A 144,179-nucleotide genomic window follows, 5' to 3' on the forward strand; every position below is an offset into this window, starting at 1 on the left:
CAAGGCTGAACTCCTCAATGAGTTCTTTGCCTCAGTGTTCCTAAGTGAGGGGCAGGACAAGTCTCTCACTGGGGTTGTAGAGAGGCAGCAGCAAGGCGCAAGACTTCCATGCGTAGACCCTCAAATGGTGCAGAGTCATTTGGAAGAACTGGATGCCTTTAAGTCGGCAGGCCCGGATGAGCTCCATCCAAGGGTGCTGAAGGCACTGGCCGACATCATTGCAGAGCCACTGATGGGAATATTTGAAAACTTATGGCGCATGGGCCAAGTCCCAGAGGACTGGAAAAGGGCCAACATGGTCCCCATTTTCAAAAAGGGGAGGAAGGAGGACCCGGGCAACTATAGACCTGTCAGTCTCACCTTCATCCTTGGCAAAGTCTTTGAAAAAATTATCAAGGCTCACATTTGTGAGAGCCCGGCAGGACAAATTATGCTGAGGGGAAATCAGCACGGGTTCGTGGCAGGCAGATCGTTCCTGACCAATCTAGTTTCTTTCTATGACCAGGTTACGAAACACCTGGACACAGGAGGAGGGGTTGATGTCGTATACTTAGTCTTCAGGAAGGCCTTCGATACGGTATCCCACCCCATACTGGTGAACAAGTTAAGAGGCTGTGACTTGGATGACTACACAGTCCGGTGGGTGGCGAATTGGCTGGAGGGTCGCACCCAGAGAGTCGTGGTGGATGGGTCGATCTCGACCTGGAAGGGTGTGGGCAGTGGGGTCCCGCAGGGGTCGGTCCTTGGACCGATACTCTTTAATGTCTTCATCAGTGACTTGGACGAGGGAGTCAAATGTACTCTGTCCAAGTTTGCAGATGACACAAAGCTATGGGGAGATGTGGACATGCCGGAGGGCAGGGAACAGCTGCAAGCAGATCTGGACAGGTTGGACAAGTGGGCAGAAAACAACAGAATGCAGTTCAACAAGGAGAAATGCAAAGTGCTGCACCTAGGGAGGAAGAATGTCCAGCACACCTACAGCCTAGGGAATGACCTGCTGGGTAGCACGGAAGTGGAAACGGATCTTGGAGTCCTAGTGGACTCCAAGATGAACATGAGTCGGCAGTGTGACGAAGCCATCAAAAAAGCCAATGGCACTTTATCGTGCATCAGCAGATGCATGACGAATAGGTCCAAGGAGGTGATACTTCCCCTCTATCGGGTGCTGGTCAGACCGCAGTTGGAGTACTGTGTGCAATTCTGGGCGCTGCAATTCAAGAAGGATGTGGATAACCTGGAGAGGGTCCAGAGAAGGGCCACTCATATGGTTAAGGGCCTGCAGACCAAGTCCTACGAGGAGAGACTAGAGAAACTGGATCTTTTCAGCCTCCGCAAGAGAAGGTTGAGAGGCGACCTTGTGGCTGCCTATAAGTTCATCACGGGGGCACAGAAGGGAATTGGCGAGTATTTATTTACCAAGGCGCCCCCGGGGGTTACAAGAAATGATGGCCACAAGCTAGCAGAGAGCAGATTTAGATTAGACATTAGGAAGAACTTCTTCACAGTTCGAGTGGCCAAGGTCTGGAACGGGCTCCCAAGGGAGGTGGTACTCTCCCCTACCCTGGGGGTCTTCAAGAGGAGGTTAGATAAGCATCTAGCCGGGGTCATCTAGACCCAGCACTCTTTCCTGCTTATGCAGGGGGTCGGACTCGATGATCTATTGAGGTCCCTTCCGACCCTAACATCTATGAATCTATGAGCAACTGTTCTTTGTTTTCCTTCCAGCTGCTACTGTTGGAAATGATGTAGCTAAGTAGTTCAAGTACTTATTTCCTGATTAAGCCCTCCCACTGTTCCCCCAGCCAACAGAATGGAGGAGACAGTGCTTGCACATTCACTTATATATTCCATAATGCAATGTGCTAGCAAATCCCGCCTCTCTCTCAAATGCACACATCTCTCATGTCCTTATTTTCCCTCTCTTTGCTTTAATGACCTTCCTCTTTCCTCCACAAACCACAAAGCTACCTGTTTTGTTGCATGGGGAAAAAACCTACGGAAAGGTACCAAGTGCTTTGCTGACTGAGCGAAGTTGTGGGGAAGAGAAGCCTGAGGATCTCAAGGTGCTATATGCTCCAAGGGATTGAGGGTTGCAGGGGGCTGGGGGAAGAGGCTACCACTTTACCTGAGGCACTGGAAGCACACTTGTGTCAGGGCTGCTGGGTCATACAGCCTTTTCTGTTCCCTCTGCTCTGTTCTGTAAGCTGCGCCACCTTGGACCAGTGTGCACTTTCCTTCCCAAGATTCCTGTCTGACAGCTGAGAAATGCTAGTGCAGACAGATTCATAGATTCATAGATTCATAGATGTTAGGGTTGGAAGGGACCTCAATAGATCATCGAGTCCGACCCCCTGCATAGGCAGGAAAGAGTGCTGGGTCTAGATGACCCCAGCTAGATACTCATCTAACCTCCTCTTGAAGACCCCCAGGGTAGGGGAGAGCACCACCTCCCTTGGGAGCCCGTTCCAGACCCTGGCCACTCGAACTGTGAAGAAGTTCTTCCTAATGTCCAATCTAAATCTGCTCTCTGCTAGCTTGTGGCCATTGTTTCCTGTAACCCCCGGGGGCGCCTTGGTGAATAAATACTCACCAATTCTCTTCTGTGCCCCCGTGATGAACTTATAGGCAGCCACAAGGTCGCCTCTCAACCTTCTCTTGCGGAGGCTGAAAAGGTCCAGTTTCTCTAGTCTCTCCTCGTAGGGCTTGGTCTGCAGGCCCTTGACCATACGAGTTGCGCTTCTCTGGACCCTCTCCAGGTTATCTGCATCCTTCTTGAAGTGTGGCGCCCAGAATTGCACGCAGTACTCCAACTGCGGTCTGACCAGCGCCCGATAGAGGGGAAGTATCACCTCCTTGGACCTATTCGTCATGCATCTGCTGATGCACGATAAAGTGCCATTGGCTTTTCTGATGGCTTCGTCACACTGCCGGCTCATGTTCATCTTGGAGTCCACTAGGACTCCAAGATCCCTTTCCACCTCTGTGCCACCCAGCAGGTCATTCCCTAGGCTGTAGGTGTGCTGGACATTTTTCCTTCCTAGGTGCAGCACTTTGCATTTCTCCTTGTTGAACTGCACCCTGTTGTTTTCTGCCCACTTGCCCAACCTGTCCAGGTCTGCCTGCAGCTGTTTCCTGCCCTCCGGCGTGTCCACTTCTCCCCATAGCTTTGTGTCATCTGCAAACTTGGACAGAGTACATTTGACTCCCTCGTCCAAGTCGCTGATGAAGACATTAAAGAGTATCGGTACAAGGACCGACCCCTGCGGGACCCCACTGCCCACACCCTTCCAGGTCGAGATCGACCCATCCACCATGACTCTCTGGGTGCGGCCCTCTAGCCAATTCGCCACCCACCGGACTGTGTAGTCATCCAAGTCACAGCCTCTTAACTTGTTCACCAGTATGGGGTGGGATACCGTATTGAAGGCCTTCCTGAAGTCTAAGTATACGACATCAACCCCTCCTCCTGTGTCCAGGCGTTTCGTAACCTGGTCATAGAAAGAGACTAGATTGGTCAGGCATGATCCGCCCGCCACAAACCCGTGCTGGTTTCCCCTCAGCATAATTTGCCCTGCTGGGCTCTCACAAATGTGAGCCTTGATAATTTTTTCAAAGACTTTACCAAGGATGGAGGTGAGACTGACTGGCCTATAGTTGCCCGGGTCCTCCTTCCTCCCCTTTTTGAAAATGGGGACCACGTTAGCCCTTTTCCAGTCCTCTGGGACTTGGCCCGTGCGTCACGAGCGTTCAAATATTCCCGCCAGTGGCTCTGCAATGATGTCGGCCAGTGCCTTCAGCACCCTCGGATGGAGCTCATCCGGGCCTGCCGACTTAAAGGCATCCAGTTCTTCTAAGTGACTCTGCACCACCTCAGGATCTACGTATGGAAGTCTGGTGCCTTGCTGCTGCCTCTCTACAACCCCAGTGAGAGACTTGTCGTGTCCCTCACTTAGGAACACTGAGGCAAAGAACTCGTTGAGGAGTTCAGCCTTGTCTCCCCTGTCTGTCACCAATTGTTTCTGCCCATTTGGCAGTGGTCCTATTCCTCCCTGGGCCTTCCTTTTACTCCCAATATATCTAAAAAACAATTTCTTGTTGTCTTTTACTTGGGTTGCCATCCTCAGCTCCATGGTAGCTTTGGCCCACCTAACTGCCTCCCTACAAGCACGAGCAGAGGAGGTATATTCATCTTTAGTGATCTCACCTTGTTTCCATTTTTTATGTGCTCCCCTTTTGTCCCTTAGGCTGCCCTGGATTTCTCTGGTCAGCCATGGAAGCCTCCTGGCCCCTTTCCCTCTTTTGCCTCGCTCGGGGATCGTCTTGCTTTGTGCCCGAAGGATCGTTTCCTTAAGGCACAGCCACCCTTCTTGGGCTCCCATCCTTTCAAAACTCCTACTCTGCAGTGTGTCCTTGACTAATCGCCTGAGTGCATTGAGATCAGCTTTCCTAAAGTCTAGCACTTTCACCCTACTAGTTACCTTACCCACTCAACGTCTTATGGTGAATTCTGTTATTAGGTGATCACTGTCTCCCAAATGGCTACCGATCTGGAGGTCCCCTATCATGTCATCCCCTGTTGCCAATACCAGATCCAGTATGGCATTCCCCCTAGTGGGACCGTGCACCTCCTGTGTCAGGTGGAGGTCCTGTACACAGGTTAGAAACCTGCGTGAGCGATGGGACTTTGCTTTCTGCGTCTCCCAGCAGATGTCCGGGTAGTTTAGGTCCCCCATGACTACCGCCACTTTAGCTTTTATGGTCTCTGAGAGTTGCCTCAGGAGCCCCGCATCTATTTCTTCCCCTTGGTGTGGGGGTCTGTAGCAGACCCCTACCACCAAATCCCTTTCTCCTTGCCCCCCATGTAGCCTAACCCACAATCCTTCTACTTCCTCAACCTTGGATTCTGTCTTGATGAGGGTTGATGTATATTGCTCACTGACATAAAGTGCAACCCTCCCCCCCTTTCTTCCCCGACCTGTCCTTTCTGTACAATCTATAGCCCTCAATATGTACCGCCCAGTCATGGGATGAATCCCACCAGGTTTCTGTTAGCCCCACTAAGTCATAGGTGTTTAGTGCAAGCAGGAGCGCTAGTTCATCCTGCTTGTTCCCCATGCTCCTAGCATTAGTATATAGGCACTTGAGCCCTGCGACTGGTGCCTTTGCTGCCCCCCCGCTCCGAGTCCCAAGGGGCCCATTGTTTCTTACCTTCTTGATTCTTACCTGTTCTGTAGTGCTGGTCTCCCCATGGTTTTCGGTTTCCAATTCTCTCTCTCTTCAGGTTGGGCTGTCCTTGTGGGTGCCACATGGTTTGGTGGTCCACAGCTTCCCCTGCCCTCGTACTCCACTCCCCCCGACGAGCCTAGTTTAAAGCCCGCCGGAGGAGATCCGCCAACCTAGAAGAAAACACACGCTTACCTTTGGGGGACAGGTGAAGCCCATCCCAGCTGAGCATGTCCCTCGTTGTGATGTGTGGGTCATTGTCCAGGAAGCTGAAGCCTGCCTCGAGACACCACTGCCGAAGCCGCCAGTTGGTTTCTCAGATGCGGTTCTCCTGCCGTCTTCCTCGTCCGGTCACTGGTAGGATGGAAGAGAATACCACCTGTGCACCGAACTCCTTCAGCACGCCACCCAGAGCACTGTAGTCCGCCATCAGGTGATAGGGGGTTCTCCTGGCCGCATCATTAGTACCCACATGGACGAGGACCATGGGGTAGTAATCGGTGGGCTTGATCCTGGCCTGGATTACCTACGTCACATCCCGAATCTTTGCTCCAGGGAGGCAGCATACCTCTCGTGCTGAGGGGTCCTGGCGACAGATGGGTCCTTCCGTACCTCTCAGGATGGAGTCGCCTATGATGAGCACTCGTCGCCTCCTCCTCTGGGTCCTCGTGGATCTCTTGACCTGTTCGGAGTGTGAATAAGACAGAATAAAGTCACTTCCAGCTTTTTCTACAAGCAAGAGGGACAAGGTTCCCACCATATTTTTTGTAGCAGCATGGCACACAGATACTCAAACTATTCCAAAAAGCAGCTGAGCAAGGCTTCTAGTGGGAAAGAGGAATTGTCCTCAGCAATTTGTAATTTCCCTTGCATAGATGTGGCCTGGCTGTGTAGTTCAAAGTTCCACTGTTTTTCTTCCTGACATATGTCACAGCAGGCTTATGCTGGCACTGAATTTATGACCCAGATACCTTGTGGACCCAAACCCTCATACTGAGCACAACGTTTTCCTTTTGATAATAGGCAAATTGTATTGATACACAATGCTAGCAGATAAGAATAATGCAGGCAAGGCAAACAAAATAACCCCCCAATTGTATATCTACCAGTCTTGGGTTCACAGAGGGAAGGTACATCTGGCCAGTATGCAAGCTTCACCCTGTGGTTTTTCCTTCAATGTCAGATGTCAGCAGCCTGGAGGTTGAGGGCTGAACCCAACTGCCCACTGCTTCTCCCAGTGGGCTGGTGGTGTGCCCTCTCTCTATGGTGACCTCGGGTTCCCCCCTGGGGGACCCTTTGCTGCTCTGAAATCTCTCCTTTTGTATTCTTTTTCTCCTCTGATGAGTCTTCATTTCCAGGCATTATTGACTGGTCTCCCTGTGGTCGTCATAGTGTCCATATGCTGTCCTGTCAGCATATTCCTTTGGTTCCCAAACCTATCACATGCTCACATATAATATGGTCATTTACCAGTGTCTTAATTTGGGCATGACCTGGCCTTTTAATTTGGTCTGTTCACCAAACCTGGAAATCTCAAGGGCTCTGAAGTTGGGCACTGTGACCTGGTGCCAATGTGGCAAGCCTCATGTTATGTAACACTGTTTTTAATTTCCCAGGATGTGTATGCTGGCTTGCTTCAGACACAGTAGGCCTTGAAGGAAACTTTGTCACTAATAGGCTTTTAGAAGGCAATTAACCCTTGCTGTTTCCCTGGACTCTTATTCTAATTAAAATCTACTCCACCTACAAGTCAGTTCCCAAAAATGAACCTCTAAATGTCATTTCCTAGCCATCATCTTACATGCAATTTGTTGTCTACGATCACAGCCAAGTTAGCTGGTACTTCTCTGGTTTCTCCCACTAACTAAATATCTTCCCTTCATATTATTTCCTCCTCAACATTTAATCTGGCATATTCCTCTGGCATAACCCCAAAAAATCTCATATATTTTTTTCCTCTGTATTCCAGCCTCCATAGGTTCCTTTTGTGCTAATTTTCTGTCTTTACTGCTGCTTATAACACCCATCATACTAGCATTTAAAAGACAGAAATTTAACCAAGAGAAATATGGGAGAATCCTCATGGCAGTGATAAGGACATTGTTGATAAGAGGTACTGACATGAGAGAGACTATGACCCTCTTTTATGTTTATAGAAGGCCTGGCACAGGGAAGGCCTAGCTCATGAGTAGCTTTCCAAGGCACTGCCACAATACAGTTGCAATGAAGTTTGTGTATGTCAGGCTGCTGAACTCTGTTTTGCCTATCTGAGCTCTTTAAAAGAAATATAGCCCTTCACATCAACTCTGTACTGGTGGTATGAACCATGTAAGGTCAGCAAGTAGGTCAGACTTGTGGCCTTTATTCATATCTCTTTAAAATCCAATTTTTTCCCTACAGAGGCTGGAAACACAGAACAATATTAAAAAATGGGATCTACTGAAGCCAGTTTGGCAGCATTTACAAATATCTCTACCTCCTTAATCCAAGAAATTTTGCATACCGCTATATCTTCTAGAAATACTTCTTGCAGGCTACAGATGCAAATCGTTGTTGATTAGAACAGTTCAAGTGCCTGATGAAAGACCCAGAGATGGGCATGACTCTTTTCATTCTCTCTCTCTCTCTCTCTCTCTTTCATGTAAGTTTAAGTTATTTGTTTTGTGGCCCAAATGCAATGATGTTTGCCTCCAAGGCTACCACTAAGCTTCAGGTCTTGGCTTCCAGCTGCTATTACCAGCACAAACAAACCTTGCAGTGACTTAATCCCAAGGTATCCTAGCAAACTGGGCAAATAAAGTGCTTGCTGCCTGAATGTGTTTTGACTTAATTGAGTAGCAGGTGATACTGTTTATTTGGGGTGGGAGTGTGGGGAGAAATGCAGGGCATCACACAGTAAAGGGGAAAGCTGCAGTATTTTCTGTAACAATGGTTTTTCCCAACTAGGGCTGTGGCAAACGGTAGGAAAGAAAAGTAACAAAGACAGTGTAAAATGCCTGAGAACCAATGATCTTATATGGGGAAAGGGTAAGATCTGCTGACTAACTGCCATATTTGCCATTATGTTTCATGTGCACAATTATGACTTGCTTCAGATAGTTCAGTGTGATAGGCTTATATGATTTGGGCCCTCAGGGGTCCTGACTATTCAACAACCAGTGAAATCTTCACTCACTACACACACACACGCTATTGACTGTTTGTGTTGTGGTAGCCTGATGAAACTCTAGTTATGGATCATGACCCTATCATGCTAGGTACAGCACAGACACAGAACAGAAACATAGTTCCTTCTATCTAGATACATTTAATCAGCAATGTCCTTGTAGCACGATGCCAAGAATTCTGCCGTGCTTCCATTTCTGCTCGTGAAACCCTGCACTATTCCTACAATCCAACTGGAGATGTTGAATTTGGCTTTGAAGTTTATCAAAATTGCTTATAGGTGGGCCAGACAGGTTTACTGTTAATCAAAGTGAGACTGACCTAACCCCCTCCCCTCCATAGCAAAGCACTGTACTGCTACAGTAGGAGGAGGGAGTAGAAATTCAGTTCATGGCAATTCTGATCACTGTACCTCAGTAGAACAAATTCAGCCTCTTCATACAGGGTATGACATGCTGTTAAGTCAAAAGCATCTGTGTGCATACTCATGGCAGGACTGAAATTGGCTCCAGGCCATAACTGGCTTCAGTTATTTCACTTTGATTCCAGCATTAAGCACATGTTGATAATGAGTTAGGTGGGTTAGAAATGTAGGTGTTTGAGAAAGCCTGAATAGAATAATTGATTTCTTAATTAGATGTAATTATTGAGGAGCAGGAGCTAAGGAGAGGGAGAATGTGGAGGAAGGGGATGAGTGTCACTATAAATAAGAAAATTCCTCTTGGGCTGAAGATCGCATAAAATAAACAGGGAAGAAAATATGCTGGATTTGCTGCTTTTTTATTTTTAATTTGATGTTTGAGGCCAAATTAGCCAAATCAGTTTGGAATCTGTTTATCGACTGAGCAGAACTCAATCATTCAAGTCTGTGTGCTGCCACTACCTACATGTATCCTCTTTCTTTAGCCTGAGGCTTCAAATACTCGTAAACCCATGGCAGGCATCCTACATGCAGGCCCCAAGCCAGGAGGTCTTGGAGGTTGGATGTCCCCAAGTCTCGCTTGCCTTTAGCCCAAAGACCAAAGGAGAGATCTGGGGAGAAATCCCCCATTTCCATAAAATAGGTGTGTAGCCGAGATCCTCCCATTGGGAGTCTATAGTAGGCTCTTGCCTGTCTACAGTGCATTGGACAAGACTCCAGCTTCTACTACACAATGCCATTTAAAGTGATCCCTGCTTGGGGAACAGACCAGTGCCCTTTGGACCTCTGATTTGTGAGGGAAGAGTAGAAGGGGATGAAGCCAGGTTCTGCTCTTAAGTACTTTTAACTGAACACAAAACTCCAGATCCCCCCACCATGCCTGCACTACCCCCTAATTTTACTTGTTTGTTGCTTTGTGTCAGCATTTCAGTCTTGTTTATCCTATTTTTCCTGTGGAATTGGATGACTGGAAAGTCAGTATGCTTACAGCACATCTCCCAAGGGCAGGAAATCTGGGTAATGCAGAGAGGAAGTGAAATGATTTTCATTCAGACTATTTAAAACCCTCTGACTGTTTTATTGACTTGTTAACTCAACAGCTGAAAGAAAAGCTTTCATTGATACAATTCCTCCATTCTTGACTTCACTGAATGTCACCTTTAACATCTCTGTCCTTCACTGCCTGTGATTATCTGTTAGATGGCTAATAATATTCACCTGAATCTCTGAAGTGCTGAGAGAGGTGAGGGGCTAATACACAGGCAGTGCTTTGAGATCCTCAGTAGGGGAGTCTGGTAGAAAGGCAAAGTAGCAGTGTGTTACTCATTTGTTGTTGCACCAGTGTGACACTGGAACATGATCTTCCTCTCACGTATGCCACTGTAAAGTCTGGAGTGACTCCTTTGCTCAAGTTCACATCAGAGCAGCTGCTGCTAGCAGGACAGAAGGGAGGCAGCAACTGCTTCTCCTCTTCAGGTAATGCATGGAGTGAAGAACTCAGTCAGCCACAGGTTTAGTTGGCTCTCCCCACTGCAAGAGCCCCTATGGGGCCTGAAGTCACAAGGGAATCAGTTAGTTGGAAGTTTACCATACCAGCACCTCTTTCTGTCTCATATCTGCCCACTCCTCCTCCATCACTCTCTTGCTTCTAAAGAGGTGGCTCTTTGCTGAGGAAGAGGGATTTAGCATCAGGGGATCTCTCGAGGACAGTGTAACACTATGGCTTCACAGGCCAAATGAGTGGTGCGGGGCCAATTTGCAGGCTGGATCAAGCCCTGGGGCCCAGCACCATACCCTCCCTGCTCCAAGCTCTGGGATTAGGACCCAGGGGCCTAGCTCTGTCCCCTCCTACGCTTTGTGCACCAGTATTGGGCCCTAGGGTTCAGAGCTGCCTTTGCCTGGCTCTGCACACTGGGATTGGGCACCTCAACCAGTACACAGGTCCCAGGGCTCCCTATGGGTCCAGAAATTTGGCAGCAGGGGACACGGTGCTGCGGGCCAGGGGTTGAACACCCCTGCACTAGGGAGCTACGTGGTTCCTTTGTGTCAGTTCCATTGACCGGCCACAGTGCAGTGAGGAGCAGGTCTCTTGTTAAAGACAATGAACCCTACAGCACAAACCTGGGCTGAGGGAAGGCTGGGGCCCTGTGGTTTTGCTCCAGACAACTGGTATGCTTTCACATTAGGACTCTTCTTAGACAGAGTGCCAAAGGGCACTCTGATAGTAGCATAGTGACTGATAATCAGGTATCATGGCTGATAGAGAGGTGCACATTTTGCATATTGTATTGTGAAAGCATGAGAGTTACCTGTTTCATCTATTGAGTTTATATGCCCATTTTTCAAGGCAGGGACTGTCTACTTTTCTGTGTCTATGCAGTGTTGAGGTCAGTGGGACCAGGGCCATATTAAATCTTTTGTGGGCTCTAGGCAAACAAACTCGTGGGGGCTAGGACAGTCAAGATACCCCTCCCCACCCCGACGCTGCTGCCCGCGGGGAGCAGAGTTTGGAGCTGCCAATAGGAAGCAGCTGCCATGGTGGTGAGGCTGGCGGAGGGAAGGGAAGGGAAGAGAGGCGGATGGGGCCATTCATGCCACCACTGCAGAGGGAAGGACTGGGCCCCCCATCACAGCTCAGGGCCCTGGGCATGTGCCTGTGTATCAATCTGACCCTGAGTGGGACTCCAATCTTGGTCAGTCCCTCCGTTCTGCTGTTATGCAGATACATTGTAGTTAAACCAGTCTTAAAATATCTTAAAGTGGCAAACAGCCAGCTTATTTTAACCTCACCAAGAAGAGGCCTAGTTCAATGAGGTTTGTACTCTTTTGGAGGCAGCTTTCTGTGAACAAGTGTCTCTTAATCATGTGCAAATAAAGTGTTTCCTAAGGGCTGACAAATCTTTTTTGGCATGTTCCTTCACAAAAAAAAAAAAGATGAGTTCAATACCTACAAAATAAAATGGTATAAGTATGTCCAACCTCTGAGAGTAACATGTTCATTTGAAATCTCCCTTTTTTGAAGAGGGGGAAGTAAAATTCAGCAAAACAGAGTCTCCTTGGGAAGGTGAAACAGAGCTGTTTGGTTAATCCCTGAACATTTGTTTGGGGAAATCCTGCAATGGCCACCAGATGTGCAGAGAAGGGACCTTTATCTCTCCTGTTACCCTTGTATGAGAAATTCTACAATGGACATCATCAGGTCTGGGAAAAATAGCCCTCATATCCTACGTCTAAATGATAGTTAACATCTGTGGTGGAGAGACACCAAGGTCTTTTAGTGACCATTCAGAATGCAGTGATGCTGCATTGGGCTGCTGGTCATTTATACAGCTCCCAAGAAGTGCTTGTATGGATGAGAGGGTGAGAAATATGCCTTACACAACATATGTAAATGGCAGCCAATTCATCTTTTTTTTTTTCTCTTGAGTGCAAAAGGCCTATAAAACAATTAGAGCTTAAAATTGGACTCCTGGCAGAGAATGAGAGAGGGAGTTTATGCCTTGTTAAGTGTAATCAGCTTGGTGATAAGGGGACAATTTCAGCTGTGTGAGATATAATTACATCATAAACTTCACATTACAAACAGGGCAAGCAGAGGTGAAAAGGTAAAATGAGAATAAGCGATGTTGCCCTTCGGGGGATATGGCAAAGGAAGCTTCACTTGGATCCAGTTCCCAGAGAAAGTTCTCCAGCTGGAATTTTAACCTGAGAATGGAGGCAGATGCATCAGGACATTTTAGCTCTAATAGATGCTGCAAGCCCATGGACAGCAGGATCATGCACATACATTGGGCTATGCTGCCAATGTGCAGGGCTCTGAGCCACAGGGAGGAGCAGGATGTAACTTTGGTTGAGTAAAATATTAACCAGCAGGAAGAGTCCACTTGGAAGCAAAAGGAGCCTTCCTGAATTAGACCCAGTTCCATTTTTATCATGGGGAAGCATGTGTATCTTAACAGTCTACAAGAAGAAGGCAGGGACCAAGTTTAGTTATGCGTAGGGTGACCATATGGGACAATGTGAAATCTGGGACACCGCCCCCATGCCCCCTGCTCCCACCCTGCAGGCAGAGCCAGGGGTGGGGCACCACTGGTATTATTATTCAGGCCCCTGAGGAGTCAATGGCTCATTAATGACCCATTGTTCTTTAATTTACAGGTGTTTACAAGCCCCTTATTAATGGTCACTCTGCTAATCAAGCTAACCTATTACAGGGCAGTTAGGGCAAGTTTGCTGTCTGCTAGGGCTTCCTATATCACAGCTCGTGCTTGGGATGCTTGTTTTAATTTTCACTGGCCAGCTGGGACTGACTTCCAAAATCCAGGACTGTCTCAGCCAATCTGGGCCATATGGTCACCCTAGTTATGAGAAAAGCTTAAAAGAACATCATTCCACACATATGGAGCACAGAAAAAGAAGAGCTGAAGATTTTTTCCCCCTGTTATGAAAACAGAAATTTTAAATCTGATCACTCAAAACTAGGCCAAAAACTTCAGCAGGTGCCTAGCCCTTTCAACCCACAGCCGTATCCAGTACAGTGTTCATGGTGAGGCCTGCTCTAAAGCAGCACTTTCATAATCCTAATGGTAAAACTAGCACACAGGGTCCTATAACTCCTGGATTTTTTCAATTAAACATTTTTTTTTCCTCACCAAGGAAAAGCATTGGGTGAAGAAAAGGGATGGTGGACCAAAAAGATCACTCTTCTGGAAACATGGCAGATGTTCCTTTTGATAGAAATATCCTGGTTTTAAAAACAGAGACAGGATGCCAAAACATTTTTTGTAAAACATTTTGACTGGGACAAACGTTTTTCATTTGGGGACCTAAAACCTGAACATTTCCACCAAAAGTCAGTTTCTTAACTGAAAACAGATGTTGAAACTTAAAAGAGTTCCAGCTGGGTGGGTTTGATTTCTTGAAATCAAAGAAATGAAAAAAAAATCAAAGGAAACTCATTATTTTTCTTTAAAAAATGTCCATGAAGAATAACAGGCACCCCTCTATTTACTGGTGTTTCTGCAATTATAGAGATGCAGGATGGTCAGGACTTAGTGTGGTTGTAGGAGTTGGGAGTTTGACTCCTTTCTTGTTACCGAGTTGCTGTGTGGTGTTCAATAAATCACTTAACCTCTCTGTGACATAGTTCCCCATCTGTAAAATGAGGACGATAATCAGATTTGCTTAACCCACAGAAGTGTTAGAAGGATAAATTAGTATTGTTATTACAGCCATTTATATCTCTCTCTGGAGCAAAGACAGTCTTTTTTTTCTGTGCCCAGACAACAGCTAGCACCAAGGTGTCCTGTTCCATAAACAAGGTTCATAGACACTACAACAATATAAAAAAAAGACAGTAAAACAAGACACTCATGAATATAGCCTGTGTGGATGCAGTGAACAAAGTAGTTTAGATTAAGAGCATATAAATACTTACTATGCTTTTGGTAGTACTGTACAACAATGTTAATCAGGTGCAACAGTGGTATCACTAATACAAATAATAATAAAATCAAATATTTTCCAGGGATGCAAAGCAAAAACACTAAGATCCCCCCTTCCCACTCCCCCAGCAACATCACAGCTTTAAAGGGCAGAGACAACTGGGGAATGCTTACACAATGTTGTGAAGTTATTGCTATTTATTTATGCTCCATATCTCAGTGGACCTATCTATAAGACCAGGGCAACATTGTTCTAGGCACTATAGAAGCATGAGGTAAGAGATGATTTTCGCCCTGAAGAGCTTAGAGGGAAAGCAGGCAACAAGCAGGAAGGGACACAGATGTCTGATGTGACTGGGATGTGGTCTCACAGCAGGTCAGAGGTAGAGCTAAGCACAGAATGCAGGTCTTTTGCCTCCCAGCCCAGTGCTCCATCCAGTGGATCGTAGTGCCTGTCATGTTACCCTAAAAGTTATACTTGTAAGAAATGTCTTGGGTGGATGAACATTACAATGCAGAAATGGGCCAGTGTGGTCATTTGGTGGTACGTGTGATGCTTTCAAGTAATCAGCCATGCTACTGGGTGGAAGGGAATCTGGCACACCAGGGCTAGGGACAGACATTACATGTAAACCAGTTTAAGTGATCCGAAACTGGTTTAAACTTGTAACAGAACAGATGTTCAGTGCACATAAACCAGTTGGAGATAAACCTGGTTGAAAGTAGTATCAGACTTAACAGATTTGGCTCAAGCCAGTTTATGCAATGTCTGTCCCAGACCCCTTGCTAGTTTAAGATAAACCAGACTCCCCCAGCATCCTGGCATGCTCTTTGGACTGGGTGGGGCTCTCTGCTCCACAGCAGGGTTGGCCCCTCCCTCTGCTCACTGGCTGGAGCTCCAGAAGAGACTGCAGGCACAGCAGGGTCTGCTTGGCTTCCCCCTGCCCTACTCTACCCTGACTGCTCAAGCAGGAATTCTCCACATCCTCCCTCCCATCTCCCACAGCAGGGACCCCAGCCTTATGGCCCCTAGGCATGTGGTATGCTACCTAGTGCTGAGAGGTGTCTGTGTGTGTCTCTCTCTAATTTCGCTAGGGCAGGCAGACAGAACAGTGACCGCTTAGGACTATTTGGAGCTAATCAACAGGTCAGCCTTAAGCTGTTTAAGAAGAGCCTGAAGTAATAGAGAGAGCCTATTGTTTTGCTGATGAGGTGATAATCACTGTTATCAGCCCCCTGCTGGCTTGCTCACCTGTCAGTTTGCTGCAGACAGTATGACAAAACAGGGAGGGAGATTGAAAAGTGCCGTATCATCAGCAGATGCAAGCACTGCACATTCCCCCTTGCCTCAGAGTGCTAACTGGGGCTCAGGTCTGGCAACATTTCTGTCCCTTGAGCAGCCAGTGGGGAAAAGCCTGGGACTATGCAGGAAGACCTCTCTAAACAGAGGTCTTGCTGGAGCCTGGCCACACACCCCCTTAGCTTAGTACTATGCAAGGGAAGGGTGGGCTGCTCTAGCGCCCACCCCAGCTTCTAGCCTGAGCCACTGTAGGTACGTGCCTGAAGTTCCTCAGTCCAGAGAGAATGTCTGTCCAGTTACAAACCTAGCCAAGTTAGACTGACCAGCAAAGATTGAATCAATTTAGGCTCAGGGTTTCTGAATCTGTCACTAGCCCAGAAGTATAAATCTAAGGCTTCAGGAAACAAATGCCTATCACCCTCACCAGTCAGTGCAGACTCTGCACTGGAGATGGGAATCAAGGATGTGCATCCAACCCACAGGGACTGATCTAGTAATCATTGAATAGTTCATACCTCTTTGGTTTATCTGTGTTTAGAATGACTAGATTGTTATTTGCATGCAGAGCTGGCCATAGGGAAAAAGGTACTCTGGGTGAACTTGCATTTTGGTACTCACCCTTAAGGCCAGCTCTGCCTTCGTGGCCTGCAGGGAAATGTTTGAGTTGTGCGTGTCCATTTTATAGAATAGCCCAAAATCCTTCTGTGCAGCAAAGGTAGGATGTGTGCTGTGAGTTGTTGCTGCACAACTGTAGCATCATGCAGGAATAATCACAGATACAGCCCTCTTCACTGTGGCCTCCTTTTGGCCCTTATCACTGTCAAAGTAGTAGGGCTGTGCAAAGCTTTGGATAGTGATTCGATTTGGAGGAGATTTGGCCCAATTTGGTGGCTGAATCTTTGAATCCGAATCGAATCAGGGGACCAATGTAAAGGTCTGAATCAATTCAAAGCTCTCTGAATCTTCAGAAAAGTTTTGGAGAGCTTTGATGATTTGGGCAGTCCTCAGTGGCTTCAGCAAGGAGCAAGGGAGTGGGGTCTGGGGGAGGGGATCATGGGGGGGACCCCTGCCAGGCCCCCTGACCCCCCTCAGCCCCCTGACCCCTGACCCCTGCCTGCTGGTCACTGGGTGCTGCCGGGCGGGGGGGGGGTGATACCTGCTGTCCCCCACTGCCCCACACTGCATGGGTGGCTCTGCCATAAGCCCCCTGACCCCCTCCCCCTTGCTCCCCCAGCCCTGCCACAGGTGCCTTGCCTAGGCTGCTCTGGCTCTTTAAGAAAAAAAAAATACAAGAAAAGCCCCAGAACTCACTACTCCTGTAGAGCCCCTGATGTAGCACAGGACAGTGGGGAGCAGTGGGGATCGCCCCCTGCCAGCAGGAACAGTGAGCCTTTTCTCAGTTTTTTTTTTCTTAAAGGGCCAGAGCCTGGGCAGGGCACCCATGGGAGGGCTGGGGGAGCGAGGGTGGAGGTTGGGGGCTTATGCAGAGCCCCCCATGCAGAGTGGGGCAGTGAGGATTGCCCCTGGCCCTGCAGTACCTGCTGAGTCGGGGCTTTTCTTTTAGCAGGGAGCTGAGGCAGGCGGCAGCCATTGCCGGGCTGGGAGAGCGGGTGGGGGGTGGGCCTGGCCTGGCTGATTCGGCTGAATCGAATCGGGACAGTGACTTGAATCACTGAATTGAATCACTGTCCCCTGAATCGGCTGAATTCGAATCTGAAGTGAATATTAGCCTCTTCGCAGAGGCCTACCAGTAACATGACAGGTGACTATCATGAAGAGAAGTGGTGAGGGGTCCAGGTGGGGTCTCATGAATGTTCAGATGAGCCTTGTCCTTAGATACTACAACCACAGAATTCCACGCTGTAGCAAATGATACAGAATAATGCTTAGTCTTTATATTCCTTTTTTGAGCAGCCTTGTAAAGAATCCTGTGGGCCTATCTACACGTGCATTTATGCTGGCTTAAATTTATTGTGCAGTAAGCGGGAATAGGCTGGTGTCTATATGTATAGGCGTTAAAGCGCATTAATGTTGTATGTGGACTGACTTGGGGCTAAAGTTAGTCACAAGTCAGTCCACACAAACAGTGACCATTCAATCTTGTCATCCCTTGGGGCACTCTTGTGAACAGACGTTCCCCCAGATCCTGGTGAGCACCCCTGATAAACTTATAGGTGGCCATCAGATTGCCCCTGAGCCTGTGCTTTTCCAGGCTGAAGAGTCTCCTGGCTCTCAGCCTCTCATCATAAGGTCTGTTTTCCTGACCTCTGATCATGCACATGGCTCTGCTCTGCACTCTCTCAAGCTTCTCCACATCCTTCTTGAATTGTGGAGCCCAAAACTGGACGCAGTACTCCAGCTGCAGCCTCACCAAGGCCGAGTTCAATGGGAGAATGATGTCCCGGGATTTGCTTGAGAAGTATCTATGGATGCAAGCCAGCATTTTTCTCACTTTACTAGCCACAGCATCACACTGAAGGCTCATGTTCATCTTGTGGTCAATCATGACCCCCAAGTCCCTTTCATCTGTAGTGCTAACTAGTGTAGCACTGCCGAGCCTATAAGCATGCTACAGGTTTTTCCTCCCAAGGTAGAGAAACTTGCATTTTTCAGTGTTGAACACTATCAGGTTCTCGTCCTCCCACTTCATGAGCCTATCAAGATCTGCCTGGATCACCCTTATGTCCTCTGGTGTGGATGCTTTACACCAGGGTTTGGTGTTGTTGGCGAACTTGGCCAGTCCGTTTCTGACACCAATGTCTACACCACTGATGAAGATGTTAAAAAGTATAGGCCCTAGGACAGAGCCTTGAGGGACCCCACTGGTCACTGTGCACCGTGACGATTGACTTCCATACACCATCATCCTCTGGGTCCTACCGTGGAGCCAATTCCTCAGCCAGCAGATCATGGTGAGGTCGAGGCCACAGTTAGCCAGTTTTGCCAAGAGGTGACCATGGGATATCAGATCGAAGGCTTTTTTAAAGTCAAGATATATGATATCAATCTCTTCCCCCTTGTCCAGGTGATAGGTCACCTGGTCATAAAAGGAAATGAGATTGGTCAAGCTAGACCTACCCGCAACAAACCCATGCTGGCTATCCCTCAGGATCTTGCCATCAGCTAGCCTGCTAAGGATGGCCTCTTTGATAATCTTTTCCAAGACCTTCCCCAGGATAGAGGTCAGGCTGATGGGCGTGTAGTTTGCTGGATCTACTTTCCTCCCTTTCTTGAAGTTAGGCACGACATTGGCCTTCTTTCAATCTTCAGGCATTTCACCAGAGCACCAGGAGTTCTCAAAGATCTGTGCCAGGGGCTGAGCTATGATGCTCGCCAGCTCCTCGAGTACCCTTGGGTGTAAACCATCAGGGTTGGCTGACTTGAAGGTATCCAGCCTGTCAAGGTGTTCCTTCACAAGGTCAGCTTTGATGAAAGGTAAGGAATCTCCCTCACCCAGGCCTCCCTGACCCATAGTGGGCAGGGGCATCCCATGGGACTGGTGAAAAACTGATGTAAGGTACTCATTTAGCAAGTTTGCTTTTTCATGGGCATCAGTTGTCAGTTGTCCCATTTGTTTAGCAGGGGTCCAATGTTGCCTTTGCTTTTCCTCCAGCTCCTCACATATCTGAAAAAGGACTTTTTATTGTCCTTGATATTTGTAGCTAGCTAGAGTTCCATCGCAGCCTTGGCTTTCCTGGTTTGCTCTCTGCGAGTCCAGACCAGAGCAGAATATTCCTTCTTGGTGGTGGTTCCAGTCCTCCATCCTTTGTAGGTCTTCCTTTTAAGATGCAGGAGGTCTGCTAGTTCCCTGGAGAGCCAAGGGGGCTGCTGTGCCCTTCTGCTGCCTTTCCTCTGAGACGGGCTAGACTTTGCTTGCGCATCCAGCGTTGCTCCCTTGAGGAGCAACCACTCATCCTGAACTCCCCTCCCCTCCCCTTTGGGTTGTGGCCCTTTAGGGCCTCACCGACAAACCTCCTGAGCTTGTCAAAGTCAGCTTTCCTAAAGTCGAGGACTTCTGTATTAGTGACTGACTTGCCAGCTTTACGGTGGATGGTGAAGGTGATCAACTCATGGTCACTGTCACCCAGCTTCCCTTCAATCATTAGGTCACTGATTAGGTCGTCCCCAGTTGCCAGAACCAGGTCGAGCAGCGCTTTACCTCTTGTCGGCCCGTAGACTTCCTGCGTCAGATAGAGGTCATCCAGGCATGAGAGAGACTGGACTGGGGCAGGGGTGAGCTCCCTTAAGTGCCTTGGCCTGCTGGCTTTGCAAGGGTTGCTCAGTGAGCCAGCAGTGGCAGTAGTCCCCCCACCCCTCGACGGGCTTAGTTTAAAGCCCAGTGGAGCAGGTCAGCCAATCTGGCTGAGAAGAGCCTCCTCCCCAGCAGAGAGAGGTGGAGGCCATCCCTTCCCAGCAGCTCACTGCCTGTCTCACCAAAGAACGGACTGTGGTCATGAAAGCCAAAACCTTCCTGATAATACCAGCGCCGCAGTCTTTGGTTCACTACCTGGATCCTCCTCTCCCTCCTCAGCCCATAGCCCGAGACTGGGAGGATTGAAGAAAACGCCACCTATGCCCTGAGACCCTTTAGCCCTGCTCCCAAATCCCTGTAGTGCTTCATGACCCAGCTGGGAGCGCTCCGAGCCATGTCATTGGTGCCCACATGGATAAGGAGCATAGGGTAGTGGTCAGTGGGCTGGATGAGTTTAGGGATCTTCTCCACAATGTCTCAGATGCGGGCTCCCGGGAAGCAGCAAACTTCCCGGGCTAAGTGGTTGGGGGGGCAGATTGCCCCCTCAGTCCCCCTCAGGGTGGAGTCTCCCATAACAAACACTTTGCGTTTTGTCTTGGGGATAGTGGGGGCGGTAGCTACAGTAGCGCCTGTGTTGCCTGCGAGAGCTGGCAACTCAGGTTTGTAGCTGTTGCAAAGCTCCAGTGGGGCAGGGGCCTTGGTGCGGCAGGCCTTGGGGCCCTTGACCACCTTGTTCCATCTCCTTGACTTGACAGTAAGGGAGGTTCTCAAGTCCTCCCTTGTCCTAGAGGGAGACCATGGTCTACCTTCTGTCTCCCGGGGGAGAAGGGCCTGGCAGTAGGAGTCAATCTCCTGCTCACAGTTCCTGATGGCTCGCAGTCTTTGGACTGTGGCTTCAGCTGGTGTGCCAGAGACCCCAGTAGGGAGCAGACCTCACAAGGGGAGATGGCCATGCTCCTGGGCCCCAGAGCCTGAAAAAGCGACAGGCAGCCCCCGCAGCCGAGAGCCAGGGGCTCTGTGTGTGTGGAGCCTGGAACCGTGGGCTCCATCTGGGTGGAGGCCTCTGAGACGCCAGAGTGGGGGGCCACAGGCCCCAAGGGGACCCTCAGGGTGTGGTGTGTGCCCATCTGTGTCATGCTGCTGGCGGACTGGCTATAGCTGGGACTGGCTTCTCTAGGGGGGCTCACAGGCAAGGCCTCGAACTCTCCAACACGCCCTCCTGCACAAACTCCCATGCTAACTTGCACACCAGGCACCGAGCATGCCTGTTTGCACGGCCTGTTCGCGAGGCTCCGGTAGCGTGGCTCCCTGGGAGGCTGGGTGAAGTAGGAGCCGGGGGGGGGGGCCATGACCCTCCTTGGCCCCACTAAGCCCACTCCCAGCTGTTTAGGTCTCTCCCTCCACGGGCCCCTACTTAGCGGCAGGCAGGTTGGGGCTTGTCGGGGGTCCTGGAGCCATGCTGGGGGTCCCTAGGCTTACGGGGGCACAGTGAGCTTGCACCCATGTGTTTTGCACCAGAGCTGGGGACTGGAATGAGGCTTTGCCATTGCCGGGCCTTTTTTAAACTGTGCACATGCGCAGAAGGGCTAGCCGGTGCCTCGCTGGTCTCGGGGGGCTATGGGGGTCCTTCCCCCCCACCAGAGGAAGGGGACAGGTAAGAAAAACTCCATAGTCTTTGACTTCTAGTCCCCTAGAATATACCATATTTACTGAGCAGTATGGGTGCGTACGTGTAGATGTGCGCACCTGTACTGTGCAGTAATTTCAGTTACTGCTCAATAAATGTGCATGGTGAGTATTATCATTGCTCCCATTTCAAAGATAGGGAAGTTGAAACAGAGAGGTAAAGCAATTTGCCAACGGTCAGACAACAAATTAAGGTTGTCCATTCCTCCAGACTCCTTTCCATACAAAATATCACTATTTTCTCCATAAGCACCACTTGCTGTTGTAAAAAATTCAAAGGGAAATTGTCAAATACTTTGGTGTTTGGAAAACCCAGTGGAACTATATTTTTGTCACCATTTACACCAGCTTATGCTAGCAGTGGGCACTGTATTTAACATGGCTCCGTTTGGCAGTGTCTTCCTTCTAGTTTTGGACCAAATAGTGGTGTGTGGATAAAAGGACTGCCAGGAGAAGGTCTGAGTCTGAGCATCTCTGTGTCTGAGGTGAAGGCAGGTGTCAGCTGTATATCTTAGCTTCCTATGGCTAGCAACTGTCTGAAAGTGATAAATATGGAAACACTGAGTAAGCAAAGCAGGATATGATAACTGACCAGGACTCTGACCAAAACCAAGATCAGAGATCCCATCTCCAGCTTTGCACATTTCTATGGATGCTTGGGTTGAAAAGGAAGAGGAATCTGACAGCTGCTGGAAAAGTGCCTAAAAAGTTTAAATCCTCCATCAATGTGGGAAGGCAACAAAGAAAGAAACGATGGCATGCATTCAAAATCAATACACACAGACATCACTTGGCAGGAGACAAGTGTCTGTGCAGTTCAGATAACTTCTCAGAGAACATAAATGCTAACAGAGCACATCAGAGAGGAAAGGGGATGCTGGAGACCCAGATTCCAGTCCTACTCCTGACCCATCCATACAAATTGACTTATTAATTGCCTAGACTTGCACAGATACTTGGCTATATGACTTGCTTGACTAGTAGTGAAGCAACTAGTATCTTCCTTACTTGGTGTGGGGAGAGTCTGCTGGCTTGTAACTCTGCTGGCTCAAATAAAATATTTCAATCCTGGCACCAAACACTCTCAGAAACAGAACTGAAACCAGAAAGGATAACACTGTTTTGGCCAATGAGTTTTGTTTCATATGGTGAGGTCAGTGTCCAGTATAGTGATGTCACTGGTGAGCAGGCAAACTCAACAGCAGCATTTCCAGAACTTTCAGTACTTAGTCATGCAATCTGAGCACCCACAGCATAATTTATTATGTGTCCACATCTTTTCCACATTAGACAAATGTGGAAAAAGACAGATATGTTATTTCAGTTCTAACTGGAAGGAGGAATCTCCTTTTGGGCTCACACAAAGCCTGACAGACTTAATGTCCAAGGAGAGAGTGGCATAAAAAAGTGATGATGATGTAAAAGTAGGGGTTTGTACTGAAATGACTCTTCCAATCCATCAGGGGTTGCATCTACATGAGACACGTGCTGCAGTTGTCTAATTAGCTCCTCAGTAAAGCGTCACTGTTATTTATGCCTCCTCAGTGCATGTGTAGATGCTGGAGGGGCTGGCTGGGGCAGAAGGGTGCTTCAGTGTGGGGGCTGCCCACCAGCTAGCCCCATAGTGAAGTACCCTTGTGCCCCAGCCAGCCCTTCCACAGCATGTTGAACTGGGTTGGAGCAGCCCTGGGCTGGCAGGCTAACCTCCAGGGTCCCCTGCCAGCTGGGACACTGCCGCCCTGGCTTAACATGTTGTGGTCCTAGGTGCACATGTAAACACCGTACCTGGGAGCAATAAGCTCCAGTGTGAACTGTGCTGGAGTTTATTGCATCGTATTAATATTCATGTGTAGAGGTGCACAAGGTGAATTAATTAATGGTACCATGTTTGCAATGACATTCTCTCTGGCTGAGCAACCAGGAAATCGGAGTCCTGGGGCCATCCAGCAAACAGCTAGCTTGAACTTTGTTAAAACAGGGTGATAATTCCATTAAAAAAATGACAGAGGTCTGGGCCCATTTCTCTTCTTTTGAGATCCTACAAAACAATTCAATTTTCAGGAGGAATCTTTGGAGTTTTACCTGGACCAATTATGCAAGATCAGGTACAGGACTAGGGAACAAACTGTGAAAGGTCAGTCCACAATTATCTTAGATAAAGGCAGGGTTATTGAGTCTTTGCTGTCACTGACAACTTTCCAAAGTTGCATTGTTCGTACTGGACTCTATTCTCTGTGTAACAAGAGGTCCATCACTTCAGAGTTAGATTTCCCCCTTTCTCCCTGAGCCATATGTAAGTTGTAAATCTCACATTAAAATCCTTCCATCTCTATCATCTCTCATTGCCTCTCTGTATGAAGTACTAGAGTAAGAAAAAGTGAACAATTCTGGCAAAAATAAGAGGCCCCATCGCCCCCATTTAACTGTTGGGCTATTTCTAGGGCTGAACTCAATCCAATCTGAATAGAAGCTCCTGTCAGATTAAGTCTTCCCTCTTCCCACTATTTTTATTTACCAAAGCAGAAGAATCAGACATCTTGTGAGAGAGCCACTTCCTGCTGGATTTTCCAGGTATGATTTTTGCAGATTTGCAAGACCCAGATAGTTGGGATAAACAACTAAACCTTGTGGTTTCTCATATGAACTGATCATTGAACTCTGAATTGTGTGAGATTCACCCACCACTAATCAGAAGAGGCTGTATATGAAAGGATCTTGGGACTGATTAAAAGTGAAATTCAAAGGAAAATATTATTTGGGCTTTCAGAGTCCTGACTTGCCTCCTTTTACTGGATGTCTTTCAAAGACTGTGGAGGACTATAATGTGGTGTCAAAGGAGGTCATATTGTCATTTGTAGTATTTACAGGCTTCCCTGGGAAGAGAGGGATTTTGAGGTTATGCCTATACAGCCTTCCAGCTGAGACTGAAGCTGCTGTTGAAGAAATAAGCCACACACACTTGTTCCAACTTTACAAGGCCAAACTCAGTAGTTTGGAAATGTAGCTGGCTTATGCTGTCCTGAGTGCGTACCCTCTCGCTGCTCTCAAGCTGTATCCCTTAACAGATAGGGCTTGCATTTAGGACTTAGCTGTTTAAACAGACTAAATGCTTGGCTTGGGCATGTGAGGAACAAGTGCGAGTGGGTGGGTCTTGTTTCCTCAGTGGCAGTCCTGGGGTGGGCAAGGAGGCAATATACACTTGGCCTTGGTTTTATATGGTGTAAGGTTTTCAAGTATGTGGGCATATCTACATGAGACACTGTAATGCACAGTAGTCTATTCTACTGTGCATTACTGTGGTATGGTAAAAGCCGTGCTAATGTGCAGTAGAATTAGTTTACGGCGCATTAAACATCACCAAAAGAACCACATTTGCCGTGGCTACTGTGCATTAGTGTGGGCTAATGCACCTTTATGTAGTACCTCATATTAGAGGTACTAAATTTAATGCACAGTAGCAAAAGATCATTAATGCACATGTAGATGTGCCCTTTATAAGGGGAACTGCTGCTTAGAGTTCAACCCCCTTGGATATCACTGAGCAGTGCTTGACAGTTTGTCATGGTTCTGAAGTCAGAACCTAACTTCCCTAATATTTCTTATATAGAAAAAAATCCAAGAAAATAATCTGGAATTAAGAAATCAAAGTCAAAAGAATACTCTCTTTCCCCCTCAGGGTTCAACTTTTAATGAATTAGATATATACAAAATTAGATTAAAGGCACCATGAATGATGGGAGTGGCATTACTAGCTTCTATGATTTATATCACAAGTCTTACAATACTCAGTGTCATAAAGTTCCAGCTCTTGGCATCATGAGACAACACCAGACTTTTAACTTTTCATTAAGAAAGGGATATTTATAGCTGATGTATTATGGAGTAAAACCTGAAATAGTGAACTCCGAAGCCTCAAAAAAAGCAGAAGGCATATGAAAAAGTGCCCTTTAAAAAACAACAAACAACCTGTGATTTTAAGTCAATCCAATGATTTTTTTTGCTGGCTCTTCTCAAGCTTTTGAGTGCTGGAGATTGGCAATACTGCTGGAGGGAGAGGAAATCTCACAGCCATCGTTTATAAGGCTACGAATGAAGAATTACATATTTCTGCCCTGCTTGGTAGGGAGGCAAGTACAAGCTAATTGCTTTGGATCACTCCATTGCAATTCTGACCTGGCTTCAAATCTAAGAGTGCTTTAGACCTCTAACTTTCAGCAGTATGCATCTCCTCTATCTAATCTATCAATCACTTTGTGTGTGAGTGCATACACATACTTATATATAAATACAAACCCCAAGAACACATTTTTATCCTGAAGTAATAAAATGTAATGGAGGAATTTACAGTCAAGGGTTATAAAACAATAATGGTTGTAAAACCATTTAGCAGGGTTCAGATACAGGTGAAAGGAGAAGTTCATAAGTTCAGAATCTAAATATGTTTTCTGTGACAAATAGAAAGTCCCGTGTTGATGTGGTGCAAGTGATGAAAGCCCTGGAATGTTCTCAGCTGTCAGCTTTCTAGCACATAGTTGTGTTGGGTTTTTTTTTCCCTATATTTAAAGTACATTTTTAAACAGGTAAAATTAACAATCCTGAAGTTTTAAGTCACCTGCCCACCAAAGACACACCTTTGGCAGCAACAGTGCAAGCTTCTTTCATATCGGTCTTTTTCAAATTCAATATGGAGAGATCACCTTAAAGGCCATGAACATGTGGAAGATAAGGATTCCAAATTTACTACTGGTAGACTTCCAACAGTGGTGAGGATTTAGAAGGGTTCAGATACTTTTTCTGGGATTATCCAATTCTCTGTGGAAAAAATACAGAGGACACAATTGTTAATATTAAAATAGTTGAGCTGTGCCTACACTACAGCCTTCACCATCTCTACCACTAGTAGCCTTTGGTTGTTGAGTAGTGACCCAGCTTGGGGACATCATGATAAAGAAACACGTTTTTCTCTTCTCAAAGACTGGAACTGTTTCTTTTTCCTACAGTGCTCTTTTGGCCCAGCGAATAAGACTGTGACCAGAATCAAAGGTACGTCTCCTGTATGGCACGCACCCAAGCCTTAAGGTAGCCACTACATTGCTTTTTTAATCCATAGATTCCTCTCCTCCTTCTTCCACTTCAGAAACAATGAACACCACAAATGGGCCTCTTGGGAAAGCCACAGTCATATTCGTCTCCATTCCCTTTCTGCAGTATTTAGTATCCATATTGAACTTTGCTTTAATAATGACTCACATAAACCACAAGATTACTCACTGGATAAGATGATAACTTTGCCCTATGCTTTATTTAGTAATTATTTCTTTAAAAGAAATTATTAGAAGGTGTAAGCAGTACCCTGTATGTGATGTTCCTTCTGGTAACAAGGAAGGGCACTGCGGGCTTTAAGGTTCGTGGCTTAGAAAGAAGGTTGTTATAGGCATGATGCATATGCTTTATTGTTCACTGATCCTTGACACTTTTTAACTTCAGTAACATTTATGATCTAGATTACTTAGGCCTTGGACAAATGAACAGTTTAACCCATGTAAAGGGAGGTAGTCCTGGTTCCAATATGCTGAGAATGTATGACCCAACCCCTAAACATAGTTTAGCTCCATCCCATTGGTGGTAAATTGCACCCAGAATGAATCATGGTTGAATCTATCTAACTTGCAAATGTTGTGGTTTAGGTTTTATTTGTACACTACTCCCTCCCCCTGATTCAGCCAGTTGTCCTGCCGACTGCTTTCCCACACTGCATTTCTTATCTCAGCCCTCCTCCTCTCAGATGATAGTGTTCAAATGTCACCTCTCTCTTTAAACTCTGCCATACAACCATTCTACTTGGATGCTCCAGGCATAGGGACCTTGGAAATCCACCAGCATCTTTCTATGATCCTCATGACCTCTCTGTGCTTTTTCAAGGCTACCTGCTGCTACTGCCCACCCAGCAGCTAGAGCTCCACAGATGTTCATGACCTCATTACATCCTGGGGAAAGGCAAAAGTACAGCAGGTCCTGAGAAGAAACTAACAGAGTATGTACATATATGCGAGTGCACTCTAGATGGCTGCCAGTGGCCCTCAGTGTATTACCTTGTGGTGCTGGTCCATGCTGTGCAGCCTATGCTTTTTGCCCTTAGTCAGAAGGACCTCAAATGGCAGTACAAGTTGCCAAAGAAGCTGATCCCTGTGCAGGCCCTGCCTGGTCCACAGATCCTTTCTACAAGGATCTGGACTGAATCTTGCCCATAGATGCCAGTTTTGAGTCTCACTGTAGCAGATTCTGGGGCCAACCCAAACAAAACCATCATCAACAGCAGAGGGCAAAGCGATCCTACTATCCCAGGCATTTACCTCAGCATCCCAAAATACATTCTGAGGTATAGTGAAGCTCACAGCTTGCCATCATTCAGCCCACTGTCACCCATTGCTCTCAACATTGGCATTGTAATGAGACCAAAATGGAGATCCAGACTTAGCTAGGCTCAGTCAGGGAGGCAGGGCAATTCATTCTCTGAATGGGTACTACCTGCAGCAAGGCCAGAACACAAGCTGGCCCCAGCCACAATGAGTAAGACAATCAGGGCAGCCAATGCCCCAAAACCACAGGCAAAAATGCCCACCTGCTCCAGCCTTTAAAAGCCAGGCCAGCCTGCAGTGTTCCTATCCAGGCAAAAGCAGAAGTTCTTGCTCTTGACTTTCCAGTTTGATCCCTGGCTCTAGTTCTGGCTCCTGATTCTGGTAGGATCTTTAGCATATCCTGATTCCAGTGTTTGTTCATGATTCTGATTTGACCTCTGACTCTGGCTTCTGTTTTCTGATCCTGGTTTAACCCTCAGCATATCCTGTCTCTGGGTCTGGCTCCTGATCCTGGTTTGGCTCCTAGATAGTCTCAACTTTGTCTATGTCTCCTGATTCCAGTTCTGGCACCAGATCTCTCTGGACCTCCAGCTCCTTGGGAACCTGGCCTGGACTGCACCCATACTTTAGGTGATTATCCATTAGGCTAGACCACCCATGCCCTGGTTCCTAATCAGCTGCATCAGGAGCAGAGACCTAAGGGAGGACAGTGAGCACACAAGCATTTTTTGGGTTAGATGCTATTTCACGTGAATGCTAGCTCAGCTGAGGCTTGTGTTTGTTGCTGTGCCTGAGTGCTGTCATCCTAGCCAGATGTAAGCAAATGCTTGTTTCCTAAGCCCTTTTGATGCCCAGTGTAAGTCTTCACGATCCATAGCAGCAATGAGCAGACAGGATTGCCAAGTATGACAGCAGGGTCATGATCGCACTGTTGTTCTCAAGGCTGTGAACAGTTCCAGCAGATGCACCTGTCCTTCAGCATGGGTAACGGGATGGAGTTGTTGCAAATTGTAGTGTCATGTATTTTTCTGGACCATCTGGATTTAGCATGCATGAAGCTGCCATGCCAGACTGATGTACCACAGAATGGTAACATTTGGGAGCTGCCAGTTTCTAGACTGCTGTTGCCTCTATCCTCACACTGGCTGCCTGCCTCTGCCACTCTAGGCTACTGCTGCACAGGTCTCTAGGAAAGCGGACTCCCTCAGTACAAAGTTCTCTTGCAGTGCTGCTTGTTTCAGCACAACCCCTTCTATCAGCCTATGCTTTTTGACCTTAGAAGCAGTATTCAGCAAACTAAGGATGGTTCTGGAGAAAGCCATCTGCAGCTGCTGTCAGGATATCCTAATTTCTGGTGGCTTGCCGCCATCAGGAGAAAGCAGGCTACACATACCAGTTAAACTCTCTTTCTCCTTCTGTGGTCTCACAGGCCTTGGGGGCCTGTAACTGCCTTCACTACAATCTTCCATCTCATCCTGTCTTGTGCAATCTCCTTCTATCTTGTCACATCTTTGCCTATCCCTCCTAGATCAGTTTTTATGTTATTTTCCCATTGTTGCCTTGGTCTACCTCAAAGTCTGATACCCTCCACATCACCTTCCAAAATCTACCTCACATGCCTTCTCTCATCAGTTCTTCCAACACACTGTCCATTTCATTTTCTGTGCTTTTATCTTACTCAAGACATCAGGTCTTTTGTAAAGGCTCACAAGCCCTTGATTGTCTTTTCTTCCATGCTCCATGTGCCTGTACTGCACCAAATATTTTCCTTAGTACTTTGTCTTCAAAAACTCACAACTTTTTTCCATTTGCCTTTGTCAGTTTCCAGGATTTACATGTGTATAAAAGGCCAGGTTGAATAATTGTACTATAAAGCTGGATTTTAAGGTTGCTTGAGATTTTCCTTGGTGCCATTATTTTATTCAGGCTCAACAGAAGTATATTAGCACTATAAATTCTGGCCTTAATTTCTTCAGTTATTTGATTGTCCTCAGTGATTAATGTTCCTAAATATTTACATATCTCTATCTTTTCTACATTATCATTCCCTATCCTTCTCTTCCTATGATTTGGAGATTTATTTCTGAACGTGATTATGTATTTTGTCTTGCTGACAAAGATAGCAAACCCAACTTCTTTGGCATTTGACTCTATCATCTCTATATTCTTTTGTACCATTTCCATTTCCTCTCTTACTAGGTAGATATTGTCTGCACACAAAAAAAGCTGGTGCAGTCTGTTCAGCTACAGACCTTCTCCTTCTTCACTGGATCTTTATGACTTTTTCAAGCATCAAGTTGAAAAGCGTTGGTGATAGTGCATCCCCTTGTTTGAACCTGCTCTTGATTTCCATCAGTCTGATAGCATTCCCCCAGTTCTCATGTAACTCTTTGATCCTTCAGTGCACATCTTAGTAAGGCATACCCATTTTCTGGGAATTCCACACCTCACCATGATTGACCCTAGTGACTCTTTTCTAATACTATCAAAAGCTTTGATGAAGTCCCTATCAATGTGGCGTACATATTTCACAACTTCTTTCCAGCAATAATATCATTGAAAATATCTGATCATAAGTTGATCTATCTTTCTTGAAGCCACACCAGTAATCTTCCACAATTTCTTGCATATATGGGAGCAATAAGTTTAGCAATGGTTGAAAAGAATTTTTTTACTCTGTGCATGGTAAGGAGATACCCTGATAATTATTACACTCAGTCTAGTACATCAACCTGATTGTAAATTGGGCATATTATTGCTTGCTTCCATTATTCAGGCATTCTTTCCTCTCTCAAGATATTTTAAATCTTCTTGTGAAGTTAGTTCTTTAATGCTTCAAATCCAAATTTCAGGCATTTGACTGGAATGATTGTTTATCCCTGATACCTTATTATTTCTGAGTATTTTTTATTGAGAATCTGTATTTCCTCTAGCAAAGGCTCTACTATTTTGACTTCTGAAATTTGATATTCACACCTTTTCCTTCATTTTCATACTCTACATTTAGAAGCTCTTCAAAATATTCTTTAAAAAAGTTCAGGATTGCTTGTCGTGCTGTCATCAGATTCCTGTTTTTGTCTTGCAACACTGTCAACCTCATCTGGTAGCCTCTTCTCCATTAATTAACTCCTTTAAACAGGTGTCCTACATGTTTTATTCCTGTTAAACTCTGCAGCACAAAATTATCCATCTCAGCCCGTTTGTGCTGACCCTGCTGCAGCATGATTTGCTATTGCTCTATAATGCAAATGAGGGTTCACAGGGAAGGATACGTTGGGTGACTAGAACTCAGATACATCATTAGGACCTGGTGCTGGTTGGTTTCTAGCAGGTTAAGGAGACCAAGGCTAAGGACAGACATTCAAAAAGCCTGAGCCTGAATTGATTCAATCTTTGCAGGATAGTCTAACCTGGCTAGGCTGAACTTGTTTGTAACTGCACAGACATTCTCTCTGGACTGAAAAAATGCAGGCACATGCCTGCAGTGGCTCAGGCTAGAAGCAGGGGGATGCTAGAACAGCCCTTCCTTCCCTTTCACAGTGCAGAGCATTTAGTTACACAGCAGGGAGTTACACAGGGAGTTGATAACAGAGCATTTAGCACCCCATAAAAACAAACAAAAGCCTCTCTCATTAGTTCAAGCTCTTCTTAATTAACTCTTTCCAAGGAAGGAATGAGTGACATTAACAGCTACCTGTTGATTAGCTCCAAAAAGCCCTAAGCATACCCTGTCCTGTTTGCCTTTGTCCTGTCTGCCTTACACAGACACCTCTTAATATTAGCTAGCACACCACATGCTGGGTATGTCTGTGCTGGGGGGTTGGGGGGTAGGGATCCCTACTTGAGCAGGGAGAGATGGGAGGGGTGTGTGGGGGAGTAGGAGGAAGCCAGGCAGATGCCACTGTAGCTGCAGTCTCTGCTGAAGCTCTAGCCAGAGAGTGGAGGGGCAGAGGTAGCCCTGCTTGGAGCCCTTGCAATTTGCAAATAGCACTGTGTCCTTCAAGATGAGAAGTTGGCAGTTGAATCAGGGGACTTATTTGTGGCTGACCCATGGAATTTAATTTGGAAACTCCCAGGCACCCTCCTCCAAATGCCACCCCCTTGAATTATGGCAAGTATCTCACAATAAAGCAGAGATAAGCAGGCCATACTACTGTAACACCCTGGGTATGTCCATCACATGCCTTGCCAACTTGTGCCTACAGGAATACTCTAAAAATCAGATGTTTGTTGGTGAGGACCTTAGGCCCTGGTCCCTGGTGTGCTTGGGAGCAGCTGTTGGTGATGAGCCCACAACAGCCTCACCAGTATACTTCTGGATTTGGCATGTGTTTATGAGTGTGGGTGGTCAGGGAAATCTTGAATTCAACTTAACTGGGATATGCTGCAGCCATGGCATGGACAAGCCCATTGGTGCTTGGGATATCAGCCTGCTAATGTTGGTGAGGATACAGGCTGATGCCAGAAGTACATTGGTGAGGCTGTTGTGGGCTCATCACCAACAGCTGCTCCCAAGCACACCAGGGCCCAGGGCCTAAGGTCCATCACCAACAAACAACTGGACTTGGAGTGTGCCTGTAGTGAGAAAGTTCTTCCTAATGTCTAACCTAAACTTCCTTTGCTGCAACTTGAGACCATTGCTCCTTGTTCTGTCATCTCTCACCACTGAGAACAGTCCAGCTCCATCCTCTTTGGAATCCCTCTTCAGGTAGTTGAAAGCTGCTATTAACTCTCTTCTCAGGCTTCTCTTCTACAGACTAAATAAGCCCAGTTCCCTCAGCTCTCCTCATAAGCCATGTGCCCCAGCCAGGTTAGCAGGTCCTGACTTAACTGTTCAATTGTCAACCTTACAAAAAATCCACCCCTTTTTACTATATCAGGGTATCTTTAAGCCTTCCTCAGAGGCATTAGGTGTTGGCTGCAGTCAAAGCTGGGGATTTTGACTGGGCTGTGCCAGTGCTTCTGCTGGGACTTAAAGCCAGAGGTTCCTGGCTAGAGGGTCTTGCCACTCTTTTCAGGGTCAGACCGATCACCATAGTTGGGGTCAAGAAGGAGTTTTGCCCCATAGTATGGACTGTGGGTGTTTTTGCTGTCTTTTGCAATGGGGGTGTGACCCTCTACCTGGGATCTCTTGAGTGTATATTAACAACCATTTATAGAAGCAGGACATTGGCTGCGGTAGTTCCTCTGCTTTACCTGTGGCAGGTTAGGATGTTATGTCTTGTATTGTGTCAGGGGTGATGGATGAAGAGTTTAGATTAAGGATTTGTATAGTATGGTTTGAACAGGGATGATCCTGCCTTAGGGAGGGGGTTGGACAAGCTGACTTCTGGAGGTCCCTTTCAGCCCTACTACTCTATGATTTTATGATCAGAATTATGCTTGTGAAGAGACCAAACTCCTGTTGAAGACTTCTGCCCTTTCCCTGAGAATGTAAGAACTAATTTATCAGATGAGATCAATGATGCATCTAGCCCAGTATCTTCTCTGTAGGAATTTCTCATATCAGACCTATCTTAACTGCATGTTTCACACCTTATTCTTGAAAGAGACTGCCATTTTATAACTGGGAGTCCTTGCTATGCTCCCTCAGATATCACAAATGTTAATCTGCTACCAAATCCAGTAAATCCTTCTGCACATGTACATGTATGATTTCCCCCATGTACTGCTCTGCATTCGAGCATGAGTTAGAGTCCTGATTGGCCACAGCTGAATTCTGATTGGTTGATTGTGTCTTTGGACGATATCACCATGATGCATCATTTGTTTCATGTGCATAGTTGGGAACTCATAACTTTGAAAGTAAGATATCTTTTCTTCTATTATGTTCAATGGGGGAGAACAAACTTGTAATAGGATTTTCTTGTTAAATATCTCACCTGCCCAATCTCTCTCTCTCTCTCTCTCTTTTTAACAAAAAGAATCATTTTTAAAGATCCATGGAAACTTTTGTTGCAAGGACTGTTAAACATGGAACAAATTTTCATCTCCTCTAAACTACTTCTCCCTGTCTGTCTTCCCCCCCTGCCATTTTTCTTCTCCTCTCCCTTTATAGTCCATGACATTTCTTTCTTGCTTTCAGCCTGACCTCCCAGTATGAGTTGCTTTTCTTTGCTGAACCCATTCTTCGAGGACAGATCAGGAATTAGCAGGAAGAGGAGCTGGGTCAATGGGGATATGGGTCAGAGAAAAGAAGGGCTTCTCAACAAAAGTCTTAAACTGCTCCCATATCATAGAATCATAGAAAATTAGGACCTTGGAAGGGACCTCAGGAGGCCATCTAATCCAAACCCCTGCTCAGAGCAGAACCATCCCCAACTAGATCATCCCAGCCAAATCTTTGTTTAGTTGGGTTTTGAAACCTCCAAGGATGGACCTTCCACCACCTCTCTGGGTAACCTGTTCCAGTGTTTTACTATCCTCCTGGTGAGAAAATTCTTCCTAATATCTAACCTAAACTTCCCTTGCTGCAATTTGAGACCATTGCTCCTTGTTCTTTCATCCGCCACCACTGAGAACAGTTCAGCTCCATCTTCTTTCAAACCACCCTTCAGGTAGTTGAAGGCTGCTATTAAGTCCCCTCTCAGTCTCTTTTTCTCTAGGCTAAATAAGCCCAGTTCCTTCAGTTTTTCCTCACAAACCACGTGTCCCAGCCCCCTCACCATTTTTGTCACCCTCTGCTGGACTCTCTCCAATTTGTCCACATCCTTTCTGTAGTGGGGGGCCCAAAACTGAACATAGTACTCCAGATGTGGCCTTACCAATGCTGGATAGAGGGGAATAAACACTTCCCTTGACCTGCTGGCAGCACACCTACCAATGCAGCCCAGTATGCTGCTAGCCTTCTTTGTAACAAGGGCACACTGTTGGCTCATATTCAGCTTATTGTACACTGTAACCCCCAGGTCCTTTTCTGCAGAGCTGCTGCCAAGCCAGTCAGCCCCCAAGCCTGTAGCGGTGCATGGGATTCTTCCGTCCTAAGTGCGGGACTTTGCACTTGTCCTTATTGAACCTCATGAGATTTCTTTTGGTCCAATCCTCTAAACTGTCTAGGTCACCGAATCCTAGCCCTACCCTCCAACATACCTACTATTCCCCCCAGCTTGGTGCTATCTGCAAACTTGCTGAGGGTGCACTCCATGCCATCTCCCAGGTTGTTGATAAAGACATTGAACAAAATCAGCCCCAGGACCAACTGCTAGGACACTCCACTTGATACCAGCTGCCACCTAGACATCAAGCCATGGATTACTACCTGATGGTCCAGCCAGTTTTCAATCCACCTTCCAGTCCACTCATCCAGCCTGTACTTCCTTAGCTTGCTGGCGAGAATGTTGTGGGAGACTGTATTAAAAGCCTTGCTAAAATCAAGGTGTGCAAGATCCACTGGTCTCCCTGCATCTATAGAGCCAGTTTTCTCATTACATATCCCAACAGGTCAAATTCTTTTCTGAGAGTTCAGTATGAATGATTATGTACATCCCCCCCACCTATGCATACAAATAAAAACCACCCATGATTAAAAGAATCTAAAGGTTACAGAGTCAAGTGCTGAAAAAGTTAGGATATACCAGGGTTTCACGCCTTCTGTGCATAAGCATTATGAAACTATCTTAAGTTTCATACATTTTTTACATGAGACCCTGCCCTATTCATTGCACAGGATGGACAATGCTCAGTGAAAAAGCAGCTCTTGAATATTTTAATTTCTCCTCATTCAAAGTGTGGTTCATTGCTTCAATTACTATTTACTATTCAACCTCTGCTCTAAGAACAGCATTACCCATTTCTTTATGGGCTTTTCTGTGGTGCTTCTACTATGGTATCTCATTGAAATAAGCAAACAGCTTATTTCATGACATCACCGTTATATGAGAGGGAATTTTCCCAATTTTACAGGTGGAGAACTGAGGCTCAGAGAGAGATACCAGTATATAAAAGTGCCCGCTAATGTCTTCATATTCATATTTGCTGGCAACAAACATGACTGTGACCCCAACCAGCTGCAGAGTCTTCTTGGGCACGATGTTGTTCTGCAAAAAACGGTCTATGATAGCAACTGTCAAGTACATGGTCTCTTGCAGCAGTCTGATTTCCATTTGCACCTGCACAAGCCAGTCAATGAGTATAGCATGCCTATTTCCAGTGACTTGTTTGCCCAACAGGAATTTTGGTCTGATAGCTTGTTGTTCCTCAAGAACTGTCAGGTATTTGTAGATGTGTTTCACATGTTCACTGCAGAGATTTGCGTCAGAACCATCATCTGCATCTACATCCAAGCAACACATCAGAAAAGGCTTGACATAGTATTTCCTCCACTGGTATGCATCCAGATGTTTCCATTGTGGTTGGAGACGGAGGCTCCAACTTGGCAGGATCCTGGACCTGCTCCTCTTCCTTCAGAGGCTCAGCAGTGCCCTCCATAGCTTTTGTAGCTTTCCTGGCAGCAGGCTTGTCCTCAGCCATGGGCTTGACTTCCTTCTTGAGGGCAGCTTTAGGCTGAGGCTCCTCGCATACGTGGTTGCTGATGTCCCCCAGGGCCCTGCAGGGCAGCAGGCGGGGCTTGGCCGTGGCACCCCCCAGCTTGGCGCCCGCTGCTCACACCCCACTGGCCTTGGGTTTGTTCTTGGCATTGACTCTCATGTTGTTCCTGGTGACCCGCAGCGCTGCTACTGCCCAATTTTGGGTGCCCAATTTGAGTGTCTAATTTTTCTGAAAACAGCATTCTATAGTGCTTTCCATATTCACAACACAGCTCCCATTGGCTTCACTGGAGACTCTGAGTGTGCAGTACATCTGCAAATCCAAACAGAAAACAGCAAAAACCCTGGTCTGGAATCTGACCATTTCCAGTGCCAGGCACTTCCTGGTACTAATTCACTCTCAGTTTTCCTGTCTGGCTTCACTTGCTCTCACTCTCACAGACACCTCTGTTTGGTTCAGGGCCAGTCTTCAGGTGGTGACAAGATTTCTCAATGCAGCTGGGAGCCCTGAGATACATCTGGGAAAAAAAAGAGGAGTGAAGGCAGCCACATTGAATATAATCTCAACAATAAGATTTTAGCCTTTAGCAAAGTCTACACCTCCCCTGGGAATCCTTGATAGCCTGAGTCCTGTGGGCAGCCTCTCAGCTCATTCAGTCCTGGGGTCAGCACTAATGGAATAACAATCATGGTAATAAAGTTCCTGCGGCTTTATGAAAACATCCAGGAAGCAATATTGGGCTCAATAACCAGTGCACTCATGGAAAATGTTTGGATAACAAATTTAGCGCGGAATCAAACTGATTAGTATTTGGTTGCATCTTTCACACACACTTCAGCTCTCTCCAGGGATATCATGAAATGGGGAGCGAGCTGTTGACAGTATGGTGACTGTGCAGGCAAATGGATCAGCAGCCGTTACAAGCTCAGCAATAGTTTCCTTATCACCTTGGACATTAGAACCTGTATACTGAGATTGGAAGTACTGGACAGGATAGTGAGGTTATTGCTTACTATTTTTGTCAACTGCCATGAGATCTTTAACCTCTGTCTACACCAGTGATTCTCAACAAGGGTGCCATGGCACCCTGAGGTGCTGTGAGATCTTTTCAAGGGTGATGCAGGGTGGAGTGCCACACAGTATTAGCACTTTTAGGTGTGCCAGCACATGGACAGGATTTACAAGATAAACTAAGAGATTTCAAATAGGAATTCATTGTGTTGGAAACAGTGTACCCAGCTGTTGTCTTTCTGAGTTCTTTGTAGCCGCAGAATTGCTCTGCTTTCCATTGTCAAAAAATGAGTGAAAGTTAAGAGTTGGCATTTTCTGAGGGGTGCCTTGAGTCTAAAAATGTTGAGAACCACTGACCTAGGCAGACACAAGGCATAGACAAGCCTAGCAGGTTAGTTAAGAAAAGTATGCTCTACTCAATATCTCATCCTCATGTTTGTCAGGTGCTTTAGTTAGTAAAAAAGGTAATTTCCATGTCAAGTCAGGCTACAGCTACATCCCTCTCCAGCAATTACCTGTACCAGATGTTTAAGTACAGAGGAAGGCATACAGCTCTTTGAGAGAGACAGTAATCATTCTGCAGGAATAGTTTCTTTCTGTCCATCTACATGAGATGGTACTGCGCGACAGGTGGTTGCTGTGCATTTGTTTAGTACTTTGTATCAAGTGGTGAAAAAATGAGCAGTAACCTGAGTTACTGCTCAGTAGTGCCAGTGAACACCTTTTTTGTGACTGTTATGCAGTAGCCTAGTACTACTGCCTAATACTACATGTTTTTTGTCATGCGATGCTACTGCACTGGGCTACTGCTCAGTCAGAGTCTTGTGTAAACATGCCACCTGTCACTTAGTGGCTGGTCTCTGTCCCAAAGCATTAAAGTTTATATTCTTTATATTTTGCATCCCCTGTGCTGTGACTGTGGATGTTATGCTCAAATGGAATAGACCCATCAGCAAGAATCCTTTTAGGAAGGCATGTTTTAATTGGCTTTTGGTCTATTTTCAAAATTCTGCAGAACTGTTCTCTTTCTAAGCAGCAGCGTTTAATGGAAATTGAAGTGTAACAAGGTGTGCACAGGCACCCAGTGGTATTTTGGGTATGTCTACACAGTGAAAGGGAAGTGTGAGCATGGCATGTGCTGGTGTTCATGTGCCAGCTTAGTCTAGTTAGCTCTAGCAATAATAGCAGCAAAGAGGCAGCAGCATGGGCTTGACCACATGCCAACAACCAGAGTGCAAGCTCTGAGTCTACAGGGACCCCGGAGTACCTGGTTTGGTCACTAGCACATCCTATATTGTACTAGCCTGGGTACACATGTGCTATACTTGCACCTTAATTTTGCTGTATCAGCATCAACTTTAAAGGCCCTTCTGCCCTGAAGAAAGGCACCTGATGCCCAAAAGTTTGTCCAACAGTTCTCTCACCTGTACAGTTGGTCCAGTAAAAGTTGTCACAAAAAAGCCTTGGCTCATTACCTTACAGTAGTTGCCTTTCATCTCATTTAGGGGGATAAGCCAACTTTGCAGCTTCTCAGGGAACCATATCAATTATAGAGTATTAAGTCATTGGTTGCCACTGCTCTCACCACTGGTACCAGAAGTCAGTCCTTGACAATACATCATTTAGTGCTTTCTTCAGGCGAGATCTAAATGGCATTTCCCACTCTTAGAACAAGGACTGTGTTCAGCTGAGAGGTGGAGGAGCAGGCCAATGAGGAGTGCTCTTATGGGATCATTTGCAGATGGAGCTTGAAACCCAGGTTGCGGCTATTCACTGAGCTGGAGGTTTCTTTTACTTGGGGCGGGGAGTCCTAAGGTGTTGGAATCCCTCATTTTCCTGTGAAATGGAGGTGAGAGGCAGGGGGTTCCAGTGAGACCTTTTCACCTAGGGTGCCATATTTCCTTACTCAACTCTTCCCCACCATGCAGTACTGCCAGCACCCAGCCTTGGATTATTGCCTCCTTCAAACAACATCTTGGAGCTCTGAGGTTGATAAGAACCATCACATAATTGCTCAGGAAATGTAAATGATTTTAATTGGTTAGGATTCTAATTACTGCTAAATGACTTGATGGTCTTACAGAGATAGTGGGACTGGCCCCTCCCCTTACTGTGCTTGCAGGAGAGCAGCAAAGGGTCATGCAGCGGTTACAGCACAGGTGGCTGATAAGGCGGATGCCAAGACAGTTAGCCAGCTTGCCTGCCTCTCAGGCTGCTGATATGACAAAGGCAGGGTAAAATTGTACCTTATAGATTAACTAAATCAGAGATGTATAGTATAAGTTTTACATAGCCCAAGCTCACTTCTGCTCCAGCTCACAAAGACTTAGGCTATATATCTCTGATTTAGTCAGTCCATAAGGTACAAACCTACTCTGCCTTCTGTTTGAGACTAACATGATTTACTACTTCTCTCTGATGATATGCCTACAACTTTGTTTTTACTGTTGGAGAGCTGCCTTCCCGTTGGAGAAGGGAGGATGGGGCTGTCAGGAATTTGCAGTGGGAGTGGTTTCCCTGAGAGAGCAGGCAGAGTTGGAGTTTAGGTGCCATATATACCCTACCATACAGAAGGTACTTACTTTTTACAGGTCATATTGCCTAATTAAATGGCACTGCTGATGAACCTCAAACATGGGTTAATCTTAACTGTGCCACTCACCAATGTCAGCACTAGATTGGTCCCTCTCATTAGAAATGGTTCTAGATGATTCCTTGAGAAGGTGCTGCTCTGCCATGCCTTCTCTGAGAAGGGGAGGTATGGTTTCTTTTAGGCTGGTCCCAATCATTAGTCTGGTGCTCTGCACACTGCTCACTCAAAGGAAACTTTTCAGCAATGGTTAGACTGCTCACTTGCAGCCTCAGCTGAGTACTGAGCAGACAAAAATCATGCTACATCAGGAGCCCAGAGGGCTGGGAATACAGTGTGGTGTGTTTTTCCCCTTTGTTCCTAGGAAGTAACCTGTAGACAGATCAACAGAGAGAGGTAGTTAGTCATGTTAGTCTGAAGTGAGGCAGAAGGCAGGGTAGGTTTGCACCCTATAGACTAACTAAATTAGAGATGTATAGCCTAAGCATGTGAGAACCCAAGCAGAAGTGAACTTGGGCTCACGAAAGCTTATACTATACATCTGATTTCATCATAAGTGGCAGAAGGTTGGAGGAGTTAATGGGGTGGCTCCCCCAAACTAATTTTGCGGTGGCCAGCAACAGCACCACCTCCATTCCCCACCATCGTAGCACTGCACCCAGCACCCCCGCTGCATGTTCCGCTGCTGCCACACATACAGCATCAGTGTGTGCTGGCCCCCACAACGGCCCTGAGGGAGGGAGGGGTGAGGGTCAGGTGGGCATGAACCACACTGCCCAGACCCGACCCTCCCCCAGATAATATTTGCTCCCACTGCTTATGGATTTAATTGGTCTATAAGGTGCAAATATGCCTTCAGCAGCAGGCTGGCTAATTTTCTTGGTACCCACATTATCAGCCACCTGTCCTGCAACCACTGTGTGACCCTTTGTTGCTGTGCTGAAAGCCCTGGCGTAGCCCATCCTTCTGCACCAGCCCAGGGTGATACCCATCTGCACAGAGTAGGGCATTGTGCATCTATTTCATGTCTCTGCTTCCTGACCTACAGCACAGGCAGCATGTGCTAGGGAAGAAAGAGCCCTGTTTTAGATACCTTCTTATTCCTTTGCACGGTGCATGACTCAGCTTAGGATAGGGCTTGGATCTTGCAAACCATCTGGATAAGGGACTCCCAGTGATATCAATGAATGATCCTTTCATAGAGGGTTTGACAGGTTGGGCAAAGCATATCTCTATCTAGAAAGCTCCAGGCAGGCACATCTCTATGGTGCTGTGTAGTCAAAACATGAGCGTAATTAATGGCAAGAAGAGAAAAAAGCAGCATGCTTTGAACTACTACCAAATGCTGGAAAGTTGGTGTTATGTATATTGGCCTCCTTTTCTTCACTGACTATGGTTTAAGAAAAGCTGTTGGGCACTGCATGTTTAAGGGCTTGCCCATAGTATAGAATTAACTCATTGGTGAAAACAGCTGCAAGTTGCCTAATGCTGAACATAGTTTGGCTAGAACTGTATGACCCTCTTCAGCTCAGTTTCATACACCATGGACACAACCCACTAGCACAGAACCAGTTGTCAAGAACTCTGATAAAGAAGCTTAAAAAAAATCCCTCCTCATTTAAAAAAAAACAAAACAAGCAAACAAACAAAAAACCCAACCAGACAGACAAAAGAGAATTTCTAGGCCAACTTTTCCCTGAGTTACACAACAGTGAAATAAATCATCACACTGCAAAGTGCCAGACTTCCAAGTTCGCCTCAAGTTTGCATTGTAGACATAAGCCCAAGCAATATCAGTTCCTTGGGGCAGATCCACAGGGGGTGTGGTGGTGTGATTGCACCATTTCTGGCTGTGCTGGACATGAGGTCTGAGCATAGGGTCTGCTCAATGACCCTGCTTTCGAGCCCAGAGGGTATGTGCTGCTGGGCCGGGGGTGCAGGGAGAGGAAGGGCAACAGCAGCCGTGCTCACCCCATGGGCGCCAGAGCTGCTTGGAAGCAGGGGCTCAGACCAGACCATGCCCCAAGCGCAGCAAAAGTCTGCGCTTATCAAATCATGAGCTCAGAGCTCACTGTGCATGCACGGCATGGCCAAAGTTGTGGAGTGGGGGGACCCCCTTGCCGTGTTTCTGGATCTTTTACTCTCTGCTTTATGTCTAGTCTCAAAGGTTTCAGGAATTCTGAATATCTAGACTTCCAAACACACCAAAATCAAGGGAGGCAACTAGGTCCATGGGAGGCAGAGAGAGCAGGTTGCACTCCATCTCCTCAGAGCCAGTATTTCTGTACTTGAGTAAATCCTGGAATGTTTTTGTTCCCATGACATCCAGTATAATTTACCCTTTGAGTTTAATTTTAAGAAATTATACATTTTTATAACCACCAGCCTGGTGTTTGTAGAGTTCCTTAGCACCAACATTGCAGGTGGCCCAGAATCTATGTAAAGCATTGTGCCATCATTACCATTTTATGTGGGCACTTCACTGGCTTTAATGTCTGGGAGGCAAAGCAGTGCTATTATCACCTTTCAAAATGGGGAACTGAGCAGCAGAGACTTTCCCAAGATCACACAACAAGTCTATGGAAGAACAAGGAATTAAGCCCATGTCTCTCAAGTTCTAGGCTACAACACTAATCATTACACCATTTCTTCTCCATGACTATTTCCAACTGCTACAAGTTTGAAGCTTGGGCTAGATTGGCTGAGAACTCTGTGAACTTTAACAAGCTCTTTGGTAAGTGTTGGCCAAGTAATAGTTTTGCTTACACCAGTAACTTTATTGTAACCGTTTTGTGCTCTCTCATTGGGAATGTGTGCATGTTTTATAGCTTGTGTGCACACTTGAGTGCACAGCTCCCAAAAGCTATGGTTCTTCCAGTGTAAAATGGACTTCTTTTCCCAGTGCAAGAAGTCATTGTGAGGAAGATGTTCAGGGTGGGGTTTATTCTTCCTATCCAAGGGAGGAAAAATACCTGCATATAACTGCAAAGCCCAGCTGCATCAAGGGAGCTGTCCCTGAACCTTTCTTTCTGCTATAAAAACAGATGTAGCTCCTTTATTTAATGAATGTGTGCCTCATGTTCTCATTCATGAGACCATCAGGCCACAGAATGGAACTGACCTGGTCTCTACCCAGTGTGGAGTTTCATCCAAGTTTGACCTTGAGTTTCAGGCTTTTACTAGCCTCAAAGTAAAATTCAGGAGGTTTAAAATCACCATGAACCAAAAGAAGAAAATGTTTGCAGGAAATTGCTTGTGAACTGGCCAGTGCCTAGTTCTAGCATTCATGCTTAATGCAGGGTGGTGGTGTGTGGTTCATTGGGATGCTTCACAACTGCTTCAGGACATGGCAAGATAAATCATTTTAATCACAGAGCCAGTGGAGAATGCTGCTTTTTCCTCTCAGATTTCCAGATGACCAGGTGTGAGAATGAAAGAAATAATCCCTTGAAAGGACTCATAGCTGCTTCTACAGCAAGATTTAATACACCATAGGATGGAAATATATAAGAAGTATCTGTCAAAGTGTCCAAGTTTTAAAACAAGAAGGGGGAAAAAAGCCCCCGCAAACAAGCAAAGCCTGGCTCAGCAAGACCAGTATGAAAGAATAAGTCTTTGCTTTTACTTAGGTTCCCCAAGTCATGAACTGCCTCTCTTCTGCCTTTCCCCCCCTGCTTTTTGTTAACTCCTCATTATTCCCAAGAGACTCAGTTTGAAATGTCAGAGGCATATTTACAGCTGGGAACTCATTGACTTCCAGGAGGCTCTGTAAAAAGCTGCAAATGGCTCAGCGGGTTGCAGCTGTTTAAATTATTTTCTTAGGAGAAGAAGCTTTTTTTTATGGAGAGAAGTTGAGCAGCAACTAGCCTTGTGGTTTAATAAGGTAGGAAGTTGTAGGTTGCAGTCAGCTGGTCAATGTGCATGAGCAGTGAAGTGATCAGAAGGCAGAGGGTACAGCTGGGGAAGACATTTTCTCCATCTGGCAAAGTAATTCATGCCTGCTCAGCTGTGCAGAAGTGGCTAAGTGGTTAGGAGGAGCATGGGGAGGGAATCCAGCATTTGGATAGTCTGAAAAGTTAGCACCAATGAAGAATAGAAGATGTCTTGGTATGTCCTGGGTTTTGTTCCTTCTGAAGAGACTGGTATTTGAGACTCTCAGCAGAGTTAAGAACTAGCAAATCAGGAACTCTCATAGATGTCTGAAGCTCTCTTTCTGGGTGAAATGCTACCATAAATAAAGGGGGCAATACACCAAAGAAGTCCAGTGAAGACAGATTAAAAAAAAAAAGAAGAGATCAATAGAATGGAGTGTCTTCAGTTGCTTTCAGCCAGGTATTTTTGGAATAACAGAAATTAGGCACCTGAAATGGTTACACATGAACCCCACATCCCTTGGGTATGGATATGGGATGGGTTCCAGTCTTCTCTGGAGAAGTGATGTCTTTCTTCAACTCATCAACTTGTCAAGGGGGTTTCTGATGCATACTCCCTGGCTGGAAATGTGTGAGAGACTAATCTGGTAGGACATGAGCAAGGTCCTGAAGGACACCCCATGGAAAGAGGCCTTCGGCCTTCTTTACAGTACTTTCACACAGTGGTCTATACATTTGCAAAGTTCTTGCTGCTGGCTTTTCAATTATATCTGGTAAAATTTAGCTTTCTCCAGACAACAGACATAAAACTTATATATGCTACTTAACACCCAGGCTAGAAACCGAAATTACACATAAATCGGTATAAGGGAGCAGAAACCAGTTCAAATCTGTAACACAACAGAAGTTCAGTGCACATAAATTGCTTTCAAAATGGCCCAAACCCTTTAAAGATAAACCTGGATGGATATAGTATCAGACTTAATTGATTTAAGTTAAATGGATTTATTGAACTTCTGTCCCAGAGCCTCTCCAAAGCCAAGTTAACTCACACTCCCACCAGCAACCCAGGATGCTTTGCACCTCCTCCTCAAACCCCTTCTCACAGGGTTGGTGGGCTAGCCATGGCCCAAGCTGTATGGTCCAGTGGAGCAGGGAGGCATGATCTAGCACCCCTTGACTTGTGGCCTGGACCACTGCAGGCATATGGCTGCATTTCCAGAATCAAAAGTGAATGTCTGTTCACTCATGTATTGTCCAATCTATGCAGCTTAGACCAACCTGTGAAGAGCTAAGTACAGACATTCAAAACACCTGAGCCTGAATCGATTCAATCTTTGCAGGTTAGTTGAACCTGCATAGATTAAACTGACAAGCAAGTGAATAGACATTCACTTTTGCTTCTGGAAATGTATCTACATGCCTGAAGTGGCTCAGGCTAGAAACTGAGGGGCACTAGAGCAAGCCTTGCCTTGCCTTGCCTTCCCTTCCTCAGTGGCCAGAAGGCTGGAGGGAAGCTGTGCTGGATGGGGGGTGGGCAAGGCCAAGTCCTGGCAGGCTGAGTATGATTGGGGAGTGGTTTAAACCCCCACCCTGGCCTGCAGGGACCCCAGCCAGGCTGTTCCTGAAGGGGGAGGGAGGAAGCAGCCCTTGCCAGGATTTCGGGGTGTGGGGGGAGCATGGCCAAACCCCAGCCTCTGGCTGGTACCTAAGGGTCAAGTAGTGAGAGCATGGCCAGACCCCTGGCTCCAGGCCTGAGGCAAAGCAGGGGAGGAAGGGGGGAAGCTCCTTTGACCCCTTTGCCTCAAGCCCAGGGCCAGGGTCTGGCCATGCCCCTGCTCTTGCTGACTGAGCAGTGAGTGGGAGAGACCCTGGCTGAGGTTCCCTGAAGGAGGGAGCGGGGATTAATTTCCCAGTTCCCCTCAGGCTACCAGCATCTGGCCATACCTCCCAGTCCTGCTGCTGGAGCAGTGAGGGGGGCACTCCAGAGGAGGATTTCCCACCCACACCCCCTTCTCAGCCAGCCAGAGCAGTGATAATGCTCTGGCCAGGGAGGAGAGGGGTGGGTCAACCCTGCTCCACTGCAGCAGACAGCCCAGCCCAGGGCTGCATAGCATCCTGGGATGCTGGGGGACTGCGAGTTAACTGAATCCAGGAAGGTCTGGGACAGAAGTTCCATAAACCAGTTTGACCTAAATCAGTCAAGTCTGATACTACATTCAACCAGGTTTATCTTAAACCAGTTTCAGCCATTTTGAAAGTGGTTTATGTGCCCTGAATTTCTGTTCTGTTACAGGTTAAAACCAGTTTCTGATCACTTAAACTGGTTTATGTGTAATGTCTGTCCCTAGCCTTATTCGTTCAATCTATGCAGCTTAGACTAACCTGTGAAGATTGAATTGAGCCTTGGGCTTTTTGACTGTCTGTACTTAGCCCCACAGAAACTGTCAAAACAGTGCTTTCTTAGGTGGTGCATAGTCACTGAACTGGCTGCTTATACTGGGGTGGAGTTTAGCCACCCAAAAGCAAGTGGGGCCAAGAGAAGCAGAAATGTTGCACAATCTTACTGTGGAATGACATTTAGCATGAACAGTGTGCCTTGGGCCCTGCCTAGACTCAGTTGCTTGTGCCACTGAAACAGCAGCTGACACACAGAGGCTATCAGAGTGTGTTCACATCTACTTGTTTCCCGGAGCTCTGCGTGGATCCACTATAGGTGTTGTCTGGGAGGGACAAAATATACCCTATCAAGTCACAGCTGCTGAAAGGTCTGTGGTATCCAGAAGAAGCATAGGCAGATTAATGCACAGGCCAGCTGGGCCCAGGCCCAGGAGTCCCTGCCTCGGCATGAATGAAACCAGCAGCTGGGCCAGGCTGGACATGTGCGATGTGACTGGCTATGGCTGCTGGGTGCCATTTGCTGGGCACCACTGCAGCCAGACTAAGCCACAGTGGGACAAGAGGCTTCCCCTGGATCTTGGTCCACGCCACATGCACCCAGCAGGCAGTGGCTCTGCACCCACAGTGCTGGCTCCAGAGCAAACCTGTGGGTGGGGGCAGCCGTGGCTCCTGGGCTGGGCCTGGGGGTTAGCATTTCCCACTCCAGCTGCTGCTTCTGATATGCCGGCCAGGGATGGAGCCCATGGCTGTGGGGCAGAGCGGAAGTCGGGGCAGGGGAGGGGAGAGAGGGCCCATGCCATGCAGGGGTGAGGTCCAGCACAGGGCCCCAGTGAATCTTAATCTGCCCCTGAGAAGAAGGTGCAGGCATGTCTCCATTCTTCTTCTGCCAGTTGCTGGGAGGCATCAGAAGCTTCTTTTGTCTGGAGAAGTGTCACTGCTGGCAGGAAGAAGTTCTGTTATTGCAGAGCAGCTTTGGGTGCCAACACATAACTCAAGGGGAGTTTGAGAACTCTGTAGTTTAGACCAAATCTCATCCTGTGGCCCTCATCTCATTGGAGGCATTGAGGCATAGCCGGGCAGTTTTGCAGTGCACCCTGGGCAGAGGCAGTGGCTGGGCTAGCTGCTATTTTGGTGCCCTATGTTACTCAGGGGTTTAGGTTGTAGCCGTGTTGGTCTAAGGACATAGGCAGACAAGGTTCCTTGGGTGAATTTGATATCTTTTATTAGATCAACCCAAATGGTTGGAGAATAGTTATTAAGCAAGCTTTCGGGTTCAAAAACCCTTCGTCAGGCTAAGGAAGTTTCAGCAGTTGGTGTGTGCTCTTCCTGCTTTTCGTTCCATCCAGGAAGAGCACACACCAACTGCTGAAGCTTCCTTAGCCTGACGAAGGGTTTTTGAACCCGAAAGCTTGCTTAATAACTATTCTCCAACCATTTGGGTTGGTCTAATAAAAGATATCAAATTCACCCAAGGAACCTTGTCTGCCTACCTTACTCAGGGCATTTAGACACAGTAGCATAACTAAGCAGGGCTAATAGGGCACCAGCCGTGGGCACTATTCTGGTATTTTTTAACTATATAAAGAGACCCACAGTCAATAAGGGATTAAGATTGTTTCATGTACCTCTTCTGGGCATCATAAAAACTCACATAGTATTCAGTGGTTTAAAAGCAGATTTTTGCAGGCAATTTTTCCTCATGAGGTGGAAGGAGGAAATAAAGATGAACCAAAGTAATGCACATGTTCATACGAATTTTCTTCCCTAGTACTAGACAACTCTTTCCATCACTTCTTGGAACAGAGCCCAGATGAAGCCTGCAGGTGACACTGGAAACTGTAGGCAGGTAAATCAGTTATTTTATTAGCTGTAGTCTGAAGCCCAGTCTGTTTGTACAGTAAATATATATTTTGCATATAGCCACTGGCTGAATCTCTACATTTTATCATGGCTTTCTAGGGTTTTTTTTATAGCTGCTCTTTTAAACATTGGTATAGAGCATTTGTTGGTGTCATCACCCATACTTTACATTGCTACGTTGAGCTGGAGCTGCCACAGTTATTTAGTAGAGATGGAGCTGCCCTTTGAACATTTTTCACTCTTTGCGTGGTCACATTTATGGCATTTGTAAAATTCTGTGAGATTTTATAGCATTTGTAAAATACTGTGATTTTACAGCCTTTGGAAAGTACTCTGATTCCAGTGAAAAATGACTAGATGGGTTCAATGGAAGAGTCTCCAATACCACAGAGAAGGAAAAATAAAGTAAAAAATTCCTGAGATGGAGAAAAACTCTTTTGAGGACAGCAGCAATTAAGTGTTTTGTGCCTTCTCATGTTAGAGTGATTATTCTTTTTGTGAGAAGCAGAGTGCTTGGTGCTTTGCTTGATATGTATGAGAAGATATTACAACCCCAAGCTGCTATAGTGAAGAGAGCTTTCACACAGCAAAAACTCAAGAAAATGTCTCTTTATATTTAAAGGAATGATGATATTTAGGAGTCGTAAATCCCTTAATTCAGTAATGGAAACATTTACTTCTGAATAGAGGACCAGGACTAGGCCAATGGGTCTGTCCCAGTTCAGTATCCTTTGAGCTAATTAGTCCTTATTTGCAAAATATACTGCATGTCTTCATAAGGGATACAAATTAGGGTTTTTATTTATTGCTGCAGTTTTTGTTTGTTGGGGTTTTTATAATCCTGCAGCAACTATGTACAGCTCCCTCCCCACCCCTTCTTGCAGACTCCTGTTGTACTGCATAATTGGAGAAAAATACAGAAAGGGGCTGGAGGTGAGATTTTGTTAAAGTTGCTAATTAGCCAGTGCCATCGCTTCAGAATTACAATACTATTCCTTAGAGGGCTCCAGAGTCCTCTTCCTCTGCCTCTAAGATGCACGCTGAATTTACCCTTAGAAAACAGTGGCAAGTAAATGATGTTGATAACCTCTGGTTCTCTTGCTTGACAGTCTGGCAGGGATGGATTGGTAAGAGAGCCAGGCTGGAATTGAAGATTTTGATCTAATCTGTAAAGTTTTTAACAAGATTCCAAAACTAATCCAACTAAATGTGAAATCTGATCAGGAAAATTCCCCCTCTGGAGCTCCCAGGCTTGGGAAGAAGGGAGAACAGCAGCAGCATTCTTGATGATAAAATTCAATCAGAGCTGAACTACTGTTGATTACTTTGATTTGGGTTGTGTTTATCTTTTAATTAAGGCATTCTAATCTGTTTTATTTCATTTATTTTTTGTCCTCATTCCCTACATGTGGCTTAGTGACAGCTGTTCTGGGGATTTGACGAAAAAGAATGCAAACTAATTTTGTAGCCCTACGGTTCCTCTTGACCATGCTCTTTGGTGAATGCAGTGTTACATGTATGCAATCGGTTTTAGAAGCCTCTGCTTAGATCTGGGTGTCCGTTGTGCTGACACTGTATGAAAAATGGTTTAATCCTTGCTCCAAAGACTTGGCAGTGTCAATAGTCAGGGGAGACACAGAACTGTACAGAGCATTTCCAACTGAGGTGGAATCAGTATCCTGTGCAATTACATTAATACATTCCTGTTCCTATAGTTTGCTATCACTTTCTTATTAATATTACTCCTATTTCCTTTATCTACTACCTCCCAATTTCCTTTACTGGAAGTACCTCACTTGATACATCCTAGGATCACATTTGCCTCTTTCACTGAATACTGGAACCAATTAATATATCCAGGAGAGATTCAGCAGGGTACAGTGGTGTGTCTTAATTTGCCTAACTGGAGATCACCAAGCTTTTTGTGTTTTGCTTCCATTTCATTTGTGGTCCTTTCTGTTCCTGTACGCTTCTGCCTTTGTTCCACACAGCTTGTATAAGCATGCTTCTGTGTGCATAACCTGCGTGGAATCCCACATTTCCCTGTTTTATTGATTGTTTAAAAGAAGCGATTAAATAGAAAAAAAAACATTCTCAAACATCTATAAAAATAGCCAGCGTTACCAACAGGATAATCTTTGGTCTTAAAGAGTATGGAAGACTCCTTTAAGGAAAAAAATATACTAAGAACCAGTAACAGAATCCTAGACAGGGCTATAATGTAACTTCTGGGGCAGGCTGTCCAATCTACTGCATTGGAGCCAATAAGAAGTGTGGGTGCTCAACTCCTCACAAGAGCAGGAAATAATTGTGGTGCTTTCTTCATTGCTTCTTGCAGGGTTCACATATATTATACAGACAAAAACTGTGCCAAGAGAACATCATTAATGTTGTGAGTCAAGCACTGAAAAGCTAGAAAGGCTGCCCAAACAATCTTCATTTATCTTCCCTTTACATATTCATTACAAAACAGTCTTTTATGTCATGATTCTGTATACTATTTTTTCTATGGGACTTTGCTTCCCTGGCTTCATAGAATGGCCTGTATTTGCTGAAAGAGTAGCTCTTGGTGTTCTGTTTTCTGCTTGTTCAGTACACTCCCCTAATCTTATTTACTTCGAACAATTCAACTGCTGCTCTGAAGACCAAATTATTCATTTTCTTGGGGGCTTCTCTACGTGGCTCATAATTACAGCATTGGAGTGTTTCCTAAATATCAAGACAAGGTTCTTCGAGTGAATCTAATATCTTTTATTAGACTGACTTAAATAGTTGGGGAAAAAAAAATTAGCAAGCTTTCAGGTTTAAAAACCCTTCGTCAGGCTGAGGAAGCCTCTGCAGTTGGTGTGTGCTCTTTTTGAATGGAATGAATAGTAAAGAAGCCAGAGGCTGGGCTGGTATGCATACAAGACAGGCAGTCAATGCATTTATTTTCACAACCCTCTTTGGGAGCAGGAGATAGTATCCCCATTTAACAGAAGGCGAACCAAATTGCAAAGAGATGAGGGTCAAAATGTTCTTCTAATTGTCAGTGCGCAATCTGAGAAACCAAAGCCTTTATGTTTTAGACTACTTGATGTTATATGGTGCTTCGTATGTTTGAAGGCCAGCACCCATTATTTCAGTTGCAGCTGTGGGTTCTTAGTAGTGCTGCAGATCTGACTGAATCAGGCACCTAGAAAATGAGGAACATGCAATTAGCGACCCCCTTAGGAAAATCTGGCCCAACTGGCCTGCCCAGCATCACCCTGGAACCTGGTGGCAGAGGCAGGGGCAGATCTGGGGGCGGGGAGCATAATGCAGTGGTGCAGTCACATCCCCTCTTTTAAAGTTTGTGTGGGGCAGAAATCAAATCAACTGTTTGGGAGGGGCAGCAGCATTTCTGTTCAGGCAGGGCTGACTTCATTGCTCATTATAATGTACCTGATTACTGCTAATCTCAGATGCTAATGACCCTCTCTCCTTTTAATGGCCTTGATGTTCCATTAATCAAGTTATCCTTTCTTCTGCAATGTTACTGTCTGTTAGCCATTCCTGGTAATGTCTCTTCTGTTTCACAGCCATGCAGACTGTTTTTAGTTCTAGCTAAAAATCTTAATTCAGACGTGTCATATTAACTCAGGTGTGCAAATGGTTAATACTGAAGTGTTGGATGTACTGTGCATAAGATATACGTTTAACTATAATGACTATAGGGTCAATGAAACAGTATCTTTTGACTATTTTGCCTAGTTTGTTGTGCTTTTTAAATTTAATATATAATCTAGCAAATTAGTGCACATTCCAATAAAGTTGTAATTTTTTTTTTGCTTTCATCTTAAATTAATAATATACCACTGAGCTCTGAACATTTTAGTAAAGTGTCTAGTTTCTCTTTAATGGGAGAAAAATGTGTTGCTATGCACCACACCATTGACACCCTGCTTTTCAAAATCGTAGATCCACCTGTGGGCAGAGGCAGGGATGGCCTTCACTTTCCATCTTTATGACCTCCCTTGCTGGCTCCTGGTTCCAGGCTTTTGTGTAGCTGGTTCCAGTTCTTTCTCCCAACCTTCCTCTCCCCATCTCACACTTTCTCTTCCTCAGTTTCCTTGCCCAGGCACTCATAATCCAAGTTCCCCTGCCCAGCTAGTCTTGGTCTCACCTTAACGCCTTGCTCCAGTTTCCTTCTCTCTCAGTCTCAAGTCCCAGTTTCCCTTTCAAAGACAGTCCACCCCAGATATCAGGCTCATATGCCCTCTGCATTCAAATCAGCATCTTCCTCCTCTCTTCTGCTTGTGCCATGTGTGGAGAAGAGTTACTTGACTGAACAGCAGAGACAGGGTCACTGTTCTTACTTCAGCTGCCCAAACCTAGCATCAATAATAGCAGTCCTGAGCTATATAAGTCCAAGGGAAGTCCTACTCAGACTTCAGGCTAGAGCAGTGATTCTCAACCAGGGTGATGTGGCACCCTGGGGCACCTTGAGATCCTTTCAAGGGCATTATGGGTTGCCATGCATTGTTAGCATTGTTAGGTGTGCAAACATGATTCACAAGATAAACCCAGAGTTTTCAAGTAGGAATCCATAGTGTCAAAATCATTATGACCTGTTGTGGTCTGCCTGAGTTCTTTGTGACAGAAGAATTGATCTAGCCTTTTTCTGTAGTCAAAAAATGAGTGAAAGCTCAGAGGTGGCATTTTCCAAAGAGTGCCTTGAATCTAACGAGGGTTGCCTTGACTCTAAAAAAGCTGAAAATCACTGGGCTAGAGCATTCCTGAAGGGGATGGCATCTTTAGGGAACTTAGCTGTTAAAAACAAAGAAATATCTTGTGTGCATGTGCTAACTTCAATTTTCCAAATGTTTATAACAAGACCAAAGTTGGTGATTTTTCATGGGGATAAAAAGAGGCATGTCTCTGACATGGAGACCATCAGATTTTGAACATTTATTCCAAAGGACGGGAGAGGTAGAGCTGTTTAAGAAAAAGTCACCAGAGTTTTTAAAAAGGGGCAAAACAATGCTTTTCCCCCTAGCCTTGTTCTCAGAAAGGTCTGAATCATTTACCTGAGGAAAAAATAAGCTGCCTGAGGCAGACACAGGCCACGTCTACACAAGATGCAAACTGCACAGTCATTTAGTACTTCCATACCCAAGTACTAAACAACTGCACAGTAAGCAGCATTGCTGCACAGTAGTATCCCTGCATGGCTTTATGGTGATGCTAACTATGTGGTAGCTTGTTACTACTGCGCAGTAGCATTGTGCCACAGTTTGCGGCCCATGATGTCACTGCACAATAGTAACGAGCTACTGCGCAGTAAGCATCTTGTGTAGATGCAACCACAGTGTTTGGAAAATGCCATCTGGGGTGCTTAAAGTTTGGCACAGTTATACATAAAAGAAAACAGGATTGCATAATGGAAAGTGCCAGGCTCCCAGTCTCACCGGTTTTTCAGTTTTATCAGTAAGGGGTCACTCATCCAGATTGGAAATTGTGACTTAAGGAAACATACTTTATGTTGTCCAGCTTTCCCCTTCCTCCAGCAAGGTGTTGGATACCTCAGATCTGGGGTCCTATGCCTGATACGACATACATCTTTCTATACTTTGGCCAAAGTATTAACAATGGAGAAGTAGATGCTCTATTTCTCCCCCACATCCCACTTACTTTTCTTCCACTTATGAATATACCAACTTCACTGAGGTTTGTCTGCTTTCTCAGTATGATCAAGCATTGCTGGGGCTTGACTGCTTTACAATACCATAGTCCTTTGCACAATTATGCAGGCTTACTCACAAATTTAAAAGTAGGAGAACAAAATTAATTGAGCAAAGTAAGGAAAGAAGCAGCAGCAGCTTTTCTGTTAATGCATGTGGTAAACAACAGACAGGAATAGGGTCAGCAGGATGGCCAAGAGCCCAGAAAGGCAAATTAGTGACAGACAAAGTTGATATTGTTGAGGGTCCTAAATAATTTCTTTGCCTCAGTGGACACAAATGAAGCAGAAGGTAACCTCCCAGAGACAGGAACAGGTTTCCTGGTGAGAAAGAAGAAGTGTTAAATTAGTTTTTCCTATTGTACTGTAGCAGATGAAATGGCCAATTCAGCTATTAAGAGTGCTTCAACCTGTTAAAGGCTGACAAATCCCTGGGTCTCGAGGGCCATAAATAGCAGCATCTATATTTAATCAAAGAATGAGGAAGGATTAAGGGAACTGCTGCCCTGTAAACTTGACATTAGCTGCCTGGTAAACACACTGGAAGCAATAGCGAAGCATAAGGTTATTGGTCCATTTAAAATGCAGGAGTACGGGACAGGTACTCTGGATTTCTGGCACAAAGAGCCTGTCCAATAGTCTGTAATGTTTTTCATTAGGCTGCTGGATAATTTGAGCATCCCAACCTGGACGATTTCAAATGCTGGTCCCAGGAAGTGTAGCAGGCTCAGAGCCAATGCAAGCTGTTCCGCAGGGGGCATTCTCTCTGAAATTTTTATGAAAACAAGTGTCAGAGTGATGAATTCTTTGCTACTTTGAAACAAGGGATTATTTTTTTTATTTGAGCTGATAAAGAAAAATCTATCTGAGTTTATTTTAAAACATTTAATCTAAAATCCCCTGCAGATTTGACACTGGGTTCATATTTGATCATATACATGAAACAATTCTGGAGTTTGCTCTGTTGAGCAACCACTGATTCTGAAGGGCTCGAATGAAATCCATTTTCCTTCCCCACCCCTTTTATTCGGCTGGATTTTCAAGAGGCCAGAGGCTGAGATTATATTGCTATTCACTTGGAAACAACATTAGATGATATGGATACCCTTGAACAGACACTATAAATGACTGATTTCAACAAAATCAAAGGCAAGAAACTGTGAAATGCTATGGAAACAAGTTAAAAATTGATTGCGGGACAAAAGATGATAAAAAAGAGGAAGCTGAGTAACACAAAGATGGAGGAAGTGCTGGTAGAGGCAGGACTGTAACTGGTTGCTTGCTTTTCCCAAAAGTTGCTCCCACAGACTGAACAAAGTCCATTTTAATATCCCATTGACTTCCATAAGCTTTGGATCGGTCCCTTGTTTGCATTCATTCAACTTTCATGACTTCACGGGGTACATAGACAGAGCATAATTTGGTGCCTGGTCTATAAATTGTATCTGAAAGGGGTGTAATTTTCTCAAGATAAAAAAACGAGGGAAATGGAAGGAGAAAAAAGAAAGTGAATAGGCATGTATGACTTGTTTAGGTGTGGCCTGCTGTATTTGCTTTGCCAAGGAGATATGTTAGGTAATGGAGGAAGGGAGTGGAATGACAGTCTGCAGACAGCTAGGATATGTGGTTCAGAATACAAACTAGGGAAGGGAATGAAAAGGGAGTCATTAATTATAGGTTGAAGCAGGCAGCAGCATATAGACCAGAAAAGGATTGATTCCTCAGTTTCTCTAAACTGTAGATCCCCTTGCCCCAAGGTCTTTGGTGTCTACATACATGAGCTTACAGGCCAGGCAGAAGCCTCTGTGACCTCCTCACCATAATTCTGATTGGACTTTGGGAGTAATAATATAAAAAACAACAAAGCCCTCATGAAATCACAGAGCTTTCTGTTAAGGCCTTGGGTTCTGCAGATCTCAGTGAAATGACAAACTGCATCCACAGAACAAACCCTGTAATGACTCAAAGGCCTCCTTCGCTGCATTCACCGTGTGAAGTTAGGGTTGAGGTACAGCATGTTTTCTACCTTAAAGCGTGTGCATAAAACACCAGTAACCCCAGAACCTGATTATATATTCTATTTTTAAGCCCAGTCTTCTTCCCCCAGTACTGGCATGGCCATTTCATCTTCCATGGTCTCTGCAGTTTTACAGAACATGTCCTCTTCTACATGACTGATGTGTTAACAAAACTGGCCTCAGCACCAGAACCTGCTACACTCTACTCATCCCATTCCTCCTTGGTTGTATTTACTGTCTTTCTTGTACTTTGTACCTGTTCCCTCCCTCCTGATCTGTGCTTATTTATGGCTGTTCTCTGACCTTGGTCATCAATCCAATTGTTTTCAATCCAGTTGAGAATTTCATCTATGTGCTGGAGGGATTTATGAGGAAAGATTAAAAGAACGAGATATACAGATTAGCTAAACAACAAATCAGGGGAACATGATAACTCTGAAGTACCTGAGGTGTGTACAAAGTGAAGGCATGAAGATGAGTAGTCCCACTGAAGCTGACAGGTCTGTTTATGCAGGATGCTACTACTCAATGTGCAGATGGAAAACAACAGGGCCCTAGAAGGGGAAGGAATGAGGCATGGCACAAGGGGTTAAGTAGGATTAAAGGATGAAACTGACAAATAGAAAATTAAAGTTGAATAGTAGGGAAAGCGCCCTTGTGCTGAAAAGTATTAGATTAGTCAACCCAGTAAGTGGGTTGCTGGGAAGATGCACAAGAAACTTATCAGGTTTTCATCAGAAGATTTTGTTAACCTGACATGATTCTGTGGAACGTTTCCTAGGGTGCAATATTAAGGGAGTTAGATCCCATTTGTGACTAATTATCTCCTCCTAGGTGATGCCAGAAAGCAGATAATAGCTGGCAGGTCTCCTGGTTTGCAGATGAAAGGAGAACAAGTAATTGAGCTGAAAGTGATACCTGCAAGAGACCCCCAGTGTCAGGAAGGGATCAGGCATATCTCATTTATTTATTGAATTTATTTGATTTGGAGAAATGCAGTTCAGTCCTGATGAGAAAGGAATAAAGCTGCACTGCTGAAGGACATGTTTTTGATCCTCTGGCCAAGGTGTTGGCCAATGTTTTATAGATCCCAGTGTAAGTCTCAGTACATGGGGCAAATCTAGGTAGCAGACAGCAGGTACTACCACTCCAGCATGATCTAGTATATGGGTACTAGGCAGTGGCCACAAGAAATCTGAAATACAGGCAATGTCTGTCTGTCCAGAGGCATTTTTAAATATGCAGTCTACTTAGGATAATCAACCTACCCCTACATGCTCACAAGGGTGCTACCACTGCTACAGATTACCTGGCAACAGCTCCCATTACTCTTGAATAGTGTTAACTAGCTTCTGCTTCTATAAGTGATGCCTCTAGGAGAGAGGTCACTAATTTGTGGCCAGTGACACCCTAAAGATTACTTTAGGGTTCAATACTGACAGTGTAGATAATTGATGAAGATGGCATTACATATCAGTTTGACAGGCGTTTAAGGAAGTCCAAAATCCCACCCACAATCCAACGCCTCTTGCCACAGATGTCAGTGTAAGTGGTATTGTAATTCTAATAAGAAGGAGAAAATGACGTGGTTTGGAGTAGGGTAATATTATGTAAATAATAAGGCAAACAGACATTTCATAACCAATTAAGCCCGCCCTGTTTTTGATCTGTACTTAACTGGGATTAAGTCATCGTATTATGGGTGCATCTACACATGACTCTACATCTCCATAGAGATGTGCTATGGCAACATAGCGTCCACAGGTGTCTACACGTGACCAGTAGCTACTTCACCATAGTGGCGCACTCCCCTGTTATAGCGTGCCACTATGGCAAAGTAGCTGCTAAAAATAGTGCAACACGTGTACGGCACAGTAATGGCATTGCCATATGGGCAATGTGTAGACATGACCTATGTATAGTAGATTAATTCAATTGGCTCATCTCTTTTTGTTTTTGGTGGGGTTTTAGTACTTCCTTAATTTAGGTCATAAAGAGATGTTTCCTTTTAAACATTTTAATGAACTATCTAAAGGATTTTCTTGCTACCAGAGGTTGTAATACCAAATATTGTACTCAATGCAGATATTTTTCTCAGACTGTTATACTCAAACACAAGTGGTACCTGTGCCCCTTTATTCCAGGCCAAATACAACAAGCAAGCCAAGACCACCCACTCTTCAAAAAACAAGTTCCTTAAAGGTTAAGTTTGATTTTTGACCTACATTCTCTCTTTGTCCACACCCAGTGAACCAGGAACAATGCAATATATGCAAGGAAAGAGACCTGTATTTGCTCAGGTATGCTACTTTGGTTAGACACCAGTTCTATTTACTATAGTCTCATTGTTCACTCTTATTGCAATAAGATCACCCAGTCTCTCTCTCAGGATGAAGTAAAGTCTCAGTTCTTCAGCAGGACTATTCAATGCATTATCCCTTTAGGAAAGTCAGATTGTTTCAATAGTGTAGGCAGTTTATAAGGATGATTAATGAACTCTTTCCAGGGCTGAGTGGGGGTTTGGCCTTCTGCTATGGTATTATTACTATACCAAACTGACATCAGACCTCAGACTCAAAGTCTGGGTAGGCTTGTTCTAAAGAGAACCCCATCTGCCCACAAATATTATTTGCCAGGACAACCAAAGGGTGCTTCTAGAGTCCTCCATGTCTCCTTTTTCTCCTCCTCTTCTATGTGGAACTGGCACAAATTCTGCTCCATTCCATCTTATGGGTAGGAAGGATGCCACATTGAGGAAAGTAGTCAATGAGCAAATATGGTTTAGGGAAGGGTTGTGGGTCCATTTGCAGGGATGTGAAAGAAAATGCATTGGGCAACCAGGCTGATGTCACAAGTCCTGGAACTGCTGAGTAATACCCAAGGGGAGGTCCTGTGCTGGGAAGCTTTCTGGGCATCAGGCTGGAACCCTGTTAGAAAGTGAAAAAACAGAAGAGACATTTTAGAAAAATCAATGCAGACCTTTAGTTAGATATAATTTATGAGCAGCCAGGGACTTGCCTTATGAATTTCCCCAGTGTTAAGCAATAAAAAGCTAAGTTTCAGAGAGTACTTCTAAACAGGCTCCTTAAAACAGTGTGACAAGCAGTCACTCAGGGACTGAAACAAACTTCCAAACCTCTTGTGCTAGTCATTGGAAGACTTCTGAAGGAGAGTGGTACCATGATCCAGCCTGGATAACTCTATCCATTTCAGCCTTAGGAAGGATACAATATTAAGGCAAAAAGAACAAGCCAGTTTAACAGGTTTGGATATAAGAGGGAGACAATGAGTGTCCCAAGAATTATGGTATGGTGATTGCCAAAACCAAGTTATGCATCTAGTCCTTTCCTCAAATATGGTTCTACTAACTTCTACTCAAATGATTGCTCAAGCTTCAATGTGCCAGTGAACTGCAAGGTTCTCCACCTTGGGAGGAAAAACCTGCAGCATCCTTATAGGCTTGGCAGTGCTATGCTGGCTAGCACTACAGAAGAAAGAGACGTGGGAGTCATTATTGACCACAAGATGAACATGAGGCTTCAGTGTGATGCTGCAGCTAGTAAAGCGAGCAAAATGCTGGCTTGCATCCATAGATGCTTCTCAAGCAAATCCAAGGATGTCATTCTCCCCTTGTACTCAGCCTTGGTGAGGCCGCAGCTGGAGTACTGTGTCCAGTTTTGGGCCCCACAATTCAAAAAGGATGTGGAGAAGCTTGAGAGAGTCCAGAGAAGAGCCATGCGCATGATCAGAGGTCAGGGAAGCAGACCCTACGATGACAGGCTGAGAGCTACGGGGCTCTTTAGTCTGGAAAAGCACAGGCTCAGGGGTGATCTGATGGCCACCTATAAGTTTATCAGGGGTGACCACCAGTATTTGGGAGAAAGTTTGTTCACCAGAGCGCCCCAAGGGATGATAAGGTCAAATGGTTATAAACTTCTGCAAGACAATTTCAGGCTGGACATAAGGAAGAATTTCTTTACTGTCTGAGTCCCCAAGGTCTGGAATAGCCTGCCATTGGAGGTGGTTCAAGCACCTACATTGAACACCTTCAAGACAAATTTGGATGCTTATCTTGCTGGGATCCTATGACCCCAGCTGACTTCCTGCCCCTGGGGCTGGGGGCTGGACTCGATGATCTTCCAAGGTCCCTTCCAGCCCTACTGTCTATGAAATCTATGAACTGACATGAAAAGCTTGAGTCCCACTGAGACAGCATATTCAGTCCTCAAGGGGAGGAAATTAATTCCTATTCCCCTCACCCTGTCATCTTTTTGGAATACCCTCCTTTACAGTGTCTGTCTGGGATTCCTCCTCCTAGGCCTTCTTAAATCCAGCTTCTGTTCTATGTACCCCACTGAAAATTCTCTAATCAAAGTCTTGGATGAACTCTTCCTAGCCAAAGTTTATAACCAGTGCTCGTTACACTTTCTCCTCCACTTATCAGCTGCCTCTGACACCATAAGTAATACTTCTCTTCTTTTTGGAGTCTTGTCCTTCTCCTTGGTTTCTGTGACACCTACCTCAAAATCATTCTTTCAGCCTGTGATTTGGTGGACCTACTTCATCCTCCCACTCCACTCCATCTTTCATTGGCAGTCTGATAGGGCTCCTTCTCTTCTCTCTCAACAATTTATTTATGGATAAGCTGATCCTTAAATACAAGTTAAATTGCCTTTTATGCTGACATCTCACAGATTTTCTTCTCAACACTAAGCCTACCTCCTTTATCCAAAGTAAAATCTTTCTCTCTGATAGTGCATTGTGGATGACTAGTTTGAGCTCATTGTAGCTAAAACAGAGTACTTTCTCTTTTTCTCATATCCACACTCCTGCCTCCTTTCCCCATGCCAGCCTCCATTGCTCACCTGTTAATAAGTATTTAAAATACCATATTTTCTTGCATATACTACACCTTGGAATATAATATATGCCTTGTTTTTAGCAGACAGCAACATTGTCCTAAGAAAGGTTAGCTTATGGAACATCAAGACTATTAAAAAAGGAGAAATGATTGCTAATACCTCTGGAATGAAGAACAACAAGGCATAATGTCAACTGACTCCCTTAGTTGCCTAAATAGTAATGCTATAGCTGATGCACTGTAGGGCAGAGATCAAAGTGGGGTGCTTCTACCCTGGGCAGAAAATCAGCATCCCTTCATAATACATGCACCCCAATTTTAGGGGGCTGATTTCTGGGGGAAAGGTGCATGTTGTATGTGAAAACATACGGTAGTATTTGTGTGTTTTCTCTCATCTTGCCACTCGTACTTGGGAGAAGCTCCTGTAAATATAAGCAAAGCTACCACATTTTCCCAGTTCACCTAAAAACTCTCCTTTACTTGATATTTTCAAAAAAGTTGACAATGATTAAGCTGCCAGTGGTCTGTTTCCTATCGCACTTTCTAGTGTTGTTTCCCTGTACTCCCTTGTCTTACTTTTTGTATCCACCTGTTGTATCTTCTTGTATATTTAGCTTGTAATCTCTTCAGGCAGGAACTGCTGTCTCGTTCCATGTTTGTACATTGCCTAGCAGAATGGAGTTCTGATCTACGATTAGGACTCCTGGGTGCCATGGCAATAGAAATAGATAATGATGTTTGTCTTTACTGTTCCTCTGTCCAGCTAAGGTACAGTTGGAGGGACCAGTTGGTCCAGCGCACAGTTTTGGAGGGAAAGACTTTGGAGGAAATGACAAAGAAACAAACCTTTCCATACAGAAACATCTCATCACATGTCCACAGAATTGATCTAATTTCTGGAACAATGGCAAAATATCTTTCTATAAATAAAAAAACTTGATTACACAGTGGGACATGTTCTATGATTCTATGTCTGAGTCACAGTGATGCTCCTTTTCTTTCCTTTTCCTTGGGTATTACCTGAGCAAGGGAATGATACAGAAAAGGGTGATTCTCTCTCTTAGGTCCTCTACAAATGGCCTCAGTACTCACTGAAATTTCTGACTTTGGAGCAGGAATGAAATTGACTTCTGTTAGATGCTGGAGTCCACCAAAATTGCCAAATTTTTCATGTTTCCTCCACTTTGCTCGCTGGTTTTGGAACCAGATCTGGGTGCACAATGAGGAGAAGGGAGAAAGCAAATTAAGGCATGGAATGAGTATGAGATGTAAAAGGAAATTTTTACAACCATATTTTTTAACCGTTTAATGGAAAATAATGAGCTTGGAGGGCCAGTGGCAGAACCTAAGGAAAATAATTTGGTTTCCCATTGTACCCACTATTCTACATAATGTACAGGCTCTGGGCACATTCATGAATGCACTTTTGCTAACGTGCATAAAATTTAGTACCTCCAGGGTACTTTTACACATACTCTGGGGGTGGTGCTTTAATTAGAGAGGCTCTAAGAGCCATTCTAATTTAAGCACCACAGTGTCTCATGTATCAGTATCCCTTCACTTCAAAATGGTGGTGGAGGCACTTGAACTAAAGCTCATTCTACAAGCTTTAGTTCAAGCAGCCCTGCTACCATTTTTAAGTGTGAGGATGCTGATACGTGAGATGCAGGAGGCTGCTGGAGCATGGTAATTACCGCACTTCAGCAGACTCAATTAGTTGAGTCTGCAACGCTCGGTAAAATATTGTGACATCAATATAGCTCAATTGTTAACACTTCTGCTATGAAGTAGGAGATCACCACACTGAACCCTCCAGCAAGTCCTTCACTCATTCTTATGTTGCCTGGAAAAAAAGAGCATTGCTACTAGAGAACCCAGCCTTCGGGAAAAGCATTGAAATAAACAACTGTCAGCATGCCTCTAATTGCTACTAAGCTTCAGCTTTTTCAAGATCTCCTATCACCTTACTAGAAGTAAAAGGGAAAACCCCTAGAGACCTTGTGCTTAGTGAGAGATATTGTCATTGGAAGAATGGCTGTAATTTTTGTCCACCACAGAGGGTGCATCTACACATGTGCTTTAGTGCTCATTAGCCTATTTTAATGCAGATTAAGGGGTAAATTACCTGTTACTTACCAGGTAACATTTTCAAAATCACTTGTGTAACTTAATGGCAAGATTTAGGTTCTGAAGGGTACTTCTATATCTAGGTATCTACCAAATTCATGGCGGAAGTGGACTGTATGGCAGCTCCTTTAATCTTACAGGTTCCCATGCATGTCCCCACTGCTGATTGGCAGAGGAGCCTTGCCACTCATTTCTAATGGGCAGGGAGGTGAAAACTGCAGTTTTAAATAAAAATACTACCATCTTTGCCTCTTGGTCAGTCAACAACATGCAGCAGGTCCACCAGGGCCCCATAGCCAATCAGCAATGGGGGAGCGGTGTGTGGGGGGCACCTGCAAGACTAAAGGAGCTGCTGTGCAACCCACTTCCACCATGAATTCAGGATGTCCCTATCTATATCACTTAAATATTAAGCCCAGTAGTGCTGTACTGAGGTATATCATACCCACTCTGAGCATGTTTCTTCCCAAACTGGAGATGCAAAGCTTATCAATATGCATACCACTTCCAGGCTTGGAGATATCATGGAGTGGCCACAGGATGTCTCAGTAGAGTGCTGTCTAGTGTTGTAATTAAGCCATATTGACATACAGAAATCACTTGGGTGATTTCAATACTTTTACTGCTCTGTTCTAAACAAGAAACTCTTAATTTTTCCCAAGAAGTTTTGGCCTGCTAGCTGATTTGACCTTTCAGGCTAGATGCAGAGACTTGCCTACATATTTATGTACAATCAAAAGAGTGTACCTGAGTGTTTCATTTAATGCATTACTTTGAACATTTAAGCTCACCCCTTCTCGTATAACTGAATGACTCAAAAGCTTGTTGGTGAAATGCAAGCCTTGTCTTTCTAGGTAAATGGTTCCAATTGGGTATAAAATGTTAGTGACCAAAAGTATTTGAATATGAATTTCTTTCTAAATCCAATGACTAATGGCTAAATTATTTTTGCATCTCCTACCCAGAAACTAATTGGAACGTTTGGTGTCTGTTATGTTGCTATTAGCCAGAAGTGCCTGAGGTTATAGAAAGAACAGCCTTGTTTATTTGAGGTTAGATGGGGTTTATAACTGCTTAGTCTGTCTGAAATGACTCAATTCAGTTCCTAGTGGACAGGGTTCATATGATAGAAAGTACCATAAAATGGCCACTTTCTGCACTGTTAATGTGCTCAAGAACAAAAGGGGTTATGGAGACTGAATCTCAGTCTTTGAAGTGGTCCTTCCAAACTCAGCAGGCAAAGATGTATTCTTGGATTCCTAGGTTTTAAGGTAAGAGGAAACTACTGTCTGACCTCCTGCATAACAAAGGACAATCCATTTACCTGATTTAATTCCTCCTTCAAGTCCAATAGGTATGGTTCAGCTAGAATACATCTTTTAAAGAAAATCCAATCCTGATTTTGAAATTTCTAGTAATGGGGAATCCACCACACTCACAGCTCAGTTATTCACCTGGGTAATTTCACAGTTAAACATCTATATCTTATTTGCAGACTGAATTTATTTAACTTCAACTTTCAGCCGATCTATCTTATTAGCCCTTTGCATTTTACACCAAGTAGCCCTCTATTATCAAATAGCTATCCACCATCTAGTTAATTTCTCTACTGTGACCAAGTCACTCATTAGCCTTCTTTTTTCTAAAATAAACAGCTCAAGCTTCTTGAGTCTTTCACTGAAAGATAGGTTTTTCAACCCTCTGGCCCTTATTATGGCTCTTCTCTGAAACTTTTTCAATTTTTTTTACATCCTGCATGAAGTCTAGACACTAGAACTGGATCCTGTATTACAGTAGTGACCTCTTGAATGCTAAATACAGAGATGATGCCTTCTCCCTGCTCCTAGCTGAAGATCTCCTGCTCAGATATCCAAGAATTTCATTAGCCTGTTTGATCACAGAATCATACTTGAAACTTAGGTTCAACTGATTTGTCGAACATGAGCCCCAAATCTTTCACAGGCATGGGTTCCCACATTCTGGAAGGGTGGCCTATATTATTTGTTTCTTAATGCCTGACCTTACATTTGCTATTTTCTTGAACCCAGACTACCAAGCAATCCAGATTGCTTTGTATTAGTGACCTAGCTGCTTCATTATTTATGGATCCCTCATCCTTGTTTCATCTTTGCACTTTTATCAGAAAAGATATTACTGCTCACTGATTAAAAAGTTAAAAGCATAAGACCAGTGACCAGTCCTTGCTGAACCTCAGTAGAAATGCTTGATGATGACTTACACATTTGCTGTTACATTCTGAAAAGTATCAGACACACTGTTTTTAATACACTGAACAGTGCATCATGTTGATTTTGTATCATTCTGGTTTCTTAATCCAAAAGTTAGGTATTATCATATGCAATGCCTTACAAAAATTTAATCGCTTCAATAGTATTACCTTTGTCAATCAAACTTGTAATCTTATAAAAAAAGATACCAAGTTAGTTTGACATGATATATTTTCCATGAACTCATGTTGATTGGTATTAATTATATTACCCTCCTTTAATTCCTAATTAATAGGGTCATATATCAGCTGTTCCATTATTTTGCCAGGAATCAATGTCAAGCTGACAGACCCATAATTAAGCAATCATCCTGTTTACCCTTTTTTAAATATTGGCACAACATGAGCTTTCTTCTAGTCCCCTGGAAATTCCCTAGTGTTCCAAGATTTATTGAATATTAACATTAATGACCCAAAGAGCTTTTCAGTCTGCTTTTTAAGGACCTGATAGTATTAAAATATCTGACTACTGTAGCTGCTGTTTGACATTCCTCTCAGATACTGTTGGGAGTGGAAAGTCTTTCATCATCATCCTGTGATATGACTATATCATCTAGCTTTTTCCAAAGTACAGAACAGAAGTATTTATTGAACATTTCAACCTTTTCTGCATTAATTATTGACTATTTTACCATTTTCATCTAGTAATGGAACAACTGCATAGTTAAGATTCCTTTTGTTCTCAAACTTAATACTTCCTTATTGTCTTTTACTATGATGGTTATACATTTGTTTTAGTGTCCTTTTGCTTCCCTTATTAATGTTCTACAATGTCTATCTTCTCATTTATATGCATTGCTGTCAGCATCCCCCTTTTTGTTTAATATATGTGGGTATATGTATGTACACTATATAATTTTTATAGCTACTTCCACTAACCCTCTATGACCAGCCTGGTTTTGAACCTTTCTTTGTGTTTTTAACTTGATTATAGGATTTTGACTTTTTGAACCTCTATTGAAATATTATTTGATAGTCTCCTTATTATCTGTTATATCCTTCTGTTTAAATTCTTTCTCCCTGGTGATTTGGCTTATGAGTTCTTTGTGAAATTGATTCTTCTAAGGCATCAAATATCTGTATTACTTGTTTAGACTCTACTGACTTTGTACATAATGTATGTGATCTTTGTACCTAAGCAACCAGAAATTTTTAATCCTGTGATTAATACCCCTTTATTTGTCAAGATGAAGTCTAATATAGAACTCCCTTTGTTGGATGTAACACTCTTTGAGTTAAGAAATTGTCATATATAATTACTAGAATTTTGAAGGACAATTTAATTCTGGCAGTGGGAAACCTCTAGCATTTGTCATTTAAGGTAAAGTCTAATAATAATGCAGCTTTTTTAGTACATACTATAAATAATTGTTTAAGGAGCCAATTATTCCATCATCTTGTGCAGTTGGGTGTTCGGCAGCAGACTAACTACTTCCCCATCTTGGCATTTATATATGGTGGTAGGGCATTGTGGGTAAATGGAGAGATGTTCACAGTTTTAATGTTTCTGTTACCTAAATATAGGAAAATAATAGTATAGCTAGTCAACAAACCCAGTCTTTTAATAATCAGTAAGATGCTTTCTGTATTTGTTTATTATATTGGGATTAATTGATATATAATTTGCAAAGATGACTGTACCACTATGGCAAGTATGGAAACATTCTGCTTCTTAAACCCATCCTAGAGGGAGCTCTGAATGACATCCTAAATGCTTGGGTCTTCCAATTCAGATACGGGTTCTTTATCCATAGTTTGGCTTCCTATATTTAGTGTTTCAAGTATATTGAAGTCTCCTCTAGTTACTTGTAAGCAACACAGCTTTCACATGCAGTGAGAGTATAGGGATCAGATCCTCATCTTGGACAAATCAACAAAACTCAACTAAAGTCAAACTACCTACACTAATTTGGACAAATGAACTTTTTGTCCTCTACCATATCATTGACCACATCACCAGAATCAGCTGTAACCACTCTCTGGCAAAAAGAATGGGAGAAACTAAGCAACAAAGCTGTTGAATGGATCTGGAGAGGAATTACCCCCAGTGAGGAGTTAGCATCTGGCTCCAACTACAAATGGCATATATGGTGGAGCCTGAACAGATTGAAAGTGAGTCTTGGCCAGTGCAACTTCCTCATAAAATCCTGGGGCTTCTGCACAACTGGCCAATGTGTTTGTCAGGAGAAGCAAAACATGGATCATCTCCTGAGATGCCCTGTAGCATTACAATGCACCCCATAAGATCTGGCAACACCAGCACCAGAAGCAGTGGCCTATGCAGAATATTGGGAACAGACCATATAGAGAGATTGGATTGGAGACATGAAGAAGAATTTGCACCTCCTGAGAATATAGCCCATGACATCTGCAGTCTGTAGCATCAGACACAGAACTAATCCTTGCAATAGAGCAGGTGTCAGCAACCCATGGCCTGTGGGCCATATCTGGCCCACAGAGCCACTGCATCTGGTGTGAAGACCTGGGGCTTCAGTGTCGTTCAGTAGTGAGGGCTTTGCTCATGCTGTGCTGCATGTCACTGCTCTGCAGCTGGGCAATGGGGAGCTCTTCCATGCTGTACCACAGCTGGGCAGTGGGGAGAAGCAGCAGCAGCAGTGACTGGGTTCTAGTACCACCTGCCTTGGACCCAAGCTAGACCAATGTGTACCACCACCAAAATATGTTGCTGACTGCTACTGCAATAAGCTGTTTCCATTTGATCTATTTTCTGAGACTCTGTAGAACAGGAATGTGAGATACTGAATGTGCATTTAACCAACATCTATAAAAAGTCAATAAATAATTAATAAATAGTTTTTAAAAGTGACCAATTGGCAGTTGTAAAGTCAACCACTTGCTAGTAACAGTTTCTAAGACATATTAGTGATGTCTGTAAGGACTTTGATACATACTGCACTTAAGCTTCTCAAATATTGATTGGTATTAGTGTTTGTTTGAGTTTAGAGTTGTTGCACGTTCAGGCTAAAAACCTTCTCTGACTGCCCTCAACTTGCACAGCTGTGACTTGCCACTAGAGGGCTGGCGAGTGGGGGCCTAACTAGGAGTCACAACTGTGAGTTGCCTACTAGGCCTGTGTAAAGTGGCTAGTATTCACTTCGGATTCAGATTCGGCCAATTCGGGGGGCAGTGATTCGATTCGGTGATTCATATCACTGTTCTGATTTGATTTGGCCAGCTCTCTGAATCAGCCAGGCCAGGCCCATCCCCTGCCCACTCTCCCAGCCTAGCAATGGCTGCCCCAGCTCCTGGCACTTGTCAAAAAAAAAGCCCTGACTCACTGGGTGCTGCCAGGCAGGGGGCGATCCCTGCTGCCCTCTCACTGCCCCATGCTGCCCGGGGAGCTCTGCACAAGCCCCCCAACCCCCCCTCACTCCCCCAACCCCCCCACGAGTTCCCTGCATGGGCCAGCTCCAGCCCTTTAATTAAAAAAAAAAAAGAAAAAGCCCTAGGACTCACTGCTCTTGCCGGTGGAGGTGATTCCTGCTTCCCCCCGCTGCCCTGTGCCCTGTGGGAGGCTCTTCATGAGCCCCCAAAGCCCTGAGGCCACTGCAGGAGTGGTGAGTGTGGGGCTTTTCTCAGCTTTTTTTTTCTTAAAGGGCCAGAGCTGGCCTGGGTGGGGCACCCATGGGGGGGCTGGGGTAACAGAGGGGGTCAGGGAGATCATGGCAGAGCCCCCCATGCAGCATGGGGCAGTAGGGGGCATCAGGGATTGCCCCGCCTGCCTGGCAGCTCCTGGTGAGCACCAGGGATTTTATTTAAAGTACTGAGCTGGGCAGGGGGGGCAGCTTTGTGGGGGCTGGGGAGCAGGTGGAGGTCAGGGGGGCTGGGAGAGTGGGGGGGTCAGGGTGGCTGGCAGGGGTCCCCCCATGGTCCCCTCCCCTGCCCATAATGCTTACCAGCTCAGAGTGGCTGCAGCTCCCTGCTGTCTGAATCATCAAAGCTCTCCGAATCTTTTCCAAAAGATTCAGATAGCTTTGAATCGATTCAGACCTTTAAATTGGTCCCCTGATTCGATTCAGATTCGGAGATTCGGCCACCAAATCGGGCCTAATCTACTTTGAATCAAATCACCACCTGAAGCTTTGCCTAGACCTATTGCCCACGCAGAACAGGAGGGCGGGGGAGGGGCAAATGCATCCTGGGATGCTGGAGGACTGCAATTTGGGCATTTTATTTCTGGGGAGTGGCCACATATTCTTGGAATATCAACTGGGTAATACAGATTAGAATTAAACCTGCCCCACAATGGTGTAATTTTGAGATGACTAAAGGATGCTTAAAACACATTTACATGTCTTAATATGTGGACAATCCAAGGGTTAAGAGCTCCCTGAGCTGCCTCAAAGTAATGTCTAACAAAGCCAAATCAGGAAATTTGGTTAATTCATCATGTCAAGGGGATTGGCAATGATGACTAATTATCAATTAATGGCTAATTATTAGTATTGACTTTTTGTGAGTTGAATTTTCCATTTCATATTGAGACACAGTAAAGAAGGATTTTTGCCATTTATAATGAAGAAGCATGCTACAAAAAATCTGAGTGCAAACTGTACCCACTCTGGCTTACCATATGAAAATTGTATGATTATACAGTTAAATACTTAATGTACAACTTATTCACTGCAAAGAGGTTCAGATTACTCACCGTGTAAGAATAACATTACTGTAATGGAGCAAAATTATCAACTGAAGATTTTTGCTTCGCTCTCTTACGTGCCCTCATCAGTGAAACAGAAGATGATTCTGCAGAATGGAATGGTTGATTGTCCATATCTTGCTGAACCAAGAAAAGCTAAAGTCTGTTCAATGCTTTGCAAACATCAGCTGGCTTGATAGTGCTATGGACTTTTAACATGACTAATTACCAGAAGCAAATTTCATTGTGATTTAGTATGAGTATATATTTGGAAATGAGTAATTATACTTTAACAGACGATGAATTAGCCAGATGTTTTCAGTACAAACTAATATTGGTGAGTTATCTCAGTGACTAATTAACCAGATTTTCATGTATGCTTAGAGCATCTGTTAATTATTCAGTAACCCTTTTGTTACTTCCTTTCGCTTGGTCTCATCTGGGGTGAAAAGTACTTTCTCCCTATCTGTAAAATTGGGATGCAGCTACTGACCTCCTTCTGTAAAGTATTTTGAAATCTGAAGAAGGAAAGTTCTTTAAAACCAGCAGTGAGTGTTATGATAAACTATTTGCAAACACACTCTGAAAAGAAAGTGTGTATGCCTGAGTTGGAGTGGTATGTCTGCAATATTAGGAACACAGCATGTACCTGAACCCTGGTTTCTGGAAGGTTGATCTTTGCTGCCAGTTGGTTCCTCATGTGAATGTCTGGGTAGTGTGTGACTTGGAAGATCTTTTCCAGCTCCTGTAGTTGCTCCACTGTGAATGTTGTCCGGATTCTCCGCTTCCCTTTCTTCTCATCTGTCCAAACAGGCAAAGATGGATCAGGCTTTAGATTAAGGATGAATTTACAGAGAATTTTTAAAGGGCCATGAAATGATTCTTAGATGTTTTAATAATAAATCCAGTGTTATGGAGTTCAGCAAGTCAATAAGTTGCTTAGAACCATCTCTACCACTGTCTAGGGATGTGCTGATAACCACTTTTAATACAAACTACTCATGACTATGACATACTTAGAGCATCTCTTGATAATTTAAGCATTTATAAGCTATTTATAAAGGGATGTTCAATGTCAAGTGACAGAAACATTCACATGTTCAGTCTTTCATCCCCAGGTCTGTATCCCTCACTGGAAGCAATCATTTGCTCCCCTTCATCCGCGTGATTTTCCATCCCTAAATTTTCCTGCTGTGCTCTTCTTACTGAAATTGGCTATGATGGCTCTGGAAATAACACAGCCCCTGTAAGTGGAGGCTAAGCCTGCAAGTGCTCCTACCGCCCTTTATTTGTATTTTTAAAGCATTCAGAATTCTCCCTTGATTTGATTTTCCTGTTGACCACGAAATCTGTGTTGCTTCATGTTGCAGAAAAATGGCAAAATGAGGGAGTACAACAGCCTCCTTGCCTTGGATGAAATGTTTTAATCTTGCTTTAAGGGCACAAGCGAAGTCCTTTGCTGGCCTCAGCTTCATTCCTCTGCTTGTTTGTCTACCACATAAAACTACCAGGTTCAGGCTGTTGCAATCACTGCTGCTCATTAAAAGGGTCTTATAACTTTCACACTGTTCCCTGGTGCACCCCTGGTCTGTTTGTTTTCTAGTTGTGGTCCTCTTGTCTTCAAACTTAGCTTGCAACTTATTTTGGACAAGCATAATTTCTTTATTACACGCTTTTAGAGTTCCCAACCCAAAGGTGCTATGGACTATAGGTGTTAGAGCAATACAATAATAAATAAGAACAACTACCGACTATAACTTCTGTCTTACAAGATCAACCATATACGCAGGGTTTGAAATATGGTGGAGGACTGGGAGAGGCTGAGCCCCTCCTCATAGGAGACAAGAGCCCCCAACCCGCCCTGTGCCTTTCTAAGTAGCTCAGGCAGCGGTGATGGTGGTGGCTCCTTCCAGCTTTTGGCTGCCACTGTTGCAGACCCCCCTAGGAGTTGAAGTCTAATTCAAACCCTCCATATACTTGCTTTAATCTTTTTTTCTTTAAAGGTTAAAAGTCAAGCGGATAGCCATTTAACATGATTTAGAGTTTTTACTAATTTCACTGTATTGCAACTCTCCTTATTTGCACCTGTGAGGTCAAATTTATGCCCAGAGTCTTCTCATGGTCTATTTATGGAGAGACAAGCAAACAACTGTAGATCACTTGTTTCTGCTAACTGCACCATTCTTTCACTAGTATTTATGGTTAAGTGACAGTCTCTAGGTAACTAACATGGTGTTTGTTGCCTCAAAAATGTTATCTTATACCTGGGGTTCACCACCAGAGTGTTTGTGGCCAACCAAGGCAATCCTAGTGATCCACCAAGATCTGTTATTAAACCACTTTATTAAATGGAAAAGGATGTTCAAAGCACAACAGTGAGTCCTGCATCCTTACTGTGCAGTGATTTATTAATCTGCACATCTGGATGTGTATTTCAGTTTCCTGTTTGCAAATATGCTGAGGACATTTATTCAGAGTGGATCCCACTGGCAGCCCTCCAATGGAAAGTGTACTTTGTGAATGGGCCTTAATAAGGTTTAAGTTGCAAATCTATGTTTTATAAGAAGCCATTTAGTGAGCAGTTTTACAGAACCTGGATAACTTGATGGGCTGCATTGTACTGTACAATTTGTCAAAAAAAAAAAAAAAAATCTGTTTCTATATATTTTATGGATAGTCAGGCTCAATGTAAATTGTGGGGCTACTTGGTAAGTGTAACTGAATTTTTAGTTCACTGATAGCTCAGAAAATGTTTTGTGAACAGAAATTCTGGGAAAAAGTCATTTGGGGGCTGAATGAACTAACTTAATCACAAGAAATCATTTTGCTGATGGTTGAACATGTTTGATTTTTAAAATGAAATTGAAGGACATCCGTACATGAAAAGTCAGTTTAGAGAAAAAAAAAAAAAAATCAAAACATTTCATTTTAAAAAATTGGACAATGAAACTCTTCAGCTTTTTCCAGTTTTACTTGTTTTCCCTACATACTTTGATGAAACTGACACAAAATCCATGAAATCTGTTGACTGAAAAAATGTGCCCAGCTCAGCTGGATGTTCTGCTGTGATGAGACTTACATTCAGCAAAGCAAGGCTAAGGGACATACCCCCCAATATAAAGGTGATCTTTTGATGCAACAAACTAAGAACATAGGACTGAAAGGGGACTTTTCTGCCATTGAGTCCAGACCCCAGTATTTCCAGGTAACCATTTACTCAGAATTCCCCAAAATTGCCACTTCCAGCCCTTACACACAGAACTACATGGTGCAAAGCCAGATATATCAGAAATGCCCTAAAGCATGTCCTCGATAAAAGCAGGTGAGATGAGAGCACTGCCAATGTCCTACAATACTGGTTCATATATGTAGAAACTCTTACTCCCCTCTGCATGGTCCTCCACTGGTGGTCTGGTACAGAGATGAGCTGTGAATGTTGCAAAGTTTGTTGGGGTTTTTTTTCCTTCTGAACTTGTAAAACTGAAATGTGATGTGACCCTAATGTTTCTAATCCGGCTAGTAACCATGATGATTTTGCTGCTTGGTGACCTGAGGCACCCGATAATGTCCCTGATGCATTTTTTTATTTTGATAGAGAACATCACTTATCTGAATAATAACTTATGGTCTTCCATAGTTTGGTTAAATCACCCAGTGTATATCAAGCGACAGTCAGGAAACCCAGTCTAAGAAGAACCAATTAACTGGGGAAAGATAGTCATCTATCTCAAAAACAGTTACTTGTTCTGCTTTTGTTGAATATTTTATTATTATAAACCTTTCCTTTTTGGGGACTGAACACTTGGCAAGATGTATCATGCCAGTTCTTAGGCAATATAAATGCTCTATAAGCTACGGCAAAACCGCCCATAAATTGCCTGAATTGGAATTGCCTGCTGTATCATTACCATGCTGACATGGAAAACCAATCAATAACCAGCTCTGAGAACATAGTCTGGCAGCAAGGCTACTGGGATATAGTTGTTAGGGACCAGTAGGTGATTTATTTGATCTGGGAAATAGTAGCTTTCTTGGGACAGCTGAGATGCTTTTAAAACGGGTCCAGTTATGTAAGAACATGAGACGAACATATTAACTTCCATGAGCTTTGTCATTATCCCTGCATCTCAGAATCAAGCTTCATTATGGACTAATAAAACTCATGTCTCAAAGCTAAAGCCAAACTACTGAACTTTTGACTGGTATATCAACGTACTACTCATTAGACTGTATGCTTGACTTTAGCCCCAAGGAGCAAATGTCATTTACATTGAATCTTGTTGACACTATTGAGACAGTGTTCTGAAATAAGAAACATTTTGTGCATATATATATATATATTGAAGAGAGAAGTGGTCAAAATCTCACAGAAACCCTGAGCTGCCTCAGTTTGAGATCTCCACTCAGTTTGTGAATGCCATAGACTGAACTTTGTTCATGGTGATGGATCTTTTGTAGGAGAATTTTCACCCTGAGCCTCCATGAGCTTGGTCAGCCATCAAACCCTTCTGCGAGACACTGCAGAAAACCAAGATCAGTAATATTCTGTCAGATAGATGATGCTTCATCACACAACCATGATTCTAGATGCTATACTCACCCTGTTATTTAATAATTATTTATATTGCACAAATGTCTAGAGACCAATGAGTTGAGGGCTCCATTGTGCTGAGCACTGTACAGACATATAGAAAATGATTGCCCTTTACTTATAGAAAGCAAGCATACAATCACAGTCATGGTCTCTACCTTATTATGTGGAATCATGGGTATAACAAAGGATCTTTAGCTCCAGAACCACAAAACTCTTCCATTTGAGCTAAAAAGCAAAACCTGTGTTGGCTGACTTTTAATCGTTATGTAGGTCAATCCTTCAAGGGTAACATGTTCACACATACTTGAGCTAATCCATTGTGGTAAGAAATTGGAATGTATGCTTTTGGTCAGGCACAAAACCTAGCTTAAGGACTTCCAGCTATCTGGCATGTTATTTGGTACACAGGTAATTGGATATAATTTAAGCAGCTAAAGGGGCACAGAAATCAAGCTAGTATAAGCAACAGAAGAACATCTCAAAACCAACCAGAAAAATCAAGACATTAATAATCAGGGGTACAGCTGAGACTCATAGAGGTTAATACTGTTCCTGAGTCCACAGGGTTGGCTGCAAAGTCTCCTCTAGAAGCAAAATGTGAGAATGATCTACGAGGCAAGGATTTCTTAATAGGATATCTTTTACTAGACCAACTATGCAGTTGGGATAAACAGTTGGCCTGATAAAAGCTATCACCCCGAGAAATCCTTGCCTCTTGCATAATTTCTGGACCATCCCAACTACAACATCAATCTTACACTACTATAATAATGGTCTAGATAATATTAAGATATGTATTCAGCTGGTATAAATCAGTGTGACCAAGTTAGTGAAGCTATGACAGTTTGCACCCGCTGAGAATCTGGCCAAATGTTTTGAACAGTTAAGTGTTGTCAGAAACAATGCCAGTGTTTGAACAGAGGAAACAACTCTGCAGGGACCATGCCAACACTCCCAGTCTCACGGACAGACCGTTAAGTGCCGAGGATCAACAATGTCCATCAGAAACAGAAGGCTCTTGAGCTTCTAGTATCTTATGTAAAGTTCTCTGATATAAATAGTATTGGATTTGCCATGAACTGGAAAAAATGTTGCCAGCATTATTCTTATAGTCCTGACCTTCTATTTGGGTATGCTTCTCAAGAGGCTTGGTGAATTCTTTTTGAGTAAGCATATTACATGAGGGTCTATACCTACAGTGCCCGGATGTATCATTTCTGAGAGCAGTTTCTCAGATTTGAAATTTATCAAAATTAAACAAAATAAAATAACCTGAGACTAACAATGGGCCAGAAGAGACCACGGGAACTGGCTTTGATTTGAACTGGAAATGAAATTACTGGCAAAATAAATGTTGGCAAACTAATCAAAGATTTTGCTGGTAGGAAGACTAGAAGAGTGCTTTTTTTTTTTTAATTAAATCTAATCAGTTGTTCTCATTTCTTCAAAAAAATCTAGTTAAAAAAAATATGGAACTGAACATTAAAATTCTCCCCTGCATGATGAAACTTTTTCTGACTCTAGCTTTGAGATTTTTCTGACTCTAGCTTTGAGATTTTTCTTTGCCTTGGGACTTCAGCTGAGAGATCCCATAGCAAACAACAGCATTCAAAATTGCAGTCTAATAAAGAACGTGGGAGGAAGATAAGACTAGAAAATTTTGGAACTGTAACATTGGCTTTACAAATTTGGTTCCAGAGCCTCTGGGGAAATAAGAATACGTATGAATTTTCCAAGCTTGCTCTCTATGTAAAAGCTGGAGATAGTCAAGTGTGTTTTATGCTCTGTGAAAGGTATTTGGGTACAGGTTAACTGACTACTGAAACCAAGCCTGCAAGTATCAAGCAGTGAAATACGTCAGTTTGTGAGGATGTTGTACAGATACAGCTGCCTTTGCATTAACTAACTATGGATATTAAAAGGGCCAGATTCTCAATTTATGTAAATCGGTAAAGTTCCATTAAAATTGATAACCACAGTTGTAGTCTAGACCTAATTATAAATAGGCTTAGGACAAAAGCAGGACCCCAAAGCCAAAACAACTAAACTTTGTGGAAACATAAGTCTAGATTCCACTTCCATCTCTGATCCCTGGCCTTTAAGACCTACTGTGGAGAAAGGCCAGCAAAACAATGCCAGTACATTTAGACCTAGTCCTGCTCTCAGTTCAAAGGGATCAAATGTAATTTGCACCAAAGCCCCATTATGTCATTCAGGCTTAGTGAAAATGGGTCATTTGTACTGTCATAAGGTAACTGAAGCACATAAAGATGTACCCGAGACAGCTTTAATATAAATAACACCGCAGAGTAGTAGAGTTGGAAGGGACCTTAGGAGGTCATGTAGTCCACCTCCCCACTCAAGGCAGGATGTCTAAACCATCCCAGTCAAGTGTTTGTTTAACCTGCTCTTAAAAGCATCCAAGGATAGAGATTCCACAGCCTCTGTGGATAGCACTGTAGCTGCAACATGGGTTGTACAAGCTCAGCTTGAGCCTTCCATGAAGACCTGGCCCTAGCTCTTCTCCAAAGGCTCCAAGAAAGCTGGTTCAGGTATGCTTACAACACTGCATTCACACTTCATGGCTGCATCCACACGAGCACACTGTGCATTTCCCTGGGAACAAATAGCAGCAGCACATATTTGTGCCACTACTACTTGTCCCCAGGCACTCATCTGCAAACACACTCTAGCACACAGTAAATTACCTTGAGTGGGGTAGGGGAGGCTGGGACCAGCACATGGGCTGGCCCCAGCAGCCTACCTGGGGACCTCCCAGGGCTGCAGCGGTAGGGATCCAGGCATGTGGAGCCTGGCTGTCAGCCAGAGTGTAGCTCTGTCTGGCCAGGCTCTGGTTGCAGGTGACACATGCCGCTACCACATGGGCCGCACTGCTATTTTTCTCTGTGCTTTTTTGAGATACTGGGATTTCCCATTACTCCCCACAACTTGGTGTCATCTGCAAACTTGCTGAGGGTGCACTTTATTCCATCTTCCAAGGCACTGATGAAGATATTAAACAAAACTGACCCCAGGACCAACCCCTGGGGCATTCCACTTGATACTAGCTGCCAACTAGACATTGAGCCACTGACTACTACCCTCTGAGCCTGATGATCGAGCCAGTTTTCTGTGCACCTTACAGTCCACTCATCCAACCCATACTTCCTTACCTTGCTTGTGAGAATGTTGTGGGAGACCATATCAAAAGCCTTGCTAAAGTCAAGGTATATCATATCCACTCTTTTTCCTGCATCCACAGAGCTGGTCATCTCATCATAGAAGGTAGTCAGGTTGGTCAGGCATGACTTGTCCCTGGTGAATCCATGCTGACTGTTCCTAATCACCTTCTCCTCCTCCAAGTGCTTAGAAATGGATTCCTTGAGAACCTGCTCCATAATTTTTCCAGGGACTGAAGTGAGACTGTAGTACCCTAGATCTTCCTTCTCCCCTTTCTTAAAGATGGGTACTATATTTGCCCTTTTTCAATTGTCTGGGACCTCTTCCAATCAGCATGAGTTTTCAAAGATGATATCCAGTGGCTCTGCAGTCAATCAGCTAACTCCCTCAGCACCCTCAGGTGTATCCCATCCAGCCCCATGGACTTGGGCATGTCCAGCTGTTCTAAATAGTCCCTAACCTGTTCTTTTGCCACTGTTGGCTGCTTACCTTGAATACGTAGGTGCACTCATTTATTATATATATATAGTTCTCTCTCTCTAGATACATATCTAGATATATATTTATACATATATACATATACCTACATCTATCTATCTATATATGTATAGATAGATATATAGTAGGTGCTCACCTCAAAAAGTAGGTGCACCTACTTATTCAATGCACCTACTTCTTAACAGTACCTTTAAAAGACTTATTCTTTCTTTCTGTTTTTAATTCATGTTGACTCTAGATGCATTGGTCTCCCTGCCAGCTCCTTTAGCTCACTTCCCCTGATGCTTAAATGGTTCAGTGAAATTGTTAGTGCTGGTCGAGCATCAGGGTGAAGGTGATTATTCCTTTTAAAAAAATGTAGATTATTATGTTGTGCTTCACTGATGGCAGTAAAACCAAATTTGTTTGTCTATGTACAGAAATGTGTCTATTTGCAGGGGTCCCCCTCCTAGTTAAGAGGCTGCTTACTGATTTAAAAGTCCTTGTGCTGCAATGTTTAGGTGGGAGTATGGCAGCATGGCTAATCTTTATTAAAGTGGTTTCTAACCCCTTATTAAAAGGGATGGGCAGAGTCAGTGAGACTGATTCTAATTGGATACATACAAATTGCTCTGGGTTGAGACTTCTGTTAGTGAAGCGTAGCTTTTAGCATCCTGCTGCTATCTGAGGCATTTCAGAAATGGAGCAGCAGGACACAAGGACTTTTAAAGATTTGATTTCCTTTCCTTCAATCCTGAACGCTGTCAAAAGTTGCCTGCACCCTGGCACTGAATATAATACTTAATCACCTGATAGTGTGGCTGAGAAACTGCTATGTGGGGACCTAAGGCAGTAAGAGCAAGCAGGCTAAAAATACCAGGTCAGAAACATCTTTAGGCAAGCAGAATAATGAGCATTCTTTTCCCCTAATGAGAGACCATTAAGTGTTGACCATGTTTTGCCCCAGCCCGGGTGAAAGGCACTATAGCAAAATGCAGTGGGGAGTGGGGGAAGAAGAAATGTTTGAAGAATAAAGTGATCAAATCAATTACCATCAAAAAGTTTAATGGTAATTGACAGCCTGTTTTGCCTTTGGCGAAACAACTGCTGTTCTCACAGAAACTTGAGAAATAGTTGCTGAAGTTTCTTACTAGAATTTGTAAGGATCTGCTTATTCAAGAGCTGTCCACAAAATACAAGCTAGAAAACTCTGTGTGTGTGTGCGCATGTGTACTTGCATGCATGCATGCATGCGTGCACATGTGTAGGTGATTCTGCACATGGGGAAACAGTAGGGAACTGAGAGGAAAAAAAGCCTCACTTACTGCCCATTTCAGCTTCTTTCACCATCAGCAAAACTGTACAAGATTATAATTAGCTCCCTATATGGAGTTGTTTCTCAGTAGGTCTCTAAATACTCTATGAAGAAGGTCAGAATCATTTCACAGGATATGGGGCAGAGGTGGGGGAAAGGGGGAATGAACCTGAGGTACCAAGAGGTAAAGTGACTAGCTTGCAACCACCCAGCAGTGCAGCCTGTCACACAAATCAAGAGAAATTAAGGCTGGCTTAAGGACTTTTTGCAAACAATTTGCTAGGGGCAGGTTGCGACTTAGACAATGCACCTGTTCAAGGGAGCAAGAACTCCTCTTATACCACTGCACAGTGGCTGAGCACATGGAGGCAGAAGTGAGTAGAGCTGTGCGCCATTTTATTTCTTTCCTGGAACAGGCAAGTAGGTAGCAGATGAAGCCCGGGCTCCCACCCCCATGTTGACTAGCCTGCCTGGGAGTGTTGCAATTTCTGCTTGTATAAGCCACCAGTCACTGGCAATCCCTTGCAGTTGAGGATGATTGTCTTCCACAATTGCTTTATCTGTGGGTCTGAAGGTGGCTGATGGAGGCCGATTCAGGATCGACAGACTCTATTGCAACTCCGGCATGTGTTTCTGTGCAGGGTGGGTGGCTCTTGAGTTCTTGATTCAGTCCACAACACACTGTTTCTGCTGCTCAAACTTTTCCATCTCCTGTTGTCACCATAAGCACTGATATCCTTGCAGCAGACTCCTTCTCCTCTTGGAGCAGTCCTGGACAATAGTCTCCCACAAGTTGCAAATACCGACTGCCAAAAGTGGCAAAGGGAAATTAGGGTGGGGGGAGCATGATCTGAGAGGAAGCTCACGGAGCCTCCCTGGTGCTACTTTTGGCATGCTGGAAGTTACACCCCTTAATAGGAGCATGATGTATGACATCTGACTCTCTAGCCCATGATGATTTTAGCCGTTTCTTCAGCTAGAAATTGAATGGAAAGGGAGCATGGCTTTTTATGCATTCTTTGATTCTCTGAAATTGTTGGCTATAGAGTTCTCGCAACCCCCTGGACTGATTACATTCATTCCATTACTCGAGAGTCAGAATTTGGTTTGCAAGCAGGCATCTAAGTCACATAGTACTGTCCCAGTTTGGTGACTGGCTGACCAATGCATTGTGAATCATTTCAAGCCAAAGTGAACTTTGCTGTCATGTACAAGCAATTTCTTTTCTTGATTAAATCAAATCTCAGCAACTGAGCTCTGGCGAAATGTTTGCTTTTTGTGCCTTTTAGTGTGAGCCAAACTCTGGTCTTAATTACTTTCACCAACAATGATTCCTTAAGAAGAACCAACAGACCTAATCAAATGATGGCTTCCAGTTGGAAGGTAGGTTGGAAACCATATACTGTGCAGCCAACTCTGTAAGAAACTTACCATTTGTTCAGCGTAGAGAGCTGAGCTTATTATAGGTTTCTCAGACAGCGCATTTTCTAGCTTGTTCCAGCTATGTGTTATTACTTGCACCTGCAAACCTTTACACATCAGTCAGGCATACTTGCTTACCTCCCCATCTCAATCAGGGTCCCTGCTCCCTCCTACACAATGTGATCCCATCATTACCTTGGTTTGTCACCTTTGCTGCTACCTGATATAGGATACAGGTTTTGCTAGAACAATAGATAAAAGGCATGCCCTCAATTTTAAAACGCAATAATTAAACATCACCTCCTGGGGCTGTAATGAAAAGTTTTCAGACAATTTGGGGAAAACCAATAAAAGACTCAGAAGACCTTAGAGATAAACTTATCAAAAATGTCATTAACTTACAAACACTCACAATATAGATGTTCTGTTATCAAGAGCAAACTGGCCTCTGGAAAATGTGCCGTCACTATCCAAAATCCCAAGAAAATGGGAGGAAGAGAAGGGAAGGATTGAATCTTGTCTCTTTTTCTTTTTTTTTAAAAAAAGAATGACCCTGGATACAAGCTCTGTCCACAGAGATGTTTGTTGTAGCACTCATTGCCATCCCTGATCCTTGCACATGCACATATTAAGGAATGGGAGGCGACAATTTAACTGGTATGTATTCCAATTAATAACCAGGAGGAATGGTGAGAAACAGGATTAATCTTGAAAGAATAACAAGGGAGAGGACCAGCTTCCGGTGTAGATCCACCAAAAAATGCAGAGTTGGAAATATACCTACTACATTTCTACCAGTGTAGTGCGCAAGACCCAGGGAATTATTATATTTATAGGCAGCAAATGAATGAGCAAGTTAGAGTAACATTTATAAAGTATCTTATAAAGGCATTTTATCTATTAATGTAGTATTACCCAAATACTTAGGGTTTATCCCCCACAGTAGTAAAGTTGGCCACTCTCACACCCCCATTACTTCAGCCACTTCCCCTACTAGTGACTATGGATACCAATTCCACCCCCATTACTTCCCCTGTGCTCGGTCCCTCCCCTCTACAAAGGGCTGTGCCCTACATCTTGGGAATCTGGGTATTAATGTATAAACAATTGGTCTGGCTTTACAGTGAAAAACTATGATAGTTCTCTGGTGCTTCTGCTGTCAGATCATATTCTCTGCTCTGAGTGGAGACCATGGCAATGAAGTTTGTGAATTCAAAGAATGTGCATGAACTCTAAGCTAAAAATGTCCAGGACTGTCAGGTGATTGTCATCAGTAAGGAAGCTGAGATTACGTATATTTCTAAACTCTTCAGGACAAGGACTGTTCAGTGTCTGGATAGCACTTAATACAATGGATTCTCCTGTCCATGACCAGGGCTTCTAAAAATTATAGTAATGCAAATATTAATAGGTAGCAGCACCCCAATCTCTTTTTTTTAAACACATGATAAAGATCCAAGTGGAGGGGGGGAGAGATTTACGACTCTTAAAAATGCAATACTTCTGTCTAAATAAAAAAAACCACAGATGTATAAGAAATGTTAATATACACTTATACTGATGAATAAGAAATGTTAATAGGGGGAAGGCAGACCAGAGAAGAATCAGTTATTCAAGGCTGCCTACAAAGATCGTGCCTAGCGAAGGACACACTTACATATTCCATGCATGATTTTGGCAGTAAGCAGGCATGATTCTTGTCCTTTTGCCAGTGCTAATAATAAAACTCCCCTTCAAACTTCAGTATGTGGCTTATGTTCTCTGGGGAATTGCTAAGCTTGAAGGAAAAAACATGAAAATAAAGCATCTATGCATAAAAAATCACTGCTAAGCATACTCAGTGAATATCTCTGAGCATTTTTAGCCTTTCTACTCCCCGGTATAGGCTACAGGGAACACTTTTGGCCTGTGCTGAAGTCCTTGCACTCATTCACAATCAGTTTCTGATGCCAGATTAAGCCTGTGCCTCTAATCTTCAAAGCAATAAGCAGACCAAGCCCTAGCTATGCTGAAGAGTGACTGGTCTATCAGAGTCAGCTGCACTCCTGAGGGACAATGCAGATCATAAAGCCCAAGACAAGGCCTTTGAGGGAGGGGTGGGGGGGTAATAAAACAGTTGCAGTCGAGGGGATCCCTATATGGAACAGTCTTCTGAAGAACCTCAGGTGAACCTGGAGTCTGACCAGGTTCTGATCTGGGTAAGGGAGACTTGCCAGAGGCTCCATTAAGTCTATGAGAGACTTGATTATTGCATTAATTTTATAAGGAGTGATTCCAATACTACACTGACAGGCAACAGTAGAAAATCTCAAACTTAAATATGTAGATCACTGAAACCCTATTCCTCATTCAGATATAACGTGAGGCTGGGACCAGGTGTAGCTGCTCTTATACTCTTGGGATAGTTTTTGTAAGATAGGTTTAAAAGTATCCTATAAAAAGGCAGCAATATCCACCCATAACCTTTCTGAGACTACAGGAAAAGCACATTCCATAGTCCTGGTCAGGTCCCTTTTCTATTTTTCTAAGACATCCCAAGCATAAACATTACAGATTTCAATTCACACAAATTAGAAATAACAAAATAACAGTTAAAAGTTCTCACAGGGCACGTCTACACGAGATGCTATGTCACCATAGTGACAAGCTACAGCAACGTAACGTTGGCGGTTACAAACCGTGATGCCGCTGCTACTGTGCAGTAGCTCGTTGCTACTGTGCGGTAGAGTGGAAAATGACTCGTGCACTGCTGGGACTGCACAGTACCAACTGCGCAGTCAGGGGCACATGTAGACATGACCTGTACAGTGATGCAAACTTGATCACATCATATGTTTGGAGCCTTTTTTTTTCTCCTATCTTGAGTCAATATTGTGCCATTTCAGAAGAAAAAAGTTGTCCTAAAACCGGTCTTAGCAACTCCTAGAGGGCCTGCATCACAAAGGGAACTCTGTGGCAGATACCAAGCTGAGGTAGTGATTCCTAAGCCATCCCCTCTCTGTGGTTAATGTAGGAGGCCTAGTTAGGGGAGAGGAATGTGTTCAGGTTGCCCTACTAACCCCCAGTCCTTTGGGACAATGCCTAATGAGCGCAATCAAGCGAGGCCATCAGGCTGCTCTACTCTGTGCCAGAAGTCTAGCTCAGCAGAGAATACCTACAGGATTAGTGATGCAATAATATCACCTTTGCGCTGTTCTCCTGTTATTCAGCTGCACTGAATGTTCTTCGGTTGCAGGTGAGGATTAGGACCATTGCCTGTGTGTAAGCATACATATAGCTGTCTACCAAGCAATTACTTTTCCAAACCTGTTCATCCACAGCTGTGCTCAAGATCTGGTCTAGAAGGGACTGCATGTTTGGCTTCTTTTAGTCTGCCTTTATTCAATGGAGTGACACCAGTTTACATCAGTATAGCATTTGTCCCACTTGCATTTAAGTTTTGTGCTAAAACCACTGCAGTGCTAGCTGGTACGATAATTGCAGATCATTGCCTGTACTAAAATACCAGTGATGAATCATTTCACAAAGAGCCATCCCCATCAGCAACTTGCACACAGCCTACAAACCTCCAAAACATAGCCTTTCCTTATCTAGCCACTAGGGCGGTGTGAAGCTTTGGTCCCTGTTTTGATTTGGCAGAGATTCGGACTGATTTGGTGGCCAAATCTCCAAATCCAAATCAAATCAAAGCACCCTTTAATCTCTCCAAATTGATTGGGAGAGATTCAGACAGATTCAGTGATTTGGATGTAGATACAGCTTTAAATGCTTTTTCTACATACCTCTAGGTAGCAGGGGCTCTGAGCGCTGTGGTGCTGGGGCAGATGCACTGCCCTACAGAAGTACGGGGATCTCCCCAGCGTGCTCAGCAGCAGACCCGGATGTGAACCAGAAGCCACCAGGGAGCATGATGGGGGCCACCCCCATGCCTCCCCCGGCTTGGTGACTGGTGCCTGCTGGGTCTGAGTGGGCACCTGGGGTCCCCCTGTGGCCGATCACTGGGCCAGGGGGGCGCAGGGGGCCCCCCCTGTACACTCCCCAGCAGACTCAGAAGTGGACCAGAAGTACTTCTGGTCCAATTCCGGGTTCACTGCCGAGCATGCTGGAGAGCCCCCTGTGCTGCTGTGGGACATTCCACCCACCCCAGCACCGCAGCAATCATGAGCCGCGCTGCTACCTCAAGGTATGTAGAAAAAACTTTTAAAGCTGTGCCTGTGTTCGAATCGCTGATTCACTGAATCAGCATTGAACCGTCAGATTCGGATTTGGCAGAATCAAATCAGGGACAGTGATCCAAATAAACAGATTGAATCACTGTCCCCGATTCAGGCTGAATCCAAATCCAGATCGAATAGGGCCTGTTTTGCACACCCCTACTGGCCACCTTAGAGAGCAGATTCCATTAGCTCAGCAGCTAGAGCCAACTGTTAAGCAAAGTGGCTATATCATTCATATTATAACTGTGGTATCCACCTCAAAAGTATAGCAAAATGAAAGGAGACATCACATAGAATAACTAGCATACCTTGGCCCAGTTCTTCCCTCAGCCTCCAGGATATGACATCAAGGAATGAAGGGTTTGACATCCCCTGAGCAGGAGAACTGGGCTTTCTGAAAGGGATGTTCAAGCTGTTTTTGCTTATGCCAGCAAGTCTTGAAGTTCAAAGTGTAAGAGGTACTACTCAAAATAAATCAACCATGATAGGGCTATAATTCTGTTTATTATAAATGACCCTCTATTTCCAAACCCCTTAATGGCAGAGGCCACCTTACTGGACGATTTAATAACCCGTGATGCCATATTGTGATGGTTTTGTCTGGAAATCAAAGGCCAATCTAAACTTGAGGTGGGTCTTGTTGGTGCTTCAGTTATCAGCCTTTCATCTACTGGTCATGCAGCCCAAATGCCTTCTTTTTCTCCCAATATACCTCCCCTTGAAAGTTATCTATAGAAGTGGCTTATTTTTTCTAGCTCTCTTACACACCACCTGCCTGCTCCTTTCTGAAGTCTGGTAGTTTCCTTCTCAGATTACCAAGGAGTTATTTCAAACTAGGTGTTGGGTATGGGGTGAGTTCCCAGGTGAGGATTCATGTCCCCACAATTTAAAGGCTCTTGAGGGGAAAGGAAATGCATTGCCCACTTTCATAGGGCAGAAGGACCAGGGAAACCCTTCTGATCCCGCTGCAAGTACTGTTTCATTTGTGAGCTCGATTGCAGAGAAGAATCAGAATCCTTAGGGTGGTGGCTTCTGTTTCCAAGGAATGTCTTAGCTATGATGTGCTAGGGAGTATTGGGTGCTGCTAGGGGACAGAGAATAGGGGACAATGGGGGAAGGCTGCCTACCCTCTTCACTCAAAGATTATAAAGGTAAGTGGTGGAAGGGCACCTGGGGGCTTCGAGGTCGGTACATTGGTAGGCGGAGTTTTTAAATCCAAACTTCCAAGAGTATTGGTTGAAATTGATGCAGGGCAGGCCCTGTGACCTGGATCCCAACTACCCTACCATTCCAATGGTCTATCTAGAATCCTTTAGTAGGTGCAGGAACCTGCTCTCTAGAAAGCTGCAGAGCTTAAGACTACAGGTTTGCTCCAGTTACTAAATAGGATAAGAAGGAATTAGTTTGAAGTGGAGTTTTCATCATGGCTGATCATGAAAACTGTTATGGAAAGGGCCTGCCCACCCAAATAATTTCTGGAACTAGTAGTTGAAGGCTAGAAAATGATATTTAGAGGTTTGCTTTTAGGAATTGGCTTGTAGGTAAAGTAGACATTGTACTAGAGCAAGGGTTAACTGGTTTCTAAAAGCCTGGTTGTGACAAAGTGGACACCCCTGCCTGAGGCCAATAGACAAACAGGCTGTGAAATCTGCATGGTGTTCCCTGAAAACCCATAACAAAGATGATAAGGGAATCTGTTGCATTGGCGCCAGATCACAGTGCCTAGCTGCAAAACCCTGGCATTTCCGGTTTTGGTGGACAGACCAAATTAGGAAGTCAGGCATGCTCAAATTAAGACACCAGTAAATGACCGAATTAAGATGTGTGCATGTGATGGGTTTGTGGAAACAAAGGAATATGCTGACAGAACAGAAAATGGACAGTATGATGATGACTACAGGGAAAAAAAATCCATGGTACCCATAAATGAAGAGTCATCAGAGGAGTAAGAATACAAAAGAGGGATTTCAGAGCAGCAAAAGGCCCCCTTGGGTGAATTGAAGGCCACCATGGACAGAGGGTGCACCACCAGCCCATCTCACCCACCCCATTGGCCCTCGACCTCCAAGACTGCTGACATTCAAGAAAGAACCACAGAGTGAAGCTCACATACTCGCCAGGAGTATCTTTCCTCTGTGGACCTTGGAACTGGTAGATAAAATAGGGGGGGGGGAGCGGTATTTTGTTTGCCTTGCTTGCATTACTCTTTTTACTCTGTGTATCAATAACATTTGCCTATTATGGCAAGAAGAAGTTGTGGTTAGGCTGAGGGTTTGGGTCCACCCAGAATAAGGTATCTTGGTCACAAATCCAGTGCCAATAGTAGTAATCAGTTTCTTGCCTATTTTAGTCCCAGTTTAACAGCAGTGAATCTTTAATGCTGTATGATTTAAGCAGAGATAGTGCAAAACGGGAACACTGGGCTTAAGGTTCCCATTAGCATGGGGGAAACGTGCTTTCAGTTCTCCATTGCAGCTTGGGAGTCCTTCCAATGTAAATAAGTATTTATTTTAAATACTTTCACTAAGTTCTTCCTGTGAGTGTCTAATCAGTGCCAGAGAGAGAGAGCTAGGTCCGCTGCTTCCATCAGCGGGCTCTCCCTTCAATTCCTTATTACAAGATGATGAGCTTCGGCTGGTAGGAGTATCATTACTGTTGGCAGTCTGATTCTGCTCTGCACTGCGTTCTCTGGCAAGGCATCCATTTAATGTAAAGGCAGCAGAAGTCAGCTCTTTACTTCAAATGCATCTCACAGGGTTATCCCTAGAGAAGTGTGTTTACCTTATAACCTTCAGAATATTTGCTAAGAAAAAGGGGTAGAAGATTTTTCAGTAAAGCCAGTGTTGTCATCTTATGTCCTTGAAGCATGTTATTTTCAGGGGCCTAAAAAATTGTGCAGTCACCTGCACTGAACTTTTAAAAATTCTGCAGTGACTGTTTTGGGAATATCAATATTGAGCAGCAAAAACCAGTCTGGCCTTCCCATGACTGCTGCTTATCATCTCAATACTTCCTTCTTTAGCTAGTGTGGTACTGACTCCATTTTTTAAAAATTCTGTTTGCATCTTACCTAATGTGCTATCAAGGCATTGTAACTTGTTTATTATGAAGGTCAACATTTGCCACACAGCTACCACAGATAACACTTATGTTAAGTGGCACATGGGTCAAGGGTGTTCATGCCACAGATAGCCATTTGCCATGGTTTACTAGCAGTCAAGTTAGTTCTTAAGCTGAAGTGGGAGCAGCTTGTGCTTTGGTCCTAGATACAGTCCTTGTGACTCAATCAGGGACTGAGGTATGGAAGAACTTGTGACATGTACTTATTATTGTTGGATCTTGACCTCTTAGGGAGACCTGTGAGATAATATGTGGATTTAAATTATCGGTCAAAGAGGTGTGACCTGGGAAGACTCACCATGAAGTGAATGGTCAGCTGGGAAATCACACAGTGGGTCTTCCTCCTCCTCATGTTTTCTCTTGCCTTCTAAGTGCTCATGTACTTCATCTTCTCTCAGAAAGGCAGCTGGGCTTGTATCCACAGCAGTAGATCTCCGGCAGTGAACTGGCTGCAGCATGTTCATGTTGGTCCTGGGGGCAGAGCATGTGGCTTTACTCAGCATCTTTGTTGAAGATGAGTCGTTGTATGATTTCCATGCATTGCTGCAATCTGTGAAGAGTACAGTAAAGGATTGCTTTATATCAGGCAGAGGGATACTACCCTTCAGCTGCAATAAAGCAAGAAATGTTAGCACTTATACTTTGACTGGTAGACAGGCAGGCAAGGAGACTTGAACAAAGCAAGCTAGACATCAGGAGGAATGCACTAAATCATGCTGAACTGTGAGGTAAGGCTAGGATGACCTGTTACCTTGCCATTTTTGGTGTGAGCGCATGTTTGGGCGGACCTGTAATCCCCACAGATCCAACATCTCTCTTTCACTTGACTACATTCTTTCCACTTGTAAGGCCCCACAAGCCAGATTTTCAAAAGAAGGCTGTACCTGTGAGCAGGACCAGATGGTCAAGAAAGCACAGCACCCACTTAGGTTTCTAAGTGTTTGGTGTTTGGTCAGTAGTGTCTCAACAGGAGTTACTGGATGCCAGTTGCTCAACCTCATTAGGTGTACAAATGGAGACGTGGGTGCTTTTGAAACTCTACTCACACCTGGTGGTGCTGTGCACTTGCAAGTCTAGCCCTGAGGAATATTGAAACTCTGACCATTCATTACACACTCATCTTTTTCATTGAAAAGCTTCAGAGGGAGCTGCATGCACAGGCGGCTAACACCACTCCATCGGTTCTGAAGAGGTAGCTGTGTGGAGAGCCATCTAAAGAGTAGTCATCCAAGTTGTCTTTTACTCACTGGTCCTTATCAATTTACCTGCAGTGGACTTGAACTGACCCTGGTTCTTGAAGTCCTCATATTTCTCTGGCTTGATAGCAAGGAGTACTACTGAGAGACCATCCATCTGATTGTCAGGCACGATTTTGTCTTATTATAAAGATGAATATTGTGAGGACCCTGGCTGTTGTTCCTTTCCTGTTTCAGTTTCAGGAGAGTATAATCTTGCCACATTTTAATCTAGTTTTGGTGAGCCTATCCCCATGGTAATGTGATTTTTGCCTGACAATTTGTATAGAAAGAAACCTTGACTTTTAATATGTATTATGCTGTAATTTTGGTGTAAGCTCTGGCCTTGACAAAGTCCCTAACTCTTTAGGCTTTATGTTTTATGTTTGAAATGTGTACCCTTCTATTTGTAACCACCATCAAAGCAATGGAAATGATATTACCTTGAGACAAAGAACCCAATTCCGTCCTCAGAGAAACACACAGTTACCTCAGTGGGAATTGCACAATAGTATCAGAGAGCACAAGCTGGCATGAAGAAAATATGCTTGGAAGAGCTTTGGAAATTACCCAAAGCCTCCTGTCAATAAAGGACAATTGTTCAAAAGTTATCTTCTAATTATCACAAATCTCTGGAGAGACTTCTACATACAATTGCATAAAGCCCGAGTTGGTTGACCTTTTAAGCTTGAGGCAAGGTCCAACCCTTCACTCAAAAGCTGGCAAGAGGAGGTTTGTGTGAGTTGGTGTTTACTTTGTTCCTCTGTGGGTCTTTTCATTTTGGAGTTAATGATTAAAATTAGTCTGTTGTTCCAAAAAAAATTGGCTATGTAAGAAAGGAGAATGGTCCTGTATAGATGTCACTAGGTCAGGGAGACCTGGGTTCAAGTATCTCTTCTGCTTCAGAGTTCCTGTGAACTCTAGTCAAGTCATCTAGCCTCTCAGCCCCCCAGCTCTCCATCTGTAAAATGGTGATAATGCCACTTTCTTCCCTCCTATGTGTGTTGTGAGGATGAATTACAAGGTGCTTAAGTATTGTAGTGATGGTGGCCAGAGAAACACATAAGATAGGATGCTTTGGGTTTTATGGGGGTGGTGTTTGCCCATATATGAAGCAGTTAAATTACATTATTACATGACTGAAAGCAGATATTTTTGGGGCGGTGATATCTTTTACTGGACTAATGGCATGATTGGAATAAAGTTAGAGAAGCTTTTGAAAGCAAGGCATTCTTTATCAGGTCACCTTGTCTTGCATTCTTACCACTCCTCAAAAATTCTTGCCTCTCACATAATTCCAGGACCATCATGGCTACAACATCACTCTTACAGTCCCATTATGACATGACATCCTGTCCTTCAATCCTCCAGGCCCAAGAGGTCATAATGTATCTCTCTCAAGCGCTCAGATAACAAAGTGAATGGTCATGACATATGCATCAAAAAAGACATTGTTAAGCAAGGAAAGAAAAAGACTAGGTGGGAAAAAAGGAGGACAGACAAAAGAGCATCTTGTATCTATGGGGGTTTGAGTAAAAGACTGAGAAGACCAGAAGCAGGCATCCATTGACAACATCATGGAGGCAAAGTGGGATGGAATAAGCATAGCAGGTGGGTTTGTAAACTCAGTAGTTTAGGGGGTGTTGGTTGGAATCATGATAGACAGGGAGCTGATGAGAGAACATGGATACAGGGAGAAAGGATGATATTTTGCGTGGAGGCACCGGAGTGGAAATTGAGAGGCCTGGACTATTTCTTCAGCAGTTTCCTTACTGAGCTTTATATTGTTGATAAATGCTCTTACTTCTTTCAGTGAACGAATAGTCTGGTTGGGGTGGCAGCTTTATAAAGCAGTTCCCACCCCCCGCTGGACAATATTCAACAGAGAATTGTTTTAAAGGTATTTATGAATTTGAGCCAGGGTGAAATTTCCACTGGTGAATGCAGCTTTTTGCTGCAAGGATGGTAACATTTCAGCCTGGCACCACCTGGGATGCTTGTTACTGATATGCAGAGAAATGGCTTTGACTGCTGACTCAGAATGGCCTTTCTGGTATGGCTTTCATTTGCACAGGAAATGGTGGAAAATTTCAGGTAAGGATGGTAAATCTCTCTTGTTGCCAGAATATTACACAATGTGGGGCAAAGTTTTTTTGTTTTGTTTTTTTTTGTTGTTGTTGGGTTTTTTTAGGTTTCCCTTTTCTGTTCTCCACCTGTGGTTCAATTCCTAATTACTTTAAAAAAGCAAGTGGGTGGATTACTTGGATTTATTTTTTATGAGCTGAGTGATGTGGCCATATTGACCAGGTGTAACCTGCTCATTTATATTTCTTTATCTGTCTTCTGCTTTGCAATAAAGTGGGTGGAGTACTTTTAGGGGCAAAGCAAGCAAACAACTTATTCAGATTTTGCAGGGTAGTAAGAGTGAATTTCTGTGTGCTTGAACACCTCTTGCACAATGAGAAACAATGCAAGCATAAACCAATATTCCTGCTTTAACTGCTACACAAACAATAATGTCCCATATGGTCAAAGTCTCCTGCTTATGCCAACCTGACAGTTCAAACAAGTTCCTACTGGTGGAATGTCAGAATGAGAGGAAGTGAAGGACAAGCATTTTTAGTTCAGGCCTATTTCTATGCCTACTGAAGTCAAGCTCCCATGAATTCCAGTAGAAGGTGGGTCAGGCCATGAAACACATCACCCATCACAGAAGGTAGCAGAACTTCCCCCTTTTCAGTTAAAAGGACCTAATCCTTCAGTAATTCTTGCCTAAGAAAAGTTATCAGAGTCCTGGCAGTCTACTCAGCAGATGACAGGCAGAGACATTAGGGCAGCAGTGGTCAACCTTTTGGCAGGTGTGCCACAAGATAAGCACTGACCTCTCCCCTGAGTGCCACTCTGATCCCCTTCCCCTGCCTAATCCCCTGCTCTGCTCTTTCTTGCCTGACACGCTGATGTTTTCCCTGATCCCTGCCTGATCTGCAGTGTGGGAGAAACTAAAGATTAAATATAATGAACTGGGGGAAACTGGCTTCCACTTCAGAGTGTTCCATCTTGAGCTCTGCAGGAATTGTTTGAACTCCTGGCCAAGTCCACTATGCCATGGATCCCATGCTGGAGCTTGGCATCACCTTGCAGTAAGTTTTTCAAAGTGAATTATATGACTCTTAGCAGCGAGGAGTGTGAAGGATGGAGAGCGTATGCTCCTTTACACAAATCCCACTGAAGTCAATCAAACAAATTTCTGTTAACTCCGATGGGTTATGCATCAGACCCATAGATCATAGCAGCCTGTGGACAGGTGCTGCACACACTTCTCACAAGGCACTAGCAGTACATTTTATCCCTGAGCTGCATCTATTTTTGTCTTAGGAAAGGCCTACATAAACTTTACCAGTGCATTTTAATTCTGACCTACTCTGTCCTCTGTTTTTCTGGTCCTGCCCACCAACCCTAGTATATCTGAGCACTGGCTTCCAGCACCTCCTATAATTCCACTCCTGAAGCACATAGACTTCTGGTAATGCAGCTGGAACCTGTACCACACTCGTGCCTGCTCTTCCAGTCCTGGAATTCCCTGCAAGTTGTCCAGTGCATTTCATTCCACACCATACATGCCCCTACTCCCCTCTCAACCCGCAGTAAATACATCAGAAATGGGCTGCGTGAGTACATAGCTTATTTCAGACCAAGGCACAAGGTTGAGTGCCTTTGGGCAAGTCTACACCACATCTCAGAGCAGCCTTGAACATACACCAATCAGCATGTCCGGTATTTGACATTGCTCTAAGGCAGCTACATTGCCTCATTATCTGGTGTTGATCCAGAGGGGTTGGATTTAGTGGGTGGCATGTGCTTCATGGGCACTCCAGGGTGCAGCATGGAACCAATGCGGACTCATCCTTTGATGAACTGAAGCAATCGTCTTGAGATGTAGGGTTTACGGAGCTCCATTGCTGTTTGGAAATAAATCTTATATGGAGAAACTAGAGTTTTTACTTGGAGAAGTGAAAAGGCCATTAACATAGGCATCTAGTTGGGATGTTAACATATGTATGTTGCTGTTGCCTAACAATCAAAAAGCTTAATCTTTGTCCTGCACTTTAAAGCCACTTCATCAGTAATAAAATAATTAATATAATAAATAAAATAATATAATAAACATTTAAATAATTTTTGTAGCTTCCAAGGAACATAGGAGTTGAAGGGGCATCTTGGGCCTTCGAGGCCTGTCCCCCCTGCATGTCTAGGCAACTATTTACTGAAGGAATTACCAAACTCATTGCTTCAACCTTTACACATAAATACAATGTATAATACCTGAAACATCAAGAACAACCCATCACGTGCAAAGCAGATGAGATGAGGGCACTGATGCTGCCCTGTTACTGAAATGTCAGGGAAGTCATTGGTTAATATATGCTGAGAAGATCTGAAGAAGAGGATCATGCACCACATTACTGAGAAAGACAAAATCTCTGCAGTCCATGATGCTCTGACCTAGTGGAAAAATTCCTTCCTGACTTCAAATCTGCTGATCACTATGGCCCGAAGTGCAAGTCCAAGGAACTTCAGGAACTTCTAAGTTTTCTAAGTACCAGCAATAACTTCAGCAGAGTTCCAATAAAAATCCTCTTTCTTAGCTGTGGCTGTGTCTTAGTGCTTCAGAAGAAAATGAACCCTGTTTCCTACCCCAGAAAGCAGTGGTATTCTTAAAGAGAAAAAAAAATCCGTTAAAACTTCAACAAGTAATTAGTAAGAGCCCTGAATAATGGGGTTACCAGGTACCTAAAATGGTAGAGAACCTACCATTCATTTTACCCCAATTCGGGGACTATAGCAAGGTCCTGTGGAGATCCCTACATAATTTATTTAGTTTTTCCATGTTCTAGTGATTAATTATCTAATGTTTGTGCCTATAAAATATTAAGAGCTATTGTTACTTACAATATATATTTTATATTGCAATAAACATATGGGTAATGGCATTCATTTAGCAGGCAGCAGATGTGAAGGATCTATTATTGTTTTTCAGTAGTGGACAGAAGAGTCATATGCTCTTTCTATAGCTAGAGTCTCTTTCTAGCTGATGACATTTCCTCAGCTTGAGCTTGATCTGTTTGTGCTTTTAAACAAAAAAAGAAATACAAATTACAATTCATCAAGTCAAGGGATGGGCCTTGCTGTGCTTGCTGCCTCACTTGCGAGGCAAAGAACTAACTGTGCTCTCAGCTGGAACAGTCTGCTGTGAAAATGTATTTGTGTTGATATGCAGTAATAAGAATCCCAGCCATCCTTAGAATCCTATGTAAAGACTTGTCAGAGCTAGTACTGGCACTGACAAGCTTAAATATGAATGGAAACAGGGGTGGGTATCTCCAGCATTACACTCCCAAATATACCACAGTTAATGCATAGTCCTATCTATGCTACAAAAATCTATTGACCTGTGAGTCTCAATTAGGACACAGAAATGTCCCAAATTGTTAAAGGTAGTGTTGAAGTGATGTTGCTGTGATAGTCCAGGAAATATGCAAGAGGCAAGACTTTTTGTGAGTGATATGTGTTATTGGGCATAGACAAGCTTTTGGGTATTACAGTATTTTTCTTCAGGTCTGTCTGCATCTCTCCACAGATCTAAGGAAGGATACTGTGATGCACAAAAGCTTGTCCATGTCTATCCCAATCATACAGCTGCTCCACTAAAAGATATCACCCATAAGAATCCATGCCTCTCTCCAATTGTTAAAAACAGTTCAGTCATACAGTTTTGGATGAGAATGAACCGTTTATTTTATTTATTTTTCCCAAACTGCATGTTCAGAATCCCTTTATGGCTTTGCAAAATAAACTGCTCTTTCATGATTCAGGAAATGGGTTTGGTGCTGCCAGCACCAATGCCATGTCTGTAGTGCTGGTCTTTAGGAATTTTCCTGCCACTGCCTTGCTAAGAACAGTGTTCATGGTTCAACCACTACTGTAGACTGTCTGCTGGATGTTTTAATCACCAGGTGGTGCAGACCTGTGCGGAGCTGGTAAAATGATACTGATAAAAAACTGGTGGTTGATTTATTCTGGCATTCCTCATCACTGGTAGTTAAGCCATTCCTGCTGGTAACACCGTTATGAAAGATATCTCAGAAATTGTTAGGCAAATGCAGCCTGTAAGACCAGGCCATATATTTAGCCAGGGTCATGCATGACAAATATATTTAGTGCAGAAGTGACCAAAATTCCAGTGTGCACAAGAACTGATTTTAACCTTTGGGCTAAGAAGGATGTATACTCAGCTATGGCCAAAGGAGATTCTAATTCAGCCGGTTAATCTGCTTAGATCAAAGCAAGCTGTGTTAGACTAGTGAATATTTTGTGATTATTACCTTCAGTCTTTACCCAACCCGGCTGTTTTTGTTTGGTTTTGTCCTGTTTCAGAGGTATAAGTGGGTGCTTGAGTGCCCTGGGAGGCAGTGGCAGACAAGGTGGTGTCTCTGTGCTCCCAGTAGCAGCTGGGCTGGTAGTGCAGCTCCTGCGATTTTTACTCCCCCCAGGGTTAGTGCCTGGGGCTGACGCCCTGGTTGTTCTATCTTCGTTATGCTATTGTCCTGTTCATATTTGCCATTCAACGTCTGTTAGAATTCACTTTGGACACAAAACAGTTGAAATTGTCCCAGAACACAGTGGTTACTTAGACTGTAACATCTCTGGGTCAGGGACTGTCTTTTTCTGTATTTGTGCGATGTCTAATGCCAGTGCCTAGTTATGGACCCTGATCCATAACTGAGGTCTCTGTGTGCTATTTTATTACAAATAATAAATCATAATGATTAAAACACTGCTGTAATGCAAAGACTAAACTAGACCTATCTTAAATTTTTCCATCGAGACTTTTTTTTTGTCAGATAAGTGGATTGTTTTGGAAGTATCAACTTTGCGCAGAAAATTTGGACTGCTGTTGAAAAACCAAAAATGTAAACACTTTTGGTTTTGGCTTTTTGACAAAAAAATGACATTTTTTGCAGGAACAGTACCATGTTCCAAGTAGTTCTAGGCCAACTGAACAGAGCCAAGGAAATGAATGTTGAGAAGGCCAATGCATTTGCTGGTCTGAAGTACTGGGATTATGTTATTTTGCAGCTAACTAGTCAAGTCCAGTCCCTGAAGGAACTCTAATGTCCCTGATGATAAAGAGAGACTATAAAGAAAAATAATTTCTGTTCTTCCCATCCTAGCATTTGAGTTTCAATACTGCTTAGCTACTTTCTCCTTACAGTCCAGTGCTCCCAAGCAGTTGAATTTATTAAAACATGTTACTTTTATGGAGTTTGACTCTATTGGCACTATCTGGATCTGGTATAAATCAGTGAAATTCCATCAACTTCATAGAACTTGCACCTGATTACATTAGATCTGCATTTGACCCTCCATCCTTTCTTACAGGAAGGACAGATGCTTGATGATAATTCAGATATGCTTGTACTTTTTTGAAAGCGAAAGGCCAAAGGACATCTTATTTTAGTGGTAATCTCCAGGAATTAGACCATGCAGTTACTATACATAGGCTGCCACACTGTCTCTTGCAGATTCAGACAATACATCCCCTTCTCCTAGGGCTCTGAGGCTTTTGTAACACACTGGGTGCATCTACACAAGACACTTAATGCCCAGTAGCCTAATAACACTGTGCAGTAGTGCATCACAGCCTGGATAGTGCTAATATGCTACTGTACGGCATCACTAAAAAAGGCATGTACTGACACTACTGTGCAGTAACTCTGGTTACTGTGCATTTAGTTAGTACTTCATTAAGCAAGTACTAAATTAAATGCACAATTACTACTGCACATTAATGAACATGTAGATGTGCCCATTGAATTCCAAGGGGAGGCAACAGCTGGGCCCCTGAAAACATGCAAGATCATCTGTAAAATCTTTTCAGTTTTAGTTCATATTATATTTATATGCACCTATCAAATATATGGTACCAGCCATACTCTTGACCAATGAAATATCAGATTTCTATAAGGGCATAAACAGGATTCTACATAGCCAATCTGAATAGATTTGGAAAGGAGGAAAAGTTCTCAATAAGTAATATAAAAAATGCTTACCCGTGGGAAGTTCCAGTGGGGGCTCAGAGCCCAGGGCTGGAGTTACTTCGGTGTGGCTACTTCTATTCCTGGCTGCATTGTTTAGACATATGCTAGAAGAAGGTTTCTTTAAGATCTCTTCAATGGAAAAAGACAGAATGGGCTTCCCCCGACTGTCACACTCTTTAGGGTCAGTCATCTTCATCCCACTAGGTGCGGAGGGGAAGGATATCGTCTCCAGCTTTCCCCACTGGAGCTGTTTCTGTTGTTTGTGTATTCCAAGAATAATACAGCTGAGTAGGTGTGTTTCTCTGCCTGCTTGCACCCTCCCAAGCTAAATCAGCAGGAAAAGGAGAAATGGAGACCACACACATATGGGAGAGTCCGCACCTTCTCTTTCTGATTACTGCAGGACATTTCAAGATCAGGAAGAGTGCTTGAGTCTCTTGGAAAATAACATCATGACTATTGTGGGGGGGGGGGGGGAAGTCTAAACAACCCCACCTACCACAAAACAAACCCTAAACCACTATACCTTTAAAGGGCTCTTTGCAATCTCATTGTAATGCCAGGAGGAGGAGGAGGAGCATTCCACGCAGGCTCATGCCAAAAACTGCCCTGGAAAGAGTTGCTTAATATAGGTAAAGAATGGTGGGCAATTATCTTCTTTTTTGCTTTCAAGTCAGAATCATGCCCCAGTCTTAGTGTCATGTACTAATATGACACAGGAAAGTGCTTGTAAGCTCAGACTCCTATGCCTGATTACTAGAATGGGAAGCACACTAGAAACTTCCCCAAAATCTGAGAGACTCTCTTCCAGAGTGAAGGACACCTCCTCCTCCTTTAACAGCCAGGCTTTTTCTCCAGCTGCCACCTCACCAAGGAGCCTTAATTCAGATTTTCTCTTCTTCCAATCTCAAAACCCTTTGAACCTTCCCAATAGATCATTTTCATAATTTTTCCTTCATACTAGCGATGACAGAAAGAGAAACCTCTGTAACGTTCATAGGGATATCAGTCCTTTGGCAATATAGTTCTCTTCTTCTTTTTTTACCTCCACTCTCTAGTAACGTTGGCTGAAAAACCTTCCCCAAGGTACTCTTTCTTCTCAGCTGGGTCTCCACAGCAGGGGGAAAGTTTCTTGGATAATGCTGAAGAATGCCAGTTATTCCTCTCCCCTTCCACTTCTTTCTTCTTGTTAATTTTTATTTAACAAAGAATGTGCAGCTGGATGACCCCTTTCTTTAAACCTTGATAAGGATGTCTGGGATTGCCCTTCACCCACCTTTTACATTTTTACTCTTCTGTCTCCCTTTTTCTGCTGGTTCTCCTTTTGCACCTTTCTTATCTGTCTTCTATAATTGTATTGACAGGCCCTGCCTTATTTGTCCAATGAACTGACAATTCTTGAGTTGATATCTCATCATAAGATCCCTTCATAGAGCTGAAACTAAAATTACTGTGTAACCAGGAGGCAATAAAACACACCTGATAAGATGAAAGTCTTTCAGCTTTTTCCAGAGGTTCCAGGTACTGGAAAAGCAGTGGGGGTAGGGAGTGAAACAATGGTGATGTCTAAAACTGTTTCAGTCATTCATAATGAACTATATGTGATTATCTGACTTTAATAATCAGCTGCTTCTCAGGGGAAAGACTGAGCAAACAACTGTCTTTTCTACTGATAAAAACGGAGGAGATGAGAATAAGAAACATTTTTCTTTCATCTTATAATACCTCCCTGTCTCAATTCTTCATGGACAGTGATTTTGGGGTAAGGGACAATTTTGCCATCTTCATCTGGGACAGGCCTCTAGTTAAAGAACCCCCTTGGATTTATCTCAGTGCCAGGGGTACTGACCACTCTTACATAAGACCACTTTATACATAAGAGATACCTCAGCTGCTCTCCTATTGAGTGCCTGTGAGACACCTTAGCCACCCTTGTCTGTCACACTGCTGTACTTAAGGGTCTTTCTAGCCCAGCCTTGCAAAATGTTTTGTGAATGTGCCCACAGAGGCCTTTGCACTGGTGCCATGTGTAACTCTTCTTGGATATGTCAAAGCAAGGCTTTCATAGATTCATAGATTAGATTGTCTGGGGGCTGGAAGAGACCTCTCAAGATCGTCGGGTCCAGCCCCCTGCACTAGGCAGGAAAGATAACTGGGGTCAGGTGACCCCAGTAAGGTGACCATCCAAGTCTCTCTTGAAGATTTCCAGAGTAGGCGATTGCACCACCTCTGGAAGGAGTTTATTCTACAGTCTGGACACCCTAGCTGTAAAGAAGAACTTATCATATTAATGTTTGCCAATCTTTCTCCACCAAGTAAAGGTTTTAGTATTAACTATTGTAATATGGAGACAGGAGTCAGTTATCAGTATATGGTGTTTACTGTAACATAGATGGTAAAATAGAAATAATTCAATCCCAATAAACTGCTGAGTTTAAGTAAATCGTAAGTATTAATCTCCACTGAAATAGCTGTATAATGTATTCCTTATTCAAGCCAAAGGACTAAATGCAAAAAGGCATGAATCCAGAGAATAGTATCTTTACTCAACTTCAAAAGATCTAAACTGAAAGCACAGTTCTGCCCCATGACAAATAATTCTCTTAACAACAATGTAATTCAAGATTGCAAGACACTCCTTTGCAGAATAACTTTGTGTTACAGTAGTGGCTTGCTGCCTCATTGGGACTGTATGGGAAGCACGTTTAGCCACCATAAAAGGGGAGGAAGCGGCTGCTGGTCGGGAGCACTGATCAGCTGTTACAATTAAACTTATGTCTGCACGAGCCTGTAGGTGTGGTTCTTAACCTTTTTAGCCTTGAGGCACCTCAATAGGCTTTCATTTCAGGTCTGTGTTGACTCAAAATAAAGCTTTGTGATTCATGCAGAAGAAATGGAAGTAATATTTCTTCAGAGGGAAGGAGGAGAATAAACACCATATGTATATAGGCCTGGTTTTAATAACTGTTGTAGAATGTGATTTCTCTTTTCTTTATGTGATTTCTCTTTTCTTTATGATTATTAATGCGTAAACAGGAGAGGATTTTGAACAGCTTCTGAAAAGCCATGGAAAACCCTGGTGCAGCATGTGTACTCCATTAATCCCGCACTGTCTATGGTGTCAGCTTTTATCTCAACCCTGTCAAATAGGCAGCAAATTCCATGTACTGGGAACCTCACTACCACGTTTCAGGCCATACATCTCTTCTCTGTCAAGGATTCTGTGAACAGGAGCAGAAAGACCACTGCTTGGCCTGGTGGTTTTGTTTGCTCTCTGTAGCTGCTTGGTGAAGCCCAGGAGAACCTTCCTTCCAATGCTATGAAAAATGTCCTGTGTTATGGTTGCAAGCAACCCTGTGTGTTTCCAGCGGAGTAGTTTTTTGACACAGGGGAGAGAAGGGGGATTACAGTGAGATTCATGATACATCCTAAAATACCTTTTAAAAAGATTGACTGAGGCTGGGGTCATTAGATGTGTTAATGAGCTGGGATTATTTCAGTGCAGCAAATGGCACACTCACTTCCCAATGGTCTTGCACCGCAATCCATTGAATTCAATGTACTTTTTCAGCAGCGCAAAGGTCGTATCTTCAGAGGGTGTGCTGTAAATTGGGGTTGTTGTATTGATACTTAACAGCAGTGATGATTGGGTCCAATGTTAACATTTTGAATATTCATTTATAAAAAGAAGAACTGAAGACTGTATATTCTCAAATCTTGGATTTCAGGAGCAACCTCATGGCTGAAATTATACTATTGTCTTGATCACAGAACTGAAAGCACTTTGCCTTTCTCTATTGCAGTATCAAAATTGCTTTGTGTTAATTGCCTGTTCAGTCCAAAAGATGACTCTCCACCCAAAATTCGACAGTAGTATGCTTATGTAACTATTTTGTTGTAGTTTGCATCTTAAAATTCCTACACAGATTTCTGGACAGCAAATACAGTTGGCTTTCATTTATTACAGTTGCTGAATTATCCATCCCATTTAGGGGGTAAACTTCTTGGAGAGGGAGACTTGTCTTCCTCCAGGATTTCTAAGAACCAAGTGCAGTACCTCAAGCCAGCTGGTAGCAAAGAGGAATCCAAGTAATGTTGGTCCCATCTTCTGATTTTGCTTGTGTCAACCAAATCTAAAAGTGCATGGAATTTGTAAAATACAGTTTTTAAATGATGAGGTGCTCTCAAAAGTTGAGAACTTGGTGCCAGTAGAATTGAAACTGAACTGTGTTCAACCTCCTGGAGTCTGTTATTACAGGTAGCCTGTTGCAAATGGGAAAACTGTGAGCTAACCAATTCTGTGCTGGTGTCAGGCAGGAAGATTTCCCTCCTCTCCTTTTAGTACGTGTCTTTTTTCTAAGTGAAAAGAGGGGAACTGAATGAGATCTCTCCTGAATCAATTGATACAGTATCCTTTGTGAGCTCCCTTAGATCCTGCTTTAACAACCTGTGGCCACAGTGCTTGCCACCAGAGATGTCACTTGCACTCTGCAGCACTGAGAATAGAAGTCATGACGACTAAGACCAAAACATGTGCTTAGTCAACTATAAGGAGTACTTAGAGTACATCAGCTGGTCAAGGGCATTGGGGCATATAGCGCAAGGCAGTTGCTATATGCAGTGCAACTGTAAATTGTTGATGTCACCTCTGGAGCATCATCTCCTGTAGGTTGTCTTCCATCCATTATGCCTTACGAGACTCTGACAGTTTCCCAAGTGACATTTGCTATGATCTTCTCAAAGTTCAACAGCTGGTAACAATCTAACGGAAAGCCCAAGTGGCCTGTCTTCTGGAGTCCTTTTAACCTTAGATTTATTAGCTCTGTTGTCTCTGTAGATTTATCAACAAGTCCATAAGTTAGAATTATTAACAAAGGGACACTGTGGGTTTAAACCGATAACATTTATTATGTTTTTTTTATGGCACAATTATTATCAGTTGACATTTAAGATGGCATCGTAATCCATCAAGGTGAAATGGACTCAGAAAGCTATTACTCGAGGGTAAAAAATAATAATAACAATGACAGAGGGCTTGGAAAAGGATAGGGTAGGGAAGAAGCAAATAGTTTGAGTCTAGGTCATTGATCATACAGTTTGGAGATGGGATTTAACAATTTTGGTTCAAGTTTAATTTATTCCCACTTTCTGTCATGCTTTTTATTTTTCTCCTAAAAACTTTATAAATGGCTTCCATTAGGAAACACAGTAAAAATCCATGTAACTTTATTTAACAGTCTGCTTGATGCCAGGTCCTGTTTTGTGTGGGGAAGCGATGGTTATTATATACAGCAATAGTAAGATAATTTGATGGGTCGCCCTCCTTAAGCAATGCAGGGCTGTGGATGCTGACCAGAACAGAAAGTGGTCTGCTGAATCTGCAAGCAGACTCCAGCTTCTGTTCTGCTTAGTGACTATAAAGTAAAAAATTAAATAAATGTTTCATAGTTTCATAGTAGGTAGGGTCGGAAGGGACCTGAGCAGATCATCAAGTCCAACCCCCTGCCATGTCAGGAAAGAGTACTGGGGTCAAACGACCCCAGCAAGGTGTTCATCCAGCCACCTCTTAAAGACCCCCAGGGTAGAAGCCAGCACCACTTCGCTTGGAAGTTGGTTCCAGGTCCTAGCCACCCTGACAGTGAAGTAGCGCCTCCTGATGTCTAGTCTAAATCTACCCTCTGCCAGCTTGTGACCGTTATTTCTTGTCACTCCTGGGAGTGCTTGGGGGAACAGGGACTCTCCCAATGCCTGCTGGTCACCTCTGACTAGTTTGTAAACAGCCACTAGATCCCCTCTCAGCCTTCTCTTGTAGAGGCTGAACAGGTCCAGGTCCCGTAGCCTCTCCTCGTAGGGCCTGTCCTGCTGCCCCCTGATCATGAGAGTGGCCCCGCTCTGGACCCTCTCCATGTTGTCCATGTCCCTCCTGAAGTGCGGTGCCCAGTACTGGACGCAGTACTCCAACTGCGGCCTGACCAGTGTCGCATAGAGGGGGAGGATCACCTCCTTGGACCTGCTTGAGATGCATCTGTGGATGCATGACAAGGTGTAGTTGGCCTTCCTGACCATTTCCCCACACTGTCTGCCCATGTTCATTTTGGCATCAATAATGATTCCAAGATCCTTTTCTGCCTCTGCACTGACAAGAAGGGCCCCAGCCTGTAGGTATGCTGCTGGTTCTTCCTCCCCAGGTGCAGCACCTTGCACTTGTCAGTGTTGAACCCCATCCTGTTCTCATCCGCCCACCCCTGTAACCTGTCTAGGTCTGATTGCAGCCTATTCCTCCCTTCTAGTGTGTCCACTTCCCCCCACATCTTAGTGTTGTCTGTGAATTTGAACAGGGTGTTTTTTACCCCCTCGTCCAAGTCGCTGATGAAGATGTTGAACAGTGCAGGCCCAAGGACTGAGCCCTGGGGAACCCCACTGCCCACATCCCTCCAGGTGGAATAAATCATCCCTCCGTCCACCACCACTCTCTGGGCGCGGCCCTCCAGCCAACTAGTGACCCATTTGACTGTGTAGGTGTGGACGCCACAGTCCCCTACTTTTTTAATGAGAATGGGGTGAGAGACAGTGTCGAAGGGCTTCCTGAAGTCCAGGAAGACTACGTCCACTGCTACCCCTGCATTTAAGGATTTTGTGACTTGGTCGTAGAAGGCCACCAAGCAAGCTTTACATGCATTCATGTGAAGGAATAGGCACATCCCTTTTTTTGTTAAAATGCAGGAGCTGTATTTATGGCAAGGATAACATTCTTGGCAGACTCGGGACACTGATATCACAATAATACAGGAAGTATATCACCTCTGACTAATTATTTGAAATTGGCCTTGGATGTATAGCAAACGTACATTTTAAATCATGCAAGTCGATGAGTTTCCTACATCTTGAATCAGCTCTGTATCACCTGACTGTGGAGAGAACACTGAATCCTTCTATGCAATCCACACTGTAGCATCATTCATTCTGTAACAGTTTTGAGCATCAAGGATCAGAGCCCTACTATACAGAGGGTGCGAATGGATATTATACAGAGGGTGCATGTACATGTGATGCTACTCTCTCTAATTTGTCCACATCCGTTCTGTAGTGGGGCGTCTAAAACTGGACACAGTACTCCAGATGTGGCCTCACCAGTGCTGAATAAAGGGGAATAATCACTTCCCTTGATCTGCTGGCAATGCTCCTACCCGTGCAGCCCAATATACCATTAGCCTTCCTGGCAACAAGGGCACACTCTTCACTCATATTCTGCTTATTGTCCACTGCAGTGCCCAGTAGGGCTGTGCGAAGCTTTGGTCCTTGATTCAATTCAGAGGAGATTCGGCCTGATTCGGCAGCCAAATCTCTGAATTGAAATTGAATCACGGGTCCCCTGCACGCTTGGCAGCAGACCTGGAAGTGGACCAGAAGTATTTCTGGTCCACTTCTGGGTCTGCCATGGAGCACAGGGGATCCCCCCCTCCCCCAGGTCTGTGACTGGTGCCTCCTGGGCCGGGGTGGGGGCACCTGATGCCCCCCACCGTGGCTGATCGTTGAGCCAGAGGGTGTGTGTGTGTATGTGGGGGTGGGGGTGGGGGAGGGGAGAGTCCCCTATGCGCTTGGCGGCAGACCCGGAAGTGGACCAGAAGTACTTACAGTCCACTTTCAGGTCTGCTGCACTCCTGTGGGATGCTCCATCTGCTCCATCATCTCAGCATTCACAAGTCACGCCTGGAACCTAGAGGTATGTAGAAAAAACATATAAAGTGGTGTCTATAGCCAGATCACTGATTCTCCGAATCAGAATCACATCTTCAGATTCAGCTTCAGCTGAACTGAATAGGGACAGTGATCTGAATCAGTGAATTGAATCATTGTCCCCTGAACTGGGCTGAATCCAAATCTGAATTGAATACTGCCTGCTTCACATACCCCTAATGCCTGAGTCTGTTTCTGCAGAGCTGCTGCTTAGCTAGTCAGTCCCCAGCCTGTACCAGTGATGGGATTGTTCTGTCCTGAGTGCAGACTTTTCACTTCTTCTTATTGAACTTCAAGAGATTCTTTTGGTCCAATCCTCCAATTCATCGAGGTCTCTCTGAAACCTACCCCTACCCTCCAGCATATCCACTACTCCCCTCAGCTTGGTTTCATCTGCAGACTTGCTGAGGGTGCACTCCCTCCCATCTTCCAAGTCATCAATGAAGATATTGAACAAAACTGGCCCCAGGACCAACCCCTGGGGTACTCTATTTGATGCTGACTGCCTGCTAGACATCAAGCCATTGACTACTACACTCTGAGCCTGGCAACTGAGCCAGCTTTCTATCCACCATACAGTCCCCCTTCATCCAACCTGGACTTGCAAGAATGTTATGGGAGACCGTATCAAAAACCTTGCTAATGGAGAGGTATATCACATCCAGTGCTCTTCCTGCATCCACAGAGTCAGTCATCTCATCATAGAAAGCAATCAGGTTGGTCAGGCATAACTTTAATTAATTGAAACAGTTTTTCATAAGCAGTGGAAAAATATTTGCCAAAAATTCCCCAACAGGAGTAATACCATATAAGGATTTGATCCAGACAAGTGTCTTTCATATTGCAGGCTTTCTCAATTTAGTTTATGAAGCGATGATTTATATGCTGGTAGTTAAGCACCTGTCAAGTACTTGGGAGCCAGCTTTGTGTAAGCTTTAACTTCTAGCCCAGTTATCAGAAAGTCCAAAGGCCACAGTTTAAGTTAACATCTCATATAATGAATGCCATCCCCAAACCTTGTCCGTGTGCTCCCATGTAGAACTATTATTTAGTATTGGATGAGATAGTTGTGTTTGTCTTAAGTCAGGCAGAAGGCAGGGTAGAAATGCATCTTATTGACTAAGTGAATCAGAGATGTTTCATTTCTTTCCAAACCTTGTTGTTTTATATATGGCTGAGCAAACACTGTAAAAAATATATTTGACACTTCTGTTCAGCCATCAGCCCCATCATCTAATGCCAATTCAAACCTGGTTTTGTACTCATATACCCTCTTTAAAAAGGTCTGATCCTTTGCAAAGGCAGAGAGAGACTAACTATTTGAGCAAGTGATAGTTCGGCTTTTCAGAGAATGTTAATGTGTGACTATGTCTGTGATTTTAGAATGGGCTTTTGTGACTGGTGACTTGGTAGTGCTATAGGAAGGATTTATTTGAAAAGCAGAGAATGTGAAGAAGTATTAGGTTAAGTAGCCTTGAATACCACTTATGTTTACCTTGGCATTTGGAGTAGTCATTTGATAGAAAACCTGGGTTTTAGGAAAGGTTATAAAACTGAGCACAGAGGGCATATTGACATTCAGAGAAGGAAAGTCAGTCTGCGGAAAGACTGCGTTTTCCAAGTTTCCTGGTAAGCCCCAGTATGGAGAGCTAGGGTGAAGTATGCCTATGGCAATTGCATAAGATGCATGGGGATTTGCTCTGAAGGCCGTGAGATATCCAGGGGATTGTTTCTGCTGCTTGTTTGAGATCCAGGGGGTTCACTCTGGTGATCTTGTGAAACCTACAGGATAGGCTCTTCTTTATCCATTTGTGAGCCATGCCTCAACTCAGTCTGATAGGTCACAGAGATGTGATTTTTCCATTTTAAGCTTGAGACTCTAAGCAGAAGGAGCCTTCCCATACCCTGTGAGATCCAGAAATATGGGACACTTTCTGACATCCACATGAAATCAGAGGGTACATCTAGGATAAAGAGGATAGGGAATGTACCTTGGATAGGTTCCTGAGACAGGAGGAGAGAAAAGAGAAATCTCCTTTTGGTACTTGTAGATGCTTTAATTAAGCAAGGCTTCTTTTGATATAGTCACAAAAGATCCTTATTTGTGAGGTAAGGACATCCAGGGCATAGGATATTTCTGAAATTCACATGAAATCAAGTGAGATTTGTAGAATCAAATGGTATCCCTTTGACATTCTTCTGAGGTTTTGAGAGGAGAGCCATAGATGGCTGCATGAGCTGTCACGTCCTTGCTAATACTTTCTACCTTTCAATTTGTCCCAAAAAAGAAAAACAGCTTAGCCCCAGGGCTTTCTGATGCTATGGTGAGAAAGGTTATGTAAGTATGTATGGAGAGAATGAGAGAGAGCCATGCCAAATACCTCAAAACACTGTTCTTGTAAATGACAGATCCAAAGTCTTCTGGTTTGTACACAGATTATTCATAACTGCATAAGTAATAGGAAGTATCCCTTTCCCATCATTCACCAAATCTCACAACTTTCTCCCTCTTTTTCCCTAGAAGCTGAATGGAGTGGATGGACTTTGCAACATGTCCTAAAGGCCACCATGGCTTCAGACCATCCAGGAGGGTGACAGTAATTTGTATCAGCTACCTTCCTTTTCCTCTGGGTGAGCAGAGCTGTGAACAACCAAGCTGGATTGAATGGATCTGAGCTCAACTGATTTTTGAAGCTAAGCAATTCCCGGGCCTATCTAGGGTTTACATGGGAAGCCACTGTGGAATCTCAGATACGCACCAAAGAGTTGTGGCAGAACACGTGACAAATACTAAAACACAGAACTACGGATGAGTGGCAGGATGTCCTTTAGGTCCATCATTGTAGATGGACAGGAATAAGACAGAAAGAGTAGAAGGGTGTGACTGTAGGTCACAGGATAAAAATGATATCTTGAGGGGGCAAGTTTATGCAGTGTGTGAAATTTTGATTTCCCCTGATGTTCATGTGGGTTTTTCCTGTCTGCTGGGTATAATAAAAAACTCAGAGTAAGATCCCCTCTCTCATGTGAGACTTAGGACAATTCTCATTAGTGAACATCAGCATCTACAGCTTTTTAGCAGGTGAAAGATCAACCAAAAATGAAGGGCTATTAAAGGAATAGTACACTCATCAGGTAATTGTTAGTATAGTTCAGCGTATGTAGCTGTTTTCAGATTTATGTCTGTAGAAGGTTGGACAGGAGCTGGGAACTGTCCAGATTCTGGTTTCTCCATGCTGAGATGCAAAGGCAGCAGCTTGAATGAATCTGCATATGTGATTCATTTCTGCACTTTGATATTTACATTTATCTTGGCAGTCCCAGATATCCAGCTTTTTCTGAACCACAGTGTTGTAGCCAATTGCCCCGTTTCAGATACTCCAAAAGGGAGCAACTATTCTTTCCTGTTCCTTGGCAAATAATGAATGTGTATTCTGTCTGTACCACAATGGATTTAATGACCCTGGTCTACTCTCTAGCACATCATTTTATCATGAACAACAATCTCTGGATTGGAGAGATCCTAAGCCAAAATAGAAGGGAGTGCTGCTAAGTGAATAGTAAAATTGCCTGTAGGTCTCGAAGAGGAGTAGTGAGGTGGGGAAAGGGTGTTTTTTTTAATATGCATTGGCAGAACTGTGTAAGTGGGAATTCCAAGAGTGAAATAGGACATGCACTGGCAGAGCAACATGAGGGATACAGGACAGGGATATCAGACATACGGACAAAGATGGTTGGGGCCTCAGGACTAGAAAGCCAAGAACAGTTTAGTGTCGGAGTGAGACGTCCTGGCAGTAGAGGTCCTAGAACTGAAATAGCAGGAGGGTGCTGCAGGTTGAGAACTGACTTACAATGACAGAGCCATGTGTGAGTCAGTCTAGCACCGGGCTTATCTGCTCTGTGGTTGGCTGCAGCCAGTTTTATCAATTTTTCACCTTCATAAGTACTAAAATTCAGCTGAAATTCCAAGAAGAAATAACCAAAGAGATTGTGCTTTAGTGATTTCATTAGTTCTGCTTGCAAGAGCTGCAGAAAATGTTACTTTCAAATTTAGACAATGCATCAACATTTCCATTTCTGCCAAGGAAAGTTATGTCAGGCTGACCAGAGGGCAAGCTGCCAGTACAGCAAAGCACTGATGTCCAGCAAAAATTGGGAGAGAACTGTATATTTTTAAGTGTGAATTAGATAATGAATCATGAAGACACGCAAACAAACCAAAGGAGACTCTTTGTCCCTTCCTGGAGAGAAGATAAATTTCTCTGTTTCTCTCTTTGCCAAGCATTGCATTGCCTTCCCTCTTCCCCCTGCACCACATTTGAAGCATTCCAGCCTCCTCCGACTCTCCCTGGAGATGCTTAGAAGATGATGAAGTATATAGTATTCCTTGACTTTCAGTGTTTTGTTTTGTTTAATGGGTTCCAATGGGAGTGCTTATTAATCCACTCTAGAGAGAAGACCCTCTTTTTTTGGCCCCCTTCTGCTTGAGGCAGGCCATGAATTATGTGCTTGATGTTCTCTCTCACTCCTGGACATCTTGGTAATATCCCATGAGGGCCTATTAAGGAGCTTCCTTGTTCTACCCCTCTGGAGGAAACTCAAGTGCTGAAGTGGCAGAGATAGGAGGGGATCTCTGGCTCAGAGAGAATCTCAGGATCACTTGTTGGAAGCATCAACTTGCTGTGCTTTTGGATAAGGTCAAGCCATCTACGTAAACACAACGGGGCAAAGAGCTGCATGGGGGTGAAGATCCACTTGAGAGTGGAAGCTTATGGTTGACAGTGTGATTAATTACAGCCAGTCATATTTTGTTTCTTTTGGTTGATTTTGTTTACCTTTATCTGCATTTAATTGAACACATTTTAAAGTTTAGGTAAGAGCACATTTGTGTTATGAGTCTCCCTATATGCCTGGTCCACAGAGAACATGTGTCATGTCTGATAAAGATTTTAGCTTAGGAAGCTTCAGCAGCTCATACTTGTAGTTCTGGAAGTCCCTAGTTCAATGCCTAAATGTATTGTCCAGGATGACTGCCATTATACGTTCTAATTGTCTATAGACATTACAAATAGGAAGGCGTCCCTTTCCCTAGTCTCTATAAAACCAAAAGAGATTTAGGTTAGTTACCTTTATATCTGGCAGCAGTATGAAGAAACTTATCAGCCTAACAAACCCCTGGACACAGGCTGAAGTTGCTTGGACTATACAGTATTTTCTCCTGTTGTCTTCAAACAAAAGCAACAACTGTTTAATTGTGTGTCCTATTGCCTTTTCTTCAAGAGTGCTGTCTACATTTTATCCATGTTATTACATACAAGAAAATGAACTTCTAAAGATGCTGTTACCTGAGGTTGCAAAGTCAAAGGAAATTTTGGAAAGGCCAGAATGAAGATTGCTTGTGTACAAGCATTATGATATAGTTTTTAGTTTGAAGAGTACATATCAAGTGTCTTGGGGACGTCAGAGCAATGTAGAAGGTGGAGAGAAGCCTGCTCCATAGTAAAGATCAAAGCAATAACTTAAGAGCTCCAGAGCCCAGAAAAGTTCCCTGTGTGGGTTTTGCCCCTTTTCTTTGTCAATTATGAGTAGGGACCTACTTAAATTTTGCTTTCATGATTTTCACAGAAACTGCAAAAAATGGAGGTTTCCAAAATCACCACGAAAAATGGTGTTTGCAGTAATTTCCAGTGGAATTGCTTAAAGCCCCATAAAACTTAATAAAAATAAAATGCTGGCTCCCCCAGTGGTCCTCCTGGCTGCTACTGGGGAAGCGGGAGGCATCGGCTTGTGGAGTGGCCTGAAGAGGAGCAGCCAAAATGGCAGCTGCCCCTTCATCCCTCCTCCCTTACTGGGGTCTCTCCACCAATCAGTGGTGAGGGATGGGGCCTCCAGGGACTCTTGGCCAATCATTGGTGAGGGGTGGGGTTGCTACAAAATGCCCATGAAAGTGGCTCTACACAATACAAGCAGGCCATGAGAAACCCTTTGTCTTGCCTCAGTTTACGTAAGTCCCTAGTTATGAGCTCCCAGGTGCTATAGAAACCATGCAAACAATATAAGAGAGAGGCAAGGACTGGATTCCCAAAATATTTTTTAAAAAGTGCTTTGATAAGGTGGTAGCAACGTGGAGAGGGAGTGCAGGAAGTGATGCTATGGGGGCTGTGCCGTCCCCTTGTGTGATATAGAGAAAAGGGTGTTCTTTATGTGATATCCTCAAACTCCGTTCCTACCTAAACCAGCTGTGTTCTGAAGCTGTTGGATGGGTGTCTATTGGGTTAGGCTATGTGGCCTTCCAGACTCTTTAGATGACTGGCTAACAAGAAGGACCCTAACACCGTGCACTAAATAATGGCGGCACTGCCCTGATCTGGTGCCCACATCCCTGATGATGAGAAAAAGGCAGTGCTGACCAGTCATGGTTGACTTTTGTAGAAAACCTGAAAGGAGTCATGAGGAGGAAGGATTAGATCTGGAACATGCATGACTGCATGGGTCTAGAATTTTGAAGAGGGGGTGCGGATGGTGAGGCACATCATCATATAGAAAACAACATATTTTTCTCCAGTTGAAATGAAACTAAAAGGTTTACTAATATTCTAGGGGCCTAGGGATGTATTATTCGGTTTAAGATTGAAGCAAAAGAAAATATAATGTTACTGTTTTGAACTCATGCCAATCTAAAGGACTGTGAAATAGGAGCTTCATTACCAGGAGCAGCTAACAGACAGCAAAATTGCAGAACAAAGATAGCTTGATTGATAGAACATCAAAATCATTAAAAAGAAGAGAAGGTCAATACACATTGAATGAAGAGTTTCGAAGGGGTCAGGTAGATTATAATGAGCCATGAAATCAAATGAGTCCCTCAGTACTACCTTACTAGAAATGCTGCTGGCACTTCCAGGCAGTTGGTTTAAACTTTGGGTGGAGCAAGAAACAAAGGGGGGAGGAGGGGTGTGCAAGCACATCAGTGCATCCCCCATGGATCTTCCTCTACATAACTGCACTACAGCATTCTGGAGGTTCTTGGCATATTTTCACTTGAAGAGCGGGCAGAGGCTAGGTCAAGGACAATGACCATCTCACCATTAGTGGGAGTGTCATCCTGGTATCCTGTGCCCCTACTCTTCATATGCTTATTGGTGAAGGGGGTGAAATTATAAGTCTTCTTCCCTGGTTTTAGTGGCTACGACTTAGAGGAAAATTCTTTCAAATCGTCTTTGATTTTATTTGGAGGGGGGAGGGGCAGACCATTTTTCATGGTAAATGTCTGTTTTCAACAAAACCTTGTTTTTTTGACAAAATAAACAAACAGCTCCCTCCTCTCCTGAAGATGTTTTATGATCATGGGAAAATAAGGCTGAATGTGGCCTCACAAGGAGAGTGGGGCCTTACACTAGCTTTTCTTGCAAAAGCTTCCATGCTGATAACAAATCATTTTTAAAATGACCATACCCATTTTCTTGATATGTCACAAGGCAAACAGAAGAACACCGCACGGTACTTTGCAATTCTTTCCTGAAGCAGGCTTTCTCTCAGCTGCTGTGATGGCAAGGATTAGATCAGAATATGATTTGGTTCCTAACTGCCTACCTTTTCTTACTTTAATGGTCTGTTGGCTCACTCGTTGGGAGAGTGGGATACGCAAACTCACGTTATTTTTCATCTCCCAAATCCACCAGTTGTAAATCAATTCCCACTTGCCAATAGACATAATCTCCCTCTTCCTTATCAATAGTAATACATGAAGTATGTCACCCTCCCATTCATTCCCACAAAATACCTTGTTTAGAGCCTGCACTCAATACACAAAGCTCTGTTGCCAAGGACATTAAAAGGATTTTGAATTAATATGTTGCACCAAAGCATCCCTGGATGTCTAGCTGAGGAGTTACATTTCACTTCAATATTCTTAATAAAATCCAAATGCTTTACATTCAGGGCCCAATCTGGCTCCCATTCAAGTCAGTGAAAAGTTTCTTTTGTTAAATAAGAGCCCTCCCTTGCTTGTGCTTTTTACTGTTACACATGTTAGAAAGCATCTTCAAGCTATACATTTTCTAAGATCATGCTTTCAGTTCAGGGCTTTTGGTGATATTGCAGTTTTGGATGTGGAGAATATTTTAAAAAATATGTAGGTATTAAATGTCCTTTAAAAAAAAACACTCATGCAAAATATTCCAGATAGCCTTAAAGTCAGTTAGACCTAAAATTGCACATGACCAGCATTCAGAAGAAACCCTCTATCCACACCCCCAACCCATAAAATAAAACAAACAACTGCCCCCCTCCCTCCCCACCACAATATACAAATAAAAAATTTAACTCAGGCAATAACTTAATGCATCAAAATAATCCTTTTAGTCCCTTCCTTTACAGAAATATGCCCTCAACCTATTCCAGAAATCCTTTTAGCTAGCAACCAGTCATACCATGCCCAGATGTTCACCAAGTCCAGGGTAATTCAGTCCAAAGAAGGACCAAGTTCAAGAGACCTGGGGCCCTCAGACAGCCCCTGCCAGCCTTCTTCCCTTCAGCTCAGCAGCCTTTTTCAGCTTCTGGCTTCTACAGAAGTCAGAGAGAGACAGTCTCTTATGAAACCATGGTCCAGGTCATTTGGAGCTTCTGAGGTTACAATCACGACTTCAAACTCCAGTTACAGATCAACAGGCAGCTACTGCAGATCCTGGACCATGAGTCCTGTGCTTTCAAGCAAGATGCCCACTTAATTATTGGGACTAGCTTCTGTATTTTAAAGTATTGTCTTGGAAACCTTGATGAAAGATAGTCTCCTCTCATAGGGTTAAACATACCAGACATTCATCTCTCCATATGCACCTCTTTCATGCTAGAACTTGTATAATTTTTTTTCTGCAGTCATATGATTTATTTCAACAGAACAGAAGAGACACTATGTGAAAAGGAGCCATCAGGATTGACTCTCACAAAGCCAACCATCCCTTTTCCCTTTACCTCACCCCTCCTAAAAGCTAGTCAGCTTGTGTCAGTATAGTTTTAAATGTGCAACCTTCTGAACCCTAATCTACTCTGACCTGCTACACATGAAAAGGTTTTAGATCAGGGCGGGCAATTATTGCAGGTGGAAGGCCACTTACTGAGTTTTGGCAAGACATCGAGGGCTGCATGACAGGTAGCCAGGGGCAGAGAAATATTAATTTTCTAAATTTTTTAGGGGCCCTGAGGGCCAGATAGAATGGCCTGGTGGGCTGCATCTGGTCTACGGGCCACATTTTGCCCACACCTGTTTTAGATTCATCATCTGGACATTAGTAGAAGATGTGTCCCAAATTAGTTCATGTATTTATCCAGAGCTCTTCTACCCAACACAGGTTGACCCAACTATTACATGTATTACTGTAGCACCAGGAAGCCTCCGTCACAAGCCAGGACTCCAGTGTTCCAGGTGCTGGTATAAATGTAGGAGGACTTAAAAAGGCCTCTGCACAAAGAGCATTTGACCCAAATATAAGATATGGGGCAACAGGTGGAAGACAGACAGATGTGTGAAGCAAACATCTTATTGATCTCTGCATGCTTTCCCTGGTATAAAGAAGCTCTGAAGGGCTGAGGTAACCCATCACTGGTATTTTAGTGGTACTATGTGGACTGTGCTTGAGGACCGTCCGTGTCCACTCCCTGGCCCCACCTGCATGGATGAAGAGCAGAGTGGAAAGCCAGTGGCTTTTGATGCCCTTCTAACCCTGGTTTCTCTGGTAGGTGCTAGACAGGCACAATTTGACTCCTCTTCTTTCACCATAAAGAAACACCAAGAAACACTCTGGGTCAGACTCCTGGCTGATGTAAATAGGAATTGTCCCACTGAGTCCCCTTGTCTTCCCATGTCCTCCATTTGTTAGTGAATGCCCTTTGAGATCCTGTATTTATTCCCCCCTTCCTTATGTATTGCTTAGGGGGACATGAGCATGCAATCAGGATCTATGCGTTTTGAGAGGGTGGTCTGCTTCTGCTGCTTTTCCCCCTCACTGTTGCAGCTGCTTTGGAAAAGATCAGGATGTCCTGTGCAGCGGGGGAGAAGCAGCATTTCTGCAAGTGCCAGTGAGAATTGGGGAGCAGGGATTTTAAAGCACAGCAACCTCATCAGCAGGCAAACTTTCATCTGTGCTATCATTTCCCACACCACCCCTTCGATCCGGAAGCTTTCTCTTTGAGCCATCATTCACTGCAGCTCTTGCTGCTTTTCCCCTCTCTCTCTTTTTCCACTTAGTGGCTCATTTACTGCTCAATCTGTGATTAATTAAAACAGAATTTAAATAACTGTGCCGCTGCTAATTCATTTATAGCTACCCACTCTGTTCAGGGATGTGTGAGGGGCACAGGTGAGACGACAGAACTCTTCGGTAACCACCAGAGGGCGGTGTGCCCACAGGCTCTAAGGTTCAACCCTGGCAATTTGGCTGATGGTGGACCAGGAGCAAATGAAAAACACAGAAGTATTTTTACTAGTGTAGGGGTGGGGTGCGCACAGATATCTTGAAATAACTAAATTCTCCCTAGTTACATGATGACTTCGTGCTAAAGATACAGAAGTAGCTGTGGTGCCAGAGTGAACCATGCAGACAATTGCTTTGATTTAAGGAATGGAGACCCGAGTTCTGCCTCCTGTTGGGTCATGACTTGCTCCAAGATGGGTTGCATTGATTTTTACAGCAAGAGGTTGAGTGTTTTATTTCTAAAGCAGGCGTCACATACACCTTACTCTCCAGAAATAGCTTTGGAAAGTCACAATGATTAAGAAAGGGCCCTTGAATCAGAGTTTGTCTGCAACCCCTGTTTTTCCCAAGGGATGGAGAACGTGCTTGGAGCACGTGTGAGTGGAATCCATAGCTTTCCATTTGCTCTTCACCCCTTGTGTCTTCCCTCCCTGACAAGTCACTGGAGGCAGCTTGGTTCCCAGTTGTTCACTTGTTCCTGGATTCAAAATCTTGAGGGGTTTTGTATAGCTGTGAAAAGGAATAGGTGAGGCTTTTTCTCTCCTTACTACTAAATAGTACTTTACAGTGAGCTGTCTTATGACCCAGCTCTGAATTATTGACCACCAAGCAGTAAGCAAATAAAGGCAGCAAGATTGTGCCTTCTGTTCTTGGTTGTTATCTAGTGCCATAAGACTGTACAACGTAGTAGAACAGGGGATGGTTCATTGGGATTTTAGTAAGGGCTTTTACCAAAAAATATCCCTGCTAACCTGTGAAAAACCCCACAACATGAAGGAAACACGGAGTTTGTTACTACATTTTCCAACTTAAACCAAAACCCCTTTCCTATGATCTTAATCACAACAGGAACAACGCATCTTTGCAAACAAACTGCTGGTAACTCGATTTCACTGCAAAGGTTTATAATCCCTTCCTGAAATATATACTGAATAATTTAGTAATCTTGCCTAGTGTTCCTCTTGTGTGGTATGAAGTCAGGGGTGGTGGGTCAACAAAAACCTTGGGTGAGAAAAACAGGCTGGGATTTCTATGAGGCAATTAAAGGTGGTGCACACTGCTGAATCTTCAAGGTGAAAAAGTGTTTTTCAGGGGTGTTGGCTGCCTGAAGAAGGGTGTCTGCACCCAAAAGCTTGCAAAGAACAATTTTTTCCAACTATTTACTTGATCTAATAAAATATATCACATTTACCCAAAAACACTTGTTTAGCAATGTGTTTTTCAGGCATTCAGGGCATAGGTTGATTAAGCACTAGTCTGAGAGGGGCCAGATTTCCACTGAAAGCATAGATCTTTCAGGTTGATGTGGGGCTGTTTAATGAGAGCCTCTTATGAGCATCTTGGAGTTTCCCTTAGAACATCACTGAACTGCTGCAAAGAAACAAGAGTATCACCACCTTACATTCAATGCTGTAAGCCAAAGGTAGCCAGCCTTTTGTACACATGCCAGAAGTGGCACGAGTAGCCTGTGTGTGTGGCATGTAGCAGATCATAGAGGGTCCATATAGACCAGGAAGCAGAAAGCAGAACCACAGGTTGTGCACAGATCACAGGGCAGGAAGCAGAAAGTAGAGCAACAGATTGAGCAAGGAAGGGGATCAGAGTGGCACTTGGGGAGGGTGTAGGGCTAATTTGTGGCATGCCTGCCAAAAAGGTTGTCCCCCCACTGCTCTAAGCAGTCCCCTTCTTATGGACATCAGTGGAAATGGAGGGGGTGCTCAGCACATCTCAGCTGAAGGTCCTTAGGGCAAAAGTAAGCATGATTCAGAACAATACACATTTCACAAAGTGCTGTTAGGGTAGTAGAAGTGCTTGAAACTATGTTTTTGGAAGGCAAAGGAAGAGGAAGCTTGGAGTATGGTGACTGAGATGATGTTCCAGAAATAGAGCTAGTAGTGTGAGAAGACACAATATCAGTCTCTAATTGCTTTTAAAAAAATTGCGTATATTGCAGCTGATCTTCAGCAAGAGTTTTTTCTGTTTTTCTAACAAGCCTAAGAGGACCAGAGACTCAAGCAACGAGTTTAATCAAAATCTAAACACATTTATTGTAGATGTAATTTACATAGGGTGAGACAGTACTCCGAGGACACAAAACATCCTATGAAATTAATAGTTTTAGGATCTTCTTCCTGGTCTTTCTGGGTTTATTTTTTTAAGCTGAATATTCATAAACTGATGGAAAAATATTTTATCTATGGATAATGAGAAACATAAATGGCCCGATCATATTATCAGTTACAGATGCACAGCCCCTGTTAGAGTTTCTTGTGGAAAATGTATAATTATTTGTACAGCACTGTTTATAGGCTGCAGCTGAGACTGGGACCCAGTTTGGGCTAGTTCTGTATAAACGTGGCGAGAAAAGATCCTGTCTTTGAAGACCTTTCAATCTAAATTGACAGGAGAGGCACAAGTGGGAAGAAGGAGATGTTATTAACACCTTTTTACAGACTGGAAAACTAAGGTGTAGAGAGATTAAGTGGCTGAATGGGAATTAAATGTATACCTTCTGAATCTCCATACACCATTGTGACCACAAGGATTGTTATATGTAAAATGTATGTATCAGGCTACAGCATGCTGGATTTTGAGTTGAAACAAGCCCTATATAATTGCAGTGTACCTTCGGTCTAACTTAGTCTATTGGTTCAGTATGGTTTCAGTGTGCTTTTTGTTTTTATTAAAAAAGATCAGTTGACATTAACTATCAATGTTATTTCAATAATGTCCAAAGTGTACATTAAAAATGCATAAGGAGATTAGATATTTAACTTTCAATAGGAATTTGGCACAGACCAAGGGTAGTAAACATGGGCAAGAACATATAGATTCTTAAAACCGCTTCCTGTAGTAAATCACTGCAGCAGCTTGTCCATAGTTAATGAGGAGAATGAAAAAAAAAACCCTCTGCATTGTTCAAACAACATTCCTCCACCCCAATTTTTTCTCAACAAACACATTAGAAAAATTCATAATGCGGCTGGCTGTCCTTCCCTGGTCTTTATCTCTCTTTCCTTCATTCTGATGGAATCAGCGCTCTATATTACTTCTTAGATTCAGGAGATTATGATGATCTTGTGTGTTTTATTAGTTGAGAGGATTTTGTGCAAGGGAAAAAAAAACCCTCTTTAACATTCATGGATGATGTTGCCTTTGCAAATAGAAAGAATGCAGAGGCGGAGGGGTTCCAGTGTGCTGCTCTGATTGTGGGGTATTGACAGGACAGTCCCATGCAAGGGTCTAAAGGTGACTTCATCAATGAACAGTGAAGTCTCTTTGCTTTGGCAGTATGTGCAGAACTACCCCTAAAAATAAGGCTGTGGGGGAGATGCCACACCTTTTTCTTTATTTCAGAACTCCTGAACACTGCAGTCATGTTTGCAGGCTTCTGCTTTACTGGGTGGGAGTCCCAAGAAGAAAATATTTCCTGACATCAAAGCTAACACAGAGCTTCATGGAGCCCAGCTCTGGTAAGTGACACTGCTTTGCAGCCTCAAGGAGATGCACATTTAAGAGCCAATTAGATCTCAACATCACCCAGTCTGACTAGATGAAGAGATGCCAAGAGAGATGGGAAGAGCCCACAGAGAGAAATCATGTCCAGGCCATGAATAAGTTTCACAGTTACTCTGTATAGGACATGTCCCTCAGGTGACTGATGCTGGTTTGTGAGGTCTTTATGTCTCACTGGGCATGTCTATACATTTATTAATGCACTTTTGCTACCACGCTTTAAATTTAATATCTCTAATGTGAGGTACTAAATAAATGTGTATTAGGCTGCCCTAATGTGCAATAGCAAAAGTGCATGTTTTTTTAGTGATGATTAATGCACAGTAGCCTATTTTACTGTGCATTAGTGTATTAGCATGATTTTTGACATGATGCTTTAATGCACAGTAAAATAGGCTACTGCACATTTAAGCACATGTGTAGATGCACCCACTGACATACTAATACTATTGACATACATAGTATTGACACTGACATACCCGCACACCAACCCTAATTTAGGGTAAATGGGAAAAATGCAGTGTGACTTCAGGGGCCCACACATACCTTGCTGCTCTGACAATTTGCATGTTATTTCTACCTAGAGATAATTTTCAGAGAATCATAGAAAATGAGGGTTGGAAGGGACCTCAGGAGGCCATCTAATCCAACCCCCTAGTCAAAGCAGGACCAGCCCCAACTAGATCATCCCAGCCAGGGCTTTGTCGTGTTGGGCCTTAAAAACCTCCAAGGATGGAGATTCCACCACCACTCTAGGTAACCTGTTCCAGTGCTTCACCACCTGCCTAGTGAGAAAGTTTTTTCCTAAGATCCAACTTAAATCTGCCTTGCTGCAACTTGAGGCCATTGTTCCTTGTTCTGTCATCTGCCACCACTGAGAACAGTCTAGGCTCCATCCTCTTTGGAACCACCCTTCAGGTAGTTGAAGGCTGCTATCAAATCCCCTCAGTCTTCTCTTCTGCAGACTAGATAAGCCCAGGTCCCTCAGCCTCTCTTCATAAATCATGTGCCCCAGCCCCCGAACCATTTCTGTTGTCCACCCCTAGACTATCTGCCATCCTTTCTATAGTGGGGGCTCCAAAACTGGTCAGAGTACTCCAGATATGGCCTCACCAGCGTGGAATAGAGCAGAATAATTACTTCCCTTTATCTGCTGACAATGCTCCTACTAATGCAGTCCAGTATGTCATTAGCCTTCTTGGCAACAAGGGCATACTGCTGACTCATATCCATCTTATTGTCCACTGTAGTCCCCAGGTCTTTTTTTGTAGAGCTGCTGCTCAGCCAGACAGTCCCCAGACTGTAACAGTGCATGGGATTCTTCCGTCCTACATGCAGGACTTTGCACTTGTCCTTGTTGAACCTCATGAGATTTTTTTTTGGCCCAATCTTCCTATTTGTATAGGTCTTAATCCTAGCCCTACCCTCTAGTGCATCTATTACACCCTCCCAGCTTGGTGTCACCTGTGAACTTGCTGAGGGCATACTCCATCTCATCTTCCAGACCTTTAATGAAGATATTGAACAAAACCAGCCCCAAGACTGACCCCTGGGGCACTCCACTTGATAATGGCTACCAGCTAGACATTGAGTAATTGATTACTGCTTGTTGACCCCAACACTTAAGCCAGCTTTCTATCCACCTTACAGTTCATTCATCCAACCCATACTTCCTCAGCTTGCTTGCAAAAATGCTGTGAGAAATGGTATCAAAAGCCTTGCTGAAGTCATGGTATATTACATCCACTGCTTTCTTTGCATCTACAAAGCCAGTTATCTCATTTTAGAAGGCAATCAGGTTGGTCAGACATGACTCTCCTTTGGGGAATCCACGCTGACTGTTCCTAATCACCTTATTCTCCTCCAAGTGCCTAGAAATGGATTCTTTGAGGACCTGCTCAATGATTTTTCCAGAGACTGGATGACACCAAGATATGGGGTTGTGTGGACACACCTGCAGACAGGCTGCAGATACAAGCAGATCTAGACAGGCTGGCATGTTGGGCAGAACGGAACCAGATGAGGTTCAACATAGAGAAATACAAAGTGCTGCATCTGGGAAGGAAGAACCCCCAGCACACCTTCAGGCTGGCCATCGCTAACCTGACCAGCACTACAAATGAAAGGGATTTGGGGGTAACAATAGGCCCCAGAATGAATATGAGCTGGCATTGCGATGCAGTAGCCGCTAGGGTCCATAAAACTCTGGCATGCATCAATTGATGCATCTCCAGTAAATCCAAAGAAGTGTTTCTCTCACTTTACTCAACTTTGGTGTGGCCGCAGCTAGAGTATTGCATCCAGTTCTGGGTGCCGCACTTCAACAAGGACATGCTAAAGCTCGAAAGGGTCCAGAGAAGGGCCACCCACATGACCAGGGACTTGCATGGCAAGCCATATGAGGAGAGGCCGAGGAATCTTGGACTCTTCAGCCTAGAGAAAAGAAGGCTGAGAGGGGACCTGATTGTGGCTTACCGCTATATCAGAGGCGAACATCAGGGGCTCAGTGAACAACTGTTCACCAGGGCGCCCTGGGGGAAAGCTAGAAACAACGGCCACAAACTCCTGGAAGATAGTTTCAGGCTGAACATTAGGAAAAACTTCTTTACAATTAGGGTGTCCAGACTATGGAACAAGCTCCCCCCAAAGGTGGTGCAATCATCTACCCTAGAGGTCTTCAAGTGAAGACTGGACAGTCACTTGGCTGGGGTCATCTGACCCCAGATGTCCTTTCTGCTCATGCAGGGGGCTGGACCCAGTGATCCTTTGGGGTCCCTACCAGCCCTCTGATTCTATGACTGGGGTGAGGCTGACTGGTCTGTGGTTCCCTGGATCCTCCGTCTTCTCTTTCTTCAATCTCTAATCATCTGAGATTGCCACGAGTTTTCAAAGATGATGGGCAATGGCTCTGCAATCACATCAACCAACTCCCTCAGCTCCCTTGGATGCATTGCATCTGGTCCCATGGACTTGTACATGTCCAGCTTTTCTAAATATTCCCTAACCTGTTCTTTCACTACTGAGAGCTGCTTATCTTTCAAAACTGTGCTGCCCCAGTGCAGTAGTCTGGGAGCTGACTTTGTGTGTGAAGACAGAAGTAAAAAAGGCATTGAGTACCTCAGCCTTTTCCTCCTCATCTGTCACTGGGTTGCCTCCCCCATTCAAGAAGGGACCCACACTTTCCCTGACCTTCCTCTTATTGCTAACATAGTTGTAGAAACCCTTTAGCAACCTTAAAAAAACTTTTAGCACATCATTGTAAAGTACTGATACATTATCACAGAGAATATATTGGGCAAATAAGATAGATCCCTACCCCAAACAGCTTACAGTCTTTAAAGCCATGCAACACAGAGCAGTTCATTACAGTGAAACAGGACTTGAACCTCCAGACATGTATGTTCATGAGCAGGGATCCTGGTTTTCCCTGATAAAAAAATTGCAAATTATCTGATAAAACCCCCCAAATCTGTGATTAAAATGAAAGCTCACTTCCCCCCGCACTGCTGCCATGCCTGCAGAGGATACATCACCAGGGCAGCACGGAGCTCACAGAGACAAGGAGATTCTCACATGGCCCCGCTCTGCCCTGCAGCACTGGGTTGCATCCGCTGGGCTGCTGAAGTCCTGGGGGGAGGCAGCAGGGTGGGAGCCCAAACCCACATTGGGCAGCACACACCCACCCCATGCACAGATCTGGGGGACACAGGTCCCCTCTACCCTCCTTGGGAGTGCACGCAGTGATGGGGAGCCAGCGCCTCTCCCCCTGCAGGAGAAGCCACCCATGGCCTGTGGCCGCACATTGATGCACTGGGCCCCAAGCCCCATGCCCTGCCTGCTGGGCAGCAGCCCCAGTCCCAGACTTGCGTAACTCCCCCCCTCCCTCTCTATGGGGGCCTCAATTCCCCCCCCACCCCCCACTTACTTGTTGGAGCTGCTCTCCAGGCTGCCTGACAGCCATGTGTATATACATGCACATGGCGTCCCCTGCCTAGCTGGCCTTCTCCCACTCCCTCCCGGCCCTCTGGAGGCTAGAACTCAGCCAGCCTGCAGAGAGCTGCTTGCAAAACTGCAAAATTTGTGGGTTTCTCCGGTAAAGTGAGAAATCCACACTTGCCCCTAGTAAGAGGTAAAATATGCAGTTTTCTCTGTTTTCCCATGGGAAACAGAAAAGCCGGATCCTTGTTCATGAAAATCTTATGCAGATGAGAGGGAGAGAACAATCCTCCTGTCTGAACCATGGATCACCTTCAAAGCCACTGTATAAAGAGCATGCCAAACATGTGATTCAGGTACCCTATGTGAGGTCTTTGTGTCACTACCCTATCCCCCCTTCCCTTTGAAATGGGATAAGTAGAAGAATCTGTGCAATAGTGATCCTGATCCTCCATGTACTTATGTGCATGAGTAATATGCAAACAAGCGGTACATGCAAGACCCAGGGTTCTGTTCATGGGCACAGGCACTTTCACAGTGAGTGCCATTGACTGTTAACTCTCTGGAACTGGGACCCATTTGTCAAACTTGTTTGAAAAAAACATTTTCACTCCGTTTCTGCAAGGTTTTTAAGTATGTGTATAGTCTTCCTTGACAGTCAGTGGGAGCACTCAGATGCTTAAAGCTATCCCTGCTTTTAAGCACTTTGCTGAATCACGACCTTTGTCCTGTGTAGTTTCTATGCCTATAATGATAAATAACAAACAACAATCATGCAAAACAAACATCAGAGGTTGAGTGGCTAATCTGATTGTGCTGGCACAACGTATTGATGCTATCTCCTTTATTAAGAAGGATGATTGTCTCTTGAGCAGCAATCACCCTGTGAAAAGACCTAAATGCTCTGTTGATAAAGTTACCATGGATTTTATTTTTTTAGATGTTCAAGTTATTAAGAGGGATAGTGCTTTCCCTACGATGCTTTCCAGAAGCTTACTGATAGAAATAATCACTTGCTCAATATCACCTTTCATCCTTTTTGGCTGTGATTGGAAGTTTACTATCTTCTCATTTATTATGAATTAGAAGAAATTGTCCTAGCAAAAATGATTGTCGAGGGTGTAAATATTTCCCAGAAAAAGATTATGATGAAATCTCAAACAGCGAGGCCAGATGAGAGAGGTTCCGGAGATGGAGAGATCTGACCTGCAGAGCAACAGGGCTGTAGCTGAGTACAGTATGTGTCCTTTATGCCTTTGGTTAATATTTTCTCTACCTGTTCAAAGGAAATTAATCAGATTATACACAGACATCAGCACATCTTTACTTGAGAACATAATTTATCAGAGCTGCTTAAAGAACCACCCATGATTTCCTTCAAAAGGGGTGGAAGCCTTGGAGACAGCCCTGTACATGCAGATTCCATCAAGTACAGAAAAAGATCAGTTTTTTATCTAATCTCACTCCAGTGTGGCAACTGTAACCCAACTGTAACAGGATAAATAATTATTTTCACTGTCTGTTATCAGGCATCAATATGATGTGTACATTCCAAATAAGGGCCTAATTCAGAAAACACACTGGGGACAGATTCTTATTCTTACTAAGGTTCTTTTATACCAGTAGAGCAGTATAAAGGGACTGCAAATAGGCCTAAATTTACACCATGTTAGAGCTGGATAAATTGGGTCTTAGAGAAAATGAGGTTCTTACTACTGAGAGTTTTACTTGCCACAGTAAATTGACTTTAGGTGGGCTACCCAGGGCATAAAGCACCATGCCAGGTTACATGTGGCTGCAGGATCTGACCTAACGTAATTTGTGACAGTGATTTTGTTTGCATCCACATGTAAATGCCCACTTATTAGAATAATTAGTAGAAGTGGCTCCCATTCACCCATCTTGTGCTCACTCACTCCCCTAAATGCAACCATATCTGGGGAAGAATATGGCAGCAGTTGAACAGCATGCAGTAAACCAGCAGTGGCCAACCTGCAGCACATGTGCCACAAGTGGCACAAACAGCCTCTGCATGTGGCACGTGGCAGATAGGGCAGGAGGCAGAAAGCAGAGCAGCAGATTGGGCAAGGATCATGAGGGAGGGGACACAAAGCAGAGAAACAGATCAGGCAGGGGAAGAGGATCAGAGTGGCACTTGGGTAGGGTGTGAGGATAATATGTGTCATGCCTGCCAAAAAAGGTTGCCCCCCACTACAATAAACAGTAACTCGAATCATGAAAGTTGGCAGTATAGAATTTAAGAGTACAGCCAGGTAAGAGCCACTGTACGTCTCATTGCTAGAAAAATCTCTTGATTGGCTCACCGAGTTTCCTTGGGAATCAAATAAATATAGCGGACAAGCTGATAAGGTGCCTGGAGTGTGATGTGATAGTATACCACAAAGGGGACTTTGGGATTCATTATTTAAACTCTTGTGTTCCTATTGGGACTCCATGAAGAATATGACCTGTCCTCACTAAGTGCAAGGTGACTTCCTAGTTAAGTATTTTCTTGTTTCAATTTCTTGTGAACTGCTTGCAACACACCCCCACCCAGCTTAGCCATCCATCTGGCCTATTGTTTAGAACATAGGACTGGGAGTCAGGAGATGTGAGTTCTATTTCCAGCTCATCTGCTTCCTTGATATTTGACCTTGGCAAGTCAATTCACCTACACTTTAGGGTTGTGTGAAGCTTTGGCATCTGTTATGTTTTGGAGGTATTTTGGCTCATTTCACTGTCCAAAACACTGAATCCGAATGGGAGACCAAGAAAAAGCTCTGAAATGAAACAAAAGCATCTGAAACGTTTTGGAAAATTTCAGAAAATTTCGGTGTTTTGGAGCTGGGCTTGCAGGGAAACAGAAACTAAGAAGAGGGAGAGGGAAGAGTGGGGAAAGGACTGCTCTGATATTGACATCTGTATTTGGCCAGTGTCTGTGATCTGTCACTGATGTCCCTTCCAGTCCCAGTGCCCTGGGGGAGAGATGGAGAAACAACATATAAGGCTCTATGTGTCTCTGCCATTTCTCAGCTGTGTCTGTGTTTGTAGCATGAGCAGCGGCAGAGAGCAGCATCTGGAAGCAGAGGTGACTGGTGCCTCCTGAGTCTGGGGGGGCACAATTTGTGCGCAGGCCCAGAGGTAGGCCAAAAGCCCCATATCCACTCCTATATTTCTGTGTCATGATTTAGTGCCCCCCACAACATGCCGCCGGCCACGTGGCAAAAAAAATACCCCATCCTGAGTGGTGCCAAGTCAGGGGCCAATCTCAGGGGAGAATGTTTCCCTTCCCCCTCTGTGTCCCCCCTACCAGGCTCCTGTGTCTGGAAGCTTATAGATTGGTAGTTTCTTCCTACTAAGTTGTAGCCAATCCTTTCCCACTTACCCTTGCTTACCCTTTGTTATCCCTTTCAACTATTTCTTCCCCAAAAATCCTGTTATTTGTTCTTATTTCGCCCGCCCCCAAAGAAAAAGAAAGCTGTGCTTTCCCTGGCAGTGTCTCATCACTGTGCAGCAAAGCACTACACATGTACACACACTCACACATTTGCCAGCACACTAAACATGAAGCGTGCTGGAAAGGCAGGTGCCAGGTCTTCTGGCAGGGGAGCAACAGGAGGCAGAGGGAGAGCTGTAAGTTCCTTCCCCCCCACCCCCAACCTTAGATGTTTTCTACCAGGCATGAGGCTTCTGCTGCTAGTGGCAGCAAGGAGGTGGGAGCAGTGTCTGCACCTGCAACACCTCCACTAACACCAGTTATAATGACCATGAACTTCAGCATAACAGTCTCCTCCACCCCAATTTCAATTCCCAGCCTGAGCCTTCCACTGTCAGAGGAGAAGCTGGGTCTGGAAGCAGACAAGCTGAGTGTCATTGCCAGGGAAGTTCTAGGGAAGGAGGGGGAATCTGAGTTTGGGCTCCACCCATCTCAAAGTTCCCCTAGAGCCAGGTCTCCTTCTCCAGAAGGTACCTGGGTGGAGATTGTGGTTATGGAGATGAGTGGCTCAGCTAAGTCAGCTCCTCCTGTTGTTGTGCCTCTGCCTGCTGAGGAGGTGGGTAAGGCAGGATCCCCACCCTTAACCCAGAAGCAAGGGGGTAGTGTAGTGTGGGATCATTTTGAGGTGGCAGATGATCCCAGATATACCATCTCCCATCATTGCCAAAGCAAGAGTAGCTGGGTTATGGAGGCAAAACACTTCAGCACCACGGTGATGCTAATGCATCTCAAGATATTATGCAAATAGCATAAATACCAGCTTGATGTTAGTTAAATAACATGGAAATAGACTTTTGCCTATTGCTTTTAATCTTATGTATTTTCTTGAGTTTTGCATTGCCTTAAGAAACTCCATTTTGTATTGCTCTGTAGCTTGACATAAGTGCTTGACCTTTTACTTTTTTGTATGCTGCATGGGTGTGAGTTTGTTTATGGAAAAGGAAAACATCAGCTGGTGATCCGCTGAAGAATTCAGACAGATAAAAGACCAAACAAAAAGAATCTGCCCCAGAACAGCAAGAGAACAATGGCAATTGACCTTCAAGAAAGAACACAGTGATAACCCAACAAAAGCCCAGAGGACCAGGTGAATTGACAAGGCTATAAAAGATGGGGTGAGACGTATCAATTTTGGGTCTTATTTTGCATGTCATCCTGGAGCATCGGTTCATCCGATGAGATGGACCAGCAGGAGCCTGGCTCCCACTCATGATAAGCTTGGCTGGCCCCTAAGTTGATCTGAGCACTGCTAAGACTGGTAACATATACCAACGTAGAACAGAAATCAGAGTATGAATGTGGTGTGTTTGTGTGTGTGTATTAAGCGCTTAAACAATAAACACAGCACTTTGCCTTATCTCCCTCATAAGGTCTCACTTGTGATTTGAGCAATTGGCAGTTTGTGTAATAAAGAGGCACCACCCCCTTGTCCTTGCTCTTCCTCAGCCTGGCACCAGGGGAGCGTGCCCAAAGGGAAGTCCCCCTCTTGCTCCAAAGCCCTCATCTCCAAGAAGCAGAGGCAGGCCACCCTGTACCAGTGGGGGAAAGGTAGACACAAAGGGTGGCATGTTCCAAAGGTGAGCAAGGTCACCAAGAGCATTGGGGAGATGCTTGCTCTGGATGGCCACAACTTCTCCTTAGTTGAGAGGCCAGGGTTCAGGCAGCTCATGGTGCTTGTGGCCCCATCATACCGCGTGCCTGCATACACCACCTTCAGAAAGGCAGTGGTGCCCTCCCTGTATGAGGCATGCAGAGAGTACTTGAGGGAGGAGCTGCACGAGCCTGGTCTGCAGGTGGTCTTGCACTTCACCTTGGACATCTGGAGCAACTGGGGTGGAGATCATGCCTACCTCTCCCTCACAGGGCACTGGTGCAATCAGTCAGGCTGTTGGTGGGCTCTCCTTCAAGTGGAAGTGATGGCTGAGTCCCACATGGCAACCGAGATCATGGGGGCCATGAATCGCATGATGCAGGGGTGACTTGTGGGGCATGGCAAGCTGACCTGTGGGTTTATTGGTCACCGAGAATGGGGCCAAGGGCTTCCATGGTGGGGTTATGAGGCATCAGACCCAAACATCAGGCAGGTAGTACCAAGGCCTTGGTGGCTAACTATCTTGCTGAACTCCCATGCCAGGATGAACTTGGAGGTATGGGATAGGGCTATGGGGAAGGAGAAGGCCCAGGTCCTGGAAGTAACTTGAAACTGCACCCTGCCTGGGGTCGGGAGGCCTCATGGGACTTCTAGTGGTATGGCAGCCCCCAAGAAATGCCAGGACCGCAACCATTCCTGGTGAAAGGTGGGTAGGATGTGCCTTATAACTTCCAGCCACCATACACGCACACAGTCATGGCTAGGGAAAGACCAGACCTGTAAGTTCTTTGTGAGGCCTGATGCTTGCTGGTTGTAGTAGAGTTGTGAGGCTCCAGGTGAGCTTAGCTGCCTGGGATGCTATTTGCAAGGCCACAGTGTTAGGGGAGATATGGAGCTGCAGAATGGATGAACATGAGCCGCCAATGCCAGACAACAGCCAGCAAGGCCAGCCATACCTTGTCATGCATCCAAAGATGCATCTCAAGCCAGTCCAGAGAGGTGATACTCCCCCTCTATGCGACTTTGGTCAGGCCGCAGTTGGAGTACTGCGTCCTGTACTGGGTGCCGCACTTCAAAAGGGATGTGGCCAGCCTGGAGAGGGTTCAGAGGAGGGCCACCCGCTTGGTGAGAGGGCAGCAGGACAGGCCCTACGAGGAGAGACTGAGGGACCTGGACCTGTTCAGCCTCAGCAAGAGGAGGCTGAGGGGGGGACCTGGTGGCTGCCTACAAGCTCATCAAGGGGGATCAACCACTAATAGGCAGAGCTCTTTTCTCCCCAGCACCACCTGGGGTAACGAGGAACAATGGTAATAAGCTGATGGAGAATAGGTTTAGGTTGGAGATCAGAAGGCAATATTTTCCAGTTAGGGTGGCCAAAATCTGGAACCAACTTCCCAGGGAAGTGGTCCTTGCCCCTACCTTGGGCATATTCAAGAGGGGGTTGGATGATCACCTGCCTGGGGTCTTGTGAACCCAGCATTCATTCCTGCCTGTGGCAGGGGGTCAGGCTAGATGATCTGTTCAGGTCCCTCCTGACCCTAGCTACTATGAAACTATGGATCCATGTCACTCCTAGACATCAGGGTCCTAAATGGGCAGTCTCCCACCTGGGAAACATCTGAATCAGTTTTACATCAAGGCATGGCAGGTAAAAGAGAGGCAGGCAGTTGGCCCAGAAATAGGTGGGCAGGCCGAGAACTCGCCTGCACTGGGAAGGCCCCCTGCTCTTGCTGGATGGAATGAATAGTGAAGAAGCCAGAGGCTGGTATGCTATTCAGTCAAGAAAGTTAGTCAGTGAAAATGGAAATTGAGGTGTCGGGGTAAGGGACAGGCTGGGAGCAGAGGGGGAAAGGAGAATGTAGCAGGTAAAAGTGGAGTGGTACCTGGGGAGTCAGATGTCAGGCAGGTTGTAATGTGTCATAAATCCAATGTCTATATTGAGTCCATGAGTTTCTGTATCTAGGAGGTTGATGAAGTGCAGTTCATAGGCTCATCTGTGAAAAGTGGTTTGTAAATTCCCTTTGAGGATCAGGCCTGAGAGACTGAAGACCGAGTGACTTTCTTGTGAGAAATGTGACCCCACAGGTAGTTGGGTATTTTTGTCTGTAACAGATTGGATTAGTATGTTGGCAGGTTTTGCATTTCTTGTCATGGCATGGTCTGGATCCATCTGGTGTGTTTTGAGCTGTAGGAAGTTGGCTTCTGGTGATGAAATTAGCAAGGTTCGGTACTTCTTTGAATTTACAAACCACTTTTCACAGATGAGCCTATCAACTTCACTTCATCAACCTCCTACATACAAGAACTCATGGACTTAATATAGAGATTGGATTTACGACACACTATAACCTGTCTGACATCTGACTCCCCAGGTACCTCTCCACTTTTACTTGCTACATCTCCCTTTCCCCTCCCCCCCCCCCAGCCTGCCCCTTACCCTCTGACACCTCAATTTCCATTTTCACTGACTGGCTTTCTTGTCTGCATTGCATGTCAGGCTCTGGCTTCTTTGCTATTCATTTCATCCAGGAAGAGCACACACACACCAACTAGATGTGTCCTCACCCTGACAAAGGGTTTTTAAACCCCAAAGCTTGCCAAGATATATTTATCCAACTATTCAGTTGTTCTAATAAAAGATATCAGAGGTACCCTCAACTGGTCTGTGCTGGGGCCAGGACCTAAAGAAGGTCAAAGGGCCAGAGGCACACCACAAGGAATGCCCAGAGCAAGAGGCTCGGGATTCCGACTGGCCTGAAGGCGGGGCTAGGGCCTAAGGGGGAGCCAAAGGTCCCAGAGAGGGGACCACAGCTGGAGGGGGTGAAGGATGCAATGTGTGAGGCATGGGCCAAAGTGTTAGGGGAGGTACAGAACTGCAGAATGGATGTCACCCCAAGATATCTAAATGGGCAGCCACCTGCCTGGGAAACATCTGAATCAGTTTTCCATCTAGGCATGGTGGGAAAAAAAGAGAGGCAAGCGGTTGGCCCAGAAACAGGTGGGCGGGTGGAGATCTAACCGGCATTGGGAAGGCCTCCTGTTACAGGCTACCATCCCTGCTGGTTTGATCCCACTGTGCCTTAACACACGCACAAAGTCACACAAGTGTCACAGGTTTTGCTTTGAACAGTTTGAGGTGTAGTTTTACAGAAACCCCTGCACTTACCTCCTTGAAACCTAGCAGGCTTCATGTCCTTAGAAGGGGCTACCATCCCTGCATGTTTTACCTGAATCAGGCAAGAAATAACAAAGTTATAGGCATTTTAGTGATTCCCCATTATAGTCTATGGCCGAATCTCCGAAACAATGTCGAAACTCCGAAATAGATTCGGCCAAATCAAAACGGAACAGTGATCTGAAACGCCAAAATGAATCACTGTCCTCCGAAATGGCTGAATCTGAAATCAAAACATTCGCACAGTCTTAATATACATGGTGCTTAACCCCTCCCTGATACTGGTTGGAGTTGTTATGCACTGCCAGGATGCGAACATAATAATAATGACTGTTTTTTATCTACCATATTCACTAGAATAGGAGACAACCCCTCCAATCATTAGATTTTATATATGGAAAATTGATATATTTTTAATATTTTTCCAGGTGTAGAATCTAATGATTGGGGGTTTACTTTGCTCCCCCTCCCGCTGCTACAGCAGGGAAAATATATCTGGGGAATCAGATGGCCCCCCCCTGCCCTCTGGCTCCCCCCAAATACTTCTCCCTTTAGCCCCACTCCCCCTCCTCTCTTTACTGTCAAACCTGCACATGGTAGTGAGGAACAAAATTGAAAATATTGACCTTGAAATTAAACATAGCTGTAGTAATTTGCATATAGTACCCATAGAGTTAGTTCATCCAGAATTGGTGCATGTTACCTATTTTTTAAACTGTTGCAAGTTTTAGAGCAGGTACTCCATAAGCACACTTTTAGATAGCACTTTGGCACCTACTTATACATAGTACAAATGATGCATGATATTAGTCCAAAGCCAAAAGGTTTACCACATAGTTCATTGGGCCAGGACCCACCAAAGTCAACAGGATTTCAAGCCATTGTAACCCCCTAGCTCAGCACTGTTCAGTCTGTGTGTGCACATGGACCAGAGAGGTCCATGTGCTAATTAGCCCCATCTCTCATGACTGGAACCATGAGTGGTTCTTGTCATGAGTCCTGGGATGCTCCAAAAATTATATATGCAGATGAGGCACAGGGCAACCTGGTCTGATTTCACCTCATAGAGGGCAGGGCCACACTAAGCATATGTGATAGACTGAGAAATGCTGGGGAGGGAGGTATGACAGAGGAATTCTGGGTGAACTGTTTGGAACCGTGTTTGGTGAGGTTTGCCAGACAGTTAAGGCTGGTGAAGAAACAGGCATCATTGGAAATGTGAAAGAAAGGCAGAGTTTAGCTGTGGGAGTGAAGAAATAGTAAAAAATGCAGTGTTGTGGCTCACCATCACTTGAAAAAGAGTTGGCACTGAGAAGGACTGCTTAATGGCCACTGCTATCTATCTTATTCAGATGGTCTGTTGGTGTATCCTTGTGGTAGGTTCCCATCAGCATCTTGGCCTTTTTGGCTAAAATCAAATGTAGCATTTTTGGCACCAAGGGGCATGTGTGAGGGCTGGCTATGATCCTCCTGGTGATGGCCTGGTATTGCAATACTTCCAGGCCTGGTACCAGTTCCTTGTAGAGGGAATAACCAAGCATTTTTTTTTTTTAAGGGCCAAAAAATAAGAAGTGATAGATTCTCATCAGCATTTTTGGCACCATGGAAGTGTCAGAGCTTGCTTTAGCTTCTTCAACTGCTGTTTCTCCTGGGGGAATGTAACAGGCAGCCGTTCTGGGCCAAGCTAAAATGTGGCCCGCACACCTGTTCCTGAGGCAACCGCCCGCCTTCTTTCCTGCCATGCCTTGCTGTTAATTAATTAATTGATGTTAATTAGTGGGAGGCTGCCATTGTGCTGCCCCATTGCCAGGGGGCACTATCTGCGGCTCTGTTTCCTCCCCTACACCGCAGTCCACACCTCGCCGATGGAATAGCCGTTGTCTCAGCTCTATCACTATCTGGCCCCTTCTTGGTCTCTCTGGGCTCTACTTCCTTGGATACACGCTCCCTCCGGTGCTAGGGCTCTCCCCGGCCCTATCTCACTCTGTGCCCTCTTCTCCGGGCCTCATCTACAATGCGGCCCCCCGCTCTGGGGTCTTCCGCACCTCACACTGGGGCTCCTCAATCACGTGGCCCTCTCCTGGGGCTCTCCGTGCCCACCCTGGGGCTCCTCAATCATGTGGCCCTCTCCTGGGGCTCTCCGTGCCCACCCTGGGGCTTCACAATAGTGCCCCCTTTCTCTGGGGTTTGCCACGCCCACACTAGGACTTCTCAATAGGGTCCCCTCTCTGGGGCTCGCCACGCCCACACTAGGGCTTCTCAACAGTGCCCCCTCTCTGAGCTCGCCACACCCACCCTGGGGCTTCTCAAATGCCCCTCTCTGGGGCTAGGGTCTATGCACCTTGTATGCTGCACCCTCACTGGCACTGGGGTCCTCACACTCCGCTGTGAGTCCCCTATGAGGCCTCCTCCATCCCCTTATAGCCTCACCCAAACCACCGGTAATAACAACAACAAAGCAAAACACAAGCCCCTAGGCTATAACATAACTTAAAGCCACCCAGCTAAAACAACATTGCTCAACTCAGGTCAAGCTGTATCTGCGGTTAGGCTTCTCCTCGCATCATGGCTTAGGGAGCTCCTGGCTGCTGGCAGTGAACTGCCTCTGGCCTCCTGTCCGTGCTTTATATAGGAGTCAGGCCCTATAGGCTGGCCCCTTTCAGTCAGCTGACTTCCTGGTTGCCCTGGCAACCCCCAGCTGGGCTCCTTATTCCTTGCCAGGGCTCTTTCCCTGGCAGTTTTCCCCTCTCTAGGAACAGGGCACATCCATGCTCTGTGACAGGGAGCAACTGCCTGTTTTTATTACGGGACACACACACACACACACACACACACACACACACACGTTTCCATCAGCATACGAGCCATGTATTTTATATCATGCCCAGTATTTGCGACATTTGATCAACTTCATGGTTGGTTTCCACTACTGAACACATGCTGCTTTTGGCAGCAGTTTAATGATAGACAATTTATTTAATGAGGTTTCCTTGTATGCAAGCGTAAGACAAGGGGCTTTTTTCCCCATGTTGATTGGAGAATAAAACCTCATCATGTATTCAAGTAAAAACAGTAACTAAGATATTCAGAAAGCATCCATCACTCTAATGCAATGATTCTCAACTAGGGTGTTAAGAGAACTTTTTAAGGGTGCCATACAATATTAGTGTTGTTAGGTGAGCAAACATCTGTAAAGGATTCACAAGACAGACCCAGAAATTTCAAATAGGAATCCAAAACATTCTGACCTGTTATGGTCTTTCTGAGTTCTTTGCAACAAAAGAATTGAGTTCTTTGCAACAACAAAAAAATGCTCTGTCATTTTTCCATAGTAAAAAATGAGTAAGAGCTAAGATTTTTCTAGGGGTGCGCTGAGACTAATGAGGGGTCCTCTGAGTCTAAAAAGGTTGAGAATCACTGCTTTAATATCTAGACACAAGGGCAAAATTGGCCAAATGTGGGCGCCTATAATTAGGTCACAGGCAGAAATACATATAACCCCATGTAAATTTACACCAACTTTGTCTATTGATGTAAATTGATCAGGGATCAGAAATGGACAGACATGTTGCTATCCCAGGGCATCTCACACAGTATTTAGTTATTACTGGACCTCATTGCTGAACAGTGGAGGAACAGGTAATATTCTGGTTTCAGTGATTCGTTCAGGGCTAATTCTTCACTGCATTGTCAAGTTACCCTGGTTTATGAGACTGTTGCTGTCTGCTATTTTGTTACATCAGTATAATGTCTTTTATACCAGTGTACCTAACCCTGTATATCAGGTCATTTACTTGAGTGCCAAAATTAAGCAGTGTGAAACACTTAAGTCCAATAATATGAATGTGAGCTATGGGTTCTCAGGCACATTTGAGAATCAGTGATTTAGGTACCTAACTACAGGCATGGACAATTAAACATTATGACTATGTTTTCCTTATAGTATTGACAACAGGTGTGTATTTGAAATGCAGAGATGGCAGCCCTGGATATTACATTACTGGTGGTAGGTCATTTTTTTTTTAGTTGATCAAAGAGAAAGTAAAAAGATGACTTGATTGTGGTTTATCAGGTGAGCTGGTTGGAACCAGTTTCTGTACCATAGGAAATTGTGACATCTCAAATTCTCTGTTCTGAATCTGGACGTAAAGTTGAAATGTCAAAACTTATTCTGAAATGAAATGTATGGAATATATCATTTTGGAACCATCAACATGAACATATCAAAACATTTCATTTTGATAAGGTTGGAAGTTTTCATATGTATATGTACTGTATCATTCCAACTTTTTATATAAACTTGTATTATAATTTATAATATAAAAAGTAAGAATGTTGTGATTTTTATAGTAGAGTGTTAAAGTAGAAATGATGAAGCCAAACCAAAGTGTTTTAACCTTTTGGATTTCCCATGAGAATTTTTGACAAATTGACTTGTTCCTGAGAAAGTTTTCATTTTTTTGTGAAGTCTGTATTTTCTGAAGGAGAACTGTTCTGTCAGAAAACTTTTGACCAGCTTTCTACTTAAACACCAGCACAGAGAGGAAATATCTCTTAGTAGAGGCCTCTTCAGCCAAGCAGACAAAACCCATGGCAAAATCCAATGGCTCAAAGTTGAAGGAAAAAAAATTCACACTGGAGTTAAGGCAAAAATTTTAACTGTAAGAGTACCTAATCTGTGAAAAAACTTGTTGGGGTTTGTGGCAGCACAGTAGTGGGTGCTCCTGTGCTGAGCCACCGACCTCACTGCACCTGACTAATTTCCAGGCTCTAAGTGCCTCCCTGGGGGTGCCTCACGTCTGGCCGACCCCCTTCCTGGAGCACACCCACTAGCCTGGGGTTAGCACTGCCACCACCCAGGGTCTGGAGTGATCCTGGCTCTGTGCCCCCTCGGAAACACAGGCCTGGTAGCCCTTGAGGGTACTTGACCCACTTCAAGAACTTGGGGTACTTCCCTCAGTCTGAAGCACAAATAGTGGTCTCCCTTAGTCAGCCGAACCAAAGGGACCCCAAGGCATAATCTATCCCCTCTCCCAATAAGTCTCCCACACTAGGTCCAAAGGAGAACTTTATTGGTTATAAGGAGTAGGTTTGGAATAAGGATCAGGGTAAAGCAATATCAGAGAAATCTCATAGAGCAAACAGGGTGGCTGGGTAGCTTTTGATCACGCATCTGAGTTACTGAAAGCTATATATCTAGTTAGATCTCAGGTAGCTTACTCATGGGTATCATCCAGAAGCAGGTGGAGATTCCCTCTGGAGGCAGGCAGTTCCTTGATCATGAGTTTCAAGAGAGAGAGCAAGTTTCAGATGGTGCAGCTCTTCTCTCTCTGAGTTTTCATCATGGCTACTGCGCCTCCTCTTGGACAGTCCTTAACTTATAGAGATCTTATGACCTCATTGACCTGGTCCAATGGAGGCCAGCACCTGTTGCCTGCCAGCCAACCAATTTGAAATGCATCACTGGTTGCCAGGCAGACTGGCAGGGTCTCTAGCCCTCTCCCAGTCAGGTTGGCATTGCTTAGAACAATAGGGAGTGTAAGCCCCTCACCCAGGTATGTGATGCCAGTCACATAGGCAGAGGGAGCAGGTTTCCCCCCTCCCTCAGGAATGTATCCAACTCAGGTTACCTAAAGAGATGGGATGTCTACCCTCTGAAAGGCCTATATTAACCAACTTGTCACAGAGCAGAGTTTTTGGGGAGAAACAGAGGTGGCCTTCTGCCACAGGGTTTTCCATCCAAACAATTTTGCATGTATCTCTCAGTTAAGTTGTAGTTCAACCATGTGTTTTGCAGAAAGCGGGACTGGATGATGATAATGGTCACAGCTGGTCTTAAGCCTATGTCTACTTGGGATTTTCATGCAATATATATATTTTTGAACCCTAAAAGTAGTTTATGGTTCCATCCACTGGCCCAACAAAGATATGCCCAAGTTTTCTGTCAACGATGGATTGGGAACACAGTGAACTGAAAAAGAAGTTGTTTGTTCTTTATGCTCTTCAAATAGGGCTAGACTATTAGATTATGAAGGCAGGAAGGAACACTGTAATCTTCTCATCTGGCCTCCTGCGTAACCCAGGGCATAATACTTCCTTGAATTCAAATCTTGCTTGAACTAGAGAAAAAAACCCACACATGCAATCTTCATTTAAAAATTGCTAATGTGATAGAATCCACCACAACCTTTGGTAAAATGTTCCAATGATTAATTACAATAATTATCAAAAAATTGCATCCAATTTCTAGTCTGTATTTGTCTAGTTTCAACTTTCAGCTGCTGGAACTTTAGGTTGAAGAGCCAATAATTAACATTTTTCTTCCCATGCAGGTGATCAAATCATCCTTTTACCTTCTCTTGGCTAAACTAAATAAAATAAGCTCCCAGGGTCTCTCATCATAAGTAGGGTGACCATAGGTCCAGGATTGGCTGAGACAGTCCCAGATTTCAGATGCTGTCTCAGCATACTGGCCATTGAAGAAAACTGAAGCAAAAGTCCCAGATTGGTGCAGACATCCTTGCATGTGCTTGGTTCTGGAGTCAGGAGCTGGGCACATGTAGGCAAGTTTGAGCCAATCTGGGTTTTTTGCTTCATTTTTCTCCAGGGAGTCCAACCAGTGGGTTGCTCCCTGGTTTGGACCCTGTTGGGTTGTGTGCGGAGTCACTTGCACAATAGAGTTGGGGTGGGGAGCAGGAACTGTAGGGGTGTGTGTGTGTGTGTGTGTGTGTGTGTGTGTGTGTGTGTGTGTACACGCATTCACATTTCAGTGTCCTGCCTGGCCCTGTTTCTTGTAGCTGCAGGGTCAGGGAGTGTATGTGCATGTCATGCTGTCTTGCTCAGCCCAACTTCTGGGACCCAAGGGGTCCTGGGGTTGGGGTGGGGTGGAGGGGTACATGTGTGTGCTGACTCCCCCTGGTACTCCCCCATCCCTGATTTCCCTCAAATTATTATGGCCACCTGTCGCAGGCCATTAAGGTGTCCTGCTTCTTTAAGGGCTGAAACTGCTGGGAAAAGAGCCCTAGCAGCCAGTCAGGAACACCCCAGCTACAGGTTACCAGGGCAGCAAGAATGAGATGGTTGGCCCACACCTGCCAGCAGTCAGCTGACCAGAAGGGGCAGAGCCTGGCACATACATAAACCCCAGGGCTGGGACCAGGAAGGCACTTCTCTGCCAGTGGCCAAAAGGGAAGGAGCTCTCCTAGAGGAAGCAAAGGGGAGAGGCCTGACTGCAAGTTTAGCTTCTGGTAATATTAAAGGACAGAGCACACCCTGTGCGGCTTGAGTTATGTTATAGACTAGGGACTTGCATGTTGATTTCTGCTATAAAACCAGTGGTTTGGGCTGAGGCTTTTGGAGGAAGGAGGAGGCCTCATTGGGGGCCCACTATAGTGTCAGGACCCCAGCACCAGAGAGGGCACAGTGTTCAGGGGTGAACAGACCCTGGGGCCAGAGAGGACGCAGTATTTGGGGTGCATAGGCCCTGGTGCCAGAGAGAGCGCAGTGTCCAGGGGTGAACAGACCCTGGCGTCAGAGAAGGCGCAACGCTGAGGGGCGCAGAGAGAGACAGGGCTGCATAGAGCCCAGTACCAAGGGGTGCAGAAAGAGAAAGAGAGAGACAGGGCTGCAGGGAGCCCAGTGACAACCCAAGGCCGAGTGAAACCAAGGCCTCTGAGGGACACTGTGGAAATACCATCTGTAAGTCCTGGGGCATGGTAAAGGGGCAGTTTGGAGCCACGCATCTAGCCCATAAGGCTGAGGGTGTCCCAAGACATCCATTTTGAAATGGGACCCACAAGGGGTCCGAGAACCCACGGGGTTCAGTGGGGTCCATCAGGACCATGTCCAACTAGACTTGAAGGCAGCCTCCCTATTTATTACAATTACACTAAGACATGGCAGGCGAGAAAAGAGGGTGCCAATTGGGCCGAATTGGCATGGTCAAGGGGCCCTAGGGGTATCACGGCCATCCTTGGGGACCCCATCCCGTGACATCACCCTAACCATAAAGAAAGATTTCAGCCTCTTAATCATTCTAGCTCTTCCCTGAAGCCTTCCCAGTTGATCAGCATCCTTCCTGAATTCTGGACACAGAGGTGGGTACACAGAAGAAATATAATCTATCCACTCCTGCTAGTGTTTCCTGCAAAAGCCTGGGCCTTCCGTGATAAGGTGTGGACATATGATTAGTTTACCAAAAGAAGCAGGCAGGAATTTACATAAGGTGCTCAATTCTAAGTATTCATTTGCATAGTTTTTACCCCTTGCTAGGTTGAACCTAAAACGGGAGCTTACCCTTCTTTCATTGGGGTACAAGCAGACACATGGGTAGTCACCACTCAGGAATAAAGAGACAATAATTTGCTGCTGGCTTATTCCATTAGCAAATTTTGATACTTCCCATGCCAGCTCAGCTACACTGGCTAGTATATTTTGAGAGACCTTGGATTCTCAATTACTTGCCCATATGCTTCAGGCAGGTAGGGAGAGCAGCAGCTTGCATGAACCCCTTGTGTATTCCCATGTGCCTGGACCAAAAGGAATATTTGTTGCAGAAAGATTAAGTGACCTCCTCAAGCTCACGCAGCATGCCAAAACAGAGCCATGCAGAGAAGCCAGCCATGCAAAGAACTCTAGCTTCTCAGTCCTACGTTAGAACTGCTCTGGCCATGAATTCCTCTAGGCATAAGGCCAACAGACTCATGCCATACATCTTATTTTAAATTAAAAGTGTGTATTGTTATCTATAATTATGATGTTATAAGCTATTCTTATCAGTTACAATGCAGCTACAGAAAATGATTTAATTGTATGGGACCACTTTGCCCCTCACAGCAAGCACATAACGCTTATTAGCTTCTGTGGGAGTTATGTGCACATAACTGTATGAGAAATGAATATACCCCTTTGATTACAATAAGGTTATAAGCAGCAGGAGTCCATTATGATTAGCAGTAAAATGAAGAATTTTGCATAAATCATAAATGTTACCTTATAATTTCCATTCTTCCCTCTCCTTTTCTCAGAGTGCATCTGTGAATTTATATTTTGCCCTAAGACAGGCACCTTGTGATATTCCTAAAAAAACCCATTGTTCATTAAAACTGAAGATGAATTTGCAGATTCCTCCTTTTTTTAATTTCCAAAGGATCAATTAAACAGGGTGGGGAGCCCCTCCTAAAATATATTAAAAGCTCTTAATGATATTTGCATGAAGTTTCTACTTCCCTTCACAGCCATAGAGAAGGCATCTTACTCCCTTTACTCCATCGTCCGATGGGAACTGTATACCTCCTGACCTCAGATTGTCTCCAATCCTGGGAAGGATTTTAGGGTGATGAATGTAATGAAAATCCATGTGAAGATACTGTTTGGTTTTGGGTTGAGGGAGGGTCTCCCTTTTTTTAAACCTGATTCTCAGTGACCTTAATTTGTACACCTGATACTGGTTACTGTTGGAGATGAGATATTACACTAAATGGACAACTTGGTTTACCTAGTATGCCTGTTCCTATGATCCGTACGTGTCCCTTGCCATGAACTGGCAGTTCAAACATATTCATGACTCGTAGGAGCCTAAAGTGCTCAAAATTTTCCCTTGCAATTACATAAGAAATGTCTGCTGTGAGGATGGGGAATTAAAAACAAACAGTCAAGAACCTTGGCACTTCAGCTGGAATGATTTATCCCAGCAAAAGAGCTCGCTTTTCTCTCCTGAATTAATATGCAAATGAACATAAGCAACACTTCCCACAAGCAGGTTCAAAATTATGTCCTGCAGTACTATGTTCTGAACATTTAGTAGAACTATTATTAGCATTGTTGCTGCTTCTTTTGGTTTGTTCCCCCCCCCGGCCCCCAATTCCTGCTTTTCTGCAGATTAGAAACCTGCTTCTATAGGATGACAGATTTTGCATGGGATTCCAGAAAATGGGCCTGGACTCTGTGCTAAATTATGCTTCATCAAGCAGGTTTCTACCCAGTACATTGCCTCAGGACTTGGTCAAACGAGGTTGCGTGGTGTACAATTAGTGTGTGTACCAATCATTGCCCTCTTGAATGGAACATTACCCTATCCGCTTCAACAGTATATGGTAGACCCAATCCATTTCACAGCCAATGAATGGAGTCGTTTCACTGGCTTAAATGAAAATTAAATTAGCGTGCCAATTAACTGAGGATAGAAGCTTGACTAAGAAATGGAGGTTCTCCTACATTGAAGCCATTATTGTCATTGCTACTGCTGTTGAAGGCAGTGGATTTTCTCCTGTAAGTTAATTTAGTTACTTTGATATAAAGTCAGTGTTTCACAGTGCCATGTTTAGAATGACAGCTATGGTGTCTTTGGTTTGATCTAAACTATGTAGTTGTGCTAGCACAACTATATCAGCTAAGGGTGTTAGAAAAGATTATGGCCACTCCCTGACATTTCGAGAGAGAGGGCTTCTGCTAGTTTAGCTAATCCCATTTGGGAACATCTTCTGCAATATGGGCTGTTTCCAGTGGTTAGGGCAGTTCCTTGGACAGGGGTCAGAAACATACAGCTTGTGCAGCCATTGGATCCAACATAGCTATGCTATATTGAAAATAACCCTTTTGTTTAGTGTAAGAGAAGTATGAGGTAGTGGTGAGTTGGATCACTGCTTTTAGATTTCTCTAAGGATTATATAGAATGACCCACAATAAAACCAAGTATGGCATCACCTTATCACTTCTCCATACACCTAAAAAGAATACTCTTGTGAATCTGGTGCTTCAACTTTTAAAAGGGAAAAGATAAGGTTTCATTGGCGTTGCCTGTTTGGTCACATTTCTCTTTCTAAAAGCATCCCAGCATGCAAGATGCAAAGTCATATGTCCTTTGCATACTTTGTAACATACATTATAAAGTATATAGGGTAGCGACAGCTACCACTAGATGTAAGATGGTAAAATGATTTCCATTATAAAGGCTCATTTTCAGATGGTCCCAACTTGTAAAACATCCAGCTCCTGGGCTGAAATTTTCCATGCTTGGTGAATAATTTTGAAAAGTTTACATATAAATGATTTAGACTATCTTTGAGGGAGAATGAAAACAGAATACATTTTCCCCATTATATCTTGTGACCCTTTTCAACAGCCCTTACTGCCAAAATGGCTGACATTTGAGAGCTGTGTTTTGGCATGGAAATAGCTCTGACTAAGCTGCAGTGGCCAGCCTTATTGTGGAGGAAATTGATTTTAATTTCACTGAGTTATGAATACTTGAAAATCTCATACCAAGCATACACTATAAAAGGTTTCCCCTTCCCCCACTAAGCTCGTTATGGACCTGAGCTTGCAAAGACTGATACACAAGCTTAAACTATATGTACTATGAGTAGACCTGTTGGCTTTGACAGTGCTACTCTCATTGTCTAACACTGAAGAATGTGCATAAGTCCATGTGTGATATGGGTCCAGTCCTGTCCCTAACACTTCACATCCATGCTTCATTAATTTAGATACATAATGAACTGGATGTTACTTGGACTGGCTCTGTCTGAATAAATCTGGACAATGTTGAGGAACTCTGAATATGATTCATAGATTCATAGATTGTAGAGTCGGAAGGGACCACAATGGATCATCGTGTCCAACCCCCTGCCCCTGGCAAGAAAGAGGACCGAGGTCAGATGACCCCAGCCAGGTGACTATCTAGCCTCCTCTTGAAGACCTCCGAGCTAGGTGATAGTACCACCTCCCTTGGAAGCGCATTCCAGATCCTGGCCACCCTTGCTGTGAAAATTGTCTTCCTAATATCTAACCTAAATCCACTCTCAACTAATTTACACCCATTATTCCTAGTCACTTCCTGGGGTGCCTTAGTAAACAGCGCTTCCCCTATTCCCCATTGACCTCCCCTAATAAATTTATAGGCGGCCACAAGATCTCCCCTCAGCCGTCTCTTGTGAAGGCCAAAGAGATTCAGCTCTCTCAACCTCCCCCCGTAGGGTCTGTCACGAAGGCCACTAATCATGTGAGTGGCTCTCCTCTGGACCCTCTCGAGATTCCCCGCATCCCTCTTGAAGTGCAGCGTCCAAAACTGGACACAGAACTCCAACTGCGGCCTGACCAGTGCCGCATAGAGGGGGAGCATCACCTCCTTTGTTCTATTAGTCATGCACCCGCTAATGCACGGCAAGGTGCGATCGGCCTTGTTGATGGCCTTGTTACCCTGCCAGCTCATGTTCATCTTGGAGTCAATTATGACTCCAAGATCCCTCTCTGCCTCTGAGCTGCTTAGAAGGACACTCCCCAACCTATAGGTGTGCTGGGGATTTCTCTTTCCTAGGTGGAGTACCTTACATTTATCTTTATTAAATTGCATCCTATTTCTCTCTGCCCACTGATCCAACCTGTCCAGGTCAGCCTGAATCTGCTCCCTGCCCACCGGTGTACTAATTTTGCCCCATAACTTGGTATCATCAGCGAACTTGGAGAGGGTGCGCTCCATGCCCTCGTTCAAATCGCTGATGAAGATATTGAATAATATCGGTCCAAGGACCAAACCCTGCGGGACCCCACTGCCCACCTCCCTCTGGGCCGAGAAGGAACCATCCACCACCACTCTCTGGGTGCGGTCCCTAAGCCAGTTGGCCACCCACCTGACCGTGTAGGCGTCCACTCCACAGTCTGCTAGCTTCCCAATGAGGATAGGGTGCAAAACTGTGTTGAAGGCCTTCCTAAAGTCCAGGAAGATGACATCAGCCTCGGCTCCCGCGTCCAGGCAGTGTGTGACCTGGTCATAGAAGGCTACAAGGTTTGTCAGGCAGGATCTACCTGTGACAAACCTGTGCTGGTTTCCCCTCAGCATCGTTTCCCCTGCTGGGCCTTCACAAATATGTT

The 144,179-nt window shown here is 44.4% G+C and overlaps 1 protein-coding gene across 2 annotated transcripts; it reads right to left on the minus strand.

Moving 5' to 3' along the window:
- Positions 1 to 50,809: 50,809 nt before the first annotated feature.
- ISX (intestine specific homeobox) lies at positions 50,810 to 98,591 on the minus strand. 2 transcript variants are annotated; one of them, XM_019489658.2, is made up of 5 exons: positions 97,399 to 98,585; positions 88,351 to 88,602; positions 70,377 to 70,528; positions 61,746 to 61,862; positions 50,810 to 58,719 (listed from the first exon to the last, which is right to left on the minus strand). In XM_019489658.2, exons 1-5 carry the CDS (start codon positions 97,580 to 97,582, stop codon positions 58,483 to 58,485), a joined length of 942 nt encoding a protein of 313 aa, XP_019345203.1. In that variant the 5' UTR covers positions 97,583 to 98,585; the 3' UTR covers positions 50,810 to 58,482. The 2 variants fall into 2 exon arrangements, with proteins under 2 accessions (XP_019345203.1, XP_019345204.1); XM_019489659.2 differs by lacking the exon at positions 61,746 to 61,862 and having other exon boundaries at positions 97,399 to 98,591.
- Between the last annotated feature and the right edge of the window lie 45,588 nt (positions 98,592 to 144,179).

Source organism: Alligator mississippiensis, chromosome 4, assembly GCF_030867095.1.
Source record: "Alligator mississippiensis isolate rAllMis1 chromosome 4, rAllMis1, whole genome shotgun sequence".
NCBI classification, from domain to species: domain Eukaryota; kingdom Metazoa; phylum Chordata; order Crocodylia; family Alligatoridae; genus Alligator; species Alligator mississippiensis.

Bases quoted from the DNA above. Each gene is read 5' to 3' on its own strand.
- ISX (XM_019489658.2), bottom strand. From the start codon at position 97,582: ATGAAGATGACTGACCCTAAAGAGTGTGACAGTCGGGGGAAGCCCATT. The intron at 61,863-70,376 runs GTACATGCTGTG...TTGTGCACCCAG, and splicing joins TTCCAGAAACCAGGGTTCAG to ATCTGGTTCCAAAACCAGCG. The intron at 58,720-61,745 runs GTGAGTACTGAG...ACTTTCTAACAG, and splicing joins CTCCAAAGTCAGAAATTTCA to GGTTCCAGCCTGATGCCCAG.